Genomic DNA, 144,179 nt, shown 5'->3' on the forward strand with positions numbered 1-144,179 from the left:
CAACATACACATGTGCTTCTGTGGCCAGTACAACCCAGTTGTAGGTCACATGACACACACAACCCATCATCATCACAATGAGAGAATACATCATTCTTGATTAGTATCGACCACAGGCCTTGCTAAGCACACGACAGCAACCAAACCAATTTCCCTTTAGGAAATAAGTTTCTCCAGCAGATTTAGCACAACCTCAGCAATCAAGCTGAGAGTTACATCGTATCCCTACCACACAAAAGACACAATTAATGCACAACATGTCTGATAGGAGGTGATAAAGTCCCCAGGGAACCGGGGGGGGAAAAACACAATCCTCCTATTTTACCCTCAACACGGCCAGTTAAAACAGGAAAACCTGTTAATGTGTGAACTCACTGTCCATTGTCATTACAGTCTGAGAAAGAACATTCTTTTACTCACTCGTCACCAAGCATAGCTTCATAGGTTAGTTGCCTTAGTAGTGAGTACACGGTACACATAAACACCATGATGTTTCTCACACAACAACCAGATCAATACATCACGACCTGCACGGAGAAGCTACTGCCAGTGACAAAAACAGCTCACACACAACCCGCAACGTATCTCAAATGCATTGCAACAACACACGTTTTGGGAAAAAACACCGTCATTCACAATACATTTAGCAAGGTAAAACCAGAAGACGTGTTATGAGGGTCTGGCCAACCCCGTACCTGCCCGGAACGCAGATCAGCGAAGTGCAGTCATAAGCCACCGTAGAACACAGCCCTCTTTGTTGACGCAATCCCCGTCTAGGCTCAGGCAGGGTTGACGAACATCCCCTGTCAAAGATGACGTCGTGGTCAAGAGTGTAAAACATGTTAAAAATCAAAGCACGTTCAACAGAATAGCATCAAGCTAACGGCTGCTCCAACCGTTCTGGTGCTATCGCTTCCGCTCGCGAGACGCCGATCTACGACGCACGCGATCAGGAGCGAGCTCCCGGCGGCGCGCGAGAAGCCTAAGCTACCCCGCGCCAGGCCACCGACCGGCTAACCGTAAGCTATGAACATGTAAACAATGACATAACACTCACCCAGACAGGCCGCCGTTCTGAACCCTCCTCACTTTTTAAGAGAAAAGAGAAAACAAGACGTCAACACCGCTTCACAACGGTGACATTAACACGTCCGGCGGAATCAGCACAGTACCAACTGGCCTGTATAGCTGACTTTGAACATGAATCTGCCGCTATCGCACATTACATGCACATATCCCCTCGTGAAGGAATACTCTCATTTGGATATGAAAGATGGGGTCTTAACACGGTGACAGAGAGAATCCACTCGTCCAGAACACACAGGGATCACCAGTGTCAATGGTCGCGGCCCACTAGTTAAAACTATAATGGTCGCCAGACCAAGGCCTTCTGTCGCCTAGACGGCTAAACAAAGGACCCTAGCCTGGGGCCGGTTTCCATAAACTTTGTCTAGTAGCCCCCATAGCACTAACAGACAAGTGGAGCCCGCCAGCAAACACTACTCACCCAACCTGGAACGCACCGCTCCTCACAACAGCGGCATGTCCGACAGTTCAGCTGTGGCCTGACAGGTTTCACCCCAACAAACACAGCAAGGAACTGCAGTTGAGAAGCATGCAGCGGCGTGCTCCCAATACGAAAACCGGTGGAGGGTTTGTAGAATGATCATCATCTTCTAGACACTCCAGTACGAAGACAATATCGCCGTATTTTCTCGAAAATAGTGAGAGAGAAAATAAAGATATGATGTCAACGTATCCTTGTTTCCCAAGCTGTTCCTAATCCAATTTCTTCCATCATGGTGTCAAGTGTGGGGATCTACCGAGGCACCTCTTCCTTGTGGTGAAAGCGAGAAGGAGGAGAGCAGGTGACCACACACCTGCTTATGAAGGTAAGCTGATGAGGGGTGTGGTCAGACTAATACTGGTATTAGAGGTACATTTGTGGTTTATTCAGTACGTGTGCACGTACGCGAGATAGTGCAGAAGGCGAAGCCAAGCTAAGCCACTAACGATACAGAACCTTCTGTAGTGTGGTAGTGAAAGGTTAACCGTCTGTAGTGTGGTAGTGAAAGGTTAACCGTATGTAGTGTGGTATTGAAAGGTTAACCGTCTATAGTGTGGTAGTGAAAGTGTTAACCTTCTGTAGTTTGGTAGGGAAAGGGTTAACCTTATGTAGTGTGGTTGTGAAAGGGTTAATCCTGTCGTGTGGCAGTGAAAGGGTTATCCTTCTGTATTGTCACAGTGAAAGGGTTAACCCTTTGGTAGTGTGGTAGTGAAAGGGTTATCCTTCTGTATTGTCAAAGTGAAAGGGTCAACCCTTTGGTAGTGTGGTAGTGAAAGGGTTATCCTTCTGTATTGTCACAGTGAAAGGGTTAAGCCATGTGATAACCTGTTCCTCGCTTGGGACCTATATTAGGCAATGATCTCAGCAAGGTTACTGTATCAATTAGAGCTATAAGAAAAGAAAACAGCGTTGCATAACAGTATGAATTATGATGCTCTTTGTGCTGCGCGTTAAACGGCTCAGATGAGGGATGCGGCACTTAGGCCGTTTTGATACGTCATGTGTTCAGTTCTCTGACCTCATGTGTTCAGTTCTCTGACCTCTGACCTCTTACACACTTAAATGGTAAATGGTTGCTTTTTTATATAGCGCTTTTATCCAAAGCGCTTTACAATTTGCTACTCACATTTGACCCATTCACTCACACATTCACACACCGACGGCGGAGGCAACCATGCAAGGTGCCAACCTGCTCATCGGGAGCATATAGCGGTTAGGTGTCTTGCTCAAGGACACATCGACACGCTGCCCGGGAGGAGCGGGAATCGAACCGGGAACCTCCGGATTGCCAGACAACTGCTCTACCTCCTGAGCCACTGTCCTGAGCCACTGCACAGAAGGTGCAATAATATACTGTGAGGTAGTTTGTATGTATTATGGGGAACCTTCTTTTTGTGCTATATACTGTAGAACTGGGAACTTTTGTGCTATATACTGTAGATCCAAAGACTCTCATCTATCACATCTTGCTTAAACTCTTGGAGTGATAGGTGTCCCACAGACAATCCCGGATGGTCAAAGGTCAAAGGTCAAAGTCCAGAGGAATGTGGTGACTCATGGTCACACTAGAGTCAGCGTCGCTGACCTGATATTTTTACTTATTTCAAGAAATCTTTCCAAGCCAAATTTGCTTACCGCACTGGCAGATTATTTGACTTGTTTCAAGCACATAATTATTTGCATAAAACTAGTTTTTATTTCTCTAACAGACCATTTTGCAGTGTGGAACTCTCTCTCCTGATTGGATAAAGTGGAAACAGGATACCAGAACATCTATTCTCTGTACTGCAGAGCGGAGGGACTGAGAGACCCGCGTTACTGACCAAACACTCTGTATCAGTGATGGCTATATTATTAATTATTAGTGATGCACCGATGTGAAAATTGTGGCCGATACCGATAACCGATATTAATATTGCTGTTCTGGCCGATACCGATATTTACCGATGTCGATATCTCTGTATAGAAAACACTTTATGATAATCAAATAAAGAGCTATTTTCCAAAACGCATAATTTTTTTACTTTTGCAACTTATTTTCAGAAATGACTGATATTTTGAAACTATTTAAGGCCAAAACATGTAACAAACAAAAAAAAAAAAAATTTTTTTTTTTTTTTTTTTTTTTTTTTTTTTTTAATATCGGCCCTATCTTGATATCGGTCCGATACCGATGTGTAAAAAAACGGCCATATCGGCGGCCGATATATCGTGCATCACTATAATAATTATTATTAATTATTAATTATTATTAATATTATTTCACAACGTGAATAATCGGCGGGGGGGGGGGGGTGAATCCTTCACATTATCCTGAAATCGATAGTTAACAAAGGAATGTATTTAATAATAATGTGCTTAACCTTATCATCATCGTCATCATATTGCCAACATATCTAAAGCATTCTACCCTACCCAGCATTCATTTCAGCATATATAACTTGGGGATGACCTTTTTCCACGCAGCAGGCTAATATTTGTGCAAGCTGTCAGCACGCCCACGCCTTGTGTCAAGGAAATCTGCTGTTTTGTAACACTTCAAGGGTTCGGGGCCTCAACCCCCACGCTGTGGTCGGAAAAAACATATACGTCTCTTGCACTCTTGAGTGTCTGTCGAAGCTCTGTCCTAATATACTAACCTACACTAGTCTGTAGCACTCAACACTTTGATGAACATTGCTACTCAGCTGATAGAGTTGTGCCCTTCCTGCTGTCTTGTTGTACAAAACTTGTAAGTCGCTTTGGATAAAAGCGTCAGCTAAATGAATAAATGTAAATGTCTCTGAGTGTAGAAGCTCTGAGTGTAGAAGCTGTGTGTCTAGAAGCTCTGAGGGCTAGATCCACAAAGAATGGATTGCACGGAGCAAGTTGCACCCTTACTTACAATTCATTATTAATTGAAAATGGGGGACCCTGATGTAAACAAGACTAAAGTCTTTCTCTGGTCTGCATCCCCTTAACAATTGTGTGTATTGAGCCGTACTGTATTGTACCCATTCTGCAATCTGTTAATAAAATGTTCATTCAATCAATCACCGTGCAGATTGATTGATTGATTGATTGAATGACAATTTTATTAACAGATTGCAGAATGGGTACAATACAGTACGGCTCAATACACACAATTGTTAAGGGGATGCAGACCAGAGAAAGACTTTAGTCTTGTTTACATCAGGGTCCCCCATTTTCAATTAATAATGAATTGTAAGTAAGGGTGCAACTTGCTCCGTGCAATCCATTCTTTGTGGATCTAGCCCTGAGTCTCTGAGTGTAGAAGCTCTGTGTCTCTGCGTTAGCACTTAGCAGACATAGTTTCCTTTGAAACCACAACAATTATCGTCACTAAATTCTGTACCAGATTACGTCAGGTTAGCGGCAGAGTGGGGGGGGGGGGGGGAGAAGGACATGCTTGGTTGCTATGGAAAGTGTTTCCCTCCATCAGCTGCTTGTCATCAGAGCTATGCCACGGGTGACTTAATGGCGAGGGGGAGGGAGGGAGGGAGGGAGGGAGGGAGGGAGGGAGGGAGGGAGGGAGGGAGGGAGGGAGGCCAGGCCGGCCCGGTGCAGAGGGGGGGAGCCCGCCCGGGTCCAGCCAGCGGGTCTTCCCCTGCACCCGCACCTCCTCCTCCCACGCCGCCGCAAGCCTCGTTTGGCCTTCGAAAAACCAGAGGCAGCTCTCTCTCTCTCTCTCTCTCTCTCTCTCTCTCTAAATTGCATTCCACGTGCAGATGCTACTTAGTGACTCATCTCGTGAGCGAGAGAGGGAATACTCCCTTCCTATATATGGACCGTTCGCTCGGGGGTTCGCGTCCCAGGCCAAGCTGGGAGTTTATAAAACCAGCGGTGCGTGGCAGAGTTGTACCTTTAAGTTCTGCCCACCGAGCCGGGAAGCACAGCTACTGAATGTTTATGAATCCCCAGAGCGGCAGACCTGAACCCCCCCCCACCCCTCCCTCCCTCTCCCTGCTATCGTTCCTCCCAGTCTTCCCTGCATTTTTCAACAGAGGGCAGGTCTATAATTCCTCTAAGACTTAAACTGAGCGTGCAAGTCATTAGCATGCTGCGACTGTAGGGCTGCTCTGGAGAGAAAAACCTGCAACAATAGTGATTGGGAAACAGGAGAATGTGAGATATTCACTGCAGTATGAATCACATATTTGTGGGGGCCGGGGTGGGTGAGGAGGCCTAGCTTCCTCCCGTCATGTCTCATTTGCCAGGAAAAGGTGAGCAGCACTATATCACTTGTTAAAGGTGAGCAGCACTATATCACTTGTTCCGACATGAATAATCACTTACATAATATGTTGCGTTGACATAACCGCTGTAACCACGCCGCTTTGAAAAGGACAGAAAAAACAACAACTTGTGAGGGTGCAGCCTCTTGGCGTGATGTCGAGCAGGTTGTTCGTCGTGGTGTGGCCCACTTTACATATCAGGGCCAACTGCCTCAACGCAGCAGCTGACGCTGATATACGACACTAAACGGTGCCGTTCTGAATTATATACATTTAAAAAAAAAAACACGAATCACTTGAATCCACACTATTTTAGAGGCCTAGTATATTCGCAATCGGTACGATGTCTTTCGTCTAATTTTTACATTTACATTTTGTCATTTAGCTGACCGCTTTCATCCAAAGCGACTCACAAGTTCTGTATGACGAGTCAGCAGGAAGGGTACAACTCTTTCAGCTGAGCAACAACAATGTTCATCAAACACAGTGTTGAAACTTGAGTGCTGCAGTGTTGAGTGTATAGTAGTAGAGACATATTAGTATAGTAGGTAGTAGTATAGGCAAGGAAGATTATTTAGTTTATAATATTTAGATTATTTCGTTTGTTGATCTCAGACAAAAGCAAAATCGTAAGAAGTTGACAACGCGGTCGTCTCTACGGGATCAGGGGAGGACTGCAGCAGCATGTACTTTCAAAAACAACATTGTCTTAGCAGTTGCAGGGCAGGTACTCATACCTATATAACACGCATATGCATACTCGTACATAATAACTCATGTACAAGCATGTACAATAATGCTGTATATACCGTGTATATATATGTATTCTTACCGTATCTATATCTATCTATCCACATCCGTCTGTACATACCTGCATATAATCCCTTTTAGATATCTGTAGATATATTTTTTTTTCTTTTTTCTTTAGATATAGTATCTACAGATATTTAAACTATATATACTATATCTATAGCTGTACATATCCCTTACCTACTCTTACTAGTTACACTGCTGGCCAGTATGATGTATTACCATAGTGTCTTTATACCTGTATCACTGTACCTATTAATACTACAACTTTGTACATACATCTGATTAGCACTATTACTCAGTAGTACTCATTCATATATGTCATACCCAGTTTAATCACCTGTACATTGTATATTACTACAGCACTTTACTGTTACATTTGCACTCTGGTTGGATGCCAAACCTATCTTTCGTTGTACTGTACTTGTGCTGCATGATGATGACGATACATTTGAATCTAATCTAATCTAATCTGCAGCATCACTGTGTTCGTTTTTGGCTACGGTGCCACATTCCAGACTACCGTTTAATCCTAGACATTTCTGTTATAAACACTAACACTAGTCTGTTATAAACACTAACACTAGTCTGTTATAAACACTAACAGCTCACTAGTCTGTTATAAACACTAACACTAGTCTGTTATAAACACTAACACTAGTCTGTTATAAACACTAACACTAGTCTGTTATAAACACTAACAGCTCACTAGTCTGTTATAAACACTAACAGCTCACTAGTCTGTTATAAACACTAACAGCTCACTAGTCTGTTATAAACACTAACACCTCACTAGTCTGTTATAAACACTAACAGCTCACTAGTCTGTTATAAACACTAACAGCTCACTAGTCTGTTATAAACACTAACACTAGTCTGTTATAAACACTAACAGCTCACTAGTCTGTTATAAACACTAACAGCTCACTAGTCTGTTATAAACACTAACACTAGTCTGTTATAAACACTAACACTAGTCTGTTATAAACACTAACAGCTCACTAGTCTGTTATAAACACTAACACTAGTCTGTTATAAACACTAACAGCTCACTAGTCTGTTATAAACACTAACACTAGTCTGTTATAAACACTAACAGCTCACTAGTCTGTTATAAACACTAACACTAGTCTGTTATAAACACTAACAGCTCACTAGTCTGTTATAAACACTAACACTAGTCTGTTATAAACACTAACAGCTCACTAGTCTGTTATAAACACTAACAGCTCACTAGTCTGTTATAAACACTAACAGCTCACTAGTCTGTTATAAACACTAACAGCTCACTAGTCTGTTATAAACACTAACAGCTCACTAGTCTGTTATAAACACTAACAGCTCACTAGTCTGTTATAAACACTAACACCTCACTAGTCTGTTATAAACACTAACACCTCACTAGTCTGTTATAAACACTAACAGCTCACTAGTCTGTTATAAACACTAACAGCTCACTAGTCTGTTATAAACACTAACACCTCACTAGTCTGTTATAAACACTAACACCTCACTAGTCTGTTATAAACACTAACACTAGTCTGTTATAAACACTAACAGCTCACTAGTCTGTTATAAACACTAACAGCTCACTAGTCTGTTTTAAACACTAACAGCTCACTAGTCTGTTATAAACACTAACAGCTCACTAGTCTGTTATAAACACTAACACTAGTCTGTTATAAACACTAACACTAGTCTGTTATAAACACTAACAGCTCACTAGTCTGTTATAAACACTAACACTAGTCTGTTATAAACACTAACACCTCACTAGTCTGTTATAAACACTAACACCTCACTAGTCTGTTATAAACACTAACACTAGTCTGTTATAAACACTAACAGCTCACTAGTCTGTTATAAACACTAACAGCTCACTAGTCTGTTATAAACACTAACACTAGTCTGTTATAAACACTAACAGCTCACTAGTCTGTTATAAACACTAACAGCTCACTAGTCTGTTATAAACACTAACAGCTCACTAGTCTGTTATAAACACTAACACTAGTCTGTTATAAACACTAACAGCTCACTAGTCTGTTATAAACACTAACACCTCACTAGTCTGTTATAAACACTAACAGCTCACTAGTCTGTTATAAACACTAACAGCTCACTAGTCTGTTATAAACACTAACAGCTCACTAGTCTGTTATAAACACTAACAGCTCACTAGTCTGTTATAAACACTAACAGCTCACTAGTCTGTTATAAACACTAACACTAGTCTGTTATAAACACTAACACTAGTCTGTTATAAACACTAACAGCTCACTAGTCTGTTATAAACACTAACACTAGTCTGTTATAAACACTAACACTAGTCTGTTATAAACACTAACAGCTCACTAGTCTGTTATAAACACTAACAGCTCACTAGTCTGTTATAAACACTAACGAGCTCACTAGTCTGTTATAAACACTAACAGCTCACTAGTCTGTTATAAACACTAACAGCTCACTAGTCTGTTATAAACACTAACGAGCTCACTAGTCTGTTATAAACACTAACAGCTCACTAGTCTGTTATAAACACTAACAGCTCACTAGTCTGTTATAAACACTAACAAGCTCACTAGTCTGTTATAAACACTAACAGCTCACTAGTCTGTTATAAACACTAACACTAGTCTGTTATAAACACTAACAGCTCACTAGTCTGTTATAAACACTAACACTAGTCTGTTATAAACACTAACAAGCTCACTAGTCTGTTATAAACACTAACAGCTCACTAGTCTGTTATAAACACTAACACTAGTCTGTTATAAACACTAACAGCTCACTAGTCTGTTATAAACACTAACACCTCACTAGTCTGTTATAAACACTAACACCTCACTAGTCTGTTATAAACACTAACGAGCTCACTAGTCTGTTATAAACACTAACACTAGTCTGTTATAAACACTAACAGCTCACTAGTCTGTTATAAACACTAACAGCTCACTAGTCTGTTATAAACACTAACAAGCTCACTAGTCTGTTATAAACACTAACAATGTACTGGTTGGTTGACCTCACTACAGTATTGATCAGTGTGGCAGAAGAAGACAAACCACTGCAGTGGCTGCAGAGACATACGGATAGTATTACGGACGGAGACGTCCTCGGTTTGGTTCCAACAGGTACGGTTTGTTTGTTTATCACCCCATAGCTTCCCCAGGAATGCGTCCCAGACAGTCGAGGGTATACAGGTGTACGGGAAGTAATGGGGGCTCGAGGCTAAAGTGCCCCAGGAACGGTACCTCCCGAACCTCTCTCACTGTGCCTGGTTAATCAATCAGCCTAATGCCCAGTGATTTATATTGCATGGTGTGTACCCTGGAAACCCCCCCTAGTCACAGTAGTAGGGGTAATACTGCTGACTGTCAGCTTGTGTTCACCTTGAGAATATAGTGGCCGATGGTGACCGTATCACAGAATAAACAAGAAACATGATAAAGAATGACATCTTCCCTCTTCTCTAAAAAGTGCTGTAAGGATGGTGTTTTTTTGTTTGTTAAAATACGGGGTCTACATGTAAAAATAGGTGGTCTACATGTTAAAATAAATGGTCTACATGTTAAGATAATAGCTCTACACTCCGACAGCCATCACTGATATAGAGTGTCTGGTCAGTAACATGGGTCTCTCAGTCCATCCACTCTGCAGTAAACAGCCATCACTGATATAGTGTGTCTGGTCAGGAACATTGGTCTCCCAGTCCCTCCACTATGCAGTAAACAGCCATCACTGATATAGAGTGGCTGGTCAGTAACATGGTCTCCCAGTCCCTCCACTCTGCAGTAAATACATTTTCTGGTATCCCGTTCCCACTTTATCCAATCAGGAGAGAGAACTCCACACTGCAAGAATTGTCTGACAAAAATAAGAAATGAAAACGAGTGTGTTTTAAAAGCAAATGTGTCTTTGAAACAAGTAGAATAATCGACCAGTGCAGTAAGAAAATGTTACTTTGTTTTTTATTACAAGATTTCTTGAAATAAGTCAAAATATCTAGGGTTCTCTCTCCCGATTGGATAAAGTGGGAACGGGATATCGGGTATTTAGTGTTCACTGCAGAGCAGAGGGACTGGGAGACCCATGCACTGACCAAACACTCTATATCAGCGATGGCTGTCGGTACGTACAGTAGAGCTATTTAACACTTCATTTAACAAAGAAAATACCACTTACTTGGTTAATATCACTTTAACCAGCGGGCCTTCATAGTGATATCCCTTGATGTGTCAAAAGAATCGCCATGGTCATCAAATGACCCTGAGAGCTCTGTTTAAACAGTAAGCATGCCGTGGTTCTGACTGTGTCCAGGAACCTCCCACCGTCAAACCACCCCTTCCCACCAGGAAGGTTTAGATTTCCAGAATAGGAAAAACAGAGAGAAAGACAATACTACGCCTCAAGTATGCACCTCTGATTAATCCCTATTCCCTAACATCGCAGGATCTCAGTAATCCTTGACTCATGATAGCTCTCAGCATAGCAATTGGTATATACTGCACATAATCCTTTTTACATGTCTGTAGATACTATATGTACATATCCCTTACCTTAGTTACGCTAGTATGATTTACTACCATAGTGTCATTATACCTGTATCACTGTACTTAATACTACAACTCTGTAGTATCTGATTAGCACTATTACTCAGTAGTACTGATTTATATTATGTTATATACCCAGTTTAATCACCTGTACATTGTATATTACTGTTGCACTTTACTGTTACATTTGCACTCTGCGTTGGATGCCAAACTTATTTTCGTTGTACTGTACTTACTGCTGCATGATGACAATACATTATAATCTAATCTAATCTCATCTAAACGGATGGCCATTGGTCAAAATAAAAAATATACCAACTATTTTAGGCTTCAGTTTCCCTAATAGAGAAAAGCAGAGTACAAAATACTAAATGTCGTACAGTTTAACATAATTTATTCAACAATTCCATGAATAGCACAGACTGACTGTTCTCCATTGGTAACATAAGTAGTCATATATGAACATGCCATGAGAAAGGGTACCACTCACTGACCTATATGAGCTTGGCACAACTGAGAGAAATCAAGCAAGTCTATAAATATAGTCATTCAAATGCCAGAGGAATCGCCCTGAACACTGGCCTATATAACATGAAAGGGCTACTGTTTTGTTGATCAGATGGGTGAAATGAAATCGTCTTTAATTAAGGCAACTGCAATCTGAATAAAATGTCACAAAAAAAAGCTTAATGTGAAAGCCGAAAACGGCACATATAGATGTCACGATTCCGAATGTGTAATAATAATTCCATACTTGACATCAGCGCAAAAGAAAACGACAATAACTGTTGGTTATACACACTGTATTCACTGCCGTGCATCAGCTGTTATTAATAAGTCCCACTCAGAGCTTCAACTTCACACACACAATCAATGCGGTGACGACTCTGGGGCGCGCGCTACATATTTTAAACGTCAAATACCTTTCTGTCGAGAGACCCCGTTGTCCTTTAATAATTTGTAGCAGATGAACAGCCGGTGAGGAAAATACAAATCTATTTTCAAGTGTGTGACGGTTGACGGTTGACAGTTAACTTTAAACGGACGCCCCGCGACCGCGAGCCCCAAGCTTGACTGTGGCTCTCTCACGCCCGACTCGGTGTGTCTGTCTGCAGTGTCCCTCGCGCGCGAGCAGGGAAGCACCGCCTCGAACTGTCATCACACGCACTTTGGACGTCGCCCACGCTCGCCCTGCACGCCGCCGCGCACCATTTGCAGCTGTAGTATATCCCTTTCTTTCACTGTCTAGTGTCTACCAACCACGCTACCAAATGGTTAACCCTTTCACTGCGACAAATAGTCTACGAACAGGTCGAAAAGTAACTCGCCGGGGGGGGATCTAATCTACGAATTTCAATCTGGCTTCAATTTTGTACCCATTCTGCAATCTGTTAAATAAAGTTTTCATTAATTCATTCAGAACATCCCACTCCATTGACACATGCCTTCTCTGGGTAACAGTACTGTATATTTGCATATCGTATATGTCACAAATGTAACAGTACTATATACCTGTGTGTCATGTATGTCACTTTGTCATAAATGTCATGATGTCATGTATGTTGGGTATGTCATAAATGTCACTATGAATTGAAAATGGGGGACCCTGATGTAAACAAGACAAATGTCTTTCTGTGGTCTGCACCCCCCCCCCCCCCCCCCCCCCCCCAATTGTGTGTATTGAGCCGTACTGTATTGTACCCATTCTGCAATCTGTTAAATAAAGTTTTCATTCATTCATTCACTCTATTTGAACCACCACACCAAACAAGAGGTGGACGCGGGCAAATACTGCGGCATGGTCATGCTGGACCTCCAAAACTAAAGGCTTTCGACACTGTCAATCACTCCATTCTGATTGATAAGCTATGCAATTGGCTTTGATAGTTCATCAGTGAGCTGGATGCAATCCATACCTGGAGGGGAGAGAACAGATGGTGGAGGTAAACCAAAGGTCAATTCTCCTCTCTCCCCAGTTTTGATCCTCCTATAGTACTAAGGAAGTGTATGAGATAAACATGATCTTAAAGAACTCCGCTCAAGGTCATGATGGGATTAAAAGCAGTCTCTTCAAAGAAACTATTGATTATATCATCCATCCTTTAACTCATATTCTATCATTATCCCTTCAATCCGGTATCATCCCTCACAACCTCAAAATCGCCAAAGTCATACCAATTTATAAATCTGGAGACCCAAAGGACTTTGGCAATTACCGTCCTATATCTATTTTGCCCTACTTTTCAAAAGTCTTAGAGAAACTGGTATACTCAAGAATCTCTAACCATCTAACTATAAGAACAACATCCTGTATATTGTAGTATAACCATCAGTATGGTTTCCGTAAAAAATACTCTACAGAACATGCATTGCATTTGCTACAGCTCGTCAATAACATCTCCTCAGCACTTGATGACAAGAAAATTGCTATTAGTGTCTTTCTAGATCTGAGCAAAGCTTTTGATACTGTCAACCACAACATTCTCATCTCTAAACTCAATGAATGAATGAATGAATGAATGAATGAATGAATGAATGAATGAATGAATGAATGAATGAATGAATGAATGAATGAATGAAAACTTTATTAACAGATTGCAGAATGGGTACAGTACAGTACAGCTCAATACTGATAATAGATATGGTGTTCAGGATATTGCCCTCAAGTGGTTTTGTGGAGTTTGCATGTTCTCCCCGTGCTCGCAAGGGTTTCCCCCCCGATAAGATAAACCCAATGGAAAAACATGCACAACAACAAGATCGCTAACGCTGTGGCGTCCTTGACGAAGACGGATAGGAGCACTTTGATTGGTCCCCTGACGCGGCTCACGTTGACGCCTGTCTGCTCCCGGCTGCCCTTGGGGGGAAGGACAATGGGATGGGTTAATCGCAGAGACTAATCGCATGCGTGCCGATTGATGACCTCTGAGCAGGTCCTAAATTATTATTATTATTTATTATTATTATTATTATTACTTAGACAACAGAGAGCAGTTTGTGTCATCCAATGCATGTTCATCTGTTAAATCAAGGATCCTCTTCGGGGTTCCACCGGGTTCTATTCTGGGCCCTTTATTATTTTGTATTTATACAACGGCATGCAAATTTCTCGATTCTGATTGGCTGAAACAGTCATTTTACACGTATTTATTGGCAACAATCCACGCTGCTGGCCCAGGACCCGCCCACAACCGACCCACATCACATCACTCCGCCGGATCACAAGAAGGTGGCCAATAATCTTTACAAATGGATATGTTAATGGTGACTAAACGACTAAATATCAAGCGATTCTGTCACAGCGAATGTCTTAGTCGTTTAAACAATGTTGGATGATGTAATTGATGGGTCTTGAATCATTCTGTACCAAAAGAAAAATCGCGGATTGATTGATGGATTAATTTGCGATTTTTTTTTCAATTTCTTTTTCCTTTCGACTGTCAGCGCTCGCTCTAGTCTCCACCCACCGCCACACACCCCCCCCACACACATACACACACACACACACACACACGCACACACACACACGCACGCACACGCACGCACACACACACACACACTCTGCCTGCAACGCGGGGGATAGTCAGAGAGCTGGGTGCTGCGCTGTTCTAAGTGAGCATGGCCTATTGAGTTGATTGATTGATTGATTGCTAATTTTATTACTGTACGCTTGGTTTCCAACTGGTTAAGTTTAGGCCCTCTACAGTAGGTTTAAAAAAATAAATAAAAGAATAGGGCGAAGAAAACGTTTTTTTCCTATAGGGCAAAGAAGACTTTTTAATTTGTTTTACCTACTTTATATAGAAGCATCTAAGAATGAAGTTCTATGGAAAGTAGGTCTGCATTCCCTTAACAATTGTGTGTATTGAGCCGTACTGTATTGTACCCATTCTGCATCTGGTAATAAAATTTTCAATCAATCATTCCAATAATACACAGTTGGATGTGTTAGTTGGTTGGATGCACTTCAAGCTGCTTCCACATGAGGCAACTTCTCTCAATCATTCCAATAATACACAGTTGGATGTGTTAGTTTGGTTGGATGCACTTCAAGCTGCTTCCACATGGAGGCAACTTGTCTTTTTTGTAGTTGTGGGAACTACTTTTTCTGGCGGATGGTTTTTTCAATAAATCTTCGATTAATGTGTGTTTATTGTATAGAAATAAGGTTGGATGAATCTAGCAGTTGTATAAAAGCTTTACATCACTTGCAGTCGTGATTTGTGACCAATAAACCATGCCTAGGGGGGTCTAACGACCCTCGGCTGCGCCTCGGGCCTAACGACCACCCCTAGGCATGGTTTATTGGTCACAAACCACTCCTGCGCGTGATGTAATGCTTAATTACATTAATGATTTGGCTATGTCTTGTAATATTATACTGCCATTATTATTCGCGGATGACACCAATCTCTTAGCTACTCATCATGACTTCAAGTCCCTGATTGTATGCGTGAATGAGGAACTTGAAATTGTCTCTAACTGATTTCAATGCAACAAGCTTACTCTAAATGTAAATTTTTTTAACTGCATGGTCTTCTGGAACAAAAATAAGCACTACCCTAAAGAAGAATCTAAAATATTAATGAATGGAAATGAAATTCTCCAAGTGCCCTTCACAAAATGTTTAGGAGTTACTATAGATGAAGGGTTGAATTGGCATAATCACATTGACAATGTCTGCAAAAAGTCAATGTACATCCCTCTGCCCATCTAACCTTGTATTACCTATTAGAGCTGTAATATAGTCTGGGCTGCAACATATCCATCATATTTTAACAAATTAGTCATAATCCAGAAGAGGTTCCTCAGGATGATTTCTCACTCTACCAGATATGAACCATCTGCATCTCTGTTCCGCAAATATTCTCTACTATCAATTGACAAACTTAATACCTTTCAAACATGCTCATTCATATTCAAGTTCATTAACAATAGGAAAGATCTTCCTGATACCTTCCATAGTTTCTTCATCTTTTCATCAGAATTTCACTCATATCCAACAAACCATGTAATAAACTCCACTTACCTTTCTGTCGGACATCTAGCTTTAGAGGTCCTAAACTCTGGAACACTCTAAATTCATCATTGAGGTCAACAACCTCCTTATCTATATTTAAAAAACAATTAAAATCTAATTTAATTTCATCATAAATCACCATCACATTAAGTTACTCCTGTGCATCAGTGTTACATCTACTGTATGGCTGCTTGTTTCTTTTTCCTCATTATATACTGTTAATATGTTATTCTCCTCTCCTTTGCCCTCTTGTACTAAAAAAAAAAGAAGAAAAAATAATTGTTCTTGTTATTGACTCGTGTCAATCTTTCATGTTTTCGCTATAGTGTCTGCCTTATGTCTCTGATCCTGTTTTGTAGTTTATTTTCTAGACCATGTTTACATGTATTTTGTTCATATTGTTTATGGACAATGAGATGGGAGTGGAACTTTGTACAAGCCCTTTGGGCTTCGTTCCCTCCTAGCACTGTTTTTTTTTTTTTTTTTTAATAATAATGTGCTAAATAAATAAACTAAACTAAACTAAACAGTACACTACCCCCCCTCCCAGTGAGCTGTGGTGTTCCACAAGGAAGCATACTAGGACTCGGGGGCTGCGGGCAACCTTATGCATGTGGGGTTAGCACAGGAGTGGGGGGTGCCTTTAGAGACCTTAGAGAACCCCATTCCTATGCAATCCCTGGACGGTCAACCTCTGGGTGATGGGCTCATCACCCAGCTCATGGCGCTGCTGCGTCTGCAGGTGGCTGGGGGGGAGTGGGAATTATTGTATTTTTTTGTTGTTATTTCTCCCCATTCACCCATTGTTCTGGGCCATCCCTGGCTGGCAGCTAACAACCATGGTCTACGGGTGAACTTTCGTTGGATAGGGGTGTTGTGCCGGGTTCCACTGAAAGTTCACCCACTCTGTTTTCTTCTCTCCCCTTGTCTTTCTCCAGGATGGCGGTTGGCGTTGCTGAGCCTACAGTACTTCCTAATTCCGATTTAACAGGGGTCCCCGAAATTTACTGGGATCTGGCAGAGGTTTTTAGTAAGTCGCGTGCCAAAGCACTGCCACCTCATAGGCCCTACGACTGTACCATAGATATTCTACCTGGTACCACTCCGCCCCGCGGTCGCATGTTTTCTCTCTCTCGCCCTGAGACACTGTCTATGAACACCTATATTCAGGAAGCACTGGCCGCGGGGCACATACGTCCGTCTACCTCCCCTGCAGGCGCTGTTTTTTTTTTGTGGATAAAAAGGATGGTAGCCAGCGCCCGTGCATTGATTATAGGGGATTAAACAACGTTTCCATCAAGAACCGCTACCCTCTACCTCTCATGGACACCGCCGTTGAGTGCTTACAGGGGGCACAGGTCTTCTCTAAACTTGACTTACGTAATGCATACAATTTGGTCAGGATTAGGGAGGGAGACGAGTGGAAGACTGCGTTTAACACGCCCAACGGGCATTATGAGTATTTAGTCATGCCCTTTGGTTTAGCTAATGCTCCGGCAGTTTTCCAAGCCCTGGTCAACGACGTGCTGCAGGATTTAATTGGGGTGTCAGTGTACTTAGATGACATCCTCATTTTTTCTCGCGATATGGTGCAGCACCAAATGCATGTTTGTGAGGTGCTACAGCGTCTCCTCAAGCATCAGCTATTTGTTAAGGCAGAAAAGTGTGTGTTTCACACTGACACCGTGTCCTTCCTGGGGTTTGTGTTGACGAAGGGTGATCTTCGCATGGATCCAGCCAAGGTAAGTGCAGTCTTGGACTGGCCACGCCCTTCGTCGCTCAAGGAATTACAACGGTTTTTGGGCTTTGCACATTTTTTACAGGTGTTTTATTCGCAATTTCAGCGCCTTAGTCAATCCTCTGACAGCTCTCACTAAGGCCTCTCTCCCTGGCTTTGAATGGTCGCCGCGGCAGAGTCAGCCTTCTGCTACCTTAAACGTTGGTTTACCTCCGCCCCTGTACTGATCCGCCACGATTCAGAGGCTCAGTCTATTGTGGAGGTGGATGCCTCTGACATCGCGGTGGGGGGGGGTGATCTCTCAGAGATGTTTAAAGGACGGGAAAGTGCATCCTTGCGCTTTTTTTCCCGCACCGGCTGTCTCCGGCCGAGCGTAACTATGACGTGGGTAATCGGGAGTTGTTGGCAATAAAATTGGCACTGGAGGAATGGAGACATTGGTTGGAGGGGGCGGCACACCCTTTCATTGTTTGGACTGATCATAAGAACTTGGCTTACATCCAAGGGGCTAAACACCTTAACGCTCGCCAGGCCAGGTGGGCGTTATTCTTCACTCGATTTTGATTTTCCATCTCCTACCGGCCTGGTTCCAAGAACGTCAAACCTGACGCTTTGTCTCGTCAGTTTGATACTCCGCACCGGGAGGAGAAGCCCCACCCTATTATTCCACAGGCCCTTATTTTGGCGCCCGTGTCATGGGGCATAGATAGGGTGGTAAAATCGGCTCTGGCACGGGAGCCCGATCCCGGTGGGGGTCCTCCGGGGAGGATGTATGTGCCCAAGGCTGCGCGCTTGCGACTGCTGCAGTGGGCACATACCTCTTCACTCACCGGCCACCCTGGGGCCGCCAGGACCCTGGAGTTTATCCGTAGGAGGTTCTTCCTTTGTGGCGGCCTGTCCGGTGTGCGTGCGTAGTAAGACCTCTCGCCGTGCACCGGCGGGTCTCCTCCGACCGCTTCCTATAGCTAAACGTCCATGGTCGCACATATCCCTGGATTTTATTTCTGGCCTTCCCTCGTCAGATGGGTTCACTACCATTTTGGTGGTAGTGGACCGCTTCTCCAAGGCGGCCCACTTCATTCCCCTTCCCAAACTTGCCTCGGCTCGAGAGACTGCTGACCTGGTGGTGCAGCACGTCTTTTGGGTCCACGGGTTACCAGTGGATATTGTGTCTGACCGGGGCCCTCAGTTCGCCTCCAGGTTCTGGAAGGCATTTGCCGTCTGGGTTTCATCTGCAGTCGAACGGGCAGACGGAGCGCATCAACCAGGATCTAGAGGGCATCCTGAGATGTTACGTTGCCGGGTGTCCGGCAACGTGGAGTAGGAGGTTGGCCTGGGCTGAGTATGCGCATAATACCCTCCTCTCCTCCTCTACTGGTATGTCTCCCTTTCAGTGTCAATATGGTTTTCAATCTCCTCTGTTTCCCGAACAGGAGCAGGAGGCTGAGGTACCATCTGTCCAGGCCCATGTGGTTCGCTGCCGCAGGACGTGGAACCGGGTTCGGACGGCGCTGCGGAGGGCCTCGGTTAAGGCTCAGCACCAGGCTAGCCCCAAGCGCCGTCCGGCTCCGGTTTTCCGTCCTGGGCAGCGGGTTTGGCTTTCCACCCGTGAACTCCCTCTCCGGGTGGAATCCAGGAAGCTAGCTCCCCGCTTCATAGGACCATTTAGAGTGGTTCGTCGGGGTGAACCCTGTGGCTTACAGGCTGCGGCTCCCGGCCTCTATAAGGGTCCACCCGACGTTTCATGTGTCCCTGTTGAAGCCATTCCTCTCATCGCCCTTGTCCCTGCCACTTCCTGCGGTTCCTCCGCCCCGCATCCTTGACGGTCAAGCGGTCTACACGGTGCGGAGGATCTTGGGTTGTAGGCGGAGAGGTAGGGGGTTCCAGTTCTTGGTGGATTGGGAGGGGTACGGGATAGAAGAGCGTTCCTGGGTGCCTCAAAGGGATATCTTAGATCGCAGCCTTATCGACAATTATCGCCGGCTACATCCCGAGGCACCCAGATGAACGTCAGGTGCCGTTCGTCGGGGGGAGGTACTGTAACGTCTGGGCTTTCTCTCCCTATTCAGGATTGGAAGCTCTGCTGTCATCCTGGAATTCTCACTCTGTCTCTGTAATTATCTTGATTGTCATCACCTGCTGTCTCTGTAATTACCCTGATTGTTGTCACCTGCCTGTGTTTGTGTCACTGGTTCTGATTGGGTCTGCTGGCTGTATTGAGGCCTTTATAGTAATACCTTGCCCCTCTCTTTCTGTCGGTTCTTCAGCAGTGTTACTGGGAACAGCCGTCCACAGGCAGAAGTCGGATATCTCGCCCGTTATCATGATTTAAAGTTATCTTTGCTTAAGGTCGAAAAGTCGGATCTCTCACCGCCCTTTTCTCTCTTTCTTTTTTTTCTTTTTTGAACAAATGTTTTTTATTTTCCCTTTTTTAACATGAAACTAGACAAACAATACAGTAACAGTAATAATCAATGATAAATCACAGGACAATAACAGAAATAATAATAACAATAATGACAGTCCAGTAATTAAATCAGAATGAATGTAGATTAAAAGACATAAAAATAATAAATACAATACATGTGCTCTTGCTCGCTCTTCCTCGCTCTTTCCTTCCCCTTCCCCCCCCCCCCCCCCCCCCCCCCCTCAGGACCCCCACTTGGACTATACATCCACTATTTCATTTAACATCAGAAAATTACAAATGTATATGCTTCCCTTTATCTTCTCCACCACAGCTACCCAGACTGCTATGCTGGCTTCATTAACACCTAAAATTCGTGCAGTGGATATCTCTAGATAAATCACATCGAGATAGTTAAGAACCCATACCTTCCGGCATATTTTATCCGGTTGAATCCAGCGTGACGCTATCAACTTTTTGGCAGCCGTAAGACCGGCCAAAATTTGTCTCTTTACATGTACAGAGGTCGATAACTGAGAAACATCATTCAACAACAATACAGAAGGCAGTGTAGGTATGGTCAGAGATAAAAATTCTGATAATTGAGTGGTTATTTTTTCCCATAAAATCTTAACAGGAGGGCATTCCCAATACATATGCATATATGTACCAATAGCACCGTTTGAACACAAGGAGCTCTCTTCGCTTCTTTAAGTTGTTTATCTAAGTATCTTTCCTTGTATTACTATGACCTGCTTTACCTTGTAAAGTATTGTTATCGCTCAAAGTGGTTCTGATAATAAAATCACACGTATTCGAGAAGAGCAGCACCCTCTCCGTCTCCATTCTTTCGTGCCACACTTGAACTCAACATTCTTACCTGGATTCCTAACAAATAACAAACTATCATTACACCTGGGTAAAACAGAGTCCATTCTCTTTGGATCAAATAACAAACTCTGCAAGGCCGACGGCTTCTCTGTTACAGTGACAATATTGTCATTAGGAAAGATGAAATTACATACCTGGGTTCCATTCTAGAGGCAAAAGGGTTAACCCTTTCACTGCGACAATATAGAAGGCTAACCCTTTCACTGTCACACGACAAAGGGTTAACCCTTTCACAACCACACTACAGAAGGTTAACCCTTTCACTACCACACTACAGACGGTTAAAGTTGTTGTGTTGTTGCGATATATTTCCAAGAGGTCTTTCCTTTGCTGGCTCATTATAAAACACGGGAGCCATAGTCACTCTGAATTAATGTTTGTGTATTGGCTGGGGGTTTACCAGCAGCACCCCTCCAGAAAGAGAGACGCAATGGAGTAGATTTAAAGGGGAATGCCACCTATTTTAAGAATTGACATAATGTACACATATACTTCCCAGTGACATCACAGATCGGAGGGTTCTAGCTTTGTGCATGTTCACAAAATACTGACTGAACTGTCCCGGGGCACATGACATTCTTCCTGTGCCTCCTGTGCCCCGGGACAGTTCAGTCAGTATTTTGTGAACAGGCACTGTAAGGGCCAAATGGATTAAATATGTGTAATGGATTTATGTCACCATGGGGTGGCGCTTCTGTTTATATAAGCGCCAAGTAACACAGTAGGAGGTAGGAGTTTGACCCGGAAAGGGCAATGGTTTTTGACCGTAGGTTGTCGCAGGTCGCAGGTTGCAGGTTACCGCTGTATGAACACGCCGCAGAGAGTAGGTCCTCACATTCGTCATCCCTAAACCAACTGCCCATACTCGCTGGTATTGCCCCGGCTACCATCAGACGAGAAGCAGCCACACTGGCCCTTTCCCGCAAGGCACAGATCAGTTTCAAGTTTCAAGTTTCAAGTTTCTTTAATAGTTGTCATACAGAAGTACAGAATACTTTTGTACAAAATGCTTCTTACTGTTGCGCTCCAGAGACTGTGCATGACAAGATAAGTATGAAATAAAAACATAGTAAAAATTAGAAGAAAAAAAAAGAGGTCACAGTGTTCAGTTTAGACATATGTACAATGTTCGTAGACGTAGTTACCATACAATATACAATACTGTGCAGTGTACTAATATACAATACTATATAGTGCAAGGCATAAATGGACAAGGTGCAGTTTAGGTACAATTCACAGTAGGTGTACGAGTTGTAGTGCAAATCCTTTATCAATAAATATAAAGTGTAAGTGTGTTTGTGTGATCTAAAGTGTGGAGAGTGGGTGCTGCAGTGTGTTGTTTGTTTGAGTGAGTGTGTGTGTGCGTGTGGGTGTGTGTGCTGTGTGCATTTGATGGTTGTTGCATAGTGATTATTGTTCGTTTAGCGATTATTGTTCGTTTAGCAGCCTGATGGCCTGGGGATAGAAGCTCCTTCTGAGTCTTTCTGTGCTCGCCATAAGACTCCGGTATCGCTTGCCTGACGGCAGCAGTTCAAAGAGGCAGTTGTTCGGGTGGCTCGAGTCCTTAATAATTCTCTTAGCCTTCCCCTTGCACCGCTTGTTGTAAATGTTCTGGAGGGTGGGAAGCCCCCCTCTAATTGTGCGTTCGGCTGAACGTGTCACTCTTTGTAGTCTGCTACGGTCTTGTGCAGTGCTATTCCCAAACCAGGAGGTGATGTTGCCGGTCAGGATGCTCTCTATTGTACATGAGTAGAAGTTCCTAAGGATCTTCTGACTGACTTGGAACTTCCTTAGGCGCCTGAGGAAGTAGAGGCGTTGTCGTGCCTTCTTCACAACACTGTCAATGTGTGTGGTCCATGTCAAGTCCTCGGATATGTGGGCTCCGAGGTACTTGAAACTGTTCACTCTCTCAACTGGTGCCCCGTCGATGCTGAGGGGGCTGTAGTCCTTGACCCCCGACCTCCTGAAGTCCACAATCATCTCTTTTGTTTTGCTGACGTTCAGGGAGAGGCAGTTCTCCTGACACCACTGTGACAGGTTCTCTACCTCTTCCAGGTAGGCCCTTTCGTCGTTGGCAGAGATCAGGCCCACCACTACTGTGTCATCAGCAAATTTGATGATGGTGTTGTTGTTCCGCTGTGCTACGCAGTCATGTGTGTACAGGGAGTAGAGGAGGGGGCTCAGAACACAGCCCTGGGGGGCCCCTATGTTGAGCGTGATGGATGAGGAGGTGCAGTTGCCGGCTCTTACCACCTGGGGTCTGCCCGTCAGGAAGTCCAGGACCCACTGGCACAGGTCATAGTTCAAGCCCAGGTCCCTGAGCTTGGCTATGAGTTTGGAGGGGACTATGGTATTGAATGCTGAGCTGTAGTCGATGAACAGCATTCTCACATAGTTCCCCTTCCTCTTGTCCAGATGTGATGCTGCTGTGTGCAGCACATGGGCTATGGCGTCCTCCGTGGACCTGTTGGGGCGATATGCAAATTGCAGAGGGTCCAGGTTGATGGGGAGGGAGGAACAGATGTAGCCCTTCACTAGCTTCTCAAAGCACTTCATGGCTATGGAGGTTCCCGCAAGGCACAGATCAGTGCATCCCACCTCCTTCACAATATCCCCACAGAGACACCACGACGTGTGCGCCTAAAGTCACGGCGCCCCTTTTCCATGCAAGCCTACAGGCTACTCCACACAACACCATCTGACACTTCCAAGGCCTCCTGGGTCAGGACGAGATGGAGGGACCAGTGGAGGTCAGCAGAACCATCCAGGCTGCACCTCTACATCAATGACCCTCTGGACGTCCCTGGTCAGGACTTGCCCCGGAAGCAGTGGACAACCCTCAACCACCTAAGGACCGGTGTCGGACGCTACGGCGCCTCAATGAAGAGGTGGGGCCTCAAGGACAGTGCCTCATGCGAGTGTGGAGCCCCTGCACAGACTGTGGAACATATAATCACCAGTTGCCCCAAACACCGGCCACCGTATGGAGAACGCGGTCTGATGGAACTGGACGATGAAACGTTGGCCTGGCTTGCCTCAACGGAGCTGCAGGTCTAAAGACACACTCCAGAAGAAGAAGAAGAAGAAGAAGAACACGCCACAGGGCGAAATGTTTGTATGCAAATTAGTTATTGTATTAATTATTATTGATCAGTTTATGGAGCCCAACCCAAGATATCCTATTTGCACGGTGAAGCAAAATAAATATAATTTTGCAAGAAGAGCTGCCTGCATCGTATCATTGGAACACTGACACACAGCGAACGGTTCGGTATCAGATCAATATAACGATATAACGGCGTGTCAGCCAGGTCCATCTACGGGCTCAAATTTCTCAGTAGCTCCGTATAAGACGGGAGCTCCTTTAATATGCACAAAGCTAGCTGGGTGGCGCAGCGGAGATTGCGCTCGTCACCAATGCAAGAGACTCCGGTCTCGAATCCGGGTGTCAGCATTGTCTCCGGCTTGGGCCGGCCGTCATACTGGCTCAATTGGCAGAGTCAGCGGGTGGAAGTCGATGGGTGGTAATCTGGACGTTGTGGACAGCGACTCCTACAGGGCGGTTGGGGGATGCCTGCACAGCAGAGACAGGAAATAGCGGGGGTAGTGTGAGCCTCCCACACGTTACACCTCGCCAAATGAGAGTCCGCGCTGGCAGGTGAAAAGATGTGACAGGCTGCCTCCTCGTGTACCGGAGGGGACACGTGATGCAAGGCTTCCATCCTCCCTACAATCGACCAGTGGGGGGCATATGCGAGCAACGTTCAAGACAGGGGAGGGGAGAATTGGAAACACGAAATTGGGATGGGAGAAAAATAGAAAAATAAGGAGAAAAAAGTGGATATAAAAAAAAGGGGGGGGGGTCGTTTGAACTCAAAACTGCGATCGTTACCAAAAGCATGTTCTAGGTCCGGTAAAATACGACACTGTGATCGGTACAAAAACATGTTTCAGGTTCGGTAAAATAGACATAGAATAGACCTTACCTTAGCCAGAAGGTACTCCAAAAAGAATAATCCCAGTGATCCCATCGCCATCGCGATTACTCGTGTATGTGTATACTCGTGAATACAGGAAATAGGTTTGAGGTGATAAAATCTCAGAGCGATCGCTCTGTCGCTCTGTCCTCTGAGGGGCAGGAGTTCTTGCAGACAAAAAAAAAGTGTCCCCACACTAAACTATCCCAGTTAAAAAGGTAGGTGATACTGCCACCTGGTAGGATTCGATCGTCATTGCAATTGTAACGTAGGCAGATGTGCCAGGGAGACCCAGGGAGCTCCAGCCGAGTGTCTAGAACGGGGATCAATGGAAAAAGATCAAAGGATCCAAAAACGAGTATACTCAAGCGTTGGCGACGAAACATGAGTATAGTAGTTTTTGGCATAGAAAGAGTTAAAGACCCCCTCCACTCACATTATGTGAATCCTTAAAGATACCCTGCACTCCACTCCATGTTTAATTTCCTCCCACGGTGAGCTCCCCTGGGAGGTGTGACTTCCACAATACAGATTGTTATTTTGCAGAACTTGTCACCAGAGCACCTTTTTCACATTATTCCCCTGGAGAGGGAGAGCTTCTCTGTATTTTCCCAAAATCTGAGTTGCATGTGTGATGTCACTAATAGGTCGAACCAATCACGGTCCAATATGTGGTAACTTGACACCTTTAGCTTCAGCGTACACACAAAGCTGTGTAGGTATTAATAGGTATAATAGAAATCCTTTAATAATCCTGAGGGAAATTTGGCACTACAGATCGCTCACATTGAACAACAATAAACATTTAGGTAGTCAATAGGACCAAAATAAAAATAAGAATAAGAATATAATCATATAAAAAAGAAGAACAAAATAGAATAAAGAATAAAATAGGGTCCGGGATATACATTCTTGTATGTATATACATTCTAAAATCTTAAATATAAACTATACAGCCAAAAATATACAGAAATATACAGTAAAATGTACAGTAGTGTAAGTGTAAAGTCTAAAGTGTCCAGGAAGATTGTGAGAAGTGTAAAAATGTTAAAGTCTTGAAAGAATATATTGCTGCCGACCTGGAATTCCTGGTAGATGTAATGGGGGCTTATTGCCAATTTGCATATTCCTTGCATTTTCAATGACGGTAAAGGTATAAAGGTGTCGCTAAGCCATTCTCAGTAGTTTGTTCAACAATTTAGTGGAGCAGGGCGGCTGAGTGGCGCAGTGGGCAAGGCGCTCGCCACTAACGCAGGAGATGCTGGTATCGAGCCCAGCTCTCGGCGTTGCTACTGGCTTGGCCGGTCGTCATACTAACACAATTGGCAGTATTAGGGGTGTGAAAGCCGGTGGGTGGGGATTGGACGTTGTGGACAGCGACTCCTACAGGTCGGTTGGTGCGCCTGTACAGCAGAATCAGGAAGTATCGGGGGCAGCGTGAGCCTCCCACGCGTTACTCCTCGCCACTGAGAGATTGCGCTGTTCAGGTGAAAAGATGCGACAGCTGCCTCCTCGTGTACCGGAGGGGACACGTGATGCAAGGCTTCTATCCTCACTACAGCCGACCAGTGGGAGGCATAATCTAGCAACGTTCGAGACAGGGGAGGGGAGAATTGAAGGGAGAATTGGCAAGGCGAAATTGGGATGGGAAAAAAAATTGAAAATAAGGAGAAAAAGTGGATACATTTTTTTTTGTGGAGCACCCAAATTGTTATTCAATATAGCAACAGTTGCTTCAAATACATCTGGAGCAGATGTTTAAAATGGGTGGCATTCCCCTTTAAGTCACAATAAGTGACTCCATGAAAGATAAGATATTCCTTTATTGATCCCCTTGGGGAAATTTGGGGCATCATAACAGCATGATGGAGGGGGGGGGGGGTGGTGGTTACTTACTGTATTGTGGCAGCCCTGAGCACATCACACAGCCCCACAGTGTAGGTGGGGGGGGGGGTTACTTACTGTATTGTGGTAGCCCCATGGTGGGGGGGGGGTTACTTACTGTATTGTGGCAGCCCTGAGCACATCACACAGCCCCACAGTGTAGGTGGGGGGGGGGGGTTACTTACTGTATTGTGGTAGCCCCATGGTGGGGGGGGGGGTTACTTACTGTATTGTGGTAGCCCCATGGTGGGGGGGGGGTTACTTACTGTATTGTGGTAGCCCCATGGTGGGGGGGGGGGTTACTTACTGTATTGTGGCAGCCCCACGGTGGGGGGGGGGTTACTTACTGTATTGTGGCAGCCCCATGGTGGGGGGGGGGTTACTTACTGTATTGTGGCAGCCCCACGGTGGGTGGGGGGGGGTTACTTATTGTATTGTGGCAGCCCCACGGTGGGGGGGGGGGGGTTACTTACTGTATTGTGGCAGCCCCACGGTGGGGGGGGGGGGGGGGGGTTACTCACACAACCCCACGGCGGGGGTGGGGGGTTACTTACTGTATTGTGGCAGCCCCACGGTGGGGGGGGGGGTTACTCACACAGCCCCACGGTGGGGGTGGGGGGTTACTTACTGTATTGGGAGCATCACACAGGGGGGGGCGGGTACTTACTGTATTGGGAGCATCACACAGGGGGGGGGGGTACTTACTGTATTGGGAGCATCACACAGGGGGGGGCGGGTACTTACTGTATTGGGAGCATCACACAGGGGGGGGGTTACTGTATTGGGAGCATCACACAGGGGGGGGGGGGGTTACTGTATTGGGAGCATCACACAGCCCCCATCATCACGCAGCCCCCATCATCACACATCAGGACCAGGGAGGCATCTACTGCGGCGAGACACGTGACTCACATTCCACCCTGAACAATGTGAGGGTTTACTGGCCACAATGGGAGCTGTGAGCTGGCAGGAACAGACTGAGACCACAACAGAGCAGACCATAATAAACACATGAGGGGGGGTGGGGTGTGGGGTACAGAGGGAGGTAGACACGGAGGAGGTCTGCAGACCAGTGACAGTGTCTCCCTTTCACCCTTTTCGTATATCATGCCGGGTGGGGTACCTCAAGTTTCAAGTGTCTTTACTAGTTGTCATACAAAAATACAGAATACTTGTTGTATATGAAATGCTTCTTTCTGTTTTGCTCGTGAGAGTGCGCTAGATAAAAATAGATAAGTATAAAATAGAAAGTCAAAAGTACGTAAACAAGTGTAAACAAAAGTGTTCAATATACATATACAACAATATACAATGCAGAGTAAGAAAAAGTAACTGAGTTACAATACAATATACAGTACACTGCAGAAATGTATACTGCACCTTGTGTATACTGTACCTCATGTATACTGAATTTGAATTTATTCACACACACACACACACACGATACAATACAATAAATATCATCATCATGGTATCATCGGAATTGTGTAGTGTGCCAGGTCTCCCAAGAAGCTATTTAAAGCTTTTGGAGGGAGCCTGATCACAAAACATATAACATGGATAGGCTTACATACCTACCTACTTACATACATACAACATAGATACATAAATACAGACAAATAATATTCCCAAGTATGGTTATTATTTAGAGATATGATTTGAGCAGATCCTCTTTCAGTGATTTTTTGAAGGTGGAGATGGATTTTGACTGTTTCAGACTCTCGTCGAGCTCGTTCCAGATCTGCGGGCCCCTGCATGCTGTGCTTAGGCTGGCACATTTGAGCTTCCTCCTCTTGCCAAAGATAAGATTCCTAGTATTATGACTGTGCAGTGGACGGCAGACCGGGACAAGCTCAGACAGTCTGTGATTCATGTTATACACAACTTGATACATCACTGAAGCATTTTGGTGGACTTAAAAAACAGCAAGCCTCAGGAGACCAAAGCGGTGGAATAGAGGACGTGTGGGGGCGTATTAAACCCAGACCATGACACTACTCGTAGCTTTCAAGTTTCTTGAGATGGCTGGGGTAAGTGTTGCACCATATGACATTACAGTAATTAAGGAGGGGTTCAAACAACGTTTTATAGAGAGTGAGAAGACTGCACCTTGTGTTTACAGCACCTCGTGTATACTGCACCTTGTGTTTACTGCACCTTGTGTATACTGTACCTTGTTTTTACTGCACCTTGTGTATACTGTACCTTGTGTATACTGCACCTTGTGTATACTGCACCTTGTGTGTACTGCACCTTGTGTATACTGCACCTTGTGTATACGGCACCTTGTGGATACGGCACCTTGTGGATACGGCACCTTGTGTATACTGCACCTTGTGTATACTGCACCTTGTGTATACTGCACCTTGTGTAAACTACACCTTGTGTTTACTGTACCTTGTGTATACTGCACCTTGTGTTTACTGCACCTTGTGTGTACTGCACCTTGTGTTTACTGCACCTTGTGTATACTGCACCTTGTGTATACTGCACCTTGTGTTTACTGCACCTTGTGGATACGGCACCTTGTGTATACTGCACCTTGTGTTTACTGCACCTTGTGTTTACTGCACCTTGTGGATACGGCACCTTGTGTTTACTGCACCTTGTGTGTACTGCACCTTGTGTTTACTGCACCTTGTGGATACGGCACCTTGTGTTTATACGGCATCTTGTGTGTACTGCACCTTGTGTTTACTGCACCTTGTGGATACGGCACCTTGTGTTTACTGCACCTTGTGTGTACTGCACCTTGTGTTTACTGCACCTTGTGGATACGGCACCTTGTGTTTATACGGCACCTTGTGTTTACTGCACCTTGTGTGTACTGCACCTTGTGTTTACTGCACCTTGTGGATACGGCACCTTGTGTGTACTGCACCTTGTTTACTGCACCTTGTGGATACGGCACCTTGTGTTTACTGCACCTTGTGTATACTGCACCTTGTGTTTACTGCACCTTGTGGATACGGCACCTTGTGTATACGGCACCTTGTGTATACTGCACCTTGTGGATATGGCACCTTGTGTTTACTGCACCTTGTGTTTACTGCACCTTGTGTATACTGCACCTTGTGTATACTGCTCCTTGTGTTTACTGCACCTTGTGTTTACTGCACCTTGTGTATACTGTACCTTGTGTATACTGTACCTTGTGTATACTGCACCTTGTGTATATTGCACCTTGTGTGTACTGTACCTTGTGTATACTGCACCTTGTGTATACTGTACCTTGTGTATACTGCACCTTGTGTATACTGCACCTTGTGGATACGGCACCTTGTGTATACTGCACCTTGTGTATACTGTACCTTGTGTATACTGCACCTTGTGTATACTGCACCTTGTGTATACGGCACCTTGTGTATACTGCACCTTGTGGATACGGCACCTTGTGTATACTGCACCTTGTGTATACTGTACCTTGTGTATACGGCACCTTGTGTATAATGCACCTTGTGTGTACTGCACCTTGTGTATACTGTACCTTGTGTATACTGCACCTTGTGTATACGGCACCTTGTGTATACTGCACCTTGTGTGTACTGCACCTTGTGTGTACTGCACCTTGTGTATACTGCACCTTGTGGATACGGCACCTTGTGTATACTGCACCTTGTGTTTACTGCACCTTGTGTATACTGCACCTTGTGTATACTGCACCTTGTGTTTACTGCACCTTTTGGATACTGTACCTTGTGTTTACTGCACCTTTTGGATACTGTACCTTGTGTATACTGCACCTTGTGTTTACTGCACCTTGTGTTTACTGCACCTTTTGGATACTGTACCTTGTGTATACTGCACCTTGTGTATACTGTACCTTGTGTGTACTGCACCTTGTGTATATGGCACCTTGTGGATACTGTACCTTGTGTATACTGCACCTTGTGTATACTGCACCTTGTGTTTACTGCACCTTGTGTATACTGCACCTTGTGGATACTGCACATTGTACCTTGTGTATACTGCACCTTGTGTATACTGCACCTTGTGTATACTGCACCTTGTGTTTATACTGCACCTTGTGTATACTGCACCTTGTGTATACTGCACCTTGTGTATACTGTACCTTGTGTTTACTGCACCTTGTGTATACTGTACCTTCTGTATACTGCACCTTGTGTATACTGCACCTTGTGTATACTGTACCTTGTGTATACTGCACCTTTTGGATACTGTACCTTGTGGATACGGCACCTTGTGTATATGGCACCTTGTGTATACTGTACCTTGTGTATACGGCACCTTGTGGATACTGCACCTTGTGTTTACTGCTCCTTGTGGATACCGCACCTTGGGTATACTGCACCTTGTGTATACTGCACCTTGTGTATACTGCACCTTGTGTATACTGTACCTTGTGTATACGGCACCTTGTGGATACTGCACCTTGTGTATACTGCACCTTGTGTATACGGCACCTTGTGTATACTGCTCCTTGTGTTTACTGCACCTTGTGTTTACTGCACCTTGTGTATACTGTACCTTGTGTTTACTGCACCTTGTGTATACTGTACCTTGTGTTTACTGCACCTTGTGTATACTGTACCTTGTGTATACTGCACCTTGTGTATACTGCACCTTGTGTATATGGCACCTTGTGTTTACTGCACCTTGTGTATACTGTACCTTGTGTTTACTGCACCTTGTGTATACTGTACCTTGTGTATACTGCACCTTGTGTATACTGCACCTTGTGTATACTGCACCTTGTGTATATGGCACCTTGTGTATACGGCACCTTGTGTATACTGCACCTTGTGTATACTGCACCTTGTGTATACTGCACCTTGTGTTTACTGCACCTTGTGGATACGGCACCTTGTGTATACGGCACCTTGTGTATACTGCACCTTGTGTATACTGCACCTTGTGTATACTGCACCTTGTGTATACTGCACCTTGAGGATACGGCACCTTGTGTTTATACTGCACCTTGTGTATACTGCACCTTGTGTATACTGTACCTTGTGTTTACTGCACCTTGTGTATACTGTACCTTCTGTATACTGCACCTTGTGTATACTGCACCTTGTGTATACTGTACCTTGTGTATACTGCACCTTGTGTATACTGCACCTTGTGTATACTGCACCTTGTGTTTACTGCACCTTGTGTATACTGCACCTTGTGTATACTGCTCCTTGTGTTTACTGCACCTTGTGGATACTGCTCCTTGTGTTTACTGCACCTTGTGGATACTGCTCCTTGTGTATACTGCACCTTGTGTATACTGCACCTTGTGGATATGGCACCTTGTGTATACTGTACCTTGTGTATACTGCACCTTGTGTATACTGCTCCTTGTGTTTACTGCACCTTGTGTTTACTGCACCTTGTGGATACGGCACCTTGTGTATACGGCACCTTGTGTATACTGCACCTTGTGGATATGGCACCTTGTGTATACTGTACCTTGTGTATACTGCACCTTGTGTATACTGCTCCTTGTGTTTACTGCACCTTGTGGATACGGCACCTTGTGTTTACTGCACCTTGTGTATACTGCACCTTGTGGATATGGCACCTTGTGTTTACTGCACCTTGTGTATACTGCACCTTGTGTATACTGCACCTTGTGTATACTGCACCTCGTGTATACTGCACCTTGTTTACTGCACCTTGTGTATACTGTACCTTGTGTATACTGCTCCTTGTGTATACTGCACCTTGTTTACTGCACCTTGTGTATACTTCACCTTGTGTATACTGTACCTTGTGTATACTGCACCTTGTGTATACTTCACCTTGTGTATACTGCACCTTGTGTATACTGCACCTTGTGTATACTTCACCTTGTGTATACTGCACCTTGTGTATACTTCACCTTGTGTATACTGCACCTTGTGTATACTGCACCTTGTGTATAGTGCACCTTGTGTATACTGCACCTCGTGTTTACTGCACCCCCCCCCCCCCCCCATGCTGCTACCCGAATCAATGAAGGAACATGTTATCTTTTCAGCATTCCAGAGTCCATACTCCAGTCTGTAATCCACATCAGTGTTTTACTTCCTCTGCCCTTCAGGAGCTGTTCCCTACGGATCACCGGTGACATGATGTGGTAAGAATAAGGAACTACATTGCTGTATGTGCCTACGGATTTTTTTTTTTAAATAAATACTAATCACAACTACCTACCACATACTATAGTCTACCCATATAACTCTGTATATCATGTACTGTATGCCGTGTACACGTATATATTTATATTTACCGCAAATATATATATATCCATATATCTGAATAAACCTGCATATAATCCATATAATAATAATAATAATTTAGGACCTGCTCAGAGGTCATCATTCGGCACGCATGCGATGCATGAATGCGATTCGTATCTGCGATTAACCCATCCCGTCGTCCTTCCCCCCCAAGGGCAGCCGGGAGCAGACAGGCGTCAACGTGAGCCGCGCCAGGGGACCAATCCAAGTGCTCCTGTCCGTCTTCGTCAAGGACGCCACAGCGTTAGCGATCTATTGTTGTTGTGCATGTTTTTCCATTGGGTTTATCTTATCGGAGGGGGGAACCCTTGCGAGCATGGGGAGAACATGCAAACTCCACACAGAAAGGCATGGGAGATACCCCACCTGGGTAACTGGCATCGAACCCTGGACCTTCTTGCTGTGAGGCGACAGTGTTAACCACTACACCACCGTGCCGCCTACATATCTATATACACCTGCATATAACTCTGTATGACAGCATGTACAATAATGCTGTATATACCATATATATATATTAGTGCTGTCAGGCGATTAAAAAAATGTATCTAATTAATTACAGGATTTGTAATTAATTAATCTAATTAATCGCATAACCATTTTAGGCCTGATATTCTATAATCATATTTCAAATTGCATGTGTCCGGATGGCAGAATTCAGTACTGTATCTACAAAACCTTCTGTTTAATCATCTTCCATTTGCTTAGATTTTTCAGGTCTGGTCTTTTCTTTTTAAATACATTTTGAGTTAATTTTCACAACACGATCATTTGTGTGTAATTAATTAATCTAATTAACGCAATAAACTGACAGCCCTAATATATATATATTCTTACTGTAGTGTATATATATATATATTTCCACATCTGTCTGTACATACCTGCATATAATCCTTTTTACATATCTGTAGATGCTATATCATCTGTACATATTTCTTACCTATACTTACTAGTTACACTGCTGGCCAGTATGACTTACTTACTACCAGTGTCTTTATACCTGTAGCACTGTACATATTAATACTACAACTCTGTACATACATTTGATTAGCACTATTACCCAGCAGTACTGATTTAAATATTTTGTACCCAGTTTAAATCACCTGTACATTGTATATTACTGTTGCACTTTACTGTTACATTTGCACTCAGGTTGGATGTCAAACCTATTTTCGTACTTCAGTGCTGTATGATAATACTAGGGTTGTCAGTTTATCGCGTTAATTAGATTAATTAATTACACAGCAAATTATCGTGTTATGAAAATTTACTCAAAATTATTAATAAAAAAAAAAAAAAAATGTAATACATTTTTTTATTTTATTTTTAAATCTCATTCATTCCATAAGAACGTAGAATAAACATTTACAGACTTTTTTTTTAAATGGTCCATTTGCATGTTCTTGGTATCTGATTCTAGGGACATCTATGCTGCCCTGTCAAGGCTAACCGCAGTAACTCGAAAAAAGTCAAAATTGAGTTATGAGTGAAATTGACCTTGTCAATAAATGTTTTATCTTGTGACCAAGTTTCAGATGTTAATGTCGATCAGTTTTGGAGATATGGGGTTTTAAAAACTGCAGTAACTATAAAATCACACTCAAAACCCAGGCAGACCGCAGCAACTTCCAAACAGTGAAAAATGGCTTTAAAGTGTTTTGACTTGCCATCCAAAATGTGTTATAGGTAGATAGATGATAGTACCCAGATTTAACATGTATTAATGAAGTAATATTTAGGCATACAAAAATATGACGTAATTATTTTAATTAACCCCAAAAAAGCAGATACTGCACGATTTCCTTAAATAATTATACAGGTAATGTACAGGCAAAGTGCAGTAACTTCAAATACAATGTTGTTTTCCCTCCAGCTTTCATAACTTAACCTAGCCATTTTGAAAATGAAATGTAACACCTGAATATATTGGAATGATGATGATCCAAATAAAATGGCTAGGTTAAGTTATGAAAGCTGGAGGGAAAACAACATTGTATTTGAAGTTACTGCACTTTGCCTGTACATTACCTGTATAATTATTTAAGGAAATCGTGCAGCAGAGTGCAGTATCTGATTTTTTGGGGTTAATTAAAATAATGACGTCATATTTTTGTATGCCTAAAGATTACTTCATTAATACATGTTAAATCTGGGTACTATCATCTATCTACCTATAACACATTTTGGATGGCAAGTCAAAAAACTTTAAAGCCATTTTTCTCAGTTTCACTGTTTGGAAGGTCTGCCGTGACAGGGCAGTATGGATCTCAGGGAATGTATTCCCAGTGTCAGAAATACTGTCTGTTACTAGGCTTGAGTAAATTGTAATGAACCAAATGAGAATATCAATTCAATTCTTTTTTATCTGACTGAATAACACTATGCTAGAATTGACCAGACCTGAAAAATCTAAGCAAATGAATAAATGGAAGATGATTAAACAGAAGGTTTTGTAGATACAGTACTGAATTCTGCCATCCGGACACATGCAATTTGAAATATGATTATAGAATATAAAATATCAGGCCTAAAATGGTTATGCGATTAAAATGTGATTAATTAGATTAATTAATTAGAAATCCTGCAATTAATTAGATACTTTTTTTTAATCGCCTGACAGCCCTAGATAATACATTTGAATCTAATCTAATCTAAAACTAAAATTGTGTTCATCCCATCAAGAGAACACGCCACTTTGTGATCAAGTTTGAGATTTTATTACTTTCTTGCCTGTACACCACAGCACATAAGATAACAGACAAAAAAAAAAAAAAAACATTAACAGGAAGAGAAAAGAATTTTTTTTAATGAAGGACTCACAATTGAAAGATTTACGCTCACTGCTCTTTAGGGCCTCGTGTTTGACTTCAAGTCGTTAGTCTTCCTCGTGTTCGACTTCTCAAGTCGTTAAGTCTTCCTCGTGTCTGACTTCTCAAGTCGTTAGTCTTCCTCATGTTTGACTTCTCAAGTCGTTAGTCTTCCTCGTGTTCGTATGTCGGCCTGACGGCACAGCGCGCTCCTCCTCGTTACAGAACCGTTAAGAGTGACTTTACAAATGTCTTTACAAGCGAGTTTTGAGAGACACGTCAGTGAACGTGAAGATATTTACTGACCATCGAGATTGAGAAAATAAGTCTATATTTCAATCGTCATAAAACATTTTCAACGCCGTAAGGACCACCTAACAACATACAAGCTTGTGAACCCCTACGGCGTGTGAAATTAAAAAGTATAGCACATCGTCAAATCCCAAATGTGAAACTTCAGTTTTTAACACTTCCAACTGGACCCGAAATATCGACTATATATACAAACTGAGGCAACATAATCCAGAGTTTCTTTCTTCAATCAACTTCAAATGCACTAAAAAGGCAAATTTACATACATCAAAAAGATAACATTTTCAAGCATGTTCATGTAAAAGGCAACACAATAAATAAAATGAATGGCACACGAGTTCAGACAGTGGAAACAGAGGAGCACGGTGCCTGTGATGAAGTATTCACAAGGAGGAACTAAACGCTAAAGCAAGCAGGCAAAACAAACAAAACATATATATATAGTGTTCAGAGTCCGCAGAGCCCAGGCGGGTGGCGCAAAAGCCGCTTCGAGTCCCATCAGAAGAAAAGCAAAAATCACAGTCTAATTACAGGAATATGAGGATAATATGTTTATAATTCAATATAATATTTTCTATTTACAAGTGTTTATACAATTGAGGACATGAAATGGGTTGTCGTAGAGAAGTCTGTTACCATTATCAGGACGTGAAGCATAACAATCAGATGCGCTATATAGCAAATTATAACCCTTGTAAACATATCTCACTACATTTCTTAGATATCGTCAGTCAGGCTAGGTTCCTATTTGCCGGGTTCATAGAACGTGAATATTCTTTCTTTTAAGGCAAAGGTATCAAGCTTGCGTGAGCGACCCTCCTCTTATATGCTAATATACGACCATGGTCATTTGCTAACTAGCCAGAATTACTTGAAAGAACTTTTTATTTTTTTTTACTCTAAGGAGCACTCTCGTTATCAACAGCCTCCCCACATGAGCAACACAGCCCCACTTGTCTCTCAAAGTCAGCCCATCTGGGATGTGTGGTTATAAGATCTCCCCCTCAGCTCCTCTGGGCCGTGTGGTTATAAGATCTCCTCCTCAGCTCCTCTGGGGCCGTGTGGTTATAAGATCTCCTCCACTCCGTGGGCGAAGATCATGACCAGCCCCGGCTCCAGGATCATGTCCTCGCCCATGTGTTGGTTCTCGCAGGCCATCACCACCACCGCCTGCTTGCCGGGGATGCGCTTGGCGACGTAGTTCTCGTAATAGCGCCTGTTCATCTGCCGTGTCTCCAGCGTGGCCAGGCCCTGCGGCCAGTTGCGCTCGTGGGCGTTCTCGATCAGGTCGTTCACGATGGACAGCGGGCAGCCGCTGTCGATGAGGGAGCGCTTGATGACGGCCTGGAGCACGGCGTCTGGGGTGGAGATCATGCCCCCCCAGCGTGTCACCCTGGCGGGCTGCATGGAGTTGACCCACCTGTTTGACGAGGGGACAACCACGGTGTGAGATTAGGAGACACACGGGGGACAGAGCTGCTGTCCACAGAGGGGACAGGTGGTCGCTCTCTGATGTCAGCAAACCGGACTAACAGGATATCATTAAAATAAATATTAAATTCCCATTTGTAGGATAGGTGTTCAAGGGAGTGGAAGGTGGAGAAGAAGATGGAGGTGCAGAAGATGGAGGAGCAAGAGGAGAAGAGGAAGATGGAGGAGCAAGAGGAGAAGAGGAAGAGGAAGATGGAGGAGCAGGAGGAGAAGAAGAGGAAGATGGAGGAGCAGGAGAAGAAGCGGAAGATGGAGAAGCAGAAGATGGAGGAGGAGAAGAAGATGGATGAGCAGGAGAAGAAGAGGAATGAGCAGAAGAAGAAGAAAAGAAAAGAGGATGAGCAGGAGGAAAAGAAGAAGAGGAAGATGGAGGAGCAGAAGAAGAAGAGGAAGAAGGAGCAGAAGAAGAAGAAGAAGAAGAAAAGAAAATAGGATGAGCAGGAGGAGAAGAAGAAGAGGAAGATGGAGGAGCAGAAGAAGAAGAGGAAGAAGGAGCAGAAGAATAAAATAAAATAGGATGAGCAGGAGGAGAAGAAGAAGATGGAGGAGCAGAAGAAGAAGAGGAAGAAGGAGCAGAAGAAGAAAAGAAAATAGGATGAGCAGGAGGAGAAGAAGATGAAGAGGAAGATGGATGAGCAGGAGGAGAAGAGGAAGATGGAGGAGCAGGAGGAGAAGAAGAAAAGAAAAGAGGAGGATGAGGAGGACTTACTCCAGAATTTCATTGTATTCTATGCTCTCCTCGAGGTTCTGCAGGTTGGGGTTAGCGCTGCGGATCGCTCTCATGTAGGCCTTTAGCAGCTGAATGTCCCGTTTCTAGAAGATGGAAAAGCAGTGACATCAGTAGCTGTATTCATAAAGCATTGAAAGGGTTAAGAGCTGAGGTCTATACAACTGAAGGAAGCTCAACGTATTCAGGGTATATCTGCGCTGCTAATCGCACTCACGCAGTGTCACAAAAGTGCGCATCAACTTGCTTAGAAGGTGCTGTAAGTGGTCTTTTTTTGTTTGTTAAAATAAGTGGTCTACATGTTTAATTAAGATAATAGCTCTACACTCAGACACCTGGAATGCCCTCTGACTGACTCTGAAGCTGAAGGTTCCTCCTTCTTTTGCTGTATGATCTGCGACCACTGTGTCGACTTGTAAATGTATTTTTTCAATTTTTGTATAGTTTATTCTTATGTCTTGTGCCTAAATGAATGGAATTGCTGATAAACTGTGTCTTGTTTTATAAGCTTGTCGTTGCTGTAATTGAGGGAAACCGCAGTGTCTTACAAGTTGAAATACAGTTAAAAAGAAAAATAGAAGAGTTGCCCATTTTATGCAGGAAGAACAAAATGTTATATTGAATAGTTATGAAGAATAAAAAAACAAAAACAAAAACAGAATCTAAGCCCAGATGTTTCTCTGAGAAAATGATGGCATGCAGGATCCCTTGTATTATTCTTGTAGTTGCAAACACCACTTACACCACTGGATGCAAATTATGAATACGAACAAATATAAAACATAATCCAAATACCACAATAACCCTTTTCATGGAGTGGTGTAGTGTTTAAGATAAACTTGCAGATACAATTGAAGTCTATGACCGTAATGAATTGGCAAAAAAAAAAAGCAAAAAGAAAATATGTAAAAACTAAGATTCGAAGAATGACTTGACTCGCATGTCAAAAACACTGGCACTGTCCTTTAGGATCTTCGTGGAAGAGGTTTGCTTTTGGTTTTATACATACTAAGGAATACTCAAAACCTGCGCCATCCTATTTTTAGTGTGCCCTTTCACTGTAGCAAAAAGAACCAGAATGAAAAGAACTCTGTGGCCTACTTGTGTTATGTTTGTAACATCATTGTCAGGACAGCCGAAACATGCCCAATTCTCAGCCATCGACTAGGAACACACTTCTTGAATCAATATCTGAATAAGAAAAAGAAAAATACTAACCTTTGTACCGTCTTCTACTATTATGCACTTTGCTACTAAGGAATCTACCTTGCCTAGATTACTACCTACTATGCTAATAATGTCTATACTACTATGCACTCACTTACTGACCCTTAGCTGCCAGAGTTGTAACATTCCTGCCGACTTGTTGTACAGAACTTATAAGTTGATAAAAGTAAGTGGATAAAAGAGTCAGCTAAATGTAAATTATTATTATAATTTTTTTTTTTAAATGTACTCTGAATGTAGACAGAACCTTATTCCGAGCTCACAATCTGTTGCTAAACACACATTTCCACAGGGTTCCCACAGAAATTGCAAAATTAAATTCAAGGACTTTGAAGTACTTTTCCAAGCACTATTTTTCTTTTTAAAAGGGCATTTAACTATTATGGATGAACAAAACTTTCAATGCGAATGGTTGATTTAAATTGAGGACTTTTTAAGCACCTTGTTAAAAAATGGGCCATTTTCAAGGAATTCCCAGCCTTGAAATGTTTTTGGTCAAAAATCAAGCACTTTAAGCACTTCCAAGGACCTTGTGCGAACCCTGTTTCCATTGACTTCACACGTACGAGTGCTTTATCTTTCCCTCCTCTTTGACGAGGTGCATCTAGCCCTTTGTGTTCCCGGTGATGGTTATGTTCCCGGTGATGGTTCTGACCTGTTCCCCCAGCTGGTGCTTGTGCTCCGCCACGGTCTTCTCCAGGTCGGAGATCTTCCCCCCCTGCTGCTGCACCACGGTGCGCAGGTGCTTGATGCAGTTGTGGTCGGCCACCTCGTCCTTGGGCATCTGCAGCCTGGAGAAGAGGAGGAAGAGGAAGAAGACTTTATTTGTCATGCAAATTAACCCCTTCACTACCACACTACCAAAGGGTTAACACACACATGCGCATTGGGTCGCGGATGAAATGTCTCTCTGCACTTGACCCACCGCGTCGTCCTTTTTACTATTTGATTACTGTATGTCTATGTTATCAGTGACAAACAGTAAACAAAGAGGCTTATTAACACTTTGAATGCCCATCACGAGATATCTCGGGTTATCAGCCCGCCCCCTGAATGCCCATCACGAGAATTCGCATGCATTTTTTTTATTAGCGATCTGAATTCATATTTCATCAACCGAGTCTACCGTTGGTAAACCAGCTCCACCAGGCGCTCAGATGTGAAAAAAGCGCCCCCTATCATCTCCCAGATGGTAATGCACCCTTTTGGATTGGACTCAATGAAAATGGATGAGAAAAAAAAACTCAGGAATCCACATTTTACTTCTCACGCATGTAACCGGAGCCGATCAGATTCATTGTGGACCCTCAGCACAGCGTGTAATATGTGTTTTACAGTATACGTGTTGGATCAATAAAAGGATAGATTTTTGGAATGGCGATCAGGAATTGGAATAATCCATTTGGATACCATCTGATCTCAGGTAAGGAATCTATTTGACCAGTCTTAGGATAATCAGACCTGTTTTCACGGAGATATAAGCTTTTCCCCTATATGTGATATGGCTGTTTGACTGTGCGATCGATCAGGAACTAAGAGAATCGATTTTCAGCTCGCGGCACCAGCGTGCATACGTACACATATACTATCGATAATCTAGCGTTTATTTGAAAACGATTCATAAATAGGCCGAAAAATTACAACGTTCTAGAATATTACAGTACAGGGCGTTTATCACAGATTCTTTTTTTCCCCCTTGAAAACGAGGGCTTTTCAAAATGCTATAAAACGGAAATGAACCGATAAAAAAACAATCCGCTTCGACAATGTTGACTGGAAAATTAGTCATTGATAAGCGACGGGCAGATTAGACACATAGCCATAATTTAAAACATAGATTAGGCGATATTAATGCTAACATTGAAGTGGATGGTGGGCATTCAAGCACTAAATGTGCGCCCCCTGCTGGGCACTGAAAGTGTTAAGATGTTAGATCCTAATGTGAAAGTATACAAGAACAAACGTTTATTATTATGTACCCTACTATACTTATCATGCTAATATGTCTATACTACTATGCACTCAAGAGTGTAACACTCAAGCTCCATACTATCTGACGAACAACGCCACTGACTGACCCTTAGCAGCCAGAGAGGTACTAAATGGCTAAATGTACATTTTGTAGTAGTGAACAGTAGTGAGTGGCAGGATTCAATCAGACAGCAGTAATAGTGGCGATGGTACACATGGTCCAAACCGTAGTAACACACTGCACCAGAGTCCTAGATAGGTCCAGCTATAGACCTGTTTGCTGTATACAAACATACCATTTTCGAGCCAATCAGCAATACCAACTGAGTCACGTGACTAAGTTGCCCCGGACGGCCGGACCGGCGCGAGCTGCTGCGCTAAAAGAATACGACAGGGCTCTATGGAGAAACCATGACACTCCCCTGACTAAAAGTTGTTTCAAAACTAAAACGGCTGGATGTAATTTAGCCAAATCAGCATGGCTGATTGCCTGTATTTTATACTTATAACTTTTTTTATCATGTCTATTCTATTTTATTATCTATTCTATTTTATTATTCCATTTTATTATTTGTATTTTTGCACAATCGAGGCGGGCATGGCCACCTACATTTCACTGCATGTCTCGTGTCTGTATGTGACAAATAAAACTCTTGAATCTTGTATATACAGCGAACAGGTCTACACTGCCAGCCTGGGTCTGTGGGCGTCTCTCTGATGTATTCAGTGAACAGGTCTATAGGGGGGTGTAGTCTGACGTCACTTTGGTACCGTATCATTGGGAAAATGGATTATCTGCTATTGTAACAATTCTGCCTCATGAACATTGGAAAGCTTTCCATTTTTGCACAAAATGAGTTCCCTTCCATCACTAACATTATTGTTTAAGTAGTTTTGGTTGAAATAAAAGTCGGCGATTTCTTTTTACGATTAATTGCAAATATTTTCATGTTGAGCTATAGATTGTGGATGAATACGCACAGAAAGGTACACCGTGCTTTATTTGTTTTAAACGAGACAATTTAGAAATGGGCAATGGGGAAATATACGTTGCAATTTTGCGAGGTGGACCGGCCGGAAACAGCAATGACGTAACCACTACACCTCCCTATACTGTGTCAGGGCGTGGCTCACCCACAGCCCGCCTCGCAGGTGACGGGCCTCTTGGGGTTGTGTTCGCAGTCCTTCAGGTGCGACTGCAGCTGGTCCAGGCGCAGCGTGGCGGCGCAGCCGAAGCCGGCGTTGTCGCAGCTCATCTGCAGCTTGGACAGCAGGTTGCGCATGATGCGGGGCACGGGCCGCAGGTGGGCCAGCGTCACCACGGTGCGGTCCACGGGGCAGATCTGCTGCTGGGCGAACCACTGCGTGATGCAGGCATTGCAGAAGGCATGCTCGCAGTGTGGGGCCTGAAGGGTTAAAACGAGACACGACAAAGAGAATTATTTTAACCTCACAAATGTTGACCTCATCTAATAATAATAAAAAAAAATTTAAAGATTTATTTTTTAGCGTTTATTGCTTTTTGCTACTGGGCAGTCCAGTAGAGAGAGAGAAAGAGAGAGAGAGAGGAAGAGCGGGAGACAGAGTGGGGGGAAGACATTCGGCAAATGACGCCGGGTCTGGGAATTGAACCCGGGTCGGCCGTGCCGCGACGCAGCGCGTTACATGGTTCGCCACTTGGGCGCCCCAATAATAATACATTTAATTTGTAGTGCACTTTACATTTGGAGCCAAATCCCAAAGCGCTACAGGGTAAAAACATAGGCTTTAAAAACATAGGCAATTAAAAAAACAAGGCATAAAAACAAAAAACTTTTATTCCAGAATGTATTTTTGTAACATTTTTATTTAACCTTTATTTAACCAGGAAAAAAAAAGTCTCATTGAGATTAAAAATCTCTTTTACAAGAGCGTCCTGGCCAAGATAGGCAGCAGCACAGTTACACATTTACAGACGAACACAAACATATAGCAATTAAAACAAAAACAAGGACAATTCACAGAACCATTTATAAAGTCAGTAAAAACATCTGCAGCCAGATGTGCTGGATTCCATATCACAGCCTTAGAATGGTTTTTAAAAGCAACCAGTGAGACCAGCTCATGCAAGTTCAGGTGGTTTTGTAGCTGATTCCAGGTGGAGGGAGCTGCATATCTGAACGCCCTTTTTCCAAGTTCAGTACGGAACTGAATGTATGTATGTTTGTAAGTGCAAATAACAATAAACAAACAAATATGAGTGGAAAGAAAGAAACGGTTCCTGACCTGCACGGGCTCCTCCAACACTCCGCTACAGATGGGACACAGCAGGTCTTCGTCCACCTCCCCCTGGAACCTGGTGATGTCGTACCCCATGGTACATTACTGGGACCACGCTCTCCTGAGGAATGAGGATAATAATAACAACTTTATTAGTATAGCACCTTTCATACAGGGGATTGCAGTTCAAAGTGCTTTACATCAGTAAGAAATAAGACATAAAATCTGTGTAAAACAAGCAGCAAGAGAAAAAGCATGAAGTGGGCTAAAATAATGCAGAATCAAATCATATCAGAACCTCACGTTCCAATAGGCTTCTTGAATTTCAGACATATAAAATCACAGTTTTTCACATTAGGATCTAACATACCAACAGGCCACTTTGTTTATGGTTTGATTCAGTTTTAGTAGAATAGGAAATCCATGAATAATGAGCACATAAAGTGCAGACATACTATAAAATCACAGTTTTCTACAGTGCAATAAAAGATATTCTGGATTACTGTTTAACAGTTCAAAGTCGTCTTTACATTCTGTTTGGTATCCACAGTTTAAAACCTGACAGTCTTCCCTCTACACACTCCAGGTTAGGCTTCCACACCATTACTCACTTTTAGTTTAGTTTATTTGACAATTATTAAAATACAGTACATGTTACAACAACATGGATCCTAAAATTATCAAGGATGGCACAAAAAAGTCACAGACTTGTTTCCATTGTGGTCCTTGGTCTCAGCAGCACATAGTATTTACATAAACATGTATTTTACACATATTATTATCCTAAGAGTACGGGGCTGACCAGGGGGGCGGACCAGGGGGGCAGACCAGGGGGGAGGACCAGGGGGGGGGGGGGGAGGACCAGGGGGGCGGACCAGGGGGGAGGACCAGGGGGGGAGGACCAGGGGGTTGACCAGGGGGCGGACCGGGGGGGGGGGGGGGGGGGGGGACCAGGGGGGGGGGGGAGGACCAGGGGGGAGGACCAGGGGGGGAGGACCAGGGGGCTGGACCAGGGGGGAGGACCAGGGGGGGAGGACCAGGGGGGAGGACCAGGGGGGAGGACCAGGGGGGAGGACCAGGGGGGGGAGGACCAGGGGGCTGACCAGGGGGCGGACCAGGGGGGGAGGACCAGGGGGGCTGACCAGGGGGCGGACCAGGGGGGAGGACCAGGGGGGCTGACCAGGGGGGAGGACCAGGGGGGCTGACCAGGGGGGCTGACCGGGGGGAGGACCAGGGGGGAGGACCAGGGGGTTGACCAGGGGGGCTGACCAGGGGGGAGGACCAGGGGGGAGGACCAGGGGGTTGACCAGGGGGGCTGACCAGGGGGGAGGACCAGGGGGCTGACCAGGGGGGAGGACCTGGGGGGCTGACCAGGGGGGAGGACCAGGGGGGCTGACCAGGGGGGGAAGACCAGGGGGGAGGACCAGGGGGGCTGACCAGGGGGGCTGACCAGGGGGGAGGACCAGGGGGGAGGACCAGGGGGGAGGACCAGGGGGGAGGACCAGGGGGGCTGACCAGGGGGGAGGACCAGGGGGGAGGACCAGGGGGGAGGACCAGGGGGGCTGACCAGGGGGGAGGACCAGGGGGGAGGACCAGGGGGGAGGACCAGGGGGGAGGACCAGGGGGGCTGACCAGGGGGGGAAGACCAGGGGGAAGGACCAGGGGGGAGGACCAGGGGGGAGGACCAGGGGGGAGGACCAGGGGGGAGGACCAGGGGGGAGGACCAGGGGGCTGACCAGGGGGGAGGACCAGGGGGCTGACCAGGGGGGAGGACCAGGGGGCTGACCAGGGGGGAGGACCAGGGGGGCTGACCAGGGGGGAGGACCAGGGGGCTGACCAGGGGGGAGGACCAGGGGGGAGGACCAGGGGGGCGGACCAGGGGGGGAGACCAGGGGGGAGGACCAGGGGGGCGGACCAGGGGGGAGGACCAGGGGGGAGGACCAGGGGGGAGGACCAGGGGGGAGGACCAGGGGGGCTGACCAGGGGGGAGGACCAGGGGGCTGACCAGGGGGCTGACCAGGGGGGAGGACCAGGGGGGCTGACCAGGGGGGAGGACCAGGGGGGGTGACCAGGGGGGGGGAGGACCAGGGGGAGGAAGACCAGGGGGGCTGACCAGGGGGGGTGACCAGGGGGGAGGACCAGGGGGGCTGACCAGGGGGGAGGACCAGGGGGGTGACCAGGGGGGAGGACCAGGGGGGCTGACCAGGGGGGAGGACCAGGGGGGAGGACCAGGGGGGGGAGGACCAGGGGGCTGACCAGGGGGCGGACCAGGGGGGGAGGACCAGGGGGGCTGACCAGGGGGCGGACCAGGGGGGAGGACCAGGGGGGCTGACCAGGGGGGAGGACCAGGGGGGCTGACCAGGGGGGCTGACCGGGGGGAGGACCAGGGGGGAGGACCAGGGGGTTGACCAGGGGGGCTGACCAGGGGGGAGGACCAGGGGGGAGGACCAGGGGGTTGACCAGGGGGGCTGACCAGGGGGGAGGACCAGGGGGCTGACCAGGGGGGAGGACCTGGGGGGCTGACCAGGGGGGAGGACCAGGGGGGCTGACCAGGGGGGGAAGACCAGGGGGGAGGACCAGGGGGGCTGACCAGGGGGGCTGACCAGGGGGGAGGACCAGGGGGGAGGACCAGGGGGGAGGACCAGGGGGGAGGACCAGGGGGGCTGACCAGGGGGGAGGACCAGGGGGGAGGACCAGGGGGGAGGACCAGGGGGGCTGACCAGGGGGGAGGACCAGGGGGGAGGACCAGGGGGGAGGACCAGGGGGGAGGACCAGGGGGGCTGACCAGGGGGGGAAGACCAGGGGGAAGGACCAGGGGGGAGGACCAGGGGGGAGGACCAGGGGGGAGGACCAGGGGGGAGGACCAGGGGGGAGGACCAGGGGGCTGACCAGGGGGGAGGACCAGGGGGCTGACCAGGGGGGAGGACCAGGGGGCTGACCAGGGGGGAGGACCAGGGGGGCTGACCAGGGGGGAGGACCAGGGGGCTGACCAGGGGGGAGGACCAGGGGGGAGGACCAGGGGGGCGGACCAGGGGGGAGACCAGGGGGGAGGACCAGGGGGGCGGACCAGGGGGGAGGACCAGGGGGGAGGACCAGGGGGGAGGACCAGGGGGGAGGACCAGGGGGGAGGACCAGGGGGGCTGACCAGGGGGGAGGACCAGGGGGCTGACCAGGGGGCTGACCAGGGGGGAGGACCAGGGGGGCTGACCAGGGGGGAGGACCAGGGGGGGTGACCAGGGGGGGGGAGGACCAGGGGGAGGAAGACCAGGGGGGCTGACCAGGGGGGGTGACCAGGGGGGAGGACCAGGGGGGCTGACCAGGGGGGAGGACCAGGGGGGTGACCAGGGGGGAGGACCAGGGGGGCTGACCAGGGGGGAGGACCAGGGGGGAGGACCAGGGGGGAGGACCAGGGGGAGGACCAGGGGGGTGACCAGGGGGGAGGACCAGGGGGAGGACCAGGGGGGCTGACCAGGGGGGAGGACCAGGGGGGCTGACCAGGGGGGAGGACCAGGGGGCTGACCAGGGGGGAAGACCAGGGGGGCTGACCAGGGGGGCTGACCAGGGGGGAAGACCAGGGGGGCTGACCAGGGGGGCTGACCAGGGGGCTGACCAGGGGGGCTGACCAGGGGGGAGGACCAGGGGGGAGGACCAGGGGGGCTGACCAGGGGGGAGGACCAGGGGGCTGACCAGGGGGGAGGACCAGGGGGCTGACCAGGGGGGAGGACCAGGGGGCTGACCAGGGGGGCTGACCAGGGGGGAGGACCAGGGGGCTGACCAGGGGGGAGGACCAGGGGGCTGACCAGGGGGGAGGACCAGGGGGCTGACCACGCTCCAACATAGAGTACATAGAGAATGGAAAGTGCACAGGGCGCAACGAGTGATACCACTGATTACCGTTGGTACCTCAGCTTATCTTACATACTGTAAGTTACATAAATGACAGCCCTCCAGGCGTTGCTGTTCATATCTCGTCGTGGTAAGACCTGGTCGTACAAAAACTGCCAAAATTACTAGCTTCTCCTCCATTATCGATTGGTTTGTTTTGCTGTCGATTTCTCTTCAGACACAGGGGGTGGGGCCAAGATTTGTAATCCCTCCCCTCGGTTGATTCGATTGGTCCGTTGGCAATAGGGTGACAATGATGTCGGTGAACTCCGTGGTTAAAGTTGAAACCTTCTCAACTGAGAGCGCCTGAAAAGGCGTCGCTTCAAGAATGCAAGGTGCGACAAAACCATTGAAAACCATAGAAAAAAAGCAGCGGCGCGCTCAGAAAGATGCCCAATGTGATCAAGCCTAAAAGGGGCACATCGCCCAAAAAACATTGCCGATTTATTTTGCACACAATCTCACACACATCCAAAAACTTTAAACAGTTTTGCACACATTCATTTAGTTTGACAGTAATCGAGAGTAAATTCGTTTTAATGTGCCCAGCAGTGATGTCATCGCGGGACATTGAATCTGTGTGTTGTGTTAATTACAGCACTATGAAGAAATAGCAATACCTTAGGCGGCTAGGTGGTGCAGTGGGCAAGGCGCTCACCACCAATGCAGGAGACAGTGGGTTCGAGCCCAGCTCTCCGCATTGCTATCAGCTTGGCTGGTCGTTCATACTAATACAATTGGCAGTATTAGGGGGTGGGAAGCTGATGGGTGGGGATCGGACGTTGTGGACAGCAACTCCTACAGGTCGGTTGGTGCGCCTGCGCAGCAGAATCAGGAAGCAGTTAAGACTGAGTTAAGGTCGGTCGCAAAGCAGTCGTCCCGGGTTTGTTTCCCAGTCCCAGCGACCATTTGCTGCATGTCTTCCCTACCTCTCCTCCCGTTCTCCTTCTCTCCTCTATCGGTCCTGCATGGCCAAAAAAAGCTGAAAATGCTAATGAAGATAATAAAAAAAATACTGAGTTAAGGTCTCCTTCAAATTAAATGGGTAGAACAGAACACCCTTAAGTCTTCTCCTTAAGGTTTCCTTCAAATGTTCAGTTAAGTATTTAAGGTTCTCTCCTTATCTTGGTCTTAAAGTTAGTTAAACCATTGCACAAAAGACCGTAGCAACCAAAGTAAGGAAGAAAACTGAAGGTACCTCTGACTCGATAATATTGCCCTCTTTTCGCCTGACTTTTTTTTTTTACTGTATACAATTAGGCCCACTTAGTGAGTCAATACAGGTGAGCCTATCACAAGCGCGCACAGCTGGTCACACAGGGGCAGTCTCCATGGAAACTGTCGAATCTTGCCACTGTAAAATCTTTCACTGCAGTTAAATGCTTTTAAAGTTTTTTTCCTTAACTAAGGAAACCATTTAAGGGATTCTGTGCAACACCCTTAAGACAGACCCTCAGCTAAGGATACATTAAGTCTTAAGTGTCATAATTAAAGGGGAACTCCAACATTTTGGGAAATTAGCTTATTTAACATCTTCCCTGCAGTTAGACAAGAAGATACATACCTTTTTTGTCTCTGTGCGTGCATTTTAGCTTTGGGAATAGACGCTCCGTTAGCATAGCTTAGCTTCATCACTGGAAGTGAGGCAGGACAGTAGCCTTACAGTGCCTTACAGTGTATTGCAAGGTCTGACATTGACAAAATTTGATATGCATGACCTTGGTGGGCTCTAGGTCAACTCCTGAAAAGGGGGTCAATGTCAGACCTTGCAATCAAAAGTTAGGGGGCACACTGAAATTATGGCAAGGGTTATTAGCCCCCTAACTTTTGATTGCAAAGTCTGACATTGACCCCCTTTTCAGGAGTTGACCTAGAGCCCACCAAGGTCATGCATATCAAGTTTGGTCAATGTCAGACCTTGCAATACACTGTAAGGCACTGTAAGGCTACTGTCCTGCCTCACTTCCAGTGATGAAGCTAAGCTATGCTAACGGAGCGTCTATTCCCAAAGCTAAAATGCACGCACAGAGACAAAAAAGGTATGTATCTTCTTGTCTAACTCCAGGGAAGATGTTAAATAAGCTAATTTCCCAAAATGTTGGAGTTCCCCTTTAAGGATAAAACGTAAGGTGTTTTGTGCAACCGACAGACCAACTCAATTACACTTGTCTGTTTCTTGGAAATATTTTACTTATATATATATATACTTTTTTTGTCTTATCAGATAGTTAGTTTGTCGAGCTTCTGAGAATAATGTTGTTTACAGGGGGCGGGGCCCAATAGAATGCCACTTCTGTGGCCTATACTTATGTAACGGTAGTTATATCGTCACCTTAAACTTCGATGCCCCGAGGGAGTTTCGAACCCGTGGTCTGCCGCACCACGGGTCGACAGCACAGACCACTATACCAAGAAGTGAACTCACTGCTTTGCAACGTGTCTATGTGTCTTTTAAGGGTGAGAGTGAGTTTAACCCATAGCACCGCTACTCGCCACAGTCACTTCACAACATCTGAAGTCCATCGTGACTGCGCTTCGCGGTACCATCCGTTACACTTAGACCATTATAATGGTCCTAGTCTAAATGGTTCAGATCCAATCCCATTTTTATCTACCATTAGAAAAATCCAACATGCTTCTAAAATCTAAAATAATCTTCCGAAAATAAGGTGCTTTCATGGCTCTTAGCATTGGGTAAATGATCCGAAACCAATTCCGTTTCAGCCTAGAATCTGCCCAATAGCCAACAGCTGTATAGGACCATCCTTAATTGACCCATCTCAAACTCTTGCCCCTCTTTTCTCGATTCACCAATCACAACTGTCCCAGGGAGGGACGTTTGTGATTGGAGGCTGGAAAAGAGAGGGGGCAGGGTTTGAGATGGGTCGATCACAAACGGTTCGCTGTTCAGTAACAGACTGTAAAATGCTTTAATGTTACCTCACTCACAAATGGGCCTCAACGCTTCCATCCAGTTGTTGATTTCTTGCTTACAGGCACCGGTCACACAGGGTAGAGAGCCGAGTGGCAACCTGTTATGCGAGACAGATGAGCGTGCAGTCATTGTGAGTAGGGATGATGTGCATGACTGTTCCAAAAAAAATCGAATAGTCTACTGTTCTTAAGACCGAATATTCGAAAATCCCCCCGTTTCAGTTTAAATTCAGTTAAAATGTTCAGTTTGACAGTTTCAGTTAAATTCAGTTAAAAATCAAAGGGTATTGCACATAAATAGGCACTTCAGATAATCCTTCAGAACGTTGATCGGCTCAGCTGAATAAATCAAAATGACACCATTCACCATCGTAGCCTATAATAACAGCATTGCTTTGGCCTATCAACCGGTTTTAATAAACAGTAGCATCATGATCATCATGTGCATCTTTTAGATCAATTAGGCTATGAAAATTAGGCTGCCTCTAAATATAAAAAATATGAAATAATAATGGTTTGTTTAACTTTTTTTTTTAATTATAATAATAATAAAAAATTATAATAATTGTATATGTCTTTTTCGACTCAGACATGAAAATCGAATGTGGAGACACGACTATTCAAAAATGTGAAAATTATGCACAAATGAAAAGAGAGGGATGTAACTCTGGGATTTAAGTCTGGGATGTAAGTCTGGGATGGTGCAGCCTGTGTTTACTCTGAAATATCCACATAGCTAAAAACCAAATGAGTTACCTCTATAATCACCAATCTAATGACTCGGTTGTGGGAGGGCCCACTGAGAGGTAAGGCAGAGCATTCAACTGATTAGGCTAATAATCAGTCGGAGCTCATCTAATCAATCCTTCTTCCATGTCCATCATTAAATCAAATCAGTGATAACCTATTGTTCAAACTGTACATTAATGACTATTAATCAAGCAAATACCATCATTGCACACAGCAGCTTACTTATTTAAACAAACAGCCTGGCCTAACTATCCAATAATGGCAAATCAATGACATGTTTGATCACAATGATGATTCTATAGCGTCGAGACAACAGAACAGAAAGGTGTGAGAATTGCGTCGTCAAGCGCAGGCAACCGGACCCTGGCTCCCCCGTTTTGACGAGGTGCTTGTTGTCCCGGCTTGTGGGTGACCTGCTTTCAGTGGCAGCAGCACGTCACACACACCAGTCTGGAGGCGATTACTAAGATCTCCCTCTTGCTGGGCTAAGCTAGGTCCCTCTTCTCCATCTCACTCAGCGTGGCAGCTGGGCTAAGCTAGGTTGCTTGCTACGCTCTCTTTTAACGCCACCAATGCATATAGGCCTAATAATAATAATAATAGTAGTGATGAACTTTATATTTCATATAGAACCTTTTGTACAAGAAGTGCAGCTCAAAGGTCTTCACAGCATTTCATTGTATACTTGTATGCCGTGACAAATAAAACTCTTGACTTGATGATGTAGACATAAAATAGAAAATTTACATTAAAACCTTCTAAAAATTGATTTCCGTCCTAAAAATCTATCTGTAATAGATTTCTGTCAACATGAAAAGCACACCTTCCATAGTTAATGATTATGATAGATTTCTGACATGAAAATCTATTAAAAAAAATACTATATTAGCACTTAGTCAGCAGGTTTCTGACAATACAATTAGTATAAAATATAAGACGGGGAGGACGTGACCCTCTTTGCGCCGCCCCTGTGCCTCAAATAGATCCGCTATCAACTCTATCTTTAATCTTTCAAAATGTTCAGTTGCTATCGCCATTAGCTCTATCTTTAATCTTTCAAAATGTACAGTTGCTATTGCATGCACTCATCTGTGTTTCACCACACACATGAGTGCATGCTTACCAACTGTCCGTCTGCAACACTACTATCACCAACATCTAAGAAGGGAGATGCCCCCTTGAATGGCCCTTCTAAGGTTTCTCTCCTCCACACTGCCTGTGGAGCTTTTTTCCCTATTGTTAGGTTTTAGTGAGTTTTTCCTTACCTTCGCGTGGGGTATGTCTGGGAGTGCTTGCATTCTTTCATTTATTTGCATTCATCTAAAAATGTTTGGACCTTATGGTGTTCTTGTTCTGTTCTTGACTTATTGTTATGTTTTCTTCTTGACTTGTTTAAAGAAGACCTGTACGGCCCATGGGGACATTAACGTGTGTTGTCGGGCCCTATAAATAAATTTGATTTGATTTGATTTAGAATAAATGAAATGCAAAAAGTGTAGACGGAATAGAAGTAGTGCAACAAAATAGCTATGATTTATATAAATTAGCATAAAATAGACAGATAGTAAAATAGTGCAGCGCAATAAAATAGCTCTCATCTGCAGTCCTGGTGCTTTTTATGTAGGGAGGAGGACCTTAAAATCAATTCTAAATGTTACCGGAAGCCAGTGCAGAGCAACCAACACTGGATTGATGTGGCATCTCCTCTTGGTTCTAGTTAATAGCCAAGCTGCAGAGTTTTGAATGAATTGGAGTTTTTCGGGAGGCTGGTAAGGAGTAGTCAAGTCGACTGTTAAGGTGGAAGAATTATGTTTTTGTCACATTGTTGATGTGCGATTTAAATCTTAGGTCTGAGTCTATGATACCACCAAGACTTGTAACTTCAGGTTTAATCCAAGGAGTAAGTTTCCCCATATTTCTCAGCAGCATTTCTCTTTTGGTTATAGGGCCAACTAGTAGGATTTCAGAGACTAAATTAAGTTTTGTGGAGCTAATAGCTGCAGAAACAACTGGTTCAGCAGAGATGTACAATTGTGGGTCATCTGCGTAGCTATGGAAACATACATTGTGTTTTTCTAACAATGTCCCCAAGTGAGAATAATAGTGGACCGAAGCAGCTCCCTTTTGGAACTCCAAAGTAGGTGTCGTGTTTCTCAGAAGATGATCTCCAAGCCTGACGTAATATTTTATTTCTTTGATATACATAGTCAGAAAGATCAACTAACTTTTCTAGACAATTTATTAGGATATCATGGTCAATCATGTTGAACGCTGCGCTTAGATCTAATAGGACAGCACTTAGGTCTAATTGGACTTTATGTGCATGCTGTGGTATGTTCTGAAGCCAGATTGAAATTCCTCCATGATGTTGGTTTCCTTAAGAAATTAGTTCATTTGGACGGAGACAATTTTTTCAAATATCTGTAGTATATAGTCGGTCAGTACATTACTGTCTAGTTTGCGTTTCTTTAGTAAGTGTTTTACACTTGGGAAAATGCCTGTCAGAAGCGATGCATTTATTTATTATTTAGGACATGATTTGAAATACTTTCGAATATTGTCTTAAAATTGCTGTAGGTATAGGATCAATACAGGAAGTGGAGGAGTTACATCCCATGCCAATTTTATAGAGCTCAGGTGATGTAAGCAAGTGCATTTCTCCATGAATACGCTTTTGCAGGGTTTACAGGTGTTATACGTGTTTGCATCAAGGGGTAATGCTAGCTCTAATTTATGTTATTGAAGAGAATAATGCAAGTTCTTCACATTTTGATGCAGAGGACTGCAGAGGGTGGGGGGCAGTGTGGAGTAGCTCGTCAATAGCGGATAATTACATTCTAGAGTTTCCAGCATTCTCTGTGATAATCTTAAAGAAAAGTAGTCCTTTCTTGCCACCCGCGTATTGCTTTATTATAGGCAGTCGTGGCTTCTTTATATATATAATTATCGCTGTGTGAACTGTATTTTTTTGTATTTATTTATTAACACAGTTAAACAAAAGTAAAAACAATACATAATAAGTTATAACCATTGTGAAAGAGAAGTTAGAAGCCTAGACTAGAGGCTTATCGAGAACTTCCCCTGTTTTTTCAAATCAAACATACAAAAATATACATATGATAAAATACCAGAATACATTCAAAAGATACGTGTTAATACAAACATACATAGTCACACAGTACATGATAGATACATGCATTTACTGTATACTGCTTACATAATATAATATATAACAACCCACCCACCTGCCTAAACCTACCCACCCACATAACCAAATGCATACCTACATGCATGACCTATTTATCTATCTACTACTTTTGGATATGAGCATTTTTTTGTAGTTTGCTTTAAAAAATAAAAAAAAATAAGCAGAGATGGAGATTTCCTCAGCATAGGATGGAACTGTGATCTTAGTTTTCCTCCATTTTCGTCCAGCAGCCAGCCCTACATATTCTTCTAGTCTAGTCTGACCAACACTGCTATTGTCTAACCATGGGGAGATGTTTACACTACGGGATTATAGCATGTGCAATGTTGTCAGGTCATTGAACTCACACGCTAACGTTATTAAGTCATGTTCACACAAGCACGTTCACCTAGTAGCTGGATGCACTGAGTTAACGTTGTGGCTACTGGACACTTCCTCTGTGTGTTAGCCACACAGCTAGCTAGCTAGCCAGGAGCTAACGTTAGCTCAGCTGTGTCCGGCTAGCTTCGTGGCTAACATAAAGAAGGAAGTGTCCAGTAGCCAACGTTAACTAAACGTATCCACGCTAACGATACGCCATTTCCAACACAGCCATTTTAGACATACACACTTACGTGAATATACTGCGAAATAGTTCCCATAGACAGTCGTGTTTTCTCTCTCTATTCCCAGACGTCCAGATGGTAACTAGCTTGCTAGCCACGTCCCATCATGCTAACATGCTAACATGCTACCGCTTCCCTCTCGGCTGCGCATGCGCAGTCACAGCGTCAAGCAGAGGCTTTTTGATTGGGCCGATGGAACCTTTAATATCACATCGTTTCATCGTCCCTATAAATAAATACAAAACATTAAAATACCGTGTATGGGTATTTGTCTAAATATAAGATTGGTAGGATGGCAACAACAGGATAATGTAATGTATGTATAATTAAACATGAATGTCTCCGAGCCTGGTAGAGCGAGGTCAATAATAATAATAATAATAATAATAATAATAATAATAATAATAATAATAATAATAATAATAATAATAATAATAATAATAATAATAATAATAATAATAATAATAATAATAATAATAATAATAATAATAATAATAATAATAATAATAATAATAATAATAATAATAATAATAATAATAATAATAATAATAATAATGTATTCGATTTATAATGCACTCTATATCTGGAAACCAAGTCTCAGAGTGCTACAGAGTAAAAAAAACAGACTTTAATAAAAAACATTAGGCAATTAAAGAAACAAGACATAACGCAGAAAAAAGGATAAAACACACAAGGCATGTATAAAAAGATTAAAACTAAGGGAAGGCTTTCGTGAAGAGGTATGTTTTAAGTTCTCTTTTAAAGGAATCAGTGGTCTGTGGTGCTCTGAGGTGGTCAGGGAGGGCATTCCAAAGGCGAGGAGCAGCCGAGCCAAATGTGTGTGGGGGGAGGTGTCCTTGTCTTACGAAGTCCAAAAGCTCACTTGTGTTGAGACACAGCATAAAATCCAAGGAGAAAAGAGGTGGGTCATTATTATACTGTGATCAGTCAAGACTGTTTGACAGTTCGGTGCCGCTGGAAAGAATACCGCCTGCTTCAGCTTAGAGTAAATGCCAGGGGACCACCGTTGATTTTTTTTACCTGGAGATCACCTGGATGCGTTGAAAGGAAATCTGGACACGTTGGAATATAGAGCTAGGCCTGTTGCAGCCTAAAAGTGAGTGTGTGTGTGTGTGTGCGTGTGTGTGTGTGTGTGTGTGTGTGTGTGTGTGTGTGTGTGTGTGTGTGTGTGTGTGTGTGTGTGTGTGTGTGTGTGTGTGTGTGTGTGTGTGTGTGTGTGTGTGTGTGTGTGTGTGTGTGTGTGTGTGTGTGTGTGTGTGTGTGTGTGAGAGAGAGAGAGAGAGAAAGAGAGAGAGAGGGGGGGGGGGGGCAAGACAATGTCTAGATCTCTTTCAAGTTTTGTTTTATTTGTCACATAAGGTACATGTACATTACAGTGAAATGCTTGGTTCTGTATGAGCCCCAGTAAAAAATAATAAAGACCAAACACTACACAAATATCCAATATTCAATATACAACTAAAGCACAAACTAAAATACAAAATGCAACCAAAATGCTAAAATGAGGTAGAGATGTAGTGCAAATATTTAATAATAAATAGATAAAATGCAGTGTAGTGTTAAAAAGTGTCTAAAGTGAATGACACAGAGGACATGGACCACACACATTGACAGTGTAGTGAAGAAGGCACGGCAACGCCTCTACTTCCTTAGGCGCCTAAGGAAGTTCAAAGTGAGTCAGAAGATCCTTAAGAACTTCTACTCATGCACAATAGAGAGCATCCTGACTGGTAACATCACCTCCTGGTTTGGGAATAGCACCGCACACGACTGCAGCAGACTACAGAGAGTGGCCCGTTCAGCCGAACACACAATTGGAGGTGGGCTTCCCACTCTCCAGGACATTTACAACAAGCGTTGCAGGGGTAAGGCTAAGAGAATAATCAAAGACTCTAGTCACCCAAACAACTGCCTCTTTGAACTGCTGCGGTCAGACAAGCGATACCGGAGTCTCATGGCCAGTACAGAGAGACTCAGAAGGAGCTTCTATCCCCAGGCCATCAGGATGCTCAACGACAATAACATTATGTAACAAACCATCATCTACACTCACTGCACACACATCCACACGCACACTTTAAATAAACACTCACCGTAACACCCACTCTACTCACTTTAGACACTTTAACACACTTTATATTTATTGGTAAAGAGATTTGCACTACAATCCATACCTCATTGCACCTTACCCTAAGTTGTACCTCATCCCATTTCTGCATTGTACTGTATACTGTATTGTAACTCAGTTACAAATTTGTTCTATTCTGTATTGTATATATGTAATACGTATATTGATGACCACTTTTGTTTACACTTTGTTTATGTACTTTTGACTTTCTATTTTATACTTTATCTATTTTTTATAGCACACTCTCAGGAGCAAAACAGAAAAAAGCATTTCATATAAAAGTATTCTGTATTTTTGTATGACAACTAATAAAGAAACTTGAAACTTGTTAAAGGTGAGTGTTCTTTCATTGAATCTCTCAAATGTTGTTTTGAACGGCGTCTCCAGGATGATGCTTCCGCTGACCCTGTGGTCGTTCATCTGTCTGCATCTGGCCGGGTTCGGAACAGGCATCGATGCCACCGCTGTGCAGACGCAACGTGACAGTCCAGTAGTACCAACCCAGCAGCAAGGTCCAATACCTGTTCATCCAAAGGAGGCAGTTGAAGAGCAGGTGTGGACAAGTAAATTACACGGCACATATTCAATTCAGTGTTGTATTTGATTTTCTCAAATTCTATTGCAGGGGCGAAGTACGTTTTAATTTTTTTAACGATCTCGCATATTCATTTACCGGAGTGTTTATTTTTTTGCAGGATTACTACCTACAGCAGTTATTTCAGCAGTATGGCAACAATGGGATACTGTCTTATGCAGGTCTGAAGAACTTACTGGGTAGCCTGGGTCTCGGAAAGGTCAGCACGTTGGAGATCACTCACCACAGCCTCAAGTACGTCCGTTAACCGGTGATATGGACAGCAATGCATGTCATATTGTAGTTATTTCAGCGAATATTGCAAGTTGCGATGTCATTTAAAATTTAAGGTCTTAAATTAAGAATCTATGTTTCCCTTTTCATGTAATTTCAAACTATTTCACGGAGTATTGTGAAATGTAATGTTATGTAAATGTTTCTCAATGGCTACACTGTCTTACTGGATTTGCAAGTGATAACCAATCAAACACTTCCCATTCTCATTCATCATGTGTATTTTAACAATCAAAAAGCCCATGTATTTGATATTGTTCAGCCTTAACCCTTTCACTACCACACTATAGGTTAACCTGCCACACTACCGTCTGTAGTGTGGTAGTGAAAGGTCAACCTTCTGTAGTGTGGTAGTGAAAGGTTAACCTTCTGTAGTGTGGTTGTGAAAGGGTTAACCCTTTGGTAGTGAAAGGGTTAATATACACTCCTGCAAGGATATGAATAATTATAATTAATATACACTCCTGTAAGTATATGAATAATTCTAACACATGTCCCCTCACAAAGGCAACCGGTTAAAACCAGACACGCATATAAAGACATGAAATAAAATCTCACAATATATGTTTTGTCAATTGCTTCCCTTGGGATTTCCAACCCCCTCTGAAGCAGGCCTCCCACTGATGAGTTAAAGGACAGCAGTCCGTCCACTGATGGGATAAAGGACAGTGGCAGTCCTTCCACTGATGGGTTAAAGGTAATTTAGATAAGGTAATTTAGGTAATTTAGAACTGTACTTTGTAAAGAAACTCAAAGTGTTAAGAGCGATGCACTGCTCTGTTGTATGTTAGAGTGATGCTCTGTTGTATGTTAGAACTTTGTAAAGAAACTCAAAGTATTAAGAGCGATACACTGCTCTGTTGTTATATATTTTTTATTGAACAATTTTATCACACTTTTTACTGTCTGTTCTATTTTATTATTTTTAGCCTATTTTAAACTGAATCAAACCGCACTTTTTTACTCTATCTAATCTAATCTATTTTATTATTTGTATTACTGGAAAAACTGTGATTTACCTTACCTTGCTATCTCTATCTTTTTGTATTTAATTTTTTATGCTCGCTTATGCCTGTATTTTTTACTGTTGTGAAGCACTTTGAACTGCAATTTCTGTGTGAAAAGTGCTATACAAATAAAGTTATTATTATATTATTATTATTATTATTATTAAAGGACGAGGACACTCGGTGGTCTCGCCCGGTCCCAGAGTCGACACCTAAACTCTTGGAGAAGTTTCTCTCTCAGCATGCAGTTCAGGACCATCTTCATGGAAATGTGAGTATATAGTCAATTTCAACTGATTAGGGTGCTAACGTGTTTACAAACCACACAATTGGTTTCTTGCCATAAACGGCACAGTTTAAAGTTCATTCTCTCACTTCAAAGTGTCTTGTTGTAAGCAAGGTGATATGATATCTTTGTTTGACATTGTTAATGAATAACTGGCCCCTGTAAATGTCCTAACCCAACCTCCAACATACAGTTATCCCCCTACCCCACCCCACCCCGCCTAGGCGCCTAGCCAACCCCCCCCCCCCCACCCACCCACCAACCACCTCCAATGTACAGTTCCCCCCCCCACCCCAACCCACCTACCCAACCTCCTCCAATGTACAGTTTCTTCGTCAAATGTATATACTCTCTTTTTTAGACTATTTTTGTATCACAAACAGTACTGTATTTGTAAATCTGGTATGTCATAAATGTCTAGATGTAGCAGTACTGTCTATCTGTATGTCATGTATGTCATATATGTTAAGATTAATTGAAAATGGGGGACCCTGATGTAAACAAGACGAAAGTATTTCTCTGGTCTGCATTCCCTTAACAATTGTGTGTATTGAGCTGTACTGTATTGGTCTATGTTGAAATAATAGCTCTACACTCAGACAGCCGTCACTGATAGTGTTTGGTCAGTAACATGGGTCTCCCAGTCCCTCCTGCGCCGCAGTAAACACACAATACATTTTCTGGTATCCCGTTCTCACTTTATCAAAGTGAGATTGGGAAACGAGCGCTGGTATGAAAATAAGATAAAGGCTAATCACTCTCCTCTTCCTCCTAAACAAAAGAAAACACACAAGTAACTCCATGTCATTTTAAAACTCATTTGCCTTACCTTGCTGCTATCTTTTTTTAATGCTTGTTTTAATGCTTGTTTTATATGTCATTGTATGCCATAGAATCAAACCATAAACAAAGTGGCCTATTGGGATGCTAGATCCTAATGTGAAAAATTGTGATTTAATTTTATATGTCTGCACTTTGCCTGCCCTTTTTCAGCTGTAAAGCACTTTGAGCTGCAATTCTTGTATGTCAAGTCAAGTCAGTTTTATTTATATAGCACATTTACAAATGACTAACAGCCAAACCAAAGTGCTTTACAACATGATAAAAAAAACACATACAATGCAATAAAATACACAACAATTACAAAAAAGGTAGGGTACAGTACATATAAGAAAGCAAGTACAATAAAAAAGAGACAGGAAAATTGGATAAAAAGTCCAGAGTGACAGTGGACGTCATGTATAAATGCTAGGCTAGCTCTGGTCAAAGGCCAGGGAGAAGAAGTGTGTTTTGAGCAAGGATTTAAAAACCTCTAGGCTCTGGGCAGATCTTATGTGGGGGGGAGGCTGTTCCAGAGTCTGGGGGCAGCAGCAGCAAAGGCTCTATCTCCCCTAGTTTTTAGCCTGGTCCTAGGCACCTCCAGTAGCAGCTGGTCAGCAGACCTTAGGGCTCTGGATGGGGTGAGGTGATGTAGGAGCTCAGCTAAGTACAGTGGAGCCAGCCCGTGTAGTGCTTTAAAAACAGTCAGTAAAAGTTTAAAATCAATACGGAAACGGACAGGGAGCCAGTGGAGAGAAGCCAGAACTGGTGTGATGTGGTCACGTTTCCTGGTACCGAAAAGCAGACGGGCAGCCGCATTTTGTACCAGTTGCAGGCGACGGAGCAGCAACTGGTCAATGCCGACATACAACGCATTGCAGCAATCCAGCCGGGTCGAGATAAAGGCATGCATTGTATGAAAGGTGCTCTACAAATAAAGTTGTTTTTACTATTATGTAAACTGCTACCCTCATGACTGTAGATTGTCATTAGGAATGTCCGATATTATCGGCCTACCGATATTATCGGCCGATATTGGCATTAAAATGTAATATCAGAAATTATCGGTATTATCGGTCACTTTACAAAATGAAAAGGTCACTTTACTTTATAAAGAATAATTTTTTTTCTTTTTAAAGAACGGGAGTGGTTCTTGTATAGCAATAGATGGATATAGCAAGATAGCATAAGGGTATAACTGTATATTGTATAGTATAGTATTGTATAGTAGTGTACATAAGACCCAGTGCCTCATCTGTAGCTTAACACTGTATTGCACTATCGCAGGACCTTAGCATGTCTTTTACCATGCATTTGAAACTTTATGTACATTATACCTGTTATGTCTTATTCTTATTACTTGTATTACTGCACAATCGCTGCGGGCATGACCACCCGCATTTCACTGTATGCCCTGACAAATAAAACTCTTGACTTGACTTGACTTGGTATCGGTTTAAAAAATATAATAATAATAATAATAATTAAAATTATTTTTTTACATTTATTTACCAAGGCAAGCAAGTAAGAACAAATTCTTATTTTATTTATTGTCAAAAGTATGCATAATGTTGTGTCAATTCCACGACAGGAGATATGTAATGTTAACTTAATTACCTAAAATTATACCGTTTTTGGGGGGGGGGACGGGGGGGGGGGCCGCATATATCGGTATCGGTTGATATCGGTATCGGAAATTCCTGTTCCACCCCACTGGGTCGGTACCGACCCCTATTTGACATTATGATCATATATCCATATTTATCAGAGTGGTGCAAAAAATCTGCGATTTTAAAATCAAACGTTTTCAAGTATTAACATCACTAACATGTCACAAAAGCATGTAGAATGTATATTATCATCAATACGTTAGTTTAGCAATAGGTTAAAAGTGTCATTATATCTGTTTAAGGTAAAAAGAAAATTAAAAATAAAAATGCGATTAATTTGCGATTAATCGCGAGTTAACTATGGACAATCATGCGATTAATCGAGTTAAATATTTTAATCGTTTGACAGCACTAATATATATATATATATAAATGTGCGAATTGGCTATAATAAGGTAATGTATAAGCATATATATATATATTTTTTTTTATTGGTCTTTTTCCCCCTCCATTTTTCCTCCGATTTTCTCCCATCGCAATGTTAGTCGTATGCCAATTCCCAGTCCCTTCCTGGTCGCTGCGCACTTACCCCCCACAGTCAGATCATCTGGGAGAGTGGAGGCTACCACGCGCTTCCTCCGACACACGTCCAGCCAATCACCGCTTCTTTTCACCTGGCAGCGCGGATTCTCATCGAGAGGGCGTAGCGTGTGGGAGGACCACACTATCCCCCTCAAGTCCTATCCGCTGCTAAACGAACAATAATCGCTAAACGAACAATAATCACTATGCAACAACCATCAAATGCACACACACCCACACGCACACACTCACTCAAACAAACAACACACTGCAGCACCCACTCTCCACACTTTAGATCACACAAACACACTTACACTTTATATTTATTGATAAAGGATTTGCACTACAACTCGTACACCTACTGTGAATTGTACCTAAATTGCACCTCGTCCCATTTCTCCATTTCTGCCTTGCACTATATAGTATTGTATATTAGTACACTGCACAGTATTGTATATTGTATGGTAACTACGTCTATTCTGCATCGAACATTGTACATATGTCTAAACTGAACACTGTGACCTCTTTTTTTTACTTCTAATTTTACTATGTTTTTATTTCATACTTATCTTGTCTTGCACAGTCTCTGGAGCGCAACAGTAAGAAGCATTTTGTACAAAAGTATTCTGTACTTCTGTATGACAACTATTAAAGAAACTTGAAAACTTGAGCAGGCGCCCCGACCGAACTGTAGGAGTCGCTGTTTACAACGACCCGGACCCACCCCGCCAGCTTCTCCCACCCTCCAATACAGCCAATTGTATTGGTGCAGACGGCCAGCCAAGCTGGTGACAACCCCGGAGCTGTGAGCTGGATTCGAACAGGCGAATCCAGCTCACAGCTCCGGGGTTGGTGACGAACGCAATCTCCGCTCGGCCACCTAACCGCCCGGTATAAGCATATATTCTATATTCTATAATAATATTTCAAATTGCATTGGTCCGGATGGGAGAATTCAGTACTGTATCTACAGAACCTTCGGTTTTATCATCTTCCCTTTATTAATTCCCTTAGAATTTTTGTACACATGATCAAGAGGGTACTGAACGAGGTCAGTGGCAGTTTTTTTTTAAGTCTGGTCATTATCATCATTATTCACTGTCAAAGATGCAAAGAAAAATCATATTTTGTTTCATCACAATTTACTCATAGCATATTACCAGAAACAATATTTATAACACTGGGAATACATTCCCTGAGTTCCATAGATGTTCCTAGATACCAAGAACATGCAAATGGTCCTTGTAGAACTGGAGCAATCTTCCCTTTTACTTGGGTATGTACTTATAGGCAAATTTTCGAAAAATTTGGCTGGGGTGGAACAGGTTAAGAGTTAGACAATATCGGTATATCGGATATCGGTAAAAAATCCAATATCGAACATCCCTAATTGTCATCGCTCTCCTCTTCCTCCTCCTAAACCCTGGGTGGGGTGACAGTGTCTGATCGCTCTCCTCTTCCTCCTAAACCCTGGGTGGGGTGACAGTGTCTGATCGCTCTCCTCTTCCTCCTAAACCCTGGGTGGGGTGACAGTGTCTGATCGCTCTCCTCTTCCTCCTAAACCCTGGGTGGGGTGACAGTGTCTGATCGCTCTCCTCTTCCTTATAAACCCTGGGTGGGGTGACAGTGTCTGAACGTGAGCCAGCTGCTGTGGAACTTCGGCCTGGGCAGGGCCTCCCACATCACCCAGGCCCACTTCACGCTCCTGTGCCCCGCCCTGCTGTACCAGATCGAGAGCGGCGTCTGTCTTCGCCACGGAGGAGGAGGCGCCGGGGGCCACGAGGACGGAACAGTCACCTTCCTCAGAGGTGTGTAGATGGATGGATGGATAGATAGATAGATAGATAGATAGATAGATAGATAGATAGATAGATAGATAGATAGATAGATAGATAGATAGATAGATAGATAGATAGATAGATAGATAGATAGATAGATAGATAGATAGATAGATAGATAGATAGATAGATAGATAGATAGATAGATAGATAGATAGATAGATAGATAGATAGATAGATAGATAGATAGATAGATAGATAGATATATAGACAGACAGACAGACAGACAGACAGACAGACAGACAGACAGACAGACAGACAGACAGACAGACAGACAGACAGACAGACAGACAGACAGACAGACAGACAGACAGACAGACAGACAGACAGACAGACAGACAGACAGACAGACAGACAGACAGACAGACAGACAGACAGACAGACAGACAGACAGACAGACAGACAGACAGACAGACAGACAGACAGACAGACAGACAGACAGACAGACAGACAGACAGACAGACAGACAGACAGACAGACAGACAGACAGACAGACAGACAGACAGACAGACAGACAGACAGACAGACAGACAGACAGACAGACAGACAGACAGACAGACAGACAGACAGACAGACAGACAGACAGACAGACAGACAGACAGACAGACAGACAGACAGACAGACAGACAGACAGACAGACAGACAGACAGACAGACAGACAGACAGACAGACAGACAGACAGACAGACAGACAGACAGACAGACAGACAGACAGACAGACAGACAGACAGACAGACAGACAGACAGACAGACAGACAGACAGACAGACAGACAGACAGACAGACAGACAGACAGACAGACAGACAGACAGACAGACAGACAGACAGACAGACAGACAGACAGACAGACAGACAGACAGACAGACAGACAGACAGACAGACAGACAGACAGACAGACAGACAGACAGACAGACAGACAGACAGACAGACAGACAGACAGACAGACAGACAGACAGACAGACAGACAGACAGACAGACAGACAGACAGACAGACAGACAGACAGACAGACAGACAGACAGACAGACAGACAGACAGACAGACAGACAGACAGACAGACAGACAGACAGACAGACAGACAGACAGACAGACAGACAGACAGACAGACAGACAGACAGACAGACAGACAGACAGACAGACAGACAGACAGACAGACAGACAGACAGACAGACAGACAGACAGACAGACAGACAGACAGACAGACAGACAGACAGACAGACAGACAGACAGACAGACAGACAGACAGACAGACAGACAGACAGACAGACAGACAGACAGACAGACAGACAGACAGACAGATAGATAGATAGATAGATAGATAGATAGATAGATAGATAGATAGATAGATAGATAGATAGATAGATAGATAGATAGATAGATAGATAGATAGATAGATAGATAGATAGATAGATAGATAGATAGATAGATAGATAGATACTTTATTAATCCCCTTGGGGAAATTCAGGGTATCTCACAGCTCACACAGTATACAGACATTGACAGGTCACATTCAGTTTCAAGTTATGTCTGCATCATGAATTAAAAATAAGCACATGATAAAATTCAATTAAATCATATCTATCAATATCAATAAGAGCGTGATGAGATGAAAAACAGGTGTATAAAAACCGGTGTAAAAAAACAGGTGTAAAAAAACAGGTGTAAAAACAGGTGTGTGGGGAACAGGTCAGAGGTCAAGGTCCCCCTCACTATATTGCGCTGTTGTACAGTCACCCTCACCTCCTCTTCCTCAGAGGTGTGTACCTCAGCCACCATCACCTTCCTCAGAGGTGTGCAGTCATGCCACCGTCAGCTGTTGCATGGAGTTTGCAATATTTTATTTTGTATGCTGTATGGGGGGGGGGGGGGGGGGGGGATTTGGGCCCAAAATGAGGTGTATAGCAGTAATTTAAAATGTACTCATTTAACTGAAGCGACTTACAAGTTTTGTACGACAAGTCAGCGGGAAGGGTATACAACTCTTACAGCTGAGTAACAATGTTCATCAAACAGTGCTGAAACGTGGGTGCTGCAGTGTTGAGTGCATAGTAGAGACATATTAGACATATTAGTAGAGTAGGAGTGCATGATAGTATAGGACAGTAAGAAGGTTAGTGCTAGTTAGTGTTTTGTTTTTTTTATCACACAAATGGAATATTAAATTCAAATGTATTTTCATTATACAGTAAGTACAGTACAACTAAAAGAGGTTTGGCATCCACCCAGAGTGCAAATGTAACAGTAAAGTGCAATAGTAATATACAATGTACAGGTGATTTAAGATGGGTATAACATATATAAATGAGTACTACTGAGTAATAGTGCTAACCAGATGTATGTACAGAGTTGTAATATTAATATATACAGTGATACAAGCATAAAGACACTATGGTAGTAAGTCATACTGGCCAGCAGCGTAACTAGTAAGAGTAGGTAAGGGATATGTACAGATATAGATATAGTATCTACAGATATGTAAAAAGGATTATATGCATGTATGACAGGACAGATGTGGATATATATATATATATATGGTAAGAATAAATATATATATGGTATACAGCATTATATGACAAAAAAAACGAAATAAAAAGAAACTGATAATTAAAGGTAATAATTAAAAATGGAAATAATTCATAATTAAAACATGCATCAAACAACCAAATAAAATGACAAGGTATGTAATGCATGAAGCAGAACAGACAAATGACCATTAAAAGGCTGGATGACATGATACACACGATAAGAGTCCTTAAAAGTAGCGAGAGGGATCAATTTGTCCATTTTCAAAGTCTTTCGCATCTCGTTCCAACTGCTGGGAGCAGCAAATTGGAAGGAGGATTGACCGAAGGAAGTGTTAACACAGGGAACATCTAGCGAGATATGGTGAGCAGCTCTGGTGTTATAGAGATATGGTGAGCAGCTCTGGTGTTATAGGGATATGGTGAGCAGCTCTGGCGTTATAAAGATATGGTGAGCAGCTCTGGTGTTATAGGGATATGGTGAGCAGCTCTGGTGTTATAGAGATATGGTGAGCAGCTCTGGTGTTATAGAGATATGGTGAGCAGCTCTGGTGTTATAGAGATATGGTGAGCAGCTCTGGTGTTATAGAGATATGGTGAGCAGCTCTGGTGTTATAGGGATATGGTGAGCAGCTCTGGCGTTATAGAGATATGGTGAGCAGCTCTGGTGTTATAGGGATATGGTGAGCAGCTCTGGTGTTATAGAGATATGGTGAGCAGCTCTGGTGTTATAGAGATATGGTGAGCAGCTCTGGTGTTATAGAGATATGGTGAGCAGCTCTGGTGTTATAGAGATATGGTGAGCAGCTCTGGTGTTATAGAGATATGGTGAGCAGCTCTGGTGTCATAGAGATATGGTGAGCAGCTCTGGTGTCATAGAGATATGGTGAGCAGTTCTGGTGTTATAGAGATATGGTGAGCAGCTCTGGTGTTATAGAGATATGGTGAGCAACTCTGGTGTTATAGGCAGGGCCGGACTGGGGAAATAATTCATACCGGGAGATATAGCGCGAAATATAGCCCCAGTCAGGCCACTTTTTAAGCGGGGTCTGGGAGTCCCCCACCAGGAACATTTTAGTTACAAAGACTTTTTAGTGCATGTGAATCACAAACTAATGAGCCAACAATTGCTTAGTACAATGTACTGTTATGAACCTCAAATAAAACGGTTGTGGCACTAGCAATGCTACTCTCTCCACCTTCAAAAAGAAAAAAGCAAGAGCACAACATATTTTTCTATTTAATATTATAATACAGTTAACCCTTTATCTGCCAGGGATTATTCTGATCTTAATCCCCTCTCTGCCACCACTGTAAATCTATGGAGATGTTCCCCTTCTTTGCAGGGCTATAACTTTTTAAATTGTATTGCTAAATTGACATTACTATGGCCCATTCAACGTCAAGTATCTATCGTTTAGGATGTAGCAACGTTCTACTTTTTCATTCACAGATTCATACTCAAATACGGTCTAAAGTATAAATATGTTTTTATCGTTTTCTGCAGCATTCCATGGAACGTGAGTTATAGCCATAAATACATATATTAGATCATCAAATGTAGTTTGATACCGATTGAGGCCAGATAAAAAATGTCAACTGTACGTGGTCCTAGACGTTATGACTTATCATCTGCTGGTGCCCGGAGTGGGGGGGGGGTTTATAAGTCCGTGGCCGACATTAAATCATTTATGTAGTATGGGTGATACATAGATCAGAGCAGTTTGTATGGACAATAATAATCAAACACGCTGAAACTCACCGCAGCTTCCTCGTAGCGATGGGGGATGCTACTGGAGCAAAAAGATCATTATTATGGGATGTCGATCTTGTTGGTCCAGTTCCAGGTTGTATAATACTATATACGTCCAAATCATGTTGTTTATCGAGTTATTGGCAACGGATCGCTATCCAGTGTATCAAGCTGGAGTCCCGCGAGCGATAGCGAGTGGCTGGACGAAATATGGGTGAGCACCACTTCCGGTCACTCACTTCCGGTTTTGGCACCTCGCCGATCGGCCACCAGATGGCGGTCTTGTACCATTGGAGAGTTGAGAGGAGCTCTACAGCACCCGTCAAGTCTCTGTGGGTGAAATATGATTGCCATGACAGATTTTTGAAATATTGATCTCAAAGACGCTGTACGACGTCATTGGCAGATTACACATGGCGAGGAATGACGTCTAAACACGTCATTGGCGATTAAAGGGTTAACCACTTTCTCCACCTATTCAAACAAGAGCACAATACCCAATACACAATACTTTTGATGGGTAGTGGACAGTGGTGCATCAGTAAACTGAATAGGGATTCAGTTTACTGATGCACCACTACCCATCAAAAGTTAAAATAGCCCTTTACGCAAACATTAAATAACAGACCTTTCATTAACAATACTATAATAACAGTAGCCACTGCCAGAATAGTGTGACACATGTATCGCGTGTGGTGAGCACACACATGCATGCACAACGAAGACAGAAGATTGCGTTGTCTCAATCATTTTAAATATAAAATTATGAGCTCAAAGTATGAGCTCACTGACTGAAATTTCCAACAAAAAGCATCAATTGTCAAATAATATTGATCACATTAACTAGACTAGATGTTTTTGAGGAAATTAGAAAGGGAACAACAACTTAACCCTTGTGTCTGATCAGATTCTTATTTTTTTGATAACTTTGCAGTAATTATGTTTGTAGCCAATATATATGGCAAAGGTGTGTAATCTTTTAATTATCTTGGAGTTTTTTTTACTTTCTCTTTCATAAATTGTTTATTCAACTTCAGCCCCGATCATAACCACCACATATTGTTTTTTGTAATGTCAGATTTAACAACTCCTTTCAGAAAAGTGGGAGTATTTCATTTTTAATCTGACAAAAAATGAAAAATGGTTATGATCAGGGCTGAAGTTGAATAAAATATTTATGGAAAAGTTAGTGGGAAATTATTTCAACATATAATCTTTTTATGGCGTTTTTCAATTTAGTCCCCTAATATGGTAAGAGTATAATACTTTAGTTTTCAGACACAAGGGTTAAATTATTTATTTGTTTCTTGGCAGATTTAACATTGGGCTTTTGACAGGGGAGATGATGCATTGCATGGTAACGTTAGCTAGCTAACATCCACATTTTTCTCACTGACTAACCTGCTGGTCCCTTGACCTTGGTGCAAGAAAACATTTGATAAAGCAGCATCTCCTGTAAGGGCCTTTCTTTTTCTTTGTTTTATCCCTCTCTCCTCCACCCTTTCTCTTTCTTCCACTGTCCATCTTGACATCAACGTTAATTGACTTTTGCTCTATCTCTCCCGAGTCCCTCACTACCATGGCTCACTGGCTGTTATTCTGCAGAGTGCCATCGGCCATTCCATTCACCGCCTCTGCTGTCAATCAGTTGTATCGCCTGGTCCCGCCTCCACCAATCACAAGCGGCAGCACGGCTCCATTTGCGTGTGTGTGATCCGCGAGAGGGAGAGAGTCAGAGAGATAGTTCTCCAACTGAAATCCTGGTTGTTCCCCACTGTTGGATTCTTCTGTAATCAGCCAATCTCATCTCGTCATCTCCTTCGTGACTCTCCCTGTTCTGCGTTGTGTTTGTTTCAATACTTCACATTGGCTGTCACCCACTGTATCAACCCCTGTTAGTACATCCGTTAGTCATAAGAAACGACACTGCAACGTGATCTCTTTCCTTGATCCTCATGTTTATTTTCATGTACCAGATGGAAACACCGTTCTGTAATGTCCTTGACCAGTCTTTGAAGGAAAACTAAATTCATTATTCTCCACCGTCTCTTCTCTCATGAGTCCACTGGTTCTGGGCCTCGTTGTAGCCATGCATGATGTGATGATGTGGCATATTTCCCCTCCCCCACCCGGCGGGGGTGAGGAGGGATGAAAGTCTCTGATCAACGCGTCTGCTCGTCTGTGCTTCGTATCTCAGTCTAACTTATCCCGGAAGAAACTCGCATCATAATGTCTTCTCCCTAGCAATGGGGGCCCGTCCCCTTTTCACGTTAATACGTGATGAGCTGCCATGGCAACTGCTCTTCACCTTTAGCATGGTTCTATCGATGTCAAACTATCCCCCTAGTTCTCTCTGACCAAACCTGCCTGCTCTCAGTGCTTATCAATGTTTTGGTTACAAACCTGCTGACGACCTTGGCATTCACACACCCTGCTTGCTACCGTGGAGACACACACTGGCTGCCGGCTAATTTTAAGATCTATAGATCAGTCTGAGTAGATGCTGTCACCCACCAATACATACATTATATACACATTGAAAAACATAGATTCACCACCCACAGGTTATCTAACTATCGCACCACCACAACTAGAAACAATGGCCTGGCAAAAAAAAAATTATAATAATTTAATTTTTTTATCTGTGCAGGCCAGGCCACGGGAAAACTCCTGGTGCTCCCGATGGCCAGTCCGGGCCTGGTTATAGGGAATAGATGATGATTTTAACAGGTAACAGTCGGTTCTAGGGATGACCTGATAGGCCGATACCACTTGTTTTCAGACCAAATACAAGTATTTACGCGCACATGCCGATAGTGTTAACATGGGGAACATATCTTGTGAGATATTGTGGTTTGGAAAGAGATCCCAACCAACCAGCCGTGCGATTATGATCAGTGGATGAGGACGACTATTCGCATGCTGCTTTGCTCCATGCCATCAGGGACAACCCCTCAATCCCAGCCACTATACACAGACTTGGCTGACAGAAGGCTAGACTAAGACGAAGGTTAGACTCCCAAGATGTAGCACTGAACGGCACAGGAAATCCTTCATTCCGACAGCCATCAGACTTTACAATGCATCACTGTGCCTCACTGCATCACTGAGCACAGGGTGACAGTACCATCTTCCTGGACTTTTACTTTTACCTTTAAACCAACATTGTACAATTTTACACTTACTGTATATTTTTACTGTATATTTTATATTAGAATGTATATACATAACATAGGGAAATGTATATCCCGGACCGTATTTTACTCTTACTTTTACTATTTTTTATTCTTATTCGTGACTTTGTTTTTGTCTACCTAAATGTTTACTGTGAGCGATTTGTAGTGCCAAAATCTCCCTCGGGATGAATAAAGTATTTCTATTCTATTCTATTCTTTGCTGTTGTGACCTCCAGCTCTGGGGTGGAGCTTCCTGGCGATGGTGGTGATCAGCCTGCCATCTCTGCTGGCACTGAGCCTGGTGCGCCTGGTGCCCCCTGCCCGCCTCCAGGTGCTCCTCTGCCCCATGGCAGCCCTGGCAGTGGGCACCTTGTGTGGAGACGCCATGTTGCACCTTCTGCCCCACGTAAGTAACAGTGTGTCAATAAAATGATTTAGCCTTAACCCTTTCACTGTGACAGAAGGTTAACCTTTCACTACCACACTACGGAAGGTTAACCCTTTCACTACCACACTACAGAAGGTTAACCCTTTCACTGTGACAGAAGGTTAACCTTTCACTACCACACTACGGAAGGTTAACCCTTTCACTACCACACTACAGAAGGTTAACCTTTCACTACCACACTACAGAAGGTTAACCCTTTCACTACCACACTACAGAAGGTTAACCTTTCACTACCACACTACAGAAGGTTAACCCTTACACTACCACACTACAGAAGGTTAACCTTTCACTACCACACTACAGTAGGTTAACCCTTTCACTACCACACTACAGAAGGTTAACCTTTCACTACCACACTACAGAAGGTTAACCTTTCACTACCACACTACAGAAGGTTAACCCTTTCACTACCACACTACAGAAGGTTAACCTTTCACTACCACACTACAGAAGGTTCTGTATCGTTAGTGGCTTAGCTTGGCATCGCCTTCTGCACTATCTCGCGTACGTGCACGCGTACTGAATAAACCACAAATGTACCTCTAATACCAGTATTAGTCTGACCACACCCCTCATCAGCTTACCTTCATAAGCAGGTGTGTGGTCACCTGCTCTCCTCCTTCTCGCTTTCACCACAAGGAAGAGGTGCCTCGGTAGATCCCCACACTTGACACCATGATGGAAGAAATTGGATTAGGAACAGCTTGGGAAACAAGGATACGTTGACATCATATCTTTATTTTCTCTCTCACTATTTTCGAGAAAATACGGCGATATTGTCTTCGTACTGGAGTGTCTAGAAGATGATGATCATTCTACAAACCCTCCACCGGTTTTCGTATTGGGAGCACGCCGCTGCATGCTTCTCAACTGCAGTTCCTTGCTGTGTTTGTTGGGGTGAAACCTGTCAGGCCACAGCTGAACTGTCGGACATGCCGCTGTTGTGAGGAGCGGTGCGTTCCAGGTTGGGTGAGTAGTGTTTGCTGGCGGGCTCCACTTGTCTGTTAGTGCTATGGGGGCTACTAGACAAAGTTTATGGAAACCGGCCCCAGGCTAGGGTCCTTTGTTTAGCCGTCTAGGCGACAGAAGGCCTTGGTCTGGCGACCATTATAGTTTTAACTAGTGGGCCGCGACCATTGACACTGGTGATCCCTGTGTGTTCTGGACGAGTGGATTCTCTCTGTCACCGTGTTAAGACCCCATCTTTCATATCCAAATGAGAGTATTCCTTCACGAGGGGATATGTGCATGTAATGTGCGATAGCGGCAGATTCATGTTCAAAGTCAGCTATACAGGCCAGTTGGTACTGTGCTGATTCCGCCGGACGTGTTAATGTCACCGTTGTGAAGCGGTGTTGACGTCTTGTTTTCTCTTTTCTCTTAAAAAGTGAGGAGGGTTCAGAACGGCGGCCTGTCTGGGTGAGTGTTATGTCATTGTTTACATGTTCATAGCTTACGGTTAGCCGGTCGGTGGCCTGGCGCGGGGTAGCTTGGCTTCTCGCGCGCCGCCGGGAGCTCGCTCCTGATCGCGTGCGTCGTAGATCGGCGTCTCGCGAGCGGAAGCGATAGCACCCGAACGGTTGGAGCAGCCGTTAGCTTGATGCTATTCTGTTGAACGTGCTTTGATTTTTAACATGTTTTACACTCTTGACCACGACGTCATCCTTGACAGGGGATGTTCGTCAACCCTGCCTGAGCCTAGACGGGGATTGCGTCAACAAAGAGGGCTGTGTTCTACGGTGGCTTGTGACTGCACTTCGCTGATCTACGTTCCGGGCAGGTACGGGGTTGGCCAGACCCTCATAACACGTCTTCTGGTTTTACCTTGCTAAATGTATTGTGAATGACGGTGTTTTTTCCCAAAACGTGTGTTGTTGCAATGCATTTGAGATACGTTGCGGGTTGTGTGTGAGCTGTTTTTGTCACTGGCAGTAGCTTCTCCGTGCAGGTCGTGATGTATTGATCTGGTTGTTGTGTGAGAAACATCATGGTGTTTATGTGTACCGTGTACTCACTACTAAGGCAACTAACCTATGAAGCTATGCTTGGTGACGAGTGAGTAAAAGAATGTTCTTTCTCAGACTGTAATGACAATGGACAGTGAGTTCACACATTAACAGGTTTTCCTGTTTTAACTGGCCGTATTGAGGGTAAAATAGGAGGATTGTGTTTTTCCCCCCCCGGTTCCCTGGGGACTTTATCACCTCCTATCAGACATGTTGTGCATTAATTGTGTCTTTTGTGTGGTAGGGATACGATGTAACTCTCAGCTTGATTGCTGAGGTTGTGCTAAATCTGCTGGAGAAACTTATTTCCTAAAGGGAAATTGGTTTGGTTGCTGTCATGTGTGCTTAGCAAGGCCTGTGGTCGATACTAATCAAGAATGATGTATTCTCTCATTGTGATGATGATGGGTTGTGTGTGTCATGTGACCTACAACTGGGTTGTACTGGCCACAGAAGCACATGTGTATGTTGGACCGGGGTTCTTAGAGCCCTCTCTATTCTGTGTTTTTCCTTAGTAAAAATCAGATGGCAGGTTAGCTCGTGCGCTGTGTGGAGCTGTGAAACGCTTCATAGAGCTGACTATGACTGTGTCATATTCTCTTTTTGTCGTTACGTCGTATCATGGGTGTGGGGTCGTAAAGGGGTGAACTGGTAACCTTTCCTCTCCCCATTGTTCTGTCGGTCAGGGGTACACCCCCTGTCCTTCAAGGTTCCCGTCACGTGGCGGTTCGGCACGTTACGGGGGGGGGGGGGGGGGGGGGGGGGGGGAGTTCCTGGTCCCACGGCCTGGTATATTGGGCGTGTGCACCGCAGGAATTCCCCCGCCATAGAGTACGTCACCGTGCGCGTCTCTGTTGGTAGGACTTCCGTGTGCTGTTCAGGTCCATGTGATGGATCTGTTTTCAGGGGGGGTGGTCAGGGCTCCTCCTCACCAAGCGCCTACTCAGGCCTTCTGTGAGTTCGGACTCCTTCTTCCATGTGATCCATGTGAGGAAGCCTCCATCAGAGTACAGAGCCTTCCTCCTCAGATTGTCAAAGTGAGTGGACCCTCTAGAAGGGTCCTTTTCTATTGTATGTATATTCGATTCAATTCGTTTATTGAGTGTGTATGGGTTCGGTGCCTCTTCCCCGGAGGCCCTAAAACCAGTTTTTTACATGGCTCAAGGTGCAATATATTCTTTTCAATCTGTACAGCTCGCGTGGGAAGTCTCTCTGGGGATCCCCGTCTCTTTCCTATGGGAGGGTGGTGGGATGTAAAAATGTGAACATTTTTTACCCCGGCTGTGTAGACTGGGATACATACTGTTGATGCTTCCTTCTTTCTATTCCAGAAGTGTTGGAGTTAGGGAGTGTCACACCCCTCTTGTCGTTCCCCTGGGCGCCTTGGGGATTCAATGACAGGTCTAAATAGCCTGTTCATTGATGGGGGTGTGTCCCGACGCACGTATAGTGCTAGCTCGCTGTAAACAGGCGATTGACTGGCACGCCTTAGTTGCTTGTGGTTGAAACAGCGTTTTTATAAAGCAACTGAGATGGGGGTTTTTCCTCTTCCGGCGACCACATCCCATGACCTGGGTGGGTTGTCGACGGATCCTCGTTCATGTCTGGGGGATGATGACGGGATGGATCTGAACATATGTAGTGGGGTCTCACGCCCTTGGGGTGGGCCACCAGGCGCGGTTCGTCCCGACGTCTGGGTGGCGCCTTCTTTTCATGTTAAGATCAACACGCATATCTGCCCTTCTCCTGGAGTAGGCATGTCGGCGTGGTTAGGGCACGGGACTGGTTCTGGTCACGCTGGTCCAGATCAGTTGAACCCGTTGTCCGCCGGGGATGCAGATCTGCTGTTCTGGTACCCTGAGGGACTTGGGCTTTTTTCAGGGGGAAAAATGCCAGGTCGGTCTGGGTGTCACAGGGTTAAGCGCTATGGAGACCCTGGTTGGGTATGTTTTTACTCAGCACTGTCGTCATGGCTTACAGCCATGCCATTCTGTACGCGCTCGATCTCGTCGGATCTCGGCCGCTACACAGGTTGGTCCTGGTTAGTACTTGGTTGGGAGACCGCCGGGGAATACCAGGTACGGTGTGCTTAGGGGCTGGTTCTCCATTGTTTTTCGCTCCTCTCTCACGCATGGCGAAGAGGGGCCTGTGGGGGTGGTTTTTTGACCTCCTCTGGTGACCCTGTGCTTCCCGTACCGCCAGGCCCGGTCCGAAGTGATGTTTGCGACCCGTAGGCCTGGGTTAACCCTTTTTGGAAACTGAAACGTTTGTACTGCGGTATAGCCGGTGTATACCCGCAGGTGTGTTTTGGAGTTTTTTCTTGAGGGGTTATAGGAACAACCACCGCATTGGGTAACACCGAGGTGGTTGATTCCCTGGTGTGTTGGAGCAGTGTCAACTCCCGGGTTCACCGGTTGAGGGTGCCCCTGCACGTTCATGACGTCTGCCAATCGTGTCAGCCTTCTCTGCCTCGACCCCTCTGGGTGGGGGTTGTTAAATGGAGGCTTGGTCATGCAACACCGCCAGCTTACGCTCCTTCCGCCGGGGCGGCTGTGTTCAGCTGTCCCCTCTGGCGCCTGTCTCGTCCGCAGTCTCCAGGCTAGGGTTAACAGCCTGTTGCCTGGTTTTTCCCCGGTGCGCTGCCTGCTTCCGTTGGTTAACCTTTTTTGTGTGCTTACGGCCATGCTGACTGCCTATTCTGCAGGGTCAGTGTGCCAGGCGGTGTACTATTGGGGGGACGGGGCCCGCTCGGCTTACTGGCCTGGTTGGTTCCGCCTGGGAATACCAGGTGCAGTAACTGAGGGGCCTTTGTCCGAATACGCTGGCGATGTGGGGGGCGGGGCACTACGTGCCCACCTGGTGGGGTCTTGATGCTGGCATCATGGACTTCTCCGGGCCCCCATTCCAGGGAGTCCAGTCCTTTTGGTGGGTCTGGGTCTTCCTTCGTGCTCCGCTGCTACGGCCTTGCCACGGGGTTGGGTTTGCCCTTGACCCCGTGATTCTGGGGGCAGTAACGAGGTTGTTCCTCCGTTCGTTCCCGGGTGGCATGCGGGTTGTGCGTGTGTGTAGTCATGGGTCAAGCCACGGTCTGCTCACCCTGTGCGTTGAGTTGCTTGAGTGCCTCTTCGCACGGTCGGGTCCGTCGCCCTCCCGTGACGTCCCTAATAGGGGGGCTACCCTCCATTAGGGGGGGTCGGGGGGGCTCGGCCCTCCCTGTTCTGATGGTTTTGGGGGGCTGTCAGCGGGGTGTATTTGTCAGCCAAGTGGCTCCGCTTGGCCTCCCTTGTGCAGAAGGCGATGCCAAGCTAAGCCACTAACGATACAGAACGTTAGGTTATGACTATAACCAAGTTCTGTTAGTTAGGGGCGATGCTTGGCATCGGACGCCGCTGCAGCCCTTGTCCTCACCTTGTGGTGAAAGCTTGGGAAGGAGGAGAGCAGGTGACCACACACCTGCTTATGAAGGTAAGCTGATGAGGGGTGTGGTCAGACTAATACTGGTATTAGAGGTACATTTGTGGTTTATTCAGTACGCGTGCACGTACGCGAGATAGTGCAGAAGGCGATGCCAAGCATCGCCCCTAACTAACAGAACTTGGTTATAGTCATAACCTAACGTTAACCTTTCACTACCACACTACAGACGGTTAACCCTTTCACTACCACACTACAGAAGGTTAACCTTTCACTACCACACTATAGAAGGTTAACTTTTCACTACCACACTACAGAAGCTTAACCCTTTCACTACCACACTATGGAAGGTTAACCCTTTCACTACCACACTACAGAAGGTTAACCCTTTCACTACCACATTACAGAAGCTTAACCCTTTCACTACCACACTACAGAAGGTTAACCTTTCACTACCACACTACAGAAGGTTAACCCTTTCACTACCACACTATGGAAGGTTAACCCTTTCACTACCACACTACAGAAGGTTAACCCTTTCACTACCACATTACAGAAGCTTAACCCTTTCACTACCACACTACGGAAGGTTAACCTTTCACTACCACACTACAGAAGGTTAACCTTCCACTACCACACTACAGAAGGTTAACCCTTTCACTACCACACTACGGAAGGTTAACCCTTTCACTACCACACTACACGGACGGACCGGGTTAACCTTCTGTAGTGTGGTAGTGAAAGGGTTCAAAGTGAGAGAGGGAGAGAGAGAGAGAGGTTCCGGTACAGAGAGGCCGCCGGTCCAATTATGGAATTCCATTTTGGGATGTCCTGGGGAGGGGGGGGGGGGGGGGGGCAATTAAAACTAGAGTGTTGCAACAGGTTTCGTCTCGCTCTCTGCTCCCCAGACGAGGCACGTGGTGGACCACTCCGAGCTGCAGGACGCCATCCTGAAGGGCCTGAGCGTGATGGGAGGCCTGTACTTCCTCTTCGTCATGGAGGGCCTCCTGGGTCTGAGGACCCATTACAAGGTGTGTTATGACTGCTGGCTGGGTCCACCGTGGTGGTGGTGTCATGTGTTCTTAATCCGGGGAAGTGCAGAGAGGCAGGCGCTCGAGGAAAAGAGAGGGCAGATCAAAGGTGTTTTTGCTGTGCCGTCTGGCACTTTGCCTCATAATCAGCCTCTCTCTCTCCTCCTTTGCCTCCTAATCAGCCTCTTTCTCTCCTTTACCTCATAACCAGCCTCTCTCTCTCCTCTTTTACCTCATAACCAGCCTCTCTCTCTCTCCTTTACCTCATAACCAGCCTCTCTCTCTCTCCTTTACCCCATAATCAGCCTCTTTCTGTGAGGTTTCGCCTGTTCCCTGGACCTTTAATTCCCTGTCTCCTCACCTCACCAGCCCCCACCTTTGGACTTTCCCTGTCTACTCTCCTCAACAGCCCCCACCCTTGCGATGTTTTACTCTCCTCTGCTCTTCAACAGCCCCCACCCTTGGACTACCTTTCACAGCTGTCATTAGTTTATGATTAGCGCCCCAGAGGGCTTTAAATACCTGGACCTCCCCTCCAGTCCTGGTCGGGTCGTTCTGTATGCTGGTTCGGTGTTCTGGACTCTGTATCTTTATCTGTGTTCAGTGTTCATGGAGTCCTGGACGTTACCATCACCTGCTGCGTCTCCGGCGTGAGACGACGTGCCAGCCATCACCACCTGTCGCCGTTTGCCTGGAGTGGGACACCGTCTGCGCTCTCTAATCCTCTACGGGAGGTTTTCCTGTGTTCCCACTCCAGACGTCAAGCCGGCGCGCATCGCTTCCTATTCCACGGGAGGATGCGTCTCTTCGCCCCGGTCCTCTGGGACCCCGGTGTTCCGCGCTGCCCGTCTGCAGCATCCGAGGGGGGATCTCCGTGCCAGGCCTGGAGTGGTGTTCCCACTCCAGACGTCAAGCCGGCGCGCTCCCACTCCAGACGTCAAGCCGGCGCGCATCGCTTCCTAGTTCCACGGGAGGATGCGTCTCTTCGCCCCGGTCCTCTGGGACCCCGGTGTTCTGCGCTGCCCGTCTGCAGCTTCCGAGGGGTATCTCCGTGCCAGGCTTTCGCCGTCGGAACCCTGCCATCCCTGTAAGCAGCTCTGGCCCTCGCCCTGTCCAAGGCCTTAACCCTGTTCTCTGTCCCTGTTTCCAGCCCGCCTCCCCGGGCCTCTGTCCCTGTTCCCCCTCTCCAGTGCCCCTGTTCCTGCCCTGACTTTTTGCCCTGGCCCTGTCCCTTAGCCTTAGCCCCTTAGCCTGCTCGCCTCTTAAAGGCACAGTGCCACATTTTTCCCTATTTCTTTGTTTCCAGTGTTTTTGTGTTCTCCCTTAAAGGGACAGTGCCGCTTTTTGTTTGTATTGAATAAATGCCCTGTTTTGGCTTACTCTCATACCTGTCTTGTGTTGTGCGATTGGGGTCGGTTACAAACCATAACACTTTCTCTCCTTTACCTCATCAGCCTCTCTCTCTCCTTTACCTCATAATCAGCCTCTCTCTCTCCTCCTTTACCTCATAATCAGCCTCTTTCTCTCCTCCTTTACCTCATAATCAGCCTCTCTCTCTCCTTTACCTCATAATCAGCCTCTTTCTCTCCTCCTTTACCTCATAACCAGCCTCTCTCTCTCTCCTTTACCTCATAATCAGCCTCTCTCTCTCCTTTACCTCATAATCAGCCTCTCTCTCTCCTTTACCTCATAACCAGCCTCTCTCTCTCCTTTACCTCATAATCAGCCTCTCTCTCCTCCTTTACCTCATAATCAGCCTCTCTCTCTCCTTTACCTCATAATCAGCCTCTTTCTCTCCTCCTTTACCTCATAACCAGCCTCTCTCTCTCTCCTTTACCTCATAATCAGCCTCTCTCTCTCCTCCTTTACCTCATAATCAGCCTCTCTCTCTCCTTTACCTCATAATCAGCCTCTCTCTCCTCCTTTACCTCATAATCAGCCTCTCTCTCTCTCCTTTACCTCATAACCAGCCTCTCTCTCTCCTTTACCTCATAATCAGCCTCTCTCTCTCCTCCTTTACCTCATAATCAGCCTCTTTCTCTCCTCCTTTACCTCATAATCAGCCTCTCTCTCTCCTTTACCTCATAATCAGCCTCTTTCTCTCCTCCTTTACCTCATAACCAGCCTCTCTCTCTCTCCTTTACCTCATAATCAGCCTCTCTCTCTCCTTTACCTCATAATCAGCCTCTCTCTCTCCTTTACCTCATAACCAGCCTCTCTCTCTCCTTTACCTCATAATCAGCCTCTCTCTCCTCCTTTACCTCATAATCAGCCTCTCTCTCTCCTTTACCTCATAACCAGCCTCTCTCTCTCCTTTACCTCATAACCAGCCTCTCTCTCTCCTTTACCTCATAATCAGCCTCTCTCTCCTCCTTTACCTCATAACCAGCCTCTCTCTCTCCTCCTTTACCTCATAATCAGCCTCTCTCTCTCCTCCTTTACCTCATAACCAGCCTCTCTTTCTCCTCCTTTACCTCATAATCAGCCTCTCTCTCCTCCTTTACCTCATAACCAGCCTCTTTCTCTCCTTTACTTCATAATCAGCCTCTCTCTCCTCCTTTACCTCATAACCAGCCTCTCTCTCTCCTCCTTTACCTCATAATCAGCCTCTCTCTCTCCTCCTTTACCTCATAATCAGCCTCTCTCTCTCCTTTACCTCATAATCAGCCTCTCTCTCCTCCTTTACCTCATAATCAGCCTCTCTCTCTCCTTTACCTCATAACCAGCCTCTCTCTCTCCTTTACCTCATAATCAGCCTCTTTCTCTCCTCCTTTACCTCACAATCAGCCTCTTTCTCTCCTCCTTTACCTCATAATCAGCCTCTCTCTCTCCTTTACCTCATAATCAGCCTCTTTCTCTCCTCCTTTACCTCATAATCAGCCTCTCTCTCCTCCTTTACCTCATAATCAGCCTCTCTCTCTCCTTTACCTCATAACCAGCCTCTCTCTCCTCCTTTACCTCATAATAAGCCTCTTTCTCTCCTCCTTTACCTCATAATCAGCCTCTCTCTCCTCCTTTACCTCATAATCAGCCTCTCTCTCTCCTTTACCTCATAACCAGCCTCTCTCTCCTCCTTTACCTCATAATAAGCCTCTCTCTCTCTCTCCTTTACCTCATAATCAGCCTCTTTCTCTCTCTCCTTTACCTAATAATCAGCCTCTTTCTCTCCTTTACCTCATAACCAGCCTCTCTCTCTCTCTCCTTTACCTCATAATCAGCCTCTCTCTCTCTCTCCTTTACCTCATAACCAGCCTCTCTCTCCTCCTTTACCTCATAACCAGCCTCTCTCTCTCCTTTACCTCATAATCAGCCTCTCTCTCCTCCTTTACCTCATAACCAGCCTCTCTCTCTCCTTTACCTCATAACCAGCCTCTCTCTCTCCTTTACCTCATAATCAGCCTCTCTCTCTCCTTTACCTCATAATCAGCCTCTTTCTCTCCTTTACCTCATAATCAGCCTCTCTCTCCTCCTTTACCTCATAACCAGCCTCTCTCTCTCTCCTTTACCTCATAATCAGCCTCTCTCTCTCTCCTTTACCCCACAATCAGCCTCTCTCTCTCCTTTACCTCACAATCAGCCTCTCTCTCCTCCTTTACCTCATAATCAGCCTCTCTCTCTTCTCCTTTACCTCATAATCAGCCTCTCTCTCTCCTTTACCTCATAATCAGCCTCTCTCTCTCCTTTACCCCACAATCAGCCTCTCTCTCTCCTTTACCTCACAATCAGCCTCTCTCTCCTCCTTTACCTCATAACCAGCCTCTCTCTCTCTCCTTTACCTCATAATCAGCCTCTCTCTCTCCTTTACCTCACAATCAGCCTCTCTCTCCTCCTTTACCTCATAATCAGCCTCTCTCTCTTCTCCTTTACCTCATAATCAGCCTCTCTCTCTTCTCCTTTACCTCATAATCAGCCTCTCTCTCCTCCTTTACCTCATAATCAGCCTCTTTCTCTCCTCCTTTACCTCATAATCAGCCTCTTTCTCTCCTCCTTTACCTCATAATCAGCCTCTCTCTCTCCTCCTTTACCTCATAATCAGCCTCTCTCTCTCCTCCTTTACCTCATAATCAGCCTCTCTCTCCTCCTTTACCTCATAATCAGCCTCTCTCTCTCCTTTACCTCATAATCAGCCTCTTTCTCTCCTCCTTTACCTCATAATCAGCCTCTTTCTCTCCTCCTTTACCTCATAATCAGCCTCTCTCTCTCCTCCTTTACCTCATAATCAGCCTCTCTCTCTCCTCCTTTACCTCATAACCAGCCTCTCTCTCTCCTCCTTTACCTCATAACCAGCCTCTCTCTCTCTCCTTTACCTCATAACCAGCCTCTCTCTCTCTCCTTTACCTCATAACCAGCCTCTCTCTCTCCTTTACCTCATAATCAGCCTCTCTCTCTCTCCTTTACATCATAATCAGCCTCTCTCTCTCCTCCTTTACCTCATAACCAGCCTCTCTCTCTCCTTTACCTCATAACCAGCCTCTCTCTCTCTCCTTTACCTCATAACCAGCCTCTTTCTCTCCTCCTTTACCTCATAACCAGCCTCTCTCTCTCTCCTTTACCTCATAACCAGCCTCTCTCTCTCCTTTACCTCATAACCAGCCTCTCTCTCTCTTTTCCTTTACTTCATAATCAGCCTCTCTCTCTTCTCCTTTACCTCATAACCAGCCTCTCTCTCTCTTTTCCTTTACTTCATAATCAGCCTCTCTCTCCTCCTTTACCTCATAATCAGCCTCTCTCTCTCCTTTACCTCATAACCAGCCTCTCTCTCTCCTCCTTTACCTCATAATCAGCCTCTTTCTCTCCTTTACCTCATAACCAGCCTCTCTCTCTCCTCCTTTACCTCATAACCAGCCTCTCTCCTCCTTTACCTCATAACCAGCCTCTTTCTCTCCTCCTTTACCTCATAATCAGCCTCTCTCTCCTCCTTTACCTCATAATCAGCCTCTCTCTCTCCTTTACCTCATAACCAGCCTCTCTCTCTCCTCCTTTACCTCATAACCAGCCTCTCTCCTCCTTTACCTCATAACCAGCCTCTCTCTCTCCTCCTTTACCTCATAACCAGCCTCTCTCTCTCCTTTACCTCATAATCAGCCTCTTTCTCTCTTTTCCTTTACCTCATAACCAGCCTCTTTCTCTCCTCCTTTACCTCATAATCAGCCTCTCTCTCTCCTCCTTTACCTCATAATCAGCCTCTCTCTCTCCCTCCTTTACCTCATAATCAGCCTCTTTCTCTCCTCCTTTACCTCATAATCAGCCTCTCTCTCTCCCTCCTCTGCTCGTCTTGCAGTGTCCTGTGTCTAAAATGATGGTTGAAAGCAGGACATAAGTGGAGACAACAGACCACACATGAGTTGCTTAAAGCGGTCGACACCAACACTTCACAAACACGTGGTCTCGTCGTGTATCGTGACAAAATACAGTATGAAATATCAACGTCATCATGGAAGGTTACAAGAATAGCCAATCTTACAGTTTCTCTCCCAATCACTCGCCACGCACACACACAGCAAACAGGGAAGAATCTATAGCATGCTTGTTCCCCAAAAGCGCACGACCTGAGCGAGTCCTGTTGCAGAGCTTACAGATGGGAAGAAATCTTTTGAAACTTAAAAATGCATTGTTTTGCGCCTATAATTAGCAAATATCTTTTTTAAATATTTGTATTTCAATAGAAAATAAATAATCAACTAAAATACAATTAATATCAGCCATAAAAGGGCACTTCTTGACTCTGATGGCAAAAGGGTCGGTGCTCAAGCTTCGGGCCCTATGTGACACGTGTCTGCCCTTTTATAATACACCACCTTTATAATGCATCACCTTTATAATACATCACGCACAGCTGGTCATATTCACCAATGTCAAGTTTCCAATATTAAAGGAGCTGGAAGTGGTATTTCTTGTTAAAATGTGTGTTCAATAGCTCGACATTCCAACAGCCGTCACTGATACAGAGTGTCTGGTCAGTAACATGGGTCTCCCAGTCCCTCCGCTCTGCAGTAAACACAAAATTAATTTCTGGTATCATTTCCCACTTTATCCAACCAGGAGAGAGAACCCCAGCTATTTGTACTTATTTCAAGAAATCTTGCCAAGCCACATTTGCTTCCTGCACTGGTAGATTATACTTGTTTCAAGGACAATTTGAAAAAAAAATATTTTGTGTTTATTGCAGAGCGGAGGGACTAATGTTACTGACCAGACAATCGGTGATGGCTGTCAGAGTGTAGAGCTATTATTTTAACAGAAAAAAACACTTACAGCACCTTTTAATGTTTGTTTGCAGTGTTTTAACCCTTTCACTACCACACTACAGAAGGTTAACCTTTCACTACCACACTACAGACGGTAGTTTTATTTATTTATTTTACGTACTTTTGACTTTTTCTATTTTATACTTTTTATCTATTTTTATCTAGCACACTCCCAGGGGCTCATACAGAAAAAAGCATTTCATGATAAAGTATTCTGTATTTTACTATGACAATTAATAAACAAACTTAAAACTTGAACTTGAAAGGGTTAACCTTCTGTGGTGTGGTTATGAAAGGGTTAACCCTTTGTCGTGTGGCAGTGACAGGGTTAAGGACCGAATGTACCATCTTGTGTTTTGTCGACAGAAGGCAAAGAAGAGGGAGCGGAGTGACGCGAGCGGCGAGAATCCTGACGCAGAGCGGGAGCTCGCGGCACTGCAGGGTGAGACACACTGAGTAGGAGGATCTGCTGGAACGAAGCGTTTAAAAAAAAAAACACACACACACACACTGTATGACTCAACGCTCACCCCCGGTGTGTGATTCCCAACTCCCTCATTCAACATCGTTCACCGCCGGTAGAATCTGGTCATCGGTGCGCGAGCGTTTACAGAAACGGACCCCGGCGTGTGAGTCAGAATCTGGAGGGATCGCGGTATCGGGAACGGTTGGCGAGATAACCCGACTATACTCGGGTATGACCATTAAAGAGTTAATAAAAAAACAATAAAAACATAAACACTTTAGCCTAAGTACATTCTCAATATCTTTAAAATCTCACATAAAAACACACAAAGGCTCTAGCCACAAATACAATACTAACTAAACTAACTAACAATACTAACTAAATAAATCAGTAACTCAACTGTATTTCATTATTCATAACAGCATTTTTCAACTTTTTCTTAAAAGTAAATTTGTTCCTGATCATTATCTTCACAGGTATACAATTCCAGTATGCAGCAGCTCTATACATTACGGTTCTCTTAACTCATTGGCTGCCAGCTATTAGCCTTATCCTGTGGTAGCTACTGCCACGCTGTAAACGATGGGAGTTAGTCACCTTGTTTGTAGAGCTAAATCTATATTCTATATAGCCATGGATACAATACTATAGTCATTTGACATTGAGTTTCTTCCGGTCAAGATGCAAAAAAAGAGATAATTTTTCCATTCATACGTTCCCGTGTTATACCGTGGTGAATATAAGTATGGTTTTAGAGCGGTCTAGGGTAATTCATGAAATGCTTGGTTATGGCAGTATACGTCGATTCCATTGTAGACGTTGCCGTTTCTTGCCTGAACCCGCTATTGTTCCGGAATCAAATCTACATTATAGCTATTATGTTCCATCATGAATGCATGAAAGGGGGGGGGGGGGGGGGGGGGGGGGCGTTTCTGATTATTTGATTGTCAGTAACGGCATTCGCATTGAACACTAAAACCGGTTATCAGCCCGATCGGTACAAAAGCATAGCAGGATCAAGCTAAAATTGATGTCAAATCGCCCTTACCTGTGGCCGGGAGTAATCCAAAAATAATATTCCAATTGTTTGATCACCATCTGGTATATCCAATGTCCATTTGCTCGACTGCATAATCCACCATAACATATGGATCGGAGATATTTGACGCGGTTCGATGGAACCGGGACAACTGTTCGCCTTGCCCGAGAAGGAAAAATGAAACCCGAGACCTGGGGCCATCCCACAGCCCAGGATACAATGTTAGAAAGGGTGCTTGATACCGCCGTCTAGCGTGATGCAGCCGGTATTGCACCTAGGCATTCTCAATGCGATTCCCAATGTTAACCCCGAGTCAGTGGGCCTGTAATGAATATAAATATCGAATAAAATAAATAACGATCAAATAACGAGTATACTCGTTGTTGGCGTTCAACGATTGGCGGCCAATAACGAGTATAAACGTCGTTGGCGGGGAATGAGTTAAGTGCATTTGTTCTTGGTAGAGGTAGTGTGATAGTAAAGGGTTAACCTTCTGTAGTGTGGTAGTGAAAGGGTTAAAGAAATAAAGCATTGCTCCTTCTCCTCTTCTGTGCTCCAGACCCAAACCGCCCAGAGGGATGTGGTCCTTCGGAACCGCAGGCCCACCACGGGCATTCCCACGGCTCGCCCGAGCAGGGACAGTCGGGGATAGGGAGCTTGGTGTGGATGGTTGCCATGGGTGACGGGATCCATAACCTAACTGATGGACTGGCGATCGGTGAGGATCCTTTAGGTGGTGGGGGGGTGGGGGGGGGAGGGTCTGGAGGGTATGACTTGTTATATAACCTGTTTGTAAAGTAAAAGGTTACCGTGTTTGGCTCAATTTCATTCAAAAGGTAAACATAAATGGCCGTTTAAGATATTCCTTTATTATTGATCCAATTCGGGCGCCATAGCAGCTAAACGTTTTAACATCGACATTTTGAGGAAGACCCTATTTCCGGAATTGATTGAAAGGAAAGGAAATGGAACCAAACCCTGGCTATGAGGTCACTGAGGTCACTGTCCTCTCTCTCTCGTCTGCAGGCGCAGCGTTCTCCCAGAGTCTGACTGGAGGTCTGAGCACCACCATCGCCGTATTGTGCCACGAACTACCCCATGAACTAGGTACCCCACTATTTTACCTTTCACCTTTCTCTGTTGTAGCGCAAGCTTCCAGTGTTTCCCCTAGGATTTTTTTCAGGGGGGGTGGCAGGCCCCCCGAAACTACTAGTGTTGTCGCGGTGCACGGATACGTGGCGTCAACAGTGTTGTCATAGACGCGCGCAGTAAGGTGGTTGTTAGTATCAGTGCATTTCTCTACACTGAGCTGAAATTAAACTATTGCACATAAATTAGGTAAATAAATATGAAAGATTTTTACAACACATAAATTTACTTATTTACAATTATACATACAGTAGTGACAACACACATATGAACTATTTACAATACAGGGAGGCACATACAACACTCATAACTATTTACAACCAGTGTCAGAGTGAGCGCACTAAAATTGTTCGGAAATACAGTGCACACTGGACGCTCTGACCGAAGAGTCAGTTTATCAGAGCGGAGCAGATGAATTTATTAACTCACCTTAACTAGGGCCCTATGAAATCCTTTTTATTTTTTCCTGTTTTCGGATATAAAAAAAAAATATATATATATATATATATAGGCCTATAACAAAAAAATATATATATATATATTTTTTTTTAAGCTTTCAGTAGGGGCGGGGGATCCCGTTGGTGGGGCGGGCCGCCCGTCAAGGCAATGTCAGGGGAAACGCTGGCTTCTCAGGGATTAATTTAATTTAGTTTAATTTCAAACCTTTATTTTAACTTGTGAGACACTGACCCCTCATTTACAGCGACGATGAGCTTACAAAACAAAAACAGTTTATCAGCAATTTCATACTTATAGGCACAATAAATAAGAATAAACAATAAAAAAATAAATCAGCTAAGACGGTTAAAAGTCGACAGTGGTTGGATATCATACCTTTTTAAATGCAGAAGAATACAGAAGAACCTTCAGCTTCAGAGTCAGTCAGAGGACATTCCAGGTGTTGGAAGCATCAAAGGAAAAAGCAGTTCCTAGTTCAGAGCAAACTGGAGGAACGCTAAGAACCAACTAGTAATGTGACTGTGTAGAATAGGTTCCAAGATTCCATTTGTGATGTAAGAGGGAAGTTTACCAATAACTGCTTTAAAAATTAAGAAATACCAATGATAGTTACGCCTTTCAACCAGAGAAGGTCATCTTCCCCAAGGAAGGTGTAGTGGAAAGTCTATAACGGTCTTACATACAGTATATTCATAAATGTATTGCATATATACAAATTACATTTATGGCATAATAGTGACTGCACACAGAGAATATCCAACATCCTGGTTTATGTCAAAAGCACCCATTATCTGTGTGATTCAGCTTTAGTATGACCACTTGCTAGAGAACACAACAACATGACCTCCTCAGAGCACTCAAATCAAAATCAAATAAAACCGCGAGGGCATAATCCACCACAACCAATGACCGAGATGGCAAATATTGGATCGATAAGAGTTGTTTTATCATAGCAGGTGTATTCAGACACAACAGTGTATACAAGATGTGTGATTCATGTTATTCTGTTGTCAGCAGATGAACGGGGAAAATTAAGGTTTTGTTATCTCTTTGGGAAATTAGCATTCCGTCTTCTCCAAAGAGAGAGACGAGATAGATAGATACCAGTTTCCTCACTGTGCATTCAGTAGAAAGCTATCTGGCTGCACGTTAGCCTAGCTTAGCACAATGAATGGAAGTGGACAGTGCCAGTTAGCCTAGGCATTGTCCAACTAACACCTCTCCCGAAGGCTAACCGGCACTGTCCGCTTCCATTCATTGTGCTAACGTAGGCTAACGTGCAGCCAGATAGCTTTCTACTGAACGCACAGAGAGGAAACTGGTATCTATCTATCTCGTCTCTCTCTGGAGAAGATGGTAAGCTAATTTCCCAAAATGTTGGCGTGTTCCTTTTAATGAATGAGAAAGGTGATCATCTATAGCTGACCTATCTCAAATCCTGCCCTCGTTTCAACTGTTGCTGTGATTGGAGGATCAGCGAAAGAGCGAAAGAGGGCGGGGCTGAACCTGCAGTATAAATATGTATAATATATATATAATATAATACGCAGTATGCTCTGTGATATAGATGCTGTGTGAGAAAAAGGTGCAACCCTCTACTTTTCCAGGTGACTTGGCGGTCTTGTTGGGAGCAGGATGGCCCGTTCGTCGACTGGTTCTCTTCAGCATCTTGTCGACCCTGCTGGGCTTCCTCGGCCTCCTGGCGGGCTCCGCCCTGGGCCACCACTCTGCCCAAGTCACCCCCTGGGTCCTCACCATCACCGCCGGGGTATTCCTGTATGTGGCCCTGGCCAATATGGTAAGCGTTAACCCTTTCACTACCACACTACAGAAGGTTAACCCTTTCACTACCACACTACAGGTTAACACTTTCACTACCACACTACAGGTTAACACTTTCACTACCACACTACAGAAGGTTAACCCTTTCACTACCACACTACAGGTTAACACTTTCACTACCACACTACAGAAGGTTAACCTTTCACTACCACTACAGACGGTTAACCCTTTCACTACCACTACAGAAGGTTAACACTTTCACTACCACACTACAGACGGTTAACCCTTTCACTACCACACTAGAGACGGTTAACCTTTCACCCTCCCACCACCTCCTAATGTACATTTCCCATTATGCATATATTTACTGTTAGGATCTCTGTTTAACAGTACTGTATATTTGCATATCTTGTTGTATGTCACAAATGTAACAGTACTGTATATCTGTATGTCATAAATGTCATGATTAGATTAGATTTTTATATCTGTATATCTGTATGTCATTATGAATTGAAAATGGGGGACCCTGATGTAAACAAGACGAAGGTCTTTCTCTGGTCTGCATCCCCTTAACAATTGTGTATTGTACTGTACCATTCTGCAATCTGTTAATACAGTTTTCAATCAATCAATTCACTACCACACTACAGACGGTTAACCCTTTCACTACCACACTACAGAAGGTTAACCCTACACTACTGGATGTCATCTATATGGAAATCTCTCCGTGGGTCCTCCCCCAAGATTTGTTTTGAGCATCGAACGCTTGCTGCATTCTGGTGTACTTTTATGAGGCACATCTGCAAGGCTGAGATGGTACCATCTCAACCTTGCAGATGTGCCTCATAAAAGTACACCAGAATGCAGGAAGTGTTCGATGCTCATGGTACGGTCCTGTCTGATGCACTACTACTATACACTATGAATTGAAAATGGGGGACCCTGATGTAAACAAGACAAACGTCTTTCTCTGGTCTGCATCCCCTTAACAATTGTGTATATTGAGCCATACTGTATTGTACCCATTCTGCAATCTGTTAAATAAAATTCTCATTCATGGTAGTCCTGTAGGGGTGTCTGAAATTGTTGGTTAATAATATAGTTACTACTAGGTACTGTAAGAATGTTTTGACCCCCTTTATTTTGTTTACCTCTTTTGGGGAGGGGGGATATTAATCATATATTAGCTATATTTTGGGGGCGACAAATGTACCTCTTCTCAATATTGAGGGGGACATAATTGCTTTGGTCATTGAAAGCTATACATTTCTAGGATTCCCAGATAGAATTTTGAGTAAACAAAGAAAAAAATAAAAGCTCACAACACAAAGGTTTAAGATGTAAATATGCTACGTCTGTTCATGTTAACATTAGATTCCCTCTTCTCGCTCTTCATCCCAACAGATGCCTGAGATGCTGCGCGGTGATCCGGGTCCAGTGAGCCCCCTGGTTCGCTTCTTGCTGCAGAACCTCGGTCTGCTGGCAGGGGGCGCCATCATGCTCTGCATAGCTCTATTCGAGGACCATATTGCATTCAACTTGGGGGACAGTTGATACGAAGCGTTGTGTGTCTCGGGAGAGTGAAATAATTACATCCCCTTTTTCTATTTGTTTTTATTTTAAAGATAATGTGTCAGCGTTTGGGCCAACAGTTAGGACTCCATAGAGTTTATTTAGAAATGACTACGACTCGAGTGACGGAACGCCTGACTCACAGTGGGGAGATGAGCCACCGTGCACGGCTTCCAAAACCATAAATATATATATATCTATGTCCAAAACCACCAGCAACAGGCATAGACCACCGCCACACTTCCGGTGTTTTGAGCCTGTGGGAGAGAGCGGGAAGGGGCGGGGATAAAATGAATGAGTGTTGATTAGAGCCTTGACATAAGTGGTTGTAGCTACGGCCTCCCCCTCCCCCTCACGAGCTCCATGTAACGCGGAAGTGCAGTGGTCTATTTTCGGGCGACGCACTCTTGGGCTGCCTTTAATATAGACGCCGACGGGACTGAACCAATGAACACTTTGCTCAGACAGCCATGATGTGTGCCGCTTGGTTCTTGAAATGTTTCTCTATACTTTGTGATGCACTGCAGTTCTTTTTTGTTTTTGTTAATATGAGATATTCCTTTATTGATCCCCTTGTGGAAATTCTTATTTTAATGTGTTAACTTTTAACTAGTTTTCTAATTTTAATAATTCAGAAAGTCTGATCTTGAAAATGCTACATTTGATGCCATTGTGTTGGATAATTGTGCAATTAAAGTATTTGCGCTTTTCCTTGACAGCTCTAATATATTTACAGCTACACAGACTTTGAAAAAAAAAAGGCAGCAAGAAAATGTCAGTCAAAACACAAGGCGACAGGAAATGGCTCGAGACAAAGAATATTTAGCAATAGCACTTTATTGAACACAAACAACCCTAAGCCACAATACTGAATGACAAGACCAATTGGCTGCAGCACACATTTTATAAAATAGATTCAGGTTTTAATGTCACTAAATTCTTTTCGTTTTTCTTTTAACGTCAGAAAGACAGATGCAGGATTTTTCCAAAACAGTGAATGATCTTATACATAATCTAACATTTTTCATTATTTTTTCTTCTTCTTGTAACAAATCATCATTCACATGTTCACACAACGGAATAACAAGGCAAAGTGCTTTCAGGATTGCATTGTCGAAAATAAGAAATGAATGGCTCGAGGTTTAGGCGAGGTTGTGTCGAGAGGTTGAAGGGGAGATGCTCTTCCCATCCCGGGACAGGCCCTCTGGGCAGAAAACCTCAAACCTTTCATCTTGTCCTGTACCCCTTTGTAGCTATATCAGATGTAAAGACGGGGAGGGGGGGCAGTATGGAGGCTGACACCTTTTGTAGCAGAATTTGGTTTGGAGTGGACAGATGAATAATCTTTTATGAAGGCATACGGCTCGAGGGGGATAATAAACTCACCCTCGTACAGAATAACAAATCTACCCTCGCACCTTCCTTGTGATAAACCTGTAGTTGTAGCAGTAGTAGTAGTACGCGAAAACCAGCTGTGGCCGACCCAGAAAAACATGGAAGCTGTAAACGTAGAAATAATGGAAGGGCACAACAAGGAGATAAATGCACAAGAGGAAAACAAGGAGAGAAAAAAAGAGATGGTAAAAAAAAAAAAAAAAAAACTAATGTATGGTTGTTCATCTTCAAAAAGATGATTCCTCTGGCCATGCATCACTGAATGTTAAAGGGGATGACGATCATCATAATCTGCATCAGAACATTGTCTGGCTTCACATTCCAGTGGTATTTTGTTGTATAAATGCTTTTCATAAATAGTATTTTTTTTTTCACGTCAAATAAGACATATAACACATACAGTACAACCAAGCACACTTCATTATGTATAATTACCATTGCTTATGATAAACTATATTCCCGTACGGTGTATAGATTTGTTTTTATGTTAAAAAACAGGTGGATAGACAAACGACACACAAGGCTGCAAAAACGAGGAGGTAGGAGAGATGCTACTGGAAACAGCAGGTGCGATGTTAGCGCGATGACTTTCAGAAGTAATGCCATTATGCATCAGGCGTTGGCTGGACACGCGCTGCAAGTTTTCTTGGCACAGGATAAATAAATACTACGGTTGCCATCCTAGCCGAAACGAACAGGATCAGGATCAGGGTGCTCAAGAGTAAAACAGAACTACGATATTAGAAGACATCGTCTCAAAAGTGTGTGGAATCTTGATTTGACCAGATCTAACCCAAATGGAGCCACTTCCACACAATTTGAGACGATTTGAACGCAAATTGGAGAATCCCGTGTCTATCTAAATAACCGTGTCCGGAGCTATTGGGGGATCCTGATGAGCTAAACTACCGTGTTCCTATGCGGCTCCTGTAGGATATCCTGATCTTGGACCGGGTGACTTGGGATGGCGACTGCACCACTTTTATTGGCTCAAGAAATCTGGCTGGCGTACGTCCGACCCGACAAGACCACGCCAATCGTCGTCTCGAGCCCCAACATTTTCAGACCGCTCATAGAAATTCGGCTAATTTCAACGGAGTAACATCATTGGTCCCGTTGTCGTCACACAGGTCTGCAGAGCACACTGCTGGTGCTGGCATTGACTCCTTTACACACAGTAGAATAGTATATTTGCAGATTTTTGTAAATGAGGTAATCAGCGTAGGCTAAAAATAGGGAACCCTGTCATTAACACACACACACACACACATATATATATTATGCCCACTCCACTCACCAGCAAAGCAAAACAAATAAACGGCCAAGATGGGGTGGGGGACAACTTTGGAATGTTGGGCGGACGAGCCAACTTTTTTCTTCTTCTCGTGAAGGTGCACCGTTTAACTATTTGATTGTAACGACTCACATGCCCAGATCCAGAGTCCTTCCACTCACGATAAGGGCCTACTTGGTATTTGTTTTTTAACCAGATAAGCTACTCAAAAGTAAAAAATAAAAAATAAAGAATAATAAAACAGGCAATCCATAATCTGGTGTCTTTTCTTCTCTCTCCCCCTTCTCTCTTTAGTAAGGCTGCCTCTGTGGGCAGATTGACAGCTGACATCAGTCCAGTTGGAACAAGATTGTAATACAGCTACTGAGTCACGAGGGGGGGGGAGGGGACACATCTACGATGAAGCCAGGTAAACACAACAGGAGAGGGGGAGGGGCTAAGTCACTAAGAAAATGTCACAGAACATGCATAATACATCCTTTCCTACAGCAGTAGGCTATTCCTAATAGCACATTCAAGGGGGGGAGGGGGGGCACCTAATGGGCAATTGACCTACCCCAAAACCCACCCTCTTTTCTTTATCCTCCGACCGCGGCTGCTCTCGGAGGACGGAGAGGAGAGAGGCGCAGGGTTCGAGGTGGACCGATATGATATGGCTCTGCTTGACCGTCGCCGTCAAGCGTTTGTGTGAGAGAGACTACTTCTACTGGGGGGGATAAGGTGCTCTATATCAGAAGTCTGTTGGTTCACCTGTACATAAGAACTTGTGTCATTCAGTTCAGAGGTTTATTAACCAATAATACATTGGAAAATGTTCTTTTGAAAACATTTCAGGTTATTCTTCCTTTTGTTTTTTTTCCATCCTTCTCGCGGGTACATTCTCTCTCTCTTTCTCACTCCCTTTCTCACTCTCTCACTCCTTCTCTCTTTCTCACTCTCTCACTCCCGGACACACATCCCTCTGCTGGTGAAAACAAGCAGCACGTTCAAGGGGGAATGTTAACTCCATAGAACCACAATCACTGGACCTTCCTAGAAAACAAATTCTGAGAACACGTCGGCTGTACAGCAGATAGATATAAACGTCGGAGGAGTTTTGTACAAGATTTTTAGGCTACAGGCTAAAGAGGGAGGGGTTCCACGCAGGAGCCCCATTAATGCTCAACATTGAAAACAAATATATTATAAGGCATTTCATAATTCCTTTTTATCCGCATTATGTCACTTTAACAGCAGGTCTAAGAATGTTTTTTTTCTTTTTCTTTTTTTTCCGTTTCGTTGAGAAAAATATTTTCATTCAAGGAAGGAAGAGGATGCATATATACGTCTACACATGCAAACGAACATGTCTATCGGCTGTCAACCAGGTTCCAGGAATTAGGTCTAAGTCCGTAAGTACAATACCATCAAAGCCCATCCGTGTTTAAAAAAACAAACAAAAAAAAACACACACCTACTCAAATCTATCAGTCATCTTGTGCACTAGTCCTTTCTCTGAACAGGCAGCTTTTATAAGTCTTCATCACAGTTTTTAAATATCACACACTCCCACCAGCAAATGCCACGTCAGAGTACAAAGAGGACTGCTGGAATCTGTAATTTGCTACAGGTGAGTGACTTTTGGTGTTAACAAAAGAAAGAGAAAAAAAGGGTCTATTAAATATTGATTTCTTTTTTCAACTGAGGAAGCAACGATAAACAAAAGGTTATTGCACTTTTTCATCTTTTGTCTATTTTACGAGGTCAGCTGGAGAAAAGATGATTCATGCCTTAATGCCGTAAAGACAACAAAATGTTACACCACTTCTAAAATATGATCACACCGTTATTATTAACACTGCACACAGCTACTACTGCAACCCTACTCTTCATCAGTCTAATCCTAATAACACAAAACAATCTCCACAATCAATGTTTGCAACACATTCACAACAAAACACATAGCCTAAATGTAATCACTTTTTTTTGTTCCATCTTGTACGCGTGTGTACCATGATTTTACAACTTGGACTGTACTTGTTAAGATTTACTAATCGTTTATGAATACAAACCAAAAACAAAAAAGAATCAAGAGAGGAACGATCCCGATTCATACACTCTGGTGTCTGAAACAGTGGTCTCTACAGTTATATGCGTTACTGACAATCAAAAACTCACATTCCCCCCCCCCCCCCCCCTCATTTAAAAAACAAAAAGGGAGGAGTCTGGTACCATCCTGTCATTTTAGAGTCTAAACTCTTCCTGTCATTTTAGAGCCTAAACTCGGGGGGGGGGGGGGGGGGGGGAGCTGCCTCAGACCCCCGAGGTGCCATCTTTGGATTTGTGCTTTCATACTTAATTTTGTTCCCCACACTTCCAATGCTTGTGTGTGCCCCCCCCCCCCCCCCCCCCCCCAAAATCCAAGATCCGAGTAATGTGCAAGTTCATGTTGCTACTCTTATATATTAAAAAAAAGAGACCACTCGAAATCACTGGAAATACATTGGAAAACAGAAGGAATCATGTAGGCTTTTCTAAAGTCACATCACGTAGGGTTGAGAAAGGGACGGGGGTGAGGGGTGGTGTGTGGTTGTGTGTGTGTGTGTGTGTGTGTGTGTGTGTGTGGGGGGGGGGGTAAGAGCTCATCTGCTGTGTTGTTGTAGGTTTATGATCCGCTTTCTTTATTTTTTCCCATTATAAGGCTTCCGGGGAGTAGAAATGGAAGACCGTACCTTTCGGTTAGTAACAAATAAAAGGCACCATACCACCACTGTGCTGGTTATCACACAGGTCCTAATGGTGGGGGAGGGGGTGGGGGCAGAGAACCAAGGATCCGGGTGGGGAAGGCGGTTCGAACTAGCATTGAGTCGTACAGTATAAACATATTCCTTGGACTTGTAGAGGTAAAACTCCTAAGCTACCGTCATCTTCCCCCCACTTTAGATTGGACCCGCTTCCCCCGATCATAGATCATGACTCGCACTGGGGTTTACAGACTCATCTGCCGTGTGTCCTAACAAAGAGGAATAAGTGTCCCAAGTAATCCGATTACTTGCGCGTCGCGGTACTAAAAGTGAAAGACGTGTGCGTGTTGTAGGAGTCGACGTGCGCACGCTCTCAGAGTGAATACCGGTCACGCGCGCAACTTAAGAAATGGGAGGGGTCTAAATACTACTGGCGTCAGGAGAAAACAAACAAACAAAAAACATCACAATGTCAGCGTCGTCCACAAACATCACTAATGAGGTAAAACCACAGGTCCAATAAAAGAGTGGGTCAAGGTAGGAAACGCTCAACGGCGACACTAATCTAACACTTCCGCGTAGATACATTTCTGGTTTAGGCTGGTTTAAGCAAGAGTTATACTACCCATGACAAAAACGGATCAGAAGGTTATTAACTCTTTGTTAGCATAGCCATACAAATGTTCCCATTAAAACGTCCTTTTCTCTTTAGTTATTTTCTTCATGAGGTACACCACTTTTAAACCCCCCCCCCCCCCCCCCCCCCCCTCCCTCCCCCCATCCTGTGTTATTTGGCGTCGGATCGCTGACCGTATTCCCATGGCGGTAATTTTGCTTGGGTACCTCGGGGGATGGGAACGGGGTGGAAAGGAACTCCAGCAAAATGGCCGCCGCGTCCAATACGGATCGATCGACCGGAGCCAAAAATTGATTGTTTTCTTATTTGATATTTTCTTCTTTTCTTTTTTTTTAAGTTTGTTTTGTTTTTCTCTCTCCAGTGAATTCTGAATAATTCATTCACAGTGGCAAATATGGCAATATCCTAACCTCTCGGAACAATCTCTGCATCACGGCAACCTTGAGCTATGTGCTACCGCCAACGATCTGTGTGCTTCACGACACCCGCGGATGTCTGTACGATCAAAATTAGCCGAGATATTTTTTTTAGCGATTCAGTTAAGTAGCACGACTCGGGCAGGTGATGCGACTTAACGGGGGTGACTGTAAAGATATAGTTTCCTTTTTTAGCTTTAAGGCAAAAGGGATCAACAGTGGTTCAAAGAGAGTTGAATTGAGTTTGCCATACGAGCGTTACTTCAAGTAAAAACCGAGACATCCATCGAGGCAAATCAATTCCATATATACCACGCTTTCCGAGGACGTCCAAAATTACCTCTTATTCTCTTACTCCTCTGGTAATAACACACATTATAAACCACCTTGTTATACAAATACATAACCTAAGGGATTGCTTTGCCAATACAGAAAGGACTGATTATATTCTTCAAAGTGTCCAATTATAAAATAGATTTATACTAACACCTAATTTTAAACGGAATACTTGCATTCATTGACTACTATTCCATGCAAATATTTTCTACCTATCTTTTTCTACTTTTCTTTTTGTAATAATAATTTTTTTTTCCTTTTTTTATTTTTTATTAACTACCGACCGGTACACTATTTTCTTGACTGCTATAACTGGTGAAAAAACATGCAGCTCCAAAAACTAAAATAATATTAATCCTGACTATCTGAATATGTTACTGACCATGTTAATATGATTCATGTCTAAAGGCAAATAAAGGTTTCTATGGCACTAAATGGGTGTAGCTTAGGTGCATTTCTGTCAAATATAGGCTATTAATTATGTGTGATGTTATCTACTGTAGTCCTTTTATCTTCTTATTTTTTTTCTTTTCTTTTCAATAATAATTATTTATGTTATTAACGCACTGTAAGGCAGTCTCAATGGAATGGATGTACATGAATATCAAATTCATCTGACTTCGGGGTGGCTGGGTGGCATAGCGGAGATTGCGCTCGTCACCAATGCAAGAGACTCCGGTCTCGACTCCCCGAGTCAGCGTTGCCTGCGGCTTGGGCCAGTCGTCATACTATCTCAATTGGCAGAGGTAGCGGGTGGAAAGTCGATGGGTGGGGATTGGACGTTGTGGACAGCGACTCCTACAGGTCGGTTGGGTGACGCCTGTACAGCAGAGACAGGAAGTATCGGGGGCAGCGTGAGCCTCCCACGCGTTACTCCTCGCCACTGAGAGTCCGCGCTGTCTGGTGAAAAGATGCGACAGGCTGCCTCCTCGTGTACCGGAGGGGACACGTGATGCAAGGCTTCTATCCTCACTACAGCCGACCAGTGGGAGGCATAGTCTAGCAACGTTCAAGACAGGGGAGGGGAGAATTGAAAATAAGGAGAAAAAGTGGATCAAAAAAATTATTCATCCGACTTCTTATCCTCCGTTAACCTTGTAGGCTATGCTTCACACAAACACAGAGAAAAGAGAGAAAAAGTCAATATTACACAATAGTAGGCCTATACTCCCAAAAAAAAAGCACCCGACTACCTACCCAGACCCTCATCGCAGGAAGACTAATACAAAACTAATATGTAAGAGAATTAGGGTTATTTCCATGCTACCTGTAATAATTACACACCTACGCAAGACAAATGAAGAGCGATAAGTTTAAAGTCAGGAGAAAGCAAATTGTCCCGCTCCAAATTGACCCTACATTCATTTCAGTCAGTAAGTCCGTGGCTCAGAGTGAAGGTCAGACTGTAAACTACTTGAACATAATGCATAAATCCATTGCTGCGTCACTAAAGGGCTATTTCCCCCCCTTAACAAGTTTTGGCAAGTGGGCCGTATTTGTGGACCCAAGATTCACACATCTAACCCGCATTTAAAATCTTCCATTGGCATCTATGCTCCGATTGACTGAATTGGTCTAAAACGGATGGCAGTGCAATATCTGTGCTGCACACTGGATCACACACACACACACGCTCTATTGCTACAACTGGACCTTTCATTGCTTTTTCCGTTTATCGACTCCAGATTATACTGTGTAATATGCGCACCGTTTTAGTTTGATCCACTTTTACGTCGGAATGGCGACCTGGCTCCGTGTGCGGCGGGGACCCATCTCTACCGTCGGTACACACAATACAAAAGAAGCATGTACACGAATACTAAAAGGGGGTCAGTTACGATTCCTATTATTGGCAGGGGGGGGGGGGGGGGCAAAGGCTCCATTTACTGGTCAAATGAGGACATCATGAGAGGGGAACAGTCCCCGTCACCGAACGGAGCCGCCGAGACAGACGGCAGCGAGGACGGGCAGCCTGAGGTGTTCCGTGACGGGTCAAACCACCGGACTGACCGGAGTGATCCGTGACGGGTCAAACCACCGGACTGACCGGAGTGTTCCGTGACGGGTCAAACCACCGGACTGACCGGAGTGTTCCGTGACGGGTCAAACCACCAGACTGACCGGAGTGTTCCGTGACGGGTCAAACCACCGGACTGACCGGAGTGTTCCGTGACGGGTCAAACCACCGGACTGACCGGAGTGATCCGTGACGGGTCAAACCACCGGACTGACCGGAGTGATCCGTGACGGGTCAAACCACCGGACTGACCGGAGTGTTCCGTGACGGGTCAAACCACCGGACTGACCGGAGTGATCCGTGACGGGTCAAACCACCGGACTGACCGGAGTGATCCGTGACGGGTCAAACCACCGGACTGACCGGAGTGATCTGACCGCTCGACTTTTAAGCACCTGCATTGATAACCGTGTCATCTACCATCGCTCCTCACCCCCCCCCCCCCCCCACCCGCCATGGTTTTAGTCAGCGATGAGTATGCAATGTTGTCGGAGCCTTTTGCAACTTTCTCTCTCCCCACAATATGGCTGCAAAACACACGCATGTAAACGTTAAGTACATACATACATCCGCTCAATGTTGCACATTTAGAATCTGAACGTACTAAAGTGCATGCTTGACTTCTCTAAGTGCCGTAGGATCAGGGTTAAAAAGGACCCGCGTGGTCGCGCCGCGGACGCCGTTCGTCCCGTCGATATTATTTGTTTTCTGATTTAAAGTCGTGAGTTTTTAAACACGGATCCTGAGACTACAAAAATGTACCTATCCTACACACGAGTTCATAAATATCACAATAGAAATCCCTTTGTTCCGCAAACCAATTTGACCCAGAGAACAAAAGTTGGGGTGTGTGTGTGTGTGTGTGTGTGTGTGTGTGTGTGTGTGTGTGTGTGGGATCAATTAATTCCATCTCAATCGATTCTAGGGAGGGTGGGGGGCAACTAAAAGTTTTTCCAAAGAAATTAATAAACAAAAACAATAACACTGAAATCGGTTCAACATCAGTGAATTTACCAGACCGAAATGGAGTTACCGGTAATGCAAATCTTAAAAAATACTATAAACGTGAAGACTGTTTGCAGGGTATTCTCATGACGTCTAGGACCTCCTCTCTCAACCAGTCAAACTTCAACTAATGAGTGTAATTGTGTCTTTTTTTTCTTTTTTCTCAATGAGTCGATATGAAATGACCGTGCCAATGAAAAATCGTCGTCATTGAACCATCGGTGGATGGTTTGATTTTTTTTAAAGTAGCAGAATAATGATAAGTAAGAACTAGATTTAAGTCACACACACAAAAGAAAAGCTCTAGTGGTCCAATACAATCATCTTTAGTATGCCTAGTACCAGACACGGGACGCAGAGACGACGGAGGGGAACGCGGGGGGCACAATTTTAGTTTTTTTGGGCGGTATTTTCACTCTTCCTGAAATCGTACAAAAAAATACACGACAGATATCGGCCTTTTCGCAAAGAGTGTAGCCAAAGTTCCCTCTCAGTATCCTCTTCGCCCTTCTCGCATCTGTTAAGGATTATAACCATTTCTCTCCGCATCTGTTAAGGATTATATTATGTTTCTCTCCGAGGGGGGGGGGGGGCATCTGTGTGGACACACGCACGGTATTCTGTCTGTCAAATGCGTTCTTTTAACTCGATCCTCTTTTGCTTTGACCGTTATTCAGAATGTTGCGAAGCGACCAAAAAACGGGCGTAAAAAAAGAAAGGAAAGAAAAGTCTGTCTCGCGTCGCAACCCTGCCGCTAAGCGCTGCGACTGAAGTGATGCGTTGCAGAAAGCCTGCCGCTAAGCGCTCCGACTGAAGTGATGCGTTGCAGAAAGCCTGCCGCTAAGCGCTCCGACTGAAGTGATGCGTTGCAGAAAGCCTGCCGCTAAGCGCTGCGACTGAAGTGATGCGTTGCAGAAAGCCTGCCGCTAAGCGCTGCGACTGAAGTGATGCGTTGCAGAAACCCTGCCACTAAGCGCTGCGACTGAAGTGATGCGTTGCAGAAACCCTGCCGCTAAGCGCTGCGACTGAAGTGATGCGTTGCAGAAACCCTGCCGCTAAGCGCTGCGACTGAAGTGATGTGTTGCAGAAAGCCTGCCGCTAAGCGCTGCGACTGAAGTGATGCGTTGCAGAAACCCTGCCGCTAAGCGCTGCGACTGAAGTGATGCGTTGCAGAAAGCCTGCCGCTAAGCGCTGCGACTGAAGTGATGCGTTGCAGAAACCCTGCCGCTAAGCGCTGCGACTGAAGTGATGCGTTGCAGAAAGCCTGCCGCTAAGCGCTGCGACTGAAGTGATGCGTTGCAGAAACCCTGCCGCTAAGCGCTGCGACTGAAGTGATGTGTTGCAGAAAGCCTGCCATTAAGCGCTCAGACTGAAGTGATGCGTTGCAGAAAGCCTGCCGCTAAGCGCTGCGACTGAAGTGATGCGTTGCAGAAGGCGTGGGTCAGAAAGGCATTTCATGAGACGCCATGAGGCGATCCAGTGCATTCTGTGGGTTGACAGGGAAATGCCCGGCGCACAAGAGCCATTCGTTGAGTCTTCAGATCATTATTTTCTCCTCATGAACTACTACTAATAATAATAATAATAATAATAATAATAATAATAATAATAATAATAATAATAATAATAATAATAATAATAATAATAATAATAATAAAAGAAAATCAAAAACATTCCAGGGAAACAAAAGCCCTTGTGACAGTGATTGTCTATTCAATAACGAAAAAAGAAAAAAAGGCCCGAACGAAAATATTGCTTGAAAACGACCGAATCAAAATAGCAAGAGAGTACTTTTACTCTCTTTATCTTTTTTGAACGTATCGGAGCAAAAATATTCAAGATACAGGCTTTCAGAGTGACCGAGCGCGCCTCTACCGTCTCCAAGGAATAGTCCATTTAGTAAAAAAAAAAAGAAAAAATTGTTAAAACCAGAGTGCTGTCGACGGCCAGTTCCAACTTCGGAAAACACAAAAAGAACGCGACAGATTTCTTTTTAGGCATCTTAAAAAAAGGAAAAAAAATAAAACGTTCGATTGCTCTCTTTCGATGTTCAGGCCATAAAAAAAGGAAAAGAAAGTGAAATCAATTTGCAGGAAAACACTGTTTTGTATTATTTTTCTTAGTAAGAGATGGGAAATAAATTGAAATGGCTTGTTCATTTATGTGCTCAAGAGATAAGATGGATGAGGTGGCGTTGGCAGATATCGCTAATAAAGCCTTCATCTATAGGAGGTACACAAGGCCTCGATCAGTCACTAATCCTACTACGGTTCCCCGGTCCTAGCCAGGCCCACGGACCCTGGGTGAACACGAGTGGAGGAGCGCGCCAGGCCCGCGGACCCTGGGTGAAGAGCGAGCGGAGGAGCACGCCAGGCCCGCGGACACCTGGGTGAAGAGCGAGCGGAGGAGCACGCCAGGCCCGCGGACCCTGGGTGAAGAGCGAGCGGAGGAGCACGCCAGGCCCGCGGACCCTGGGTGAAGAGCGAGCGGAGGAGCGCGCCAGGCCCGCGGACCCTGGGTGAAGAGCGAGCGGAGGAGCGCGCCAGGCCCGCGGACCCTGGGTGAAGATGAAGCAGCTGCTAAACGACTTGACGAGGTATATCGAGACCTGTAGTCTTACTCTGTACAGTACATCTCAAATAAATAATTTATAGCCATAGTAGTGTTGATCAACTTTGGTCATAACTTATACGCTTAGAAACATTCTAGCTTAAACAAAACACTTATTTAGCATATTTTCTTTTTAAAACAAGTTTAGGGCAGCATTGAGAACAAATCGTTGTTGAAAACGCAGACCCCCTCCCTCCCCCAAAAAAAACAAAAAAAAACATGGCCGTCCTTTGCAAGGAGACATGCTTTATTTTTATTTATTTTTTTTATAATTCAGCAGCATTTACCAAATTCTCTTATTTTTTTTTTTGAAAAATACCCAACGATTCTAGGTCGTACATTTTACCGTTATATTACATCTTGTAACCCTTTTACCAAATTTAGGATTGTACTGTAGTACATTAGCATTGCACTATTTTATTAAGCAAAATTCTTGTTTTTTTCTCTCCCCCTTGTATGGTTCCTTCATAAAAATCTAGGCTAACGGACTAGAAAGAAAGAAAAAACAAAACTCTTTGATCATTCTTTTGGGGAAGGCTGTGCAATTCCTCTACAAGGTCAACCGTAGCCGATCAAAGGATGATATGACTCTCTAACCCTTTCACTGCCACACTACCAAATGGTTAACCCTTTCACTGCCACACTACCAAATGGTTAACCCTTTCACTGCGACAATACAGGTTAACCCTTTCACTGCCACACGACAAATGGTTAACCCTTTCACACTACAGAATGTTAACCCTTTCACTGCCACACGCCAACGGGTTAACCTTTTCACTGCCACACTACAGAAGGTTACCCTTTCACTACCACACTACAGAAGGTTAACCCTTTCACTACCACACTAGACGGTTGACCGTCTGTAGTGTGGTAGTGAAAGTGTTAACCTTCTGTAGTGTGGTAGTGAAAGGGTTAAATACTGAATGATAATGGAGAATAAAAGAGACACCGTGGCCTCCATGCTATTAGATGTCAAGTTAAGAGAATTATGCAATACGTGATCTTTGTTTAAAGGGCTTAACCCTTTCACTACCACCCTACAGAAGGTTAACCCTTTACTATCACACTACAGACGAACCGTCTGTAGTGTGATAGTAAAGGGTTAACCTTCTGTAGGGTGGTAGTGAAAGGGTTAATGTGATTATTCAGGGATGTCCAGATCGCTGGCGTCCCGTTTTGGATCCTTATTCCCCGTGACCTTGTAGACTAAGCAACCAGTCTCTTTATCTATATAGAGGAATGGGTTCTACTGACCTCTACTGGGGGATGGAGGGATGGGATCTATTGAACTCTACTGGGGAATGGGGGAATGGGATCTACTGGGGGATGGAGGGATGGGATCTATTGAACTCTACTGGGGGATGGAGGAATGGGATCTATACTGACCTCTACTGGGGGATGGAGGAATGGGATCTATACTGACCTCTACTGGGAGATGGAGGAATGGGATCTACTGCACTCTACTGGGAAATGGAGGAATGGGATCTATACTGACCTCTACTGGGGGATGGAGGAATGGGATCTATACTGACCTCTACTGGGGGATGGAGGAATGGGATCTATACTGCACTCTACTGGGAGATGGAGGAATGGGATCTATACTGACCTCTACTGGGGGATGGAGGAATGGCATCTAAATTGCATATTAGGTTTGACTGCACCTCAAGAGAAGACCAAACACACACACGCACACGAACTGACACGCACGCACGCACACACATAGATAGAGAACAGACATGTGGGGGTGGGTGCTCTCCTGGTCCTCTGGTGGGCTGTGTTAAAGGGAGTCGCCCCCTGATGGTGGTAGTGGATGGTGATAGCAGCTGACTGAGGTGGCGGCGGCGCGCGGTGGTGGTGGGTGAAAACAAAATGGCCGGCTCACTCAGACAGGCAGCCGTCCAGGGCGACCGCGGTGCCGTGCCGCTCCTTGACGTAGCCGTTGTGTAGACCGCCGTTGGGCAGCGGCGCGCAGGCGGCCGTGATGCCGCAGTGCTTCAGCAGGTTGAGGGCGGGGGAGGGGGCGGCGGGGGAGGAGCAGGGGCAGGAGGAGGAGGAGGGGTCCCGTGGGGGGAAAGGCTTCATGGTGGACAGGATCAGAGCCAGGCAGTCGGCCACGTCCTTGTTGGGGGCACAGGCCAGGGCTGGAGTGTGGCCTGGTCACAACGACAACAACAACAACACACGCATCACTGACGTGAACAACAACCTTTTTCTTTTTTCTAAACCTTCCTCTCTCTTCACCTCTCTACCCCTCTTCTAAACCTTTTCTAAAACAGGGTATTTTAGAATGTATATACATATTTTAGAATGCATATCTTTGACGGTGTATTTTTTTTACTACCTAAATGTCTATTGTGAGCGATCTGTGGTGCCGAATTTCCCTCGGGATCAATAAAGTACTTCTAGTCTATAGGTTTCAACAAGTTAAATTTAAGACTTTCCACTCGGATATTTTTTTATATAAGAATTTCACGGAAAAAAAACAATAAAACAGCGACACTGTTCCTTTATTTATCCCGAGGGAAATTCAGCACTACAGATCGCTCACAGTAAACAGTAAACATTTAGGTAGTCAAAAAACAAAAGTCACTAATAAGAATAAAAAGAAAGAATAAAATACAGTCCGTGATATACATTCTGATATGTATATACATCCTAGAATATAAAGCCAAAAATATACAGAAATATACAGTAAATGTACAGTAATAAGTGTAAAATAGGTACCCTGTCCAATAGCCTGAGTTCACAGGTAGATTCCATTTGACTGGTCGACGAGGACATGAGAACCAAGGAGGAGCGGCTATACGAGATGGCTGATAAAATGGACAGAAACGTACAAGCTGTGGTACGCATCTAGTACTCTAGTCCAGTGGTTCCCAAAGTCGGGGTCGCGACCCAAAGGTGGGCCGCGAGCAGCCACGGGAGGGCCGCGAGATGATTTTTTTTGTCATGCCACTGAACTTAGAAGCAGGCCAGGACAGTGTTTCTAGTTGTATTCTAAAATTCTATTCTATTGTATTCTAAAATGTGACTATATGGTTTTATATTAACACTTTGACTGCCTAAAAACGCTTTACAGCGTCATTGCTGGCGATGCTAAAGTTGCCGGGGGACGCTGTACAGCGTCCTTATATCAATATTTCAAAAATCTGCGATCTGATCCATAATGTCCCTCCGCTGGTCTGAGAACCACCAGCAGGACCCACTGAGCTCTCTGGCGGTTCAGGAGCGCCATCTGGTGGCCGATCGCGCAACCGCTTAACAGGAAGCACAGTGGAGGTTGTGCTACATGTCCGTATTGCTTCCGGCCACTCGGGATAGGTTCCGGCATTCTAGCTCGTCACTCTACATAGCGATCGATTGCCAATAACTCGATAAACAACATGATTTGGACGTATATACCATTATACAAGCTGGAGATGGACCGGGTAATAATATATCCCATAATGATAAAATTTCTACTCGACGATGATCGCCCAACGGCGCGCGGAGACTGGGGTGAGTTTCAGCGTGTAACGTTACCATCTTCGATACTAACTGCTTTTATCAACATTTGACCCACATTAGATGATTGGTATAACGCTGCCCACGGAATTATAAACGCCCCCTCGCCCATCCGGTCAACATCAGATGACGTGTAGTAACTTCTAGAAGTACGTCTAGTTGGAATTTTTTATATCGCGCTGATTGCCATCAAACTGTATTTCATCATCAATATAATGCATTTGGGGCTATATATCACGTTCTGGAGAAAGTTGCAGAAAGAGATGAAAACATACTTATACATTAGACCATACTTTACTATGAATATGTGAATGAAAAAGTTTAACGTTGCTACACAATGAACAATACATATAGGACTTTGAATGGGCCCTAATAATGGCAATGTAGCAATAGAATTTAAAAAGTTATAGCCCTGCAAAGAAGGGGACTTTCTCCATAGACAAATAGCGCTGGCAATCTATGGTATATCATTAATTTAACCCATGGCAGCCAAAGTGTTAACTTAATAAATAAACAAAAACGATTTTTTTTTAATCCACTTTTTCTCCCATTTTCTATATTTTCTCCCATCCCAATTTCGTATCATCCAATTCAACCCTCCCCTGTCACGAACGCTGTTTCTTGCCTCCCACAAGCCGGCTGCAATGTGGACTAAGTCATACATAGCACAAGTCCCCTCCGGTACTTGAGGTAACAGCAGTCGCATCTTTTCACCTGCGCAGCTCGATCTCTCAGTGGCGCGGAGTAACGCGTGGGAGGCTCACGCTGCCCCCGACACTTCCTGATTCTACTGCGCAGGCGCACCAACCGACCTGTAGGAGTCGCTGTCCACAATGCCAGATCCCCACCCATCAGTTTCCCACCCCCTAATACGGCCAATGTGTATTAGTACGGAAGACCAGCTAAACTGAAAACAATGTGGAGAGCTGGGCTCAAACAGGCGAGCCCAGCGTCTCCGCATTTGTGGCGAGCGCCTTGCCCACTACGCCACGTAGCCGCCCACAAAAACGATTTATTTAAAATCTATTTATTTCAACGAACATTTCAAACTAAATAACAGATTATGCACATAAAACGCTGAAAACAACCGAAGCAATAATAGTATTTTAATAAGGCTATTATTATTATCATTATTATTTTGCAACAAGTTAGCCCTCTCATAAATAGCACATATAAATGAATAACTAACTTGAACTAACTTAATAGGATTGAAGTGATATTTGGCTTAAAAAATCGGTCGCCTGGCAAAAAAATTAAAATAAAAAAAAGCCAGACGATGTGCATTGGGCCGCGGCTCTCTGACGCCTTATTTTCTGGGTCCTGACCTGAAAAGTTTGGGAACCCCTGCTCTAGTCTATGGACATAATCAGAATTCTGATCGTATCGGCTGTTAAAGTCACTTCACCAAAAAAAACAACGCCGATGTAGTTTGCATATAATCTCACACGCATTCCAAAAACTCTAAACCGTTTTTTTGCACACATTAATTTAGTTCGACAGTTATTAAGAGTAAATACGTTTGAATGTGGCCACCAGTGATGTCATCGGGGACACTGAGCCCTTGCGTTGTGTTGATTACAGCACCATGAAACGATAAGGTAGCAGTCCCTATAAGACAAGGTATTGCTTTTTTCCCCTTCTTTTTCTCATCTACATAATATTATCGTGCTGTAACACAACACAAGGAGTATACGTCCCCGATGACATCACTGGTGGCCGTATTCAAACTAATTTACTCTCAATAACCACCAAACTGAATGAATGTGTGCAAAACCGTTTTAGAGTTTTTTGGATGTGTGTGTGAGATTATCTGCAAAAAAAAAAAAAATTGTTTATATTTTTTGGTGAAGTGCCCCTTTAATTTCCCCGCCCTGTGTACGTTTCAGTGCTACAGCAGCCCCACTGCAGAGCATCCCATCACAGCCCGACCTTGTTTCAGTGCTACAGCAGCCCCACTGCAGAGCAGCATCCCATCACAGCCCGACCTTGTTTCAGTGCTACAGCAGCCCCACTGCAGAGCATCCCATCACAGCCTGACCTTGTTTCAGTGCTACAGCAGCCCCACTGCAGAGCATCCCATCACAGCCTGACCTTGTTTCAGTGCTACAGCAGCCGCACTGCAGAGCATCCCATCACAGCCTGACCTCGTTTCAGTGCTACAGCAGCCCCACTGCAGAGCATCCCATCACAGCCTGACCTTAAAATACCTAAATAAAGTACTCATCAACCACAGGACAAAGGTACATCATCATGTACGTTGTGTTATAGCCGTACATAATAATATTACGTATGGCTATATAACATAACGTACATCCCGGGGCGAGCCCTCCATTTTCCCCAAGGGGATCGATCAATAAAGGAATATCTTATCTTATCTAATTATGTACCTTTATTCCTGTGGTTCGAGACTAGTACTTTATTTACGTTTTCTGATGAGACCGTGTTGCCCATCATCACCAGTTAGGGGTGTGTAACGATTCGACCCCACAACGATTCGATTACGATTCTTCAGGCAACGATTCAATGCATCATGAAATATCTTCATTTGACCACAATTCGATTTGATGCGATTCGATACATTTTCGATCAGTTAATTCCCCCCCAAAAATGTATACACAAATGTGGCTGGGGGAACTGATGCACTCAGCATGAATGGACTATAGGTAAATAGAAAATCGACATAAAAAAAATATTATAATAATAAAAAAAAAAAAGATATATATACATATATATATAGTTTTTTTTTTAAATAATAGATTCTTAAATGTTCAAATGGATGCAGTTGAATCGTCACCTTAGGATCGATGCATTGTTACACCCCTATCACCAGTACATCCAGTCAACACGGCAAACGGAAAGCTGGCCTCACCTTCCTCGTCCACCGCCAGCACTGTGGCTCCTCTGCTGAGCAGGGCTTGGACCACCGTGGCAAGGCCGTTACGTGCCGCGAGGTGGAGGGGCCTGGAGGAGAGGGGAGAGAGGGAAGAGGAAGAGAGGAGAAGAGAGGAAGAGAGAAGGAAGAGGAAGAGAGGGAAGAGAGGGCAAGAGAGAGGGAAGAGGAAGAGAGAGGGAAGAGAGGAAGAGAGAGGGAAGAGAGGGGGAAGAGAGAGGGAAGAGGAAGAGAGGGAAGAGAGGAGAAGAGAGAGGGAAGAGAGGAAGAGAGAGGGAAGAGAGGGGGAAGAGAGAGGGAAGAGGAAGAGAGGGAAGAGAGGAGAAGAGAGAGGGAAGAGAGAAGAGAGAGGGAAGAGAGGAAGAGGAAGAGAGGGGAAGAGAGAGGAAGAGGAAGAGAGAGGGAAGAGGAAGAGAGGGAAGAGAGGAGAAGAGAGAAGGAAGAGGAAGAGAGGGAAGAGAGGGCAAGAGAGAGGGAAGAGGAAGAGAGAGGGAAGAGAGGAAGAGGAAGAGAGGGGGAAGAGAGGAAGAGGAAGAGAGGGGAAGAGAGAGGGAAGAGGAAGAGAGAGGGAAGAGAGGAAGAGGAAGAGGGGAAGAGAGAGGAAGAGGAAGAGAGAGGGAAGAGGAAGAGAGGGAAGAGAGGAGAAGAGAGAGGGAAGAGGAAGAGAGAGGGAAGAGGAAGAGAGAGATGGTTGGTGCTCTGTGTGGTTTCTCTTCATGTTCTCTTGCATAGCAGCCTTCTAAACCATTTCTCTTGGTGCTCTGTGTGGTTTCTCTTCATGGTCTCTTGCATAGCAGCCTTCTAAACCATTTCTCTTGGTGCTCTGTGTGGTTTCTTTTCATGGTCTCTCTCAATTGAAAATCTCAATTGAAAATTACCTTGAAGAAAAGGTTTTCCGCCAGTGAAGTTTTGTCACAGCTCTTTGACGGTGAAAGTGACGTAGAGGAGAATATGTCTGAGACCCTGATTATGAGGCCTCCTCCTCTGGTGAGAATGAGATCCTTAGTGCAGATGCTCCTGTTGTCTCTCAACCACAAGCAGACACGTTACTTTCCACAAACGGAAAGTTGTCATGGTCCCGCTCCCCACTTGAATAACAGGGTAGAGGCTTAGTGCTGCTAATGACTGACAAATGGTTCCAGGCATGTCCAACACATGAAGTCAGCATTAAAGCTCTTCATAACACCATCAACGGAGGAGGATATACTATATATCTGTATATACAATCAAAACTCTTCATACTTGTTCATACTTCACTGTTCATACTTTTTGCACATTATTGCTCAGTTGCACAGCCCTGCTAAATATTCCATCCCACTGTATTGTTATCTTTATTCTAATTAGTGTATATACTCGACCACTTTGTGCACAATTGTACAGCCCTGGCCTATTTTATTTTATAATTATATTCTATTCTGCTTCTCTTTTAATTTAGCTTATATCCCATTTTATTTTATTCTATCTCGCAATTGTCTGTCCGTTAATGTCGCACCAAAAACGACCAAATCAAATTCCTTGTATGTGTAAACTACTGGACAATAAAAAACGAGGCCTACATTGGGTTGCTCATTTTGGCAGGAGTGTACAAGTCAAGAGGAGAAGCAACAGAAAGCCGTTGGAACGCCGACACTGGAAGCCACTAAGTCTCTAAAGATTATATCTAGTTGATGACAGAGAAACAAGATCTATCCAAAGCACTTTACAATTTGTGTTCCACATATTCACACACGGAGGCAACCATGCAAGGTGCCAACCTGCTCATCGGGAGCAATTAATAAATGAATTAACCAAAAAAATATATATATACGTTTTGTATATAAAACTATGAAACTTTTGTTTTAGCAAAATGATGTACTGAATTATGTTTTTTTTGCTTGTTTTGTTAATAATGTAATGTAAAAAGGGTAGGCAATTATAAGCCTCGGCTGCAGCCTACACCGTTTCGTAATCTTTTTATTTTTTATATATATATATAAATGTCCTACTACTGTACATTGCTTTGTAAAAGAAGATAAAAAATCCTTCATTCATTCATAAAATAAAATCATTCATTCATAAATATATATATATAGGGTAAATATACTCACATCTGCAGTGCACTGTTGGAGGCGTTGATCAGAGTGGGATTGTGGATCTCCCCCAGGATCAGCAGGGCGCACATCTCATGGGCCTGAGGAGAACATCAGAAAAGAGTGCAAATGTAGCAGTAAAGTGCAATAGTAATATACAATGTACAGGTGATTAAACTGGGTATAAAACATATGTATGAGTGTACACTACCGAGTGTAGTGCTAATCAGATGTATGTGCAGAGTTGTAGTATTAATATGTACAGTGACACAGGTATAAAGACACTATGGTAGTAAGTCATACTGGCCAGCAGCGTAACTAGTAAGAGTAGGTAAGGGATATGTACAGATAGATATAGTATCTACAGATATGTAAAAAGGATTATATGTAGTTATGTAGACACACATATATATATACAGTAAGAATAAATATATATATACAGTATATACAGCATTATTGTACATGCTATCAAACAGAGTTATATGGGTTATATTCAGATATACAAGTAGGTATATAGAAGGATTATATGCAGGTATATTCAGACCCAAGAGCTTCTTTTATGAAAACACTGTACTCACTAGAGCGCAGGCCTAGTTGAACTCTGCTGCTTGTAGTTTAAAGTAGGCTTCGAATACAAAACAGTCAGTAAACAGATACGTGAATTACGTCAGCATCGGAACCCGATACGGGGATATTGGATCGGACCGGTCCCGTCCCTGGTATTAGGTGGACCCGATTGAAGCGTGCGTTTACCTTGCTGCAGGCCTGGGCTTGACTTAAGCCAGACCTTTCCGTTCCCCGACGTCGGATTGTCTAAATCACTATGGCAACATATCAGAAAGTTTGAACCTGCTCCAGCGCAGGGTTTAGTTCAGTTAGCTGGATAAACCATGGCCACGCCCTCGCAAAGAAATGCCAGCTCGCTTCCAGAAATATTTCTCACAGTCTAGATCCCATTATACCATTCTAAATTATGTTTTTGTGCTTCGTTTTCCTAGAGAGGGCTTTTGAAATGTATAATAATAGAACTAAATGCTGATAATAAATCATATTCAGCCTATAGATTTACTTTGTCCTAAATAAAATAATGCACGTCATATACGGCGCTCGGAGTCGCGATACACGCTGCATGTGGTTATTTTAATAACGGCGCATTGCAAATGTGAATCCCGCGGGGATATTTTTAATGAATGAAACCTATCGGCCGTTTGGCTCTGATTAGTTTCATATATTCTCCGCTGTAGATTTGCTTAACGGAGTGCCTGGATTGTGTTTCATTCAAGCATAAAATTGAAGTGTCTATGCGTGGATTGTGGTTTTTGTGGATTATGAATTACGAGGAATCTGAGGATTGTTGAATTGTATCATCACTCACACGTTATTGTGATATTGTAACTGGGATTAAAATGTCTGATGAGATGCGCTGTTTGACGGATTTGAGCAATTGAATGAGCCGTTGACGTCACATTAATGCATTTGAGAATAGAGAGATAAAACTTCATTCAAAAGAAAAATATTCGAAACACGGGTCTCTTGTCCATTGACGGATACACAATTGATATATCGCGTCTGGCACAGTGGTGCAACGGCTAGTGCTCATTCCTGTCAAGCGGACGACCCTAGTTCGAAACCCCGCGTTTCCAATATAATTTTTTTGGAATATAATATTAATGAATATACGCAAAAGTAGCCTAGTTTTAAGTTACAATATTATAAATCTACATGCATTGAGGATGTCATTCTTTATATAGCTCTCAAAGTGCACCAAATTGAAGCATTTACATTGCAAAAAGAAAAACAAAAAATAGAAAAAGGTGGGATTCGAACGCGGGTCGTCCGCGTGAAAGGCATAAGGACCAACCATCAGACCACAGTGCCAGATAAATATAACATCCACCATACATCCATCAATGGATAAGAGAGCCGTATCCTTATTCTGAAAAAGTTTAACTAATTATTTTCGCTAGCAAGATCTCATTTGATTATTCAATCCATAAGCCTACTGCCAGCAGGCACGTTTAAAGAAATATAATCTGATTGATTGGGGTAATGAGGGACTTAAAATTAGCCTATAGATTATGCATTTAACTTGTCGGCGAGGCTATTGAGCCGTACTGCATTGTACCCATTCTGCAATCTGTTAATAAAGTTTTAAATCAATCAATCAATGCCGTTAGAAAATCAGGATTTCTGCGATCGACATCTGCTGTCTTTTCAGCTGAAGCGGCCGCGCGCAATTATCCTGAGTCTCAAGTCTGGTTCAAATGAACGAGACTGAATCAGCGTTCGAGGAACAGGAAAATCCCGGATTCAAACATCGGGTTAATTGAATCTGGATAATGGGACTCTTGATCGACTTAGTTGAACCAGGTACGGGGAATAGGGCCCAGGTGCAGAGCGTGTGTTTACCTTGCTGCAGGCCAGGTGCAGAGCGTGTGTTTACCTTGCTGCAGGCCAGGTGCAGAGCGTGTGTTTACCTTGCTGCAGGCCAGGTGCAGAGCAGTGTGTTTACCTTGCTGCAGGCCAGGTGCAGAGTGTGTGTTTACCTTGCTGCAGGCCAGGTGCAGAGCAGTGTGTTTACCTTGCTGCAGGCCAGGTGCAGAGTGTGTGTTTACCTTGCTGCAGGCCAGGTGCAGAGCAGTGTTCCTGTTGTCGTCCAGCAGTGTCAGGTCAGCCTTGGCCCGGTGGAGGAGGATGGCTGGACAACGACCAGGACAAAGACGTTGCGTCACTACAACATTCCTTCAACGTTCACTTTAAAACCCCACCACTACCAAACACAGAGGTCGTCACCTTTGTTTACACCGTTTATTCTTTACTCATATTTTTATATTCAGATCAAATTTTATTGTCTATATGCATGTCTTTATACTATTACCGTGCCCATACCTGTACCCCCCTCCCCATGCTGCTATGACGCCCAAATGTCCTACCATTATTATTACTACTAAATGGTAAATAGTGCATTTATACAACACACACACCATACACACGTTAATGTAACGGGTCCATTTCCAGACGTACCCACTGTGCCACTCTGGCCCTTGTCGGCTGCGACCATCAGAGCGGAGCGGCCCGTCTGGTCCACGGCGTTGATCTCCGCGCCGTGACGCAGCACCAGCTGGAGGCCCGCCACGTCCTCAGCAAACGCAGCCGCGTGGAGCGGGGTCCTACAGGCACAAACAGAGACGGCCCGGACACTTAAAAGACGATTAACCCTAACCCTAACCCTAACCCGCCATGTCCTCAGCTGCGTGGAGCGGGGTCCTAGAGGCACAAACGGAGACGGCCCCGTAAGCGCCGCCCTCGACTAAAATAGATTCTTAGTCGACTAATACAGGGTGTCCACAGGCTTCAACAAGTTACAGTTAAGACTTTTAAGACCTTTTTAATACCACCACTTAGAGCTAAATGTTATACCAACTGCTGGGCTGCTTCCCAAAAAAAATAACACCTGTGCAAAATATATATATTCAAGATTCAAGATTGTTTATTGTCATATGTACAGTTAAACAGACAGTTTGCCATACAATGAAAATCTTACTTTGCTACTCCGCCCTTCACACAAAATCACACAATACTTAAAAATATTTTAATACAAGCGAGTGCTAGAAAATAAGGTACAAATTGATAAATATATATATACAAGGCACAGTGAGTAACATTGCACATTCCAATCAGTATTTAGTTTACATATGAATGGAGGCGACAGTGGGTCACAGCAGCAGTTAAAAAGTCACTTTAGTGATTCATAGTTCGGGGGGGGAGGGTGACAGTGTGTTCACAGCAGTAATCAGGTCAGAGTGTCTGCCAAGGTGTGTGTGGGGGGGCTAGGTGGAGGTGCTGGCATTCACAAGCCTGACGGCCTGTGGGTAGAAACTGTTTGTCAGTCTCGTAGTTCTGGCTTTCAGACTCCTGAATCGCCTGCCTGATGGCAGGAGGCTGAAGAGTCTGTGTTGGGGGTGTGTACTGTCCTTACTTATGTTATGTGCTCTCCTGGTGGCCCTGGCCTACGGCGTATAAATAACATCTTACAAGACCAGTACCACCCAGCACACCATCTCTTTCAACTGCTGCCCTCTGGTCGAAGGTATAGATCCATCCAGTCCGGAACCAGCAGACTGACCAACAGCCTCTATCCACGGGCTGTCAGGCTGCTCAACGACCAACATCAACTTGCCCCCCCCCCCGCATCCCCCCCCCCCCCCCCCCCCCCCCGCACCCAACCCCCGGTGACATAACTCCCACTTCCACATTACAACAATAACTGTGAACGGGACTTGCATTGCTGCACTATACACTATTTCATCCTTTGCAAGTCAACGCCCCCCCCCCCCCCCTCCTTCCATTAACTCACTGAACTATCACTGAAATATTTTTATTTATTTATTTATTTGCACTAGCACTAAATGCACTTGGGACAATGATGGTATGTTATATATTGAGGACATTGGGACATTGATACTTTATTACTATATTACTATTATTATTGACATTATTTTGCACATGCTATATCTTATGTTTGTATGCCAGTGGTGATGTTCCTAAAAAAAATTCTTTGTACCAACAATGACAAATAAAGATATATTTTTTTTTATCCACTTTTTCTCCCATTTTCTATATTTTCTCCCATCCCAATTTCGTATCATCCAATTCAACCCTCCCCTGTCACGGACGCTGTTTCTTGCCTCCCACAAGCCGGCTGCAATGTGGACTAAGTCATACATAGCACAAGTCCCCTCCGGTACTTGAGGTAACAGCAGTCGCATCTTTTCACCTGCGCAGCTCGATCTCTCAGTGGCGAGGAGTAACGCGTGGGAGGCTCACGCTGCCCCCGACACTTCCTGATTCTACTGCGCAGGCGCACCAACCGACCTGTAGGAGTCGCTGTCCACAACGCCCGATCCCCACCCATCAGTTTCCCACCCCCTAATACGGCCAATGTGTATTAGTACGGACGACCAGCTAAACTGAAAGCAAATGTGGAGCGCTGGGCTCGAACTGACGAGCCCAGCGTCTCCAGCATTTCGTGGCGAGTGCCTTGCCCACTACGCCACGTAGCCGCCAATGACAAATAAAGATCTATTCTATTCTATTCTATTCTATTCTATTCTAGAGTAAATGTCCTGTAGTGAGGGGAAGGCTGCTCCTGAAGGCTGATATATTTCTTTTATTTAACCTTTATTTAACCAGGCAAGTCAATGAAGAACAAATTCTTATTTAAAATGACAAAAGGTCCTCATGTCTCAGATGTACCGAAACAAGGGGGGCACTATCCGCTCACCTTCCTTTGGCATCTCTAACGTTGATCATATGGACCCCAGCGGTCTCCAGCAGTCTCTCCGCAGCGCCGCTGTGGCCATTCATCCTGGGGGACAAAGAGAGCAGCTCGTTTCAGGGGCAGAAGAGACGCTTTTTTTTGGCCCTTATCCTAGAAAATGTACCGGGACACATTTTTACTGCAATGCAGGTTATGGCTTTTCACAGGTGACGACGCCGGCTGGGGATACTCACAGAGCGCAGTGCAGTGGGGTGAAAGGGTTCCCCTCTTTGTGGGGCGATGGTGGGGTGGAAGGGGTTCCCTCTTCGTGGGGAGATGGTGGGGTGAAAGGGTTTCCCTCTTCGTGGGGAGATGGTGGGGTGAAAGGGTTTCCCTCTTCGTGGGGAGATGGTTTGTGTTCAAGTAAAACCTCTAAACAGTCTTCGTGCCCTGCGGACAGAGAGAGAGACGCGTTCACATCGTTCAGCTGAGGCCAGAGCGACTTACAAGTTCTGTACAACAGGTCAGCAGGAAGCGTACAACTCTGGACCCTAATATAGGTACATTAGCATAGTGGGTGATATAGGCAAAGTAGATTCCTTAGTAGCAGAGTGCATAATAATAAAAGACAGTATAGGGAGGTGTAGTGTTGGTTACGTCATTGTTGTTTCCCGCACGGTCCACCCCACTGTATGCAATGTATTCTCAATGGACACATTTCTAAGTCGTCTCGTTTTACCACAAATAAAGCATGAACATTGGCATGGTGTACCTTTCTGTGCGTATTCATCCACAATCTATAGCTCAACATGAAACAATTCGCAATGAATCGTAAAAGTAGCAAAATAACAACGTTTATGTTTTCGTTCACTGAGAAACTACACAAATGGCTGTGACGTGTATTAGGCGACAGCACTGAACTACAGGCGTTCTACTGGTAAGTGTAGTTATCTTTTAACGACAAATTAAACAACCTTTTAAGTAACTAACTTTATTTCAATCAAAAATGCTTAAACGATAATGTTAGTGATAGAAGGGAATTCATTTTGAATTATTATAATAGCCGATAATACATTTTCCCAATGATAAATCCCTATACGGGTGGACCGCGCGGGAAACTAAAGTGACGTCAGACTACACCTCCCTATGAAGGTTAGTTAGATAATCAGAGAAAGCAATTCCAGCCGCTCGCGAAGACCATCCATCTGTAATATTTTATTTTATTTCAAACCTTTATTTCAACACATAAGACACTGAAGGGTAGGGGAGCTCCAGTAGCTCACCACGTACCGCGAGTGCTATTTCAGCGCCGTGGACAACCGTGCTCGTCACGGATCTGGGGCTGAGCGCGTTCGAATCCCGGACGGCAGCCGTGCCTTTCCCAGAGTGTCTTCCCCCCCATCTGAACCCTTTCAGCCTGCTTCTGTCGGTCGAACTTGACCAAGTATGAATGCGATGAAAAAGCGATAAACGCTAAAAGAACCAGCCGACTGGTCAAAAGTTTAAAAAAAAAAGACACTGAAGGTTAACCTCATTTACAGCGATAACAAAAATAGAATTAACTCTGAATAAATTTTTTTTTATTTAAATTTTTTTAAATATAAGAAAAATTATATAATTGGATATGCCTTTCAACCAGAGAAGGCCATCCATTCCAACCTTTCCGTAAAGGACACAGTCGTGGGTATCATGTCTGTCCCCCTTGTCCCCCCTACCCCCCCTCCCCCCCCCCCCCACCCACTGCCTGTTGTTTTTGACCAGTTTGCCCCGGTCTCCCTCTCCTCCCTTTCCGATGCCATTAAACACCTGCGACCAACAAATTGCCCCTCGGACGCACTCCCCTCACGCATTCTAAAGGAAGTACCTGACCCTGTCCTCCTCACATTACTACCACTACTAAACGCTTGCCTCAGCACTGGATGTGTCCCGGCTGCCTTCAAGCACACTGTGGTCCAGCCCCGGATAAAGAAGCCCAACCTCGATCCCTCTGTCTTCGCCAATTTTAGACCCATCTCACAACTACCATTTTTATCAAAAATCCTGGAGCGCATAGTCTACATACAGCTACAATCATTCCTTGAACACAACAACATCCATGACAAATTCCAATCTGGCTTTAAACCACGACACAGCACTGAAACGGCTCTCTTCCGTGTCTTAAACGACCTGATTACAGCTGCTGATGCAGGAAACTCATCCCTACTATTACTCCTTGACCTCTCAGCCGCCTTTGACACGGTAGACCACCACATCCTTATAGCTCGCCTCGAGCATTACGTAGGCCTTAGGGGCCCCGTCTTAGACTGGTTCCGGTCCTACTTGAGTAATAGGACCTTCTCTGTCCAACTCGGTGATCTCACTTCCTCTGTGGCCCCCCTCACCTGCGGGGTGCCCCAAGTAGGGGTGGGAATCACCAGTTTAATCACGATACGATACGATATCGATTCTTTGGACAACGATACGATATTATCCGATATCACACAGTCTGCCACGATACGATATGATACGATTCGATTCAGGTGCCTGCGATCGATATGAGACGATATTATGTGCCCATTTAATACAATCAGTAACATTTAAATCAACAAAAAAAAGGCAATGGAAATATCATGACATTTTTATTTTTGAGCTCTTCCAGACATTTAAATGAAAAACAATCTATTGTTTTTAATACAAATAGACCTCCTGTTCACTGTTTTTGGTTCATTTTTCTTTTTTTTCTCTCGATATTAATATCCTATTCACTGTCACAGAGCTGTATTTTGGCTGGAAAAGCATATTGGGAGTCCCAAGGTGCAGTACCGGCCAGATCCTGTTAGTGGGGCTATCCCCGAGAATGCACCCTCCCAGTCGCGTGTTGCTTTTTAACAGCGCAGCAGTGCAAGAATGTGACAATTTGACCATGTGACCGCGGCAACGCGGGAGAGCGGCAGTGCGGAAATAGGCTGTCTCTAAGACAAACTCTAACCTTAACCAGCTCCTTAACAGCGCCTAAACTTAACCGTTCTAACCTTAACCAACTCCGAAACAATGCCTAACCTTAACCTTAACCTTAACCATGCCTAACCTTAACCATAGAAAGAATATTGCCATTCTCTAAGACAAACTCTAACCTTAACCAGCTCCTTAACAGCGCCTAAACTTAACCGTTCTAACCTTAACCAACTCCGAAACAATGCCTAACCTTAACCTTAACCATGCCTAACCTTAACCGGCGAAAGAATACACGTTAAAAAAAAAATCACGTTAAAAAAAAAATGTGATGGGATTCGAACTCGTCAACAACGGACCGCAGGACCGGTGCTCTGCCAGGTGAGCTGAAGCGCCGAATGAAAATCATGGCGGATTACTCGCTCTGCCGCTCCGCTCGCTCTGCCGCTCCGCTCTGCGGTTGCCGCGCCTGCCGCGGGGCATGGCGCAGCCAATCAGGGAAAACGCGGAAGCAAAAGCAGCACTGCTGCGCTGTTATTAAGCAATAGGCCTCCCAGTCCCCACTTCTCTCTGCCTATGGCGCTGGGTTAGCTTGTTAGCTCACGCTAAAGTAACGTTATCTTCGATCTTTAACGCGACGTGGGCATAATGGAGTGACGAGGATTGCAAAGCAGGTTAGATGCATTGGACCCGTTGTGGAATAAAACAGCAGGGACATGTTTTGGGTCACAGAATAGGCACACTAGTGACGCTCTAGACGCTACTGCTGTTGATGTTAACGGAGTTTGAGTTTCACAACACTGGGCGCGGGGCGATGACGTCGCCGTCGCCGGATTTTCAAAATAAGAGTATCGCAATATGAATCGATCTTTTTACGTGGCATCGATCCTATTTGATTATTGATAATAGATCGATATATCGATCTGGATCGATGTATTGTCCCACCCCTAGCCCCAAGGCTCGATATTGGGTCCCACTCTCTTCCTCCTATACATACTCCCCCTAGGCCAGATCTTGGCAAAACACAATATCTCATTCCACTGCTTCGCCGATGACGTGCAGGTTTACCTCCCCTTAAAGCCCACCCAAGGGAAGACATCAATAGAACCACTGCTTGACTGCCTGGCAGAAATCAAGTGCTGGATGTCCGAAAACTCCCTGACATTGAACGAAGGGAAAACCGAGGTCATTGTTTTTAATAGTGCCCCCCCCCTCCCGCCCCCCCTCATTGACGCACTTGGTCCCCTGGGCCCAAACCTCTCCACCTCTGTCAGGAACCTCGGGGTCATCTTCGACAGTAATTTTAAATTCGATAGACAGGTCAGCGCCGTAGTGAAAAACAGCTTTTACCACCTTAGACTCCTGGCGAAGACAAAGGCATACCTCTCCCAAAGTAACCTAGAGACGGTGATACATGCCTTTGTCACCACCCGCCTCGACTACTGCAATGCTCTGTACACGGGCATTGACAAGTCCCTCCTCCGCCGCCTACAACTGGTGCAGAACGCAGCCGCGCGCCTCCTCACCAAAACAAGAAAATACGAACATCAGCCCAGTTTTGGCCTCGCTCCACTGGCTGCCTATTAGCTTCAGGATCGATTTTAAATTAGCACTAAATGTTTTTAAATCATTAAATGGCACGGCTCCCTCCTATCTGTCCGAGCTCCTGCACCGCCACACCCCCCACCGATCCCTCAGATCAGCTGACCAGATGCTATTGGTGGTACCCAGAACCAGGCTCAAAACTAGGGGAGACAGAGCTTTCTCCACCGCAGCGCCTAGACTGTGGAACAGCCTCCCCCTCAGCGTACGGACTGCCCAGACCGTACAGGCTTTTAAATCACTCTTGAAAACCTACCTGTTCTCCTTGGCCTTCCCCCCTACTTAACCACCACTAGACCCCTGGCCCTTCTATCCTCTTTGTTTTACTGTGTCCTACCAGTTTTTATTACTTTCATTGCTTTATTATGTTTTTAATCCTATATCTTGCACCATACTGTTTGTTTTTGTTGCTTTCATTGCTTTGCTATGTTTTTTTTCTTTCTTTTAATCTTATACCTTGCCTCACACTAATTTGTTTTTATCAACTTGCTTGTGAAGCACTTTGGTGTCAGCTGCCGCTGCCTGGAAATGTGCTATACAAATAAAACTGACTTGACTTGACTTGACTATAACAGACGACAGCTTTATATCGTATCATATTTAAAAAGGTGCTGTAAGTGGTATTTTGTTCTTAAAATAATAGCTCTACATTCTGACGGCCATCACTGATACAGGGTGTCTGGTCAGTAACATGGGTCTCCCAGTCCCTCCTGCTCTGCAGTAAACAGAGATTGCATTTTCTGGTATCCCTTCCCACTTTATCCAACCAGGAGAGAGAACTCCACATTGCAAAAATGGTCTGACAAAAATAATAAATAGAAAACTAGTTAAACATGCGCTTGAAACAAGTAAATAACCTGCCATCAAATCAGGCTTGGCAAGATTTCTTGAATCAAGTGCAAATAGCTAGGGTTCTCTCTCTCTCTCCTGATTGGATAAAGTGGGAAGGGATATTACCAGGAAATGTATTTAGTGTTTACTGCAGAGCGGGACTGGGAGACCCATGTTACTGACCAGACACTCTATATCAGTGATGTCTGTTTACTGCAGAGCGGAGGGACTGGGAGAGCCATGTTACTGACCAGACACTCTATATCAGTGATGTCTGTTTACTGCAGAGCGGAGAGACTGGGAGAGCCATGTTACTGACCAGACACTCTATATCAGTGATGTCTGTTTACTGCAGAGCGGAGGGACTGGGAGAGCCATGTTACTGACCAGACACTCTATATCAGTGATGTCTGTTTACTGCAGAGCGGAGAGACTGGGAGACCCATGTTACTGACCAGACACTCTATATCAGTGATGTCTGTTTACTGCAGAGCGGAGGGACTGGGAGAGCCATGTTACTGACCAGACACTCTATATCAGTGATGTCTGTTTACTGCAGAGCGGAGGGACTGGGAGAGCCATGTTACTGACCAGACACTCTATATCAGTGATGTCTGTTTACTGCAGAGCGGAGAGACTGGGAGAGCCATGTTACTGACCAGACACTCTATATCAGTGATGTCTGTTTACTGCAGAGCGGAGGGACTGGGAGAGCCATGTTACTGACCAGACACTCTATATCAGTGATGTCTGTTTACTGCAGAGTGGAGGGACTGGGAGACCCATGTTACTGACCAGACACTCTATATCAGTGATGTCTGTTTACTGCAGAGCGGAGGGACTGGGAGAGCCATGTTACTGACCAGACACTCTATATCAGTGATGTCTGTTTACTGCAGAGCGGAGGGACTGGGAGACTCATGTTACTGACCAGACACTCTATATCAGTGATGTCTGTTTACTTCAGAGTGGAGGGACTGGGAGACTCATGTTACTGACCAGACACTCTATATCAGTGATGTCTGTTTACTGCAGAGTGGAGGGACTGGGAGACTCATGTTACTGACCAGACACTCTATATATCAGTGATTACTGTTTACTGCAGAGTGGAGGGACTGGGAGACCCATGTTACTGACCAGACACTCTATATCAGTGATGTCCGTTTACTGCAGAGTGGAGGGACTGGGAGACCAATGTTCCTGACCAGACACTCTATATCAGTGATGTCTGTTTACTGCAGAGCGGAGGGACTGGGAGAGCCATGTTACTGACCAGACACTCTATATATCAGTGATGGCTGTTTACTGCAGAGCGGAGGGACTGGGAGAGCCATGTTACTGACCAGACACTCTATATATCAGTGATGGCTGTCAGAATGTAGAGCTATTAAACACTTAATTTAACAAAAGAAATACCACTTACAGCACATTTAACCCTTTCCCTGCCGCACTACCAAACGGTTAACCCTTTCACTGCGACAAAACACAGAAGGTTAATAACCCTTTCACTGCCACACGACAGCCGGTTAACCCTTTCCACTGCCCCGTCGGTAGTGTGATAGTAAAGGGTTAACCTTCTGTCGTGTGGCAGTGAAAGGGTTAAGGTGGGGGGAAACAAAGTCATTTTGTGACCCAGTGACGCCCCCAGCGCACCTTTGTAAGCGGCCCAGTGTAACGGGGTGTACTGCTTGTTGTCCTGCAGCGGGTCCTGGGGGTCCCCGGCCACCGCGGCCTGCACCATGCCGGCCAGGATCTCCGTGTGGCCCCGGGAGGCTGCGTAGTGCAGCGGTGTCCTGCCCTGCGCATCCCGGCACAGCGCCGAGGCCTTGTGCTCCAGCAGGGCCGTCACACAGTCGTCACGGCCCAGCACCGCCTAGGAGGACCGAGATAGGGGACGGTTAGAGGAAGAAATGGGTACTTTGAATGGGTTTCCAATCAGTTTTTTTTAGTTATTGTGCGATATAAATTGATATAAATTCATATCGATATAGCTATAGGTTAGTCTTCTAATGTTTTAAATGTATGCGTTTTGTGTCATTGTCGTGTTTCTGTTGTGGCCTAACCATGACGGAAATAATATAAGGGTCTTACTCTTTCTCATGTTATCCTTTGGATCCTTGTGTGTTTTCAATCCATCAATAAAATCATAATGTACGTTGTGTTAAACATACATAATTAGCCTAGAGAGGACCGAGATCGGGGACGATTAGAGGATGAAAAATGCCGCAGTCAGACTCACCCCTCGGTGCAGGGCCGTGCTTCCCCTCTTGTCCTTGGCGTCGGGCAAGGCCCCCTTCTCCAGCAGCAGGTGGACACAGTCCGTGTGACCTCCCAGGACAGCCAGCATCAGAGGGGTCCTGAGGGAGAGGATGAGTCCAATGAGCTACGATCATCCGTCTGTTGTGCAGATAGAAGTCTCCTGAGAAGGCTGAGGATCCCAAAGGCTGTGAAAGCTCATCACAGACTGAGCTTCTTCCCCTCAGCCGCCAGGCTGATCAATGCCTCAGGTCCCGTCCCGTCCCCCCTCTGCCCCCAAGTGACACTGGCACAATGACACTGACTGCACTGCACTAGTCCTTACTGGAACTCTGCACTCTTCACTTATATATATATATATATATATGTATTTTATTGATTACTCCTCCACTGCACTGTTTTTTGTCCTGTGTCTGTGTTGGTGTTTGTCGTTTACTGTGAAAAAAGAAAGGGAAAAAATGCATACACTGTATTGCTGCAACAATTACCAATGTGTTTACTTTTTACACAAATGGCTTAATAAAGGAATCTGAATCTGAATCTGAGACCAGTACCAAGTCGATCGGCACTTTCTCGGCCGAGCTATAGTCACTTTTCCGCACCTACTCCCGAACTCCGCATGCGCGGATTGCCGACGGAGTCTAGGTTCATCAATCTGCGCATTGCATAGTTCGGGAGTAGGTGCAAAAAAGTGACTATAGCTCGGCCGAGAAAGGGATTGGTCTCTCCGTGTTCAGGAGATTAAAAAAAAAAATCAGATCTGAGCAACAAATCGGAAGTGAGCACCAAGGCTTGCAGTGTGAATGCAAAGAGAACTAATCACTGTCTGAGGCTTGCAGTGTGAACGTGGAGAGAACTAATCACTGTCTGAGCCTTTCAGTGTGAACGCAAAGAGAACTAATCACTGTCTGAGGCTTGCAGTGTGAACGTGGAGAGAACTGCAAACTGTCTGAGGCTTGCAGTGTGAACGTGGAGAGAACTGCAAACTGTCTGAGGCTTGCAGTGTGAACGTGGAGAGAACTATACTCACTGTCCAAAAGTGTCGTTGACGTTGGTGAGGTCTCCGTCCTCCCCGTTCTCGATCATCATGAGCAGACAGTCTGTGTGACCGTTGGCAGCTGGACGAGGACAAAAAGCAGACAATTCACCGTCGATTTCATAATTCTTCATAGGAAGACTATATATATATATATATATACACGTGACAAAACAAAGCGTGAAAACTTGAAAGCGGTGGCATTACCTGCGACGTGGAGAGGGGTCCACATGAGCCGGTTGTCGTTGAGCAGGCAGGAGGCCCCCTGAGCCAGCAGCACCTCCACGCAGCGCACGTAGCCCCTCTGCGCGGCCAGGTAGAGCACGGAGCGCCCGGCCGCGTCCTGCACGTCCACGTAGGCCGCCGTTTCCGTGAGCACGCGCAGCGCCTGCCAGTGGCCCTTATCAGCCTGGGCGGGAGGGGGGACGGGGGAGGGGGGGAAGGGGTAGACGAGTCACTAAAACCCACGGCGAGGATTAAAGGAGACGACTATCAAAGAGACATATTGCAACCAGGGATTAGCGGGGGAAACGTAAGACACTTACAGCAAGATGCAGAGGACTGACTGGAATACTACTCTCTATGTCTCCTAATGCGTTAAAGGACATCTCCAGGAGCTAAACATGAAAACGAGAATTTTTTTTGTTTTAGTCTAAGTTGTTGTGATTAATAATGGCTGACTGGTACACTTTTGAGGCGGTGGCGTTTTTCGCGGGAGGTTATCTGAAACAGAACTCACCAGCTCCAGGTTCTGTTTGTTGCCGTGATACGCTGCATAGTGAACAGCGCTGTAACCCTTGGAGTTCACCATTGACGGATCGGCGCCATTGTCCAACAGATGCTCCAAGCAACTGTTTGTGAAAATAATTGAGAAAAAGGGATGAACATGTAGCAACGTAGAGAGAAACAGAGCTATATTTATGTCTTTCTACTATCACCCTGGGCCCATACCTCTACCTCTCCTTCCCCACGATGCCCGAATCAATAAAAGAATATCTTATCTCATCATCACAAAGGCGGCTATGTTGTAGTACTGTGTCAGTGTTAATAATAGTGTCAATCAGACCATGAAGGGAAAAGAAAACTCACAAGTAAGACTCCTTCGCCCCGTCTTCATCGCTCTGATGGCTCCCAGAAAAATGACGGTCAGCTCTGAAAAACAAAAGAGACGGATGCGTTTAGCTAAACTGCCATCAGCGAGGCCGCGCGTCGCTGGGCAGCCGAGCCCGAGGCAGCTGGAGATGTGGCGCAGTGTGCCAGGGGAACAGATGTGGTGTCTATTAGCGCTGTCCCCGAAGCCGGTTTTTGGGCTTCGAACTTAGTCAGGGTTTTTCCGAAAAGACGTTCGAACCTTAAGTTTTTAATAACAAAAAATATATATTAAAAAAATCAAAATAGCAAATAATTTTTGCATTTTATAGTCTATACCAGGGGAACAGATGTGGTGCAGTCTACCAGATGTGGTGCAGTGCAGTCTATACCAGGGGAACAGATGTGGTGCAGTCTACCAGATGTGGTGCAGTGCAGTCTATACCAGGAGAACAGATGTGGTGCAGTGCAGTCTATACCAGGGGAACAGATGTGGTGCAGTCTATACCAGGGGAACAGATGTGGTGCAGTGCAGTCTATACCAGGAGAACAGATGTGGTGCAGTCTATACCAGGGGAACAGATGTGGTGCAGTGCAGTCTATACCAGGGGAACAGATGTGGTGCAGTCTATACCAGGGGAACAGATGTGGTGCAGTGCAGTCTATACCAGGGGAACAGATGTGGTGCAGTCTATACCAGGGGAACAGATGTGGTGCAGTGCAGTCTATACCAGGGGAACAGATGTGGTGCAGTCTATACCAGGGGAACAGATGTGGTGCAGTGCAGTCTATACCAGGGGAACAGATGTGGTGCAGTCTATACCAGGGGAACAGATGTGGTGCAGTGCAGTCTATACCAGGGGAACAGATGTGGTGCAGTCTATACCAGGGGAACAGATGTGGTGCAGTGCAGTCTATACCAGGGGAACAGATGTGGTGCAGTCTATACCAGGAGAACAGATGTGGTGCAGTCTATACCAGGGGGCCAGATGTGGTGCAGTGCAGTCTATACCAGGAGAACAGATGTGGTGCAGTCTATACCAGGGGAACAGATGTGGTGCAGTGCAGTCTATACCAGGAGAACAGATGTGGTGCAGTCTATACCAGGGGAACAGATGTGGTGCAGTGCAGTCTATACCAGGGGAACAGATGTGGTGCAGTGCAGTCTATACCAGGGGGCCAGATGTGGTGCAGTGCAGTCTATACCAGGAGAACAGATGTGGTGCAGTCTATACCAGGGGAACAGATGTGGTGCAGTGCAGTCTATACCAGGGGAACAGATGTGGTGCAGTGCAGTCTATACCAGGGGAACAGATGTGGTGCAGTGCAGTCTATACCAGGGGAACAGATGTGGTGCAGTGCAGTCTATACCAGGAGAACAGATGTGGTGCAGTCTATACCAGGGGAACAGATGTGGTGCAGTGCAGTCTATACCAGGGGGCCAGATGTGGTGCAGTGCAGTCTATACCAGGAGAACAGATGTGGTGCAGTCTATACCAGGGGAACAGATGTGGTGCAGTGCAGTCTATACCAGGGGAACAGATGTGGTGCAGTGCAGTCTATACCAGGGGGCCAGATGTGGTGCAGTGCAGTCTATACCAGGAGAACAGATGTGGTGCAGTGCAGTCTATACCAGGGAAACAGATGTGGTGCAGTCTATACCAGGGGGCCAGATGTGGTGCAGTGCAGTCTATACCAGGGAAACAGATGTGGTGCAGTCTATACCAGGGGAACAGATGTGGTGCAGTGCAGTCTATACCAGGAGAACAGATGTGGTGCAGTCTATACCAGGGGGCCAGATGTGGTGCAGTGCAGTCTATACCAGGAGAACAGATGTGGTGCAGTCTATACCAGGGAAACAGATGTGGTGCAGTGCAGTCTATACCAGGGGGCCAGATGTGGTGCAGTCTATACCAGGGGGCCAGATGTGGTGCAGTCTATACCAGGGGGCCAGATGTGGCGCAGTGCAGTCTGTATTTTTACCCCCTCTTTTATATAGCTTCTCTCTCTTGTAAAGTGTCCTTGAGTCGGAGAAAGGTGCTTCTCTCTATAAATTAAATGTATTATTATTATTAGATGTGGCACAGTCTACCAGGGGAATAGCTGCATGATCGATGGGTCTTTTCGCACTTCTGCCTATTCCGAGTCCATTCCCCGATGCTTTTGTTGCTGCAGAAACATCAGCAGAGAACGCAGCGTCACGAACAGCACGAGGAGAAGCACCTCTATGTGGAACAGCAGCAGAGAACGCAGCGTCACGAACAGCACGAGGAGAAGCACCTCTATGTGGAACAGCAGCAGAGAACGCAGCGTCACGAACAGCACGAGGAGAAGCACCTCTATGTGGAACAGCAGCAGAGAACGCAGCGTCACGAACAGCACGAGAAGCACCTCTATGTGGAACAGCAGCAGAGAACGCAGCGTCAAGTGTGGCACCGTAGTAACAGGCATCCGATTAACAAGTGCAGATACAGTATTGTACAGTATTAGTATTTATCTCTAATCTGGCTTAAACAATTAAGCATGTTCATATCACCAGAGCCTGTAATAATCATAATCCAGAATGTGCGAGAGGAGGGGTGTGGTTCAAAATCAAAATAAATGGGGAAGGGGGGGGGGGGGGGGGGGCGAGCGTTCCCTGAAAAGATCAGTCATCAATCACTGAGCTGTAACAAGGCCACCAGCACTGACATCATCAGTCTGCACCATCAACAGAGCTCTGTCATTAAGAAATTAGACTGGGCGATCGATCACACAGCCCTGATCTTTCATGGCTTTAGGTCGAATTTAACTTTCGGTTTACAAGAATACTAGCTGATGCATTATCAGGCAATATCGGGACAGAATTAGTGGACTGGAGAAACTGAAAAATCATTATTAACGTACTCGTCTCATTGTCGGGGCCGTCATGCCTGTGCGCGGGACGCACGCACGTTGCGGCACTTTGCGAGCGTCTACCGGCTCGGGCTGCATTTTTTGCCGATCATGTAATATACTGTTCGAAACATGAATTTGCCGCCTTTTGAATGCCACCTCACTCGACCAATTCTGTGCCTCAGTTCTCGAGTTACATGACGATATGTCAGGCAAGCGACTTTTTACAGGCCGCGCGTCAAATGACACAACGTCGGACTGTATACGCTGGAGAACTGACCAATCACCGCTGATGGCGAAAATGATTGGTTAGCGTTGTAGCCAACGAGTGTCCGCTTCCAACAATACCCCATGGGGGGGGGGGGGGGGGGTTGGGGGGGGGGGGGGGGGGGTGCAAATAGAGGAAGTAGGTGAAAGTTGACGAGCGAAAATCTGTTGTGACTGAATCGTCAGAACTCACGCAGGTGGAGAGCCACAGTGGATTTTGAAGAAAAAAAAACGTTACTAAAACCTTTCTCAAGCACTCATTTTTGAACGGATTTCTATCAGATTTGTACCTGTACTACATAAGACTTCAGGCTATGTTTCCCAGCTCATACCTCTATGCTGGAACTTAAAAACAGGAATCTGGCAACCACTAAAGAGAACTGTGAGTACACAAGTTCAAGTTCAACTCAAGTTCAAACCTCTGTTAGTGTTACTCTATTTCATTAGCACTAAAAGTGATGATCCTTTTTTACTGTAGTAACTTCAGAATGTTACCTTTCAAAAAGAGACCAGGCTCATGCATGTGCTATAAGTATAAAGCTAAGCTTTGCAAAAAAAAAGTATGCAGTCCTCAAAACCTGCTGAGGTTGGAGGACACCTTTGACGTGGCACGGTCAGAATTAAGTACAATTATTTGATATTCGCAATTTCTAGTGCTTTGAAATGTTCTCCATCTGTTTCCTTATTTGCAAAAAATTTAATACGACTTGTTAATTATTGTTAACGTGTCTGGCTGTATAATTTCCTTTGCTGTCTAAAGAACTACAGTTGAGTCGTAGGGGAGGGGCTGAGTACTTTCAGTCTCGGGTGTCGAAGACAGATGTGCAGAAATGACAGCTATCAAATCCATTTAGAGACGATGGATCCAGTAGGCTACTACTTTGTTGGCGGTGTGAAAATATGCAGAGAAAGCTTAATATCTAGAAATGTGTATATCAGTCAGGCGCCTAAGTGGCGCAGTGGGCAAGGCGCTCGCCACTAACGCAGGAGATGCTGGGTTTGGGGCCAGCTCTCTGCGTTGCTTCCGGCTTGGCTGGTCGTTCATACTAACACAATTGGCAGTATTAGGGGGTGGGAAAGCTGGTGGGTGGGGATCGGACGTTGTGGACAGCGACTCCTACAGGTCGGTTGGTGCGCCTGTACAGCAGAAACGGGAAGTATCGGGGGCAGCGCGAGCCTCCCACGCGTTACTCCTCGCCACTGAGAGATCGCGCTGTGCAGGTGAAAAAGATGAGACGGCTGCCTCCTCGTGTTCCGGAGGGGACGCGTGATGCAAGGCTTCGTCCACATTGCAGCCCACCAGTGGGAGGCATGGGCTAACAACGTTCAAGACAGGGGAGGGAAGAATTGGATAATACGAAATTGGGATGGGAGAAAAATAGAAAATGGGGAGAAAAAGTAGATAAAGAAACGTGTATATCAGGGGCGCCGCCAGGGTGGCGCAGCCCGTAACTGTGCTGCAGTGTAACGCAGCCGTCCCGGGTTCGACTCCCGGACCCGGACACCTCTGCTGCATGTCTTCCCCCAGATCTCCTCCCATCCTTCCCCTCTGCTGGGCCTGTCCCGAAGTAAAGCAATAAAATGCCAAAAAAGCATAAAGACAGTGTGCATCAGGCGGAAGAGTGACCATACCTCAGCGTAGGAAGCTCTGATCGACTCAGGCTTGGTTTTAAATTGTTCGGGAGACTCATGTGAATTACACAAAGGGGAGCAAACTAAAGCCTTGTAAATTGCCATTCCCCCTTTCTATGTGTGTGTATGTGTGTGTGTGTGTGTGTGTGTGTGTGTGCGCACACCGCATAATACCTCCGTGAATCCGCAGAGGCATGACGCATTTACCGGTAAGGGTAGGTGCGGAAAAGTGACCATATCTCAGCGTAGAGTATATTCACAGAGTACAGTCCATTATGATGGAAAAGTATTTAGCTCGTTTCACCCGTTTGACTATCTTATTTTGTCTCCAATCAGTGCTATGATTTCATAGATGGTAGTGTTGCATAGAGTCATTGAGCATCCTGATGGCCTGGGGATAGAAGCAGGGGTCACAAGTCATTAGACTAACAAAGGCAGGGCTGCTCTCAGCCTAGAAGGGGCTACGTGGGGGGAGGGGCGGGGTTACATTGCTTTCTGGGTAAAGTTGTCATTATGGATAAGGTATGAACCTGTACTTTCATATTGTGTAAATTTTTTTTTTTTTTATTCAAAAAAAATGTAAATCCCCCTAAAGGGCCCAGAATCAGTGGGGGGGTCACAATCACAAAATAGCTCAGACCGAAGAGGGTTAAGAAGAGGTTAAGCATACCCCACATTTAGCATAAAACACCTGACGATTGCATACCTAAAGTAATTTGCGATTTATTATACTTTATACTTATATCATATTTAAAAATTGTTGTCATTTAGCTGAGCACATGCATGAGTCTGGTCTCTTTGGAAAGGTAACATTCTGAAGTTTTTTACACAATAAAGAAAAAAAATCACGTTGAGTGCTAATGTAATAGAGAAACAGAGGTTTGAACACAACTGAAATAAAATATTTGCTCCTTACTTTTGTGTTGACTTGTTGCCAGATGCCTGTTTTTGGGTTCCAGCTGAGAGGTAGGAGCTGGAAAACATAACGGTTCCATAGCCTTACAGTCATACAGTCATACAGGTCCAAAGTTTATACAAATCTGACAGAAAATGAGTGTTTTACAGAGATTCTATGTATCCCTCCGCCACAGACAGAGTGGTCCCCACATTGTTGGGATCCAAACCGGGTCACGTAACGTTGGGTCTTTTACTGCGTACGTCACAAACAATCCCAGACGATTTATGTCGACTCCATTTCTTCCCCGGTGAGATAAAAAGTTTAACATGTATTATCATATTAATGTTCCCCGGAAATTAAGCTCTTTGTTCTGGCAACCGGTACTTCAAGAAGCGATCAGGCTGAACAATTAATCTAAATTCTATATTCTATAGAAATTGCAATATGGCCAAGTGCAATACCCCAATCTCAGGAGGTTGCAAATAATATTTGATTAATTATGTATTGTGGCGCTGCATAGATGCCCAGGCCTACTAATCATACTGCAGACATAAGAAAACATCTCCGTTTGGTAAAGTCCTCCTCATCCTTGTTTCCCCCCCCCCCCCCCCCATACTTTCCATACCATCCCAATGAAAGTGAAAATACACACAACAAACACCATTCCCTCCAATATTGGAAATCACAGAGAATCAGAAGAATCGTGATATATTTCCCCCATACCGTTCAGCCCATACAGAGCAATTCATCAACTAGCTTTAGGTCAGACAGACAGAGAGACAGAGAGATGGAGAACGACAGAGAAAGAGAGAGAGGGGGGAGAGAGAGGGAGAGATAGAGAAAGAGAGAGGGAGATAGAGGAGGAGGAGAGAGAGAGAGAGAGATAGAGAAAGAGAGGGAGAGAGAGAGGGTGAAAGACCGAGAGAGATGGAGAATGACAGAGAAAGAGAGGGAGAGAGAGGGGGGAGAGATAGAGAAAGAGAGGGAGATATAGGGAGGGAGAGATAGGGTGAAAGATAGAGAGAGATAGAAAGGGAGGGAGAGATAGAGGGATGGAGGGAGAGAGGGGGAGAGAGATAGAGAAAGAGAGGGAGAGAGAGATTGAGAGAGAGGGGAAGAGAGATAGAGAAAGAGAGGGTGAAAGACAAAGAATGACAGAGAAAGAGAGGGAGAGAGAGATAGAGAAAGAGATAGAGGGAGGGGGAGAGTGGGTGAAAGGGCGAGAGAGAGAGGGGGAGAGAGAGAGAGAGAGGGCAAGAGAGAGAGGTAAAGAGAGAGAGAGAGAGGGCAAGAGAGAGAGGTAAAGAGAGAGAGAGAGAGAGAGAGGGCAAGAGAGAGAGGTAAAGAGAGAGAGAGAGAGAGAGAGAGAGAGAGAGAGAGAGAGAGAGAGAGAGAGAGAGAGAGAGAGAGAGAGAGAGAGGCTAACCTGCAGAAGGCTTGGGAGGCGGCAGAGTAGTGCAGGGGGGTGCAGCCCGTCTGGTCAGGCTCGTTGACCTCAGCGCCAGCGCTCACCAGGGTCACAGTGCACTGGTACCTCCCATTAGCAGCCGCATAGTGCAACGGTGTCCTGGAGGGGTCAAAGTTAAAGATGTATTCATCACATACAGTGCAATGGTGTCCTGGAGGAGTTAAAGCTTTATGTCACATACAGTGCAACAGTGTCGTACGAGGGAGAGTTAGTTGTATTTGTCACATACAGTGCAACAGTGTCGTATGAGGGAGAGTTAGTTGTATTTGTCACATACAGTGCAACAGTGTCGTATGAGGGAGAGTTAGTTGTATTTGCACAGAATTTAAATGAACCTCCGGGTAAATATAAATCTCCTTCAATAGAAATAAGATAATGAAAAGGAAAGTGTTTTAGGAAAAAGCTCCTAAAATCGGTGCAAGAAGATTTCACAATGATCACATTAATGTACAGGTTTTGTCATCAAGGATGGTTGGAAACTCACCTTCCCATATTGTCCCTCTTATTCAAGTCGGTACCACTACTTAAGAGCAGGTTCAGACATTCAACATTTCTGCAGAGAGAACAAAACAGGAAGCAGCATCAGGACAGAACTCGTGGAACACTCGAGCGCTAATTTGTTAATTCTGCCATGCAATCCAGTAAGGCCCTTTTTTTTTTTTTAAACTTACGTTTTTATTTTCATTTTTTCAACAACATACATAGACAACATTCATAGACAATACACAGTACATAAATATAAAACAAATAGACAAAAAATGAGTAAAGAAAAAGTGTGGCATGGGTCCTTCGGTCCATTCTACATTTGCATTATTTATTTACATTTTTATTCATTTCCTTGTATCCTTTTCAAACCTCTGTGATGTCGTTACTTCCCCTCCTGTATTCTTCCCATTTTCCCCATTTCCATTCAAACTTTTCTTCTTGCAGCCTCAGCAGATGTGTGATTCTCTCCATTTCCTGTATCCCCTCTACCAACTCCATCCATTGATCCTTTGTCGGCACTTCTACCTTGTACCACAGTTTAGTTAGAACTTTCTTGGCTGCCACTATCAATATCTTAATCAAGTATTTGTCTTCCCCTTGGATTCCTTCTTGTGACAGATTCCCCAAATACAACACTTGGCCTCCCTGGGGTATTTCGTATCCTATTATTTCATTTATTATCCCTCCTATCTCTTCCCAGTAGTGCCTTATCTTCCGACATCCCCAGAATATGTGTGTATGGTTCGCCCCTTCCTGTCCACACTCCCTCCAACATGTTTTCTTTGCTGGTGTGTAGTTGCCCTGTATTTCTGGTGTTATAAAGTATCTAATTATATTTTTCCACCCAAACTCCCTCCATATCCTTGATCCTGTGGTTGTTTGTTGTGTCTTACATGCGTCATACCATTCCTCCTCTGTTATCTCTATTTCCAACTCTCTTTCCCACTTTTCTTTTACATACAATGTTGTATTTCCCTTACTGTCCATTATTGCCCGATATAGTGCTGATATCACCCTCCCCTTCAGTCCTTCGTATGACTTTACCATTATCTTAATTACCCCATTCTGTTCTTTGTCTCTATCTTGCTTTATTTCCTTGTTATAGTAGTCCCTAATCTGTAAATATCTAAAGTGGTCCCTATTCTCTAGTCTGTATCTTTCTTTCAATTTTTGTAGAGTCTGCATCTCCCCTCCTTCTGTCATTGTGCACATTGCTGTTATACCCCCCCGTTCCCACCTCTTGAACCCATGGTCTTCTATCCCTGGTCTGAATTTGTTGTCGTGTGCTATCCATCTCAGTATCTTAGATTCTTTTTCTAGCTTGTATTTCTTTACTATTGTGTTCCATATGTTTATAGTGAATCTGGTCAGTAAGGCCCTCTTACTCAATTGACCCGTCTCAAGCCCTGCCCTCTCTTCCTGAAGAGTGTGGGAGGTTTGAGATAGGTCCATTAGTCAACTCATCAGCCACTTTAACCATAACGGAACACGACGCTTTTAGTTATTTCCAGGAAGATTATAATAAGCATAAAGTGGTCCATCTGCATGATTGTTTACGGGAAAATGTACAGATGATTAAAACGATTCACCAGTCGCGCTCCAGGGCCCATTTCATGTATGCACGAGGAGACATGATAATGATAATCTAGCGTTGATTTCAGGAAGATTCGATAATCAGGCAAAAAATGACAACGTGATAAGTGGATTCCACTAAAACGCTATTTTCGCGTCTTTTTCCTGGAATTACTCAGAAGTACCCAAACTATATTCATATTCAAAACGGTATAAATCGGAAATGTACGGATGAAAAAATTATCTGTTTTTTGCACATTGACCAAAAGCAACTCACTGACAATCGACGGTGTTATTAGACCCATAGCTATAATATAAAATATAGGTTTAGCTCTACAAACAAGGTGAGCGTTTACATGGGGTTAATGGACAGCAAGGCCAGATGCACTTCCCAGAAGGGGCGTGGCAACCAATGTGTTAACACAGGCCTTAGAATGCCCATTGGTCCTCCGCAACGGGTGTACTGTCCCTTTAAGAACGTCTTTAACACAGGCCTTAGAATGCCCATTGGTCCTCCACAACCGGTGTACTGTCCCTTTAAGAACATCTTTAACACGGGCCTTAGAATGCCCATTGGTCCTCCACAACCGGTGTACTGTCCCTTTAAGAACGTCTTTAACACAGGCCTTAGAATGCCCATTGGTCCTCCACAACCGGTGTACTGTCCCTTTAAGAACATCTTTAACACAGGCCTTAGAATGCCCATTGGTCCTCCATGTTAGAAGAGACAACGGTCGCTATGAGCAAAACAATGGTTGCTATGTGTTGACAATAAAAATACATCAACATAATATGTATAATTTGGTGTCTTATTAATGGATCAATTACACCGGTCACAGTAATATTTACACATTTAGTCATTTAGCTGAACGCTTTTATCCAAAGCGACTTACAAGTTCTGTACGACAGGTCAGCAGGAAGGGTGCAACTCTTTCAGCCGAGTGACAATGTTCATCAAAGTAATAAAAAGTTTCAATGTTCGATCTACTCTACCACTGTGCAGAAAATGAGGCGTTTTCTTTTCCCGAGAGTGGTTACGGGCGGCCATGTTGGAAGAAAGAAGAGGCGACTCACCCCCCCGAGGCAGCAGCGTGTAGACAGGTCCTTCCCAGGTTGTCGGGGGTGTTGATGTCAAACCCAGCCGACAGAACGTGCTCCTTGCTCATCGACGAAACTATACTGTACAGCTGACCTGTGGGGCGACAGAGACGAAACTATACTGTACAGCTGACCTGTGGGGCGACAAACAGAAACTATACTGTACAGCTGACCTGTGGGGCGACAAACAGAAACTATACTGTACAGCTGACCTGTGGGGCGACAAACAGAAACTATACTGTACAGCTGACCTGTGGGGCGACAAACAGAAACTATACTGTACAGCTGACCTGTGGGGCGACAAACAGAAACTATACTGTACAGCTGACCTGTGGGGCGACAAACAGAAACTATACTGTACAGCTGACCTGTGGGGCGACAAACAGAAACTATACTGTACAGCTGACCTGTGGGGCGACAAACAGAAACTATACTGTACAGCTGACCTGTGGGGCGACAAACAGAAACTATACTGTACAGCTGACCTGTGGGGCGACAGACAGAAACTATACTGTACAGCTGACCTGTGGGGCGACAAACAGAAACTATACTGTACAGCTGACCTGTGGGGCGACAAACAGAAACTATACTGTACAGCTGACCTGTGGGGCGACAAACAGAAACTATACTGTACAGCTGACCTGTGGGGCGACAAACAGAAACTATACTGTACAGTAAGGCTGTCCCCCGAAGCCTGTTTTTGGGATTTGAACATCGTCAGGGTTTTTCGAACGGACGTTCGAACCTTCATTTTTTTTATATAATCTTTTTTTTTTTAGAAATACATTTCAAAATAACGTTTTTAATTTATTTTTATAAATATCGTCAAACTAAATCCTCAATTTGAATAAAGTGATTCATCTGATTAAAATAGTTTTTTTTTATTAAATCACCTTTCTTTAATGAACATACGTTTTTTTAATACTATAATATTAGTGTAGGCTAAACTTTAAAAAAGAAATTATTAAAAATAAAAAATTCGACTGTTGATTTAGAATTCAAATGCCAACGTAACGAACGAAGGTCCGAACGTTCAAACGTTTGGGCTCAGCCCTACTGTACAGCTGACCTGTGGGGCGACAAACAGAAACTATACTGTACAGCTGACCCGTGGGGCGACAGAGACGAAACTATACTGTACAGCTGACCCGTGGGGCAACAGAGACGAAACTATACTGTACAGCTGACCCGTGGGGCGACAGAGACGAAACTATACTGTACAGCTGACCCGTGGGGCAACAGAGACGAAACTATACTGTACAGCTGACCCGTGGGGCGACAGAGACGAAACTATACTGTACAGCTGACCCGTGGGGCGACAGAGACGAAACTATACTGTACAGCTGACCCGTGGGGCAACAGAGACGAAACTATACTGTACAGCTGACCCGTACCTCGCCGCCCCTCCCCACGCCCACATGTCCCCAAGAGGATCAATAAAGAAATATCTTATCTTATCTAATAGTGCTGGTGATTGGCTGTCTTAACGTTACACGTTGTAAAGGCATGCAGGATGGAAAAACACTGGGTTTGCAGGATGGAAAAACACTGGGTTTGCAGGATGGAAAAACACTAGGTTACGCCCAGAGAGACTGTTGACTACAGTGGGTGTGTTGTTGTTGTTAGATGATCGACTACAGTAGGTGTGTGTTGTTCTTAGAGGAATGACTACAGTGGGTGTGTTGTTGTTGTTAGATGATCGACTACAGTAGGTGTGTGTTGTTCTTAGAGGAATGACTAGAGTGGGTGTGTTGTTGTTGTTGTTAGATGATCGACTACAGTAGGTGTGTGTTGTTCTTAGAGGAATGACTACAGTGTGTGTGTGTGTGTGTGTGTGTTGTTGAGGATTGACTACAGCGTGTGTCGCATAGGTGACCATGTCGAAGAGATCAAAAGCGGGGGCTCCATTTTATCAGGCTCGATGCCAATAGTGCACAATGACATATAATTATGCAAAAAGGACATCGCTGCCAAGACCGGGAACACAGCGGATTTGATGAAACACTTGAACGTCCGCGGATTTAACCCTTTCACTGCCGCACTACCAAACGGTTAACCCTTTCACTGTGACAATACACAGAAGGTTAACCCTTTCACTGCCACACTACAGAAGGTTAACCCTTGTGTGATAGTAAAGGGTTAACCTTCTGTAGTGTGGCAGTGAAAGGGTTACGAGCAGAAAGTCGCTCCGTGTTCGACTGCAAGAAGAAGACGCCTTCCCCCAGGGTTCCCACAGACATTGAAAGATTTAATTCAAGGACTTTTAAGTACTTTTCCAAGCACTATTTTTTATTTTCACGGATGTCACTCGAAGGATACAATTCCCTTTTAAATGCTTTTAAATAGGGATGCTCGATATTGGGTTTTTTACCGATACCGATATTGTAAACTCTTAATTTCCGATATCAACCGATACCGATATATGCAGGGTTCCCCCCCCCCCCCCCCCCCCCCAAAATGGAATAATTTCAGGTAATTAACATTACATATCTCTTGTTGTGGAATTAACACAACATTATGCATACTTTTGACAATAAATAAAATCAGAATTTATTCTTACTTGCTTGCCTGGGTAAATAAAGGTTATAGAAATGTAAAAAAATAAATAAAGAAAATAAAGAAAATTTGAAAACCGATACAGATTTTAATGCCGATATCGGCCGATAATATCGGTAGGCCGATAATATCGGACATCCCTACTTTTAAAGTTAAATGTTTTTTAAGCATCCGCTTGGCCTGCTTGCCAGCTAGAGCATCAAACGCAAAGAAATGAGGAAAAGCAGTTGGAGCGCGCGACACAGCGACTCGTCAGATTTTATTAAAACAGGACAAAAAAAATTTATTTCTTGATTCAGAACAATTTGATCATGGATGATGAACAAAACATTCAATGCGAATGGTTGATTTGAATTTCAAGGACTTTTTAAGCACCTTGTTAAAAAGATTGGCTGTTTTCAAGGAATTCCAGGCCTTCAACACTTTTATCAAGCACTTTAAGCACTTCAGGTACCTTGTGTGAACCCTGTCCCTCTCAGCGTTCAAGTCCGCCCTAACGTCGTTATACAGTCTCCTTCGAAACCTCATTCCCCCTCATCAGAGGAGACGCCATGGCTGGGATGGTAGCAGGTTAACGTTTAACATACAAATTCTGCCAACTTGTTTACTGAAGTTAACGTTAATGTGACGATAGGTACGTAGGTGGTGCGGTGACGTAAACTGGGACGTCTAACGTGGCGTTAGATATCGTTTGCTGTGTAGCTTTAGGTTATGGCTGTGGATAGCTAGCTAAATAAAAAGCTGAAATGCATTAAGATTGACAGTAATAACTGATCAACTCTTGAACTAACATATAGGTTAGCTTGTTTAAATGTGCTTAACCGTTAGGTCGCTGGCTAAACAGCTCAGTGATCTGTTTTTCCTCTTAGCCTTCGACCCCGTCGACCCTGGTCTGAGGACAATGCCAAGTGTCAAGAAAATATAAACATATCCAAGGGAAAGCAAGAGGAGTGCCACAGGGCCTAGGTCATATTTTAGCCTAGATTATGAAACTGCTTTTTGGGTGTAAAAAGGAGCTAAAACATTTTACTAAATATTTGTACTGTAATGTAATTTTCTTTTTGTTATTCAAATGGATTTGATCATTTTTTTTATCATTACTGAAGATTATTGAATGATAGCCAGCCCTATACACTGTATATCACATCTTATCGTGTAAAGTAAAAAATAATATGAATGACATTCCCTCATATTTCAGATGTTGTTTTGTGAGAGATTTGAGTTATGTACTTGTTAGGATTCATTTAGAAAACAGAATTGTGTCCCACAATATCATACTTGTATCAGAATATAATCACATTGAAAAGACAATAAGTTATAACGTTGATTTATTGCAGAGCCCTATGTCAGTGTGCATAGATGGTGTGATTGTGTGTGCGTGCATGGATGGTGTGATTGTGTGTGCGTCAGTGTGTGTGTGTGTGTGTGTGTGTGTGTGCGTCAGTGTGTGTGCATGGATGGTGTGATTGTGTGTGCGTCAGTGTGTGTGTGTGCATGGATGGTGTGATCGTGTGTGCGTCAGTGTGTGTGTGTGTGTGTGTGTGTATGTGTATGTGTGTGTGTGTGTGTGTCTGTGTGTGGGCGTCAGTGTGTGTGTGTGCATGGATGGTGTGATTGTGTGTGCGTCAGTGTGTGTGTGTGCATGGATGGTGTGATTGTGTGTGCGTCAGTGTGTGTGTGTGTGTGATGTGAGTCAGTGTGTGTGTGTGTGCATGGATGGTGTGATTGTGTGTGTGTGTGTGTGTGTGTGTGTGCGTCAGTGTGTGTGTGTGTGTGCATGGATGGTGTGATCATGTGTGCGTCAGTGTCCACAGCTGCATCACAAACCTGAGGAGAGTAACTTGCGACAACAGTCTGAAAACCCGTAGAGCACCGCTAAGTGCAAAGGGAACATTCCATGGATTCCACGTCTGTAAAGACACAAGAACAGAACCTTACAAACTGAGTGGCTATTAGTGGTGGGGGAAATATCGATACAGTATAGTATCGTGATACTTTGTGTGGCGATACTGTATCGATACAAGGACGCCAAGTAACGATATTTTATAAATTTTTTATTACTTTTTTTTTTGTATAAGGAAGTTATTTATTAACCTTTATTTTACCCAGGGTAGGTTCTCTGAGCACGGATGCTCTTTTTCAGGAACGCCCTGCTTCCCATTCACACAGTTCCATTCACACCTGGGAGCTGCCCAGTACAACCACAGTCTGCCACCGTTGGCCACTGAGCAACTCCACTGGAGCAGTTGGGGGTTAAGTGCCTTGCTCAAGGACACTTCAGCGGTTGGTGTTAAGGGGATTTTTTTTATTCATTACAGGCTCACGGACCTCGTGTTACCATAGGAAATCATTCTTAGATCCAGATAGTGCAATACCAGCCGCATCCTGCTAGGTGGCAGTATCGCCTACCCTTTGAAACCTTATTTCACACTGTGTGTCACATCTAATTTCGTCCGGGCGGAGAATTTAGACCAAGCCAAGTAAATCGCTTCATCCGATCAGCATTCAGCACACTTGAGGCATATCTTGTGCCACTTCATGTCAGGGACCCGATCGACATCAATACTGGAAATCGCGATCAGACAATTGGAATATTCTTTTTGGAATAACACCGATCAAAGGTAAGGACTATCTGACGTCAATTCCACCTTGATCCTACAATGATTTCATATCGATCCAGTCGATCAACGTATATTTAAAACGAATGCCGTTACTGGCGATCAAAGCATCAAAAGATTACCCCCCCCCCCCCTTTCATGCATTCATGATGAAACATAATACCTATTATATACCTTTGATTTGGAAATAGTGGAATTTGGAAAAATTCACATATCGCTCCATAACAGTTACCAGGAATTAGCCAGGATCACTCTGAAACTATACAATATTCACCACGGTATAACACGCAAACGTATACATGAAAAAATGTATTCTTTTTCACATGTTGAACGAGGTATAGTTACTGTCAAATGAGCCATAGTATTGTCTCCATAGCTATAATATAGAATATAGATATAGCCCTGCAAACACCGCGACGCACAGTGAAAATCCCTATCTCTTACAGCGGTGGCCCATTGAGTACAAGGATATCTAAAATGGCTGGCGCTGAAAGTGTTAATATATCCACCACAAAAAAAAAAGATATAAAAAAATAAATAATTATAATTATAAAATAAAAATAAAAGATACAAATAAAGATAGGACACGTTCTCTGACCAAAATGGCTGAGGGTGTGACAGTAAAGCACTGGTCTTCACCTGGCTGTGTCCGCCCCGTTGGTCATCAGTGTGCTGATCAGCAGCTCGTGCCCGTACTTGGCGGCGACGTGGAGAGGAGTATTGCCGTACTTATCCACACAGTCGATCTCCCCACCTGGCGTGAGAGCGGGAAGGCAAGAGAAGCACATTAGACAACGAGAGTCGGAAGCCTACGACAACGGCGGCGACGACGCGCCCTGACGGATCAATCGAGACGCCATTATTAAGTCACGGTTACCGTTTTGGATGAGGATCTGCGAGCGTGTGAAGCGTCCGTGAATGGCCGCCATGTGCAAGGGGCTTTTCCCTTCTTTACTCTGGAGGAGGGAGAAGAGACATATTAAGAGGCATCTGTGAGGCACATTAGAGCAGTGGTTCCCAAAGTCGGGGTCGCGACCCAAAGGTGGGCCGCGAGCAGCCACGGGTGGGCCGCGGGATGATTTCCAAAAAATATATATATAT

The 144,179-nt window shown here is 44.7% G+C and overlaps 4 protein-coding genes across 4 annotated transcripts in view; 1 reads left to right on the forward strand and 3 right to left on the reverse strand.

Moving 5' to 3' along the window:
• dgkaa (diacylglycerol kinase, alpha a) overlaps window positions 1–12,240 on the reverse strand; it is an 86,427-nt gene extending 74,187 nt beyond the window's left edge. Inside the window, exon 1 of the mRNA XM_084332751.1 lies at window positions 12,089–12,240. The gene's annotated coding sequence lies outside the window, so the exon portion shown is untranslated. The remainder of the gene's footprint in view (window positions 1–12,088) is intronic.
• Window positions 12,241–36,019: 23,779 nt separating this feature from the next.
• Window positions 36,020–55,613, reverse strand: rnf41 (ring finger protein 41). The gene is made up of 7 exons (XM_084332983.1): window positions 55,498–55,613; window positions 50,932–51,023; window positions 44,113–44,227; window positions 42,982–43,253; window positions 40,532–40,667; window positions 38,632–38,735; window positions 36,020–37,851 (listed from the first exon to the last, which is right to left on the reverse strand). Exons 3-7 carry the CDS (start codon window positions 44,200–44,202, stop codon window positions 37,497–37,499), a joined length of 957 nt encoding a protein of 318 aa, XP_084189109.1. The 5' UTR covers window positions 44,203–44,227; window positions 50,932–51,023; window positions 55,498–55,613; the 3' UTR covers window positions 36,020–37,496.
• Window positions 55,614–58,028: 2,415 nt separating this feature from the next.
• Window positions 58,029–91,690, forward strand: slc39a5 (solute carrier family 39 member 5; the record flags this gene model as incomplete). Its single annotated transcript, XM_084333365.1, has 11 exons — window positions 58,029–58,190; window positions 58,333–58,470; window positions 59,754–59,783; window positions 64,437–64,617; window positions 72,331–72,500; window positions 78,871–78,993; window positions 85,608–85,683; window positions 87,306–87,464; window positions 87,773–87,853; window positions 89,962–90,152; window positions 91,541–91,690. The coding sequence occupies 11 exons, from the start codon at window positions 58,029–58,031 to the stop codon at window positions 91,688–91,690; spliced, it is 1,461 nt and encodes a 486-aa protein (XP_084189491.1).
• A 13,610-nt stretch (window positions 91,691–105,300) lies between these two features.
• The window catches only part of ankrd52a (ankyrin repeat domain 52a), a 50,913-nt gene continuing 12,034 nt past the window's right edge, over window positions 105,301–144,179 (reverse strand). The window contains exons 9-29 of the mRNA XM_084333108.1: window positions 143,956–144,034; window positions 143,718–143,832; window positions 142,288–142,370; window positions 137,881–137,998; window positions 135,233–135,301; window positions 134,707–134,847; window positions 133,299–133,355; window positions 127,610–127,672; window positions 127,260–127,371; window positions 127,066–127,137; window positions 126,728–126,929; window positions 126,515–126,602; window positions 125,468–125,585; window positions 124,882–125,101; window positions 118,119–118,314; window positions 117,889–117,972; window positions 115,629–115,774; window positions 115,220–115,302; window positions 112,623–112,705; window positions 110,515–110,606; window positions 105,301–106,294 (exon numbers count right to left, since the gene is read on the reverse strand). Of these exons, the coding sequence (XP_084189234.1) occupies window positions 106,020–106,294; window positions 110,515–110,606; window positions 112,623–112,705; window positions 115,220–115,302; window positions 115,629–115,774; window positions 117,889–117,972; window positions 118,119–118,314; window positions 124,882–125,101; window positions 125,468–125,585; window positions 126,515–126,602; window positions 126,728–126,929; window positions 127,066–127,137; window positions 127,260–127,371; window positions 127,610–127,672; window positions 133,299–133,355; window positions 134,707–134,847; window positions 135,233–135,301; window positions 137,881–137,998; window positions 142,288–142,370; window positions 143,718–143,832; window positions 143,956–144,034 (2,496 nt within the window). The 3' untranslated portion in view covers window positions 105,301–106,019. The remainder of the gene's footprint in view (window positions 106,295–110,514; window positions 110,607–112,622; window positions 112,706–115,219; window positions 115,303–115,628; window positions 115,775–117,888; window positions 117,973–118,118; window positions 118,315–124,881; window positions 125,102–125,467; window positions 125,586–126,514; window positions 126,603–126,727; window positions 126,930–127,065; window positions 127,138–127,259; window positions 127,372–127,609; window positions 127,673–133,298; window positions 133,356–134,706; window positions 134,848–135,232; window positions 135,302–137,880; window positions 137,999–142,287; window positions 142,371–143,717; window positions 143,833–143,955; window positions 144,035–144,179) is intronic.

This window comes from Notolepis coatsorum (assembly GCF_963971535.1).
Source record: "Notolepis coatsorum genome assembly, chromosome: 17".
NCBI lineage: Eukaryota > Metazoa > Chordata > Actinopteri > Aulopiformes > Paralepididae > Notolepis > Notolepis coatsorum.

Excerpts from the sequence above, each read along its gene's own strand:
- rnf41 (XM_084332983.1), bottom strand. The coding sequence starts at position 44,202 with ATGGGGTACGACATCACCAGGTTCCAGGGGGAGGTGGACGAAGACCTG. Across the intron at positions 43,254-44,112 it reads TGTTGGAGGAGCCCGTGCAG|GCCCCACACTGCGAGCATGC; the intron begins GTCAGGAACCGT and ends TTAACCCTTCAG. Across the intron at positions 37,852-38,631 it reads GAATACAATGAAATTCTGGA|GTGGGTCAACTCCATGCAGC; the intron begins GTAAGTCCTCCT and ends CTCGTCAAACAG.